Here is a 144179-nt window from a genome sequence, read left to right on the forward strand (position 1 = left end):
CTCACTGAACTCAAGAGAAGACTCTTGTTTCAGCAGGGTTGGGATCTGGCTGTTCGAGAAGCTGCATGAGCAGGACCACATCAGCAGCTTGAGGTGGTCTGTTACATTACCGGTGGTGTCACATCAGAGAGAAAAAAAATCTGGATTCATAAGGCACTGGGTAAGATTAATGTCCACTTGAAGCAGCTATTATGAGTTCAAAACCCAAGATAAAGAAGCCTTCTTATAAACCGAAGGAAATAGTAATCCCAAAAACTGAGATGCTTTGTCAGAAACACGCTTGACAACTCTGTTTTAAAAAGGAAGGATCTTTATCAAGGGGTGACATGGTGAGACCCTGTAAGTAGCTGCTTTTTAAGCACAAAGTATGGGACCGCTCTGAGATGACATACGGACTTTCAAGGAGATACTGGAAAAGCCATAAAACCAGCAAGAACAACAAATTGGACGTGGGCTCCGTGGAGTTGGTCAGGGCTGCAGTCTGTAGAGGGGTCTGCACTTCACCTCTCCCACGTCCATGCCTACAATCAACGGGGCACCAGGGAATGGGCAGAGGAGCTACAGAAAATGCTATTTTCTTAAGAAATAAAGAGAGAAGTTAATTTGTGGCAGATGCCCACAGAATTGCCAAATGGAAGCCCTCCCTCTCCCTGAATAATTCATTGAGGGTTTCAAAACCACAAGAGATTGCTTCTGGGACATCTCTGTGTTTGCAGGGGACTCATTGACTTTTCACTCTTGAAGGGAAAGGATTGGCCAAGGTCTGCTAGTCAAGAGCTGCTACAACCGCAGCTGGGCAGACAGAGCATTTTTGGGGGAAAAGGTTGATGCTGGAATTTGCTTTCTAATGGGAGCAGAGAGCACCAACCTCAAGGGCAATCTGATAGCCAGGCTTTTCTCTCCATGGATTAGAACTTCTCCTCTAATTCCTTGGAAGTGGAGACCATATCAACACGCTGTGAGCTGGGCATGCAGTTTGAAGTGCTTCTGCAACAGCATGCAGAGAAGAAACACAAAACATTGTGACATCTATAGCAAAGCGTAGTTCAAACGAGCCTCAGGGGAAACCCAAAGGGCAAGGAACCAGTCTTGGGAGAGGCCAGCCCAGATCCACTGCCTGTTAACACGCCAGAATTCACTGACGATGACAGAAAATGCTTTGTCAGTCCCAGAGCTACGCTGACTGATGGCAGTGACCAGAGAAGACACAAATGCAGCAAGAGAGAACATGCAAACCCATCCTGAAAGCTAAACACATCCAGCTGGGCTCCGCTGATGCCGAGATGTCAGGAGAAGTCTCGGTGATCACGACAGCAATACGTGCTTCTTGGGTTTCCAGTGGGTTTCAAAGTTTCAGTTTAAGTCTTGAGGATGCACAGGCCATGCTCAAACAAGCACGGAGCAAGCTTCAGTTCCAGCAGTGAGAAATGAAAGCAGAAATGAAAACTGAACGCTTCAGAAAAGGGTTGAGTGCAATGGGTAAGAGACAAGCTGTACTAAAAACACCTGTGGAAAAAAAAGAGAAAGTTTGATTTTGTGGAAAATGATTTATTAAATGCAGATCAACATGGAATGCAAGAAAAATGTCAGGCTGAAGTCCATCCAATAAATCAGAAAATGAGATTGTCACAGGGGTGACATTTAAAAAAAAACCCAACAATTTTAAAGCTTCTTGGGAGATCAGCAAAGACAATGGGCACAGACTCCGGGGAAGCAATGAAAAGTGGTCGCTACAATTCCAGATGGAGAGCAACCAGTTAGGTAACGCTTGGAAACTGGAAATAACTCAGTACACGTGGCAGTCTGTTACTGGGTCTCGGTGTGTAAAAGCTTACCGAACCCCTGACGGTCACTGAGGATGCACGGCAGAGACGGGGCAGACGACCCCGTAAAACACCATGGATCAATCACCTGCGGTCTGAATTCAGTAGAAATATGAGGAGGCAGAAGATTAATCTCCAAGCTAATAACGGAAAAATGGGCAACAACGAATTCCAGATAAACTTGCCGGGCAGAGGGCACACAAATACACATTAACTATCTAACTGCAAACAGTTGACACAGTGATTGATGAACTCAACTTGAAAATAATCAATCCCCACCGATTCAGCCACTGGCAGAGTCAGCTCGACCGACAAGCGGCATGGGAAACACGCACCAGGACGAGAGAAAACCACAAAGGAGGAAAAGGTGGCAACCAGGCGTAATATATCTAAGAGAATGTGAAGCATGTTTCAGTTCAACCTAATAACGCTAATTAGGAAAGGAGATAAAATAAGTGAGGCTGGCCACGGTAACATAAAGCAAAGGGCCAGAAACACGGGCAGTAAAAATAGAGAGAGAATATACAAGGGGAAGGGAGGTTGTAGTAAAACCACGACAGAATAACTAGGAGCAAAGGAGTGAAACTCGGTTAAAAAAAAAAAAAATTAAAGCTGATTATCTGCAAAAATGACCTTGTAGCAAAGAAAACTGTAAGCGTCAAATTTGGTCAAAGCACTCAAGGACGAGTTTCGGAAAACAGCTCAGTATCAGTCAGAAGACTGACAGCAGCGCAGTACGTTTCCTTATCTTGGTTTCTCAAGAAAAACCACCAGTCAACACAGCTTGTAAAGCTAAACATCGTTCTTGCAGAAGAAAACAAGTCAGTAACTGGAAGCCAGGACATTCCAGCTCTGTATTATGCCACGGACCATCTGACCAGAAAGTTTCAAGCATGAAATTTAGACTCCAGCATGCAGAGACATGACCCCACTTCAACCTATGTTACACCGCAGCACAGAAACAGGGCAATCCTTTTCAAAATGGAATTTTCTAACAGTATTTCATCTTTGCGTGACGATACGAGATCTTTTCTGAGGATTAAAAAGATGAAAGCCTGCCCACAGCATGCTTAACATCCTTGCGTAGACTTTAGAATAAACCTCCATTTATTCTTTTGAGGTATGTTTTACATTTGTAATCAAGCTTGGTGATTAGCAGATGCTCCATGAAGTCACAAATTAGAGCAGAACCATAAATACACACATCCGTTAAGTCAGGAAAAATGCAAAATGATGAACAGGTACCGGTCCTTATTATCCCTTCCCCAGCAGCGATACGATTTACTTCTCCGCTCGATCTTCGCCCCGATTTACCAAGGGGCACTACATAAAAGTAGGATCTCACCCCTTATATGGAGAGCAGTCAGCAAGTCCCAGCACGTTCCGACGCGAGGGGAAGAGCTATTCCATAAATCTGAAACACGTTCTGGACAACGGCGGAGTTTACACAGACCACAGGAATTACAGGAATGAACTCCCTTCTGTTTACGGAGTTTAAAAAGAGATCTAGTGTGGATCCAGTAGTGCGAGGGGATAACGCAGCAGGGACGCGATCCAACTCAACGGACCGAAACACAAACCACGCGCATTTGGAAATGCTTTACACTTTCTAAATAGAAAAGGAGATTCTCCTTTTATGTTTAAGTTCTCCTAATTAAGAAGAGCTGATTAAACAAGTTATCTGGAAAGCCAGCAATGTAAACAAAAGCCTGTTTTCTGGAGCAGGGGGGGTCAAGCTTCCTCGTCTTCGAGGGTTGATTTTAATTGTTTATGATTGTTCGTCAACCAAGGTAAACATGTCAGGCAGGAGAGTTACAATTCACCAAGGCTGGACTTTTCCCAAGCTCCCAACTCCTTTCCCCATCGCACCAGGGGGGAAACAAGCAACAGCCCCCGTAATATTATTTTTTGGAGAATAATATTCTCTCTCCCCAGAATTTTAGAAAGGGACATCTGGGTGGTTTCCACGTCTCGGAGCCGCTGGCTGAGGCTGGCTGCTGGTGTGGGCTGACGTTGCCACATCTGTTTACAGTGAGAATACCGCTGTTCACCAACATCACAGCCTGATTTTTTTTTTAAACAAAAATTTAGATTCTGCAGCTTCTACATACGCCATACACATCATAAATACCTCAGCCAGAGGCAGCGCAGAGGCCATGTATCTGACACTTCTACTGCAGAGCTTTAAAACCTCAGCAATGACCTTTCAGTGTTTCATTTGGAGAATAATTCCTTTCATCACAACACTTCTCTCTTGACTTCTCCTGAATTAGCTTCAGATACAAATCTAATCTAAGCTCTGGCATTCTCAGGCCTCACTGAGTTTATTTTATGCTGCTCTCTTTCCTCTTGATAGGTTCCTTGTGCATAAATATACATATATTTTCATACAAACGTACACACAAATATATATATTTCACGATGGTAAGCAAAAGCCAGCTGGATCCTCTGCAAACCAAGTCTAATATGAGCTCAGAATCTTCCTGTGCCCAAGAACCACTTGAGGCCTAAAAAGCAAAGGCAGTTACTTACCTTTGAGAAGAATGTGACTGATGTCATTTGTGTGAAACCACAAATATTTATTTTTAATGAAAAAATACTTAAAGTGTGCCACAGTGTCCATATATTCATCTGAATAGTAGTACAAAGATATGTATTTCTGAGAAAAAGTCTTAACACTGTAGAAAATAAATGTGGTTCTTAAATTATGTCAAAAGAAACCAGTAAAAAAGTAATGTTTTATACACTGGAATAAAATGAAACAATTAGAGAGAATAATAAATTATAATTACAGTATTTCAAATATTTGCTTCATGCTTTTCTCAGCATTAGTTTTTTAAATGCGTCACGTACGATACGCCCTCAGAAGCCAGCAGTCAGAATGGTCTTTCGATGGCAGAGTGGATAACAGGATGTGGAGCTGAATAAAGTCCTAGAAAAATGACACCACCGTTTGTTATTGACCGATACATAAAACATCAGAACATGGCAGTTTGAGGTTTGGATCTAACATATATTTTGGTTAACGGAAATTAATTTTTTTTTTTTTAAATCAACTAATCTTTTATACTTGAATGAACTGAACAGCAATTATGGTGATTAACAAGTATGTCACCCAAGCACACCGCACGACCGTGCTTATGGGATGCTACACGTTGTGTTGGCTTTTTATACAGTCAGAGTTAACAGGAATTTGGAATCATTTCAGGTCTAATTAAGCACTGCAAAATGTTGAAAACTATAAAGTGCTTTTAAATACAAATCATTTTTGCTCTTTAGAAATAGGAAAAAATCCAAACATGCACTTAAACCTGAAACCTCCATGCCATATATCCTGCAGTTCAACAGTAAAACATCAGCTTTGTGCCATTTGTTTTAAAATTTCCTTTCCCATCCCGCCCCATCCCCAGTCAAAAATTCAAATCGCCTCTAAATTGGATTTGTCGGTGTCTTCTTGGTCGTGTTTGTACATGAAGGTTAGAAGGAAAAGAGCAATATCCAGAGATGACCAATAGGCAGTGTGCGACGTGACCGCGGACCAGTATCTGCTCTCCACGAGACCTTCCCTGAGCTCGAAATCAATCCGGTGCTCCAGTTCCACTAGAAAGTGAACAGGGAACAAAACCAGGGTTAGAATTGTATGTCAGCAGAAGAAAAACATCAGCATCTTTTTCCACCAGCTTTGGGTTCTGATTCTACTTGCCGTATAGAAAATGCATTTAACAGTACACTTACCTAAGTCAACGGTGATTTTTAAGAGTACGCACATACATTTTTATGCATTCAGCACAAACCTGACCTAAGTGGTGCTTAGTTCATGGGAAAAGAAAAAAAGAAACTAAACCTAAAGCTTGGAAAAAGCTAGCATTTTTTAAGCAGTTGTTTTTCGTATGGTAACTAAATAAATAAATTTATTTCTGCTCCTTCTGATATCCACACAGAAGCATCCAGCAAGTGTCGAGGAAACATTGATTTTCAGAAGGTGGATGCTCAGAACTTTCTGAAATAAACGGACTTCTCGCATCTTTAGTCGCATACAAGGAGACCACACCCAATTTTATAAGCCCTTTCTGTCTCTACACAGCGCTAGCCCCTTTCATTTCCAGATTATTCCAAATGTATTTCAGCAATCATCCTTTTCTTTCAATGGCTGCTTTGATTAATACCACATCCAAAGCAATTTTCACTGCGTGTTTAACTGGGCCAACAGCTAACCTATTGTTCAGGCACTTCAGCGGTTCGAAAAATCTCTACAAGGAGCAACAGAATAAAAAGGACAAAACTAAAAGCCTGCTTAGCTACAAAACCCAAAACCCCATATTGAGTAATAAACGCAGCCATTTATCAAAGCCCGTTGCAAGGCATTTTAATTCTTGGCTCAAAGAGCATCGCACAAGCGCTGCCTCGGCCGGCACGGCACGGCAGCACTCGGGGAATGACGGGCCTTCCTCGTGTCTTCACAGGAGCGTTGCAGCGAGGAGAGGGAGTCAGAGCCGTCGAATACCAGGAGACAACCACAGTTGTTTCCACTGAGATTCATATATTCAAGAAAACCAGCCGCTGTGCAGGAAGGACGCCCCGAACGACTCCGTCTCCCTCCGAGGAGAGGCCGTTACAGGAGCTTGGGAGGCAGCCAAACCCCACCACAAGCCGTGCGGCCGCCCTCTCAGAAGCAAATACTTTGGCCGTGGATTGCATCATTCAGCTCGCGGCCTCGCTGGCCTCCGCTCCATGTTCTCCTTCTATGGAGCAGGGACGGGTTTTCGGCACAGAGGGATGCGGGAACCGTGCAGAAGGCCCCTGACGTGCCAAACCCGCCCTGAAAGGACCTCATCGGCAGCTCCGCAAGATTCGCTGTTGTGCCACTCTGTTTTCCTCAAGTTTAAAATGAAGTTTCTGTCCTCAAATTCTGACTCAGGCAGGTTATCTGTTGAAATTAGCAGTGGTGAACGGACAGCAATATATCATGTGAACGCTATCACAAGATACAGCGTACTTGTGACTCTTTAGATGGCAAAAAACCCCATCTCTGCCAACGAGAAGTTTAGAAATAAAATCAAGTATGAATTTCTGTAAAGGAAGTATCTACACTTTTCGAAAAAAAACCCAGCTGTTAAAATTGTACTTTCTGTTCTGGGCAGTTCAGATCAGGACAAGGGCAGTTTCTGTTTCCAGTCATACGTGCCTTCAAATCCAGATTGCTTCAGAACTGCAGATGTATGGGGAAATTTAAATAAATCCATTCGATGATAAATGGTGAGTGGGATTCTCTGCAGGAATTCTATTGCTTTTCCTAGTGGGAGTCTAGGAGCTACTGATATGTAGATGTCATTAGCCAAAACTCATACATGCATGTGTATGTGTAAGTGGTGTACACGTATGTACAAATACAGATAAAACTCATTTAAAAGAATAAAGAATAAAATAGAGAACAAAGAGTCAGTCTTAAGGGATTCCAAAAGCAGGAATGGATTAAATATTTACCACTTTAGAGTAAATCAACAAAATCAGATAGTGGCATATGTTTCAAGATAGAGGGAGGTAGATTTAGATTAGATATTAGGAAAAGATTTTTTACACTGAGGGCTGTAGAAAACCCTGGCCCAGGTTGCCCAGAGAGGTGGTGGATGCCCCCCCCCGCCCCCGAAACATTCCAGGCTCTGAGCAACCTGATCTGGTTGGAGATGTCCCTGCTCCTTGCAGAGGGGTTGGACTGGATGGGCTTTGAAGGTCCCTTCTAACCCAAACCGTTCCATGATTCTATGATATGTTGTTGTTATGTTATTTCAGGCCTCCCACAACGTACAGATGCAGCCCGCTAAGGTTTTGTAAGGTGGACTCATCCCTAACCTGCGGGTTCGAGAAAGCCCGAGCTGCTGTGTGGGAAAGGGGGCGTCCCAACGGTCGTGGCCTTCTTCTCCTCGCTCTCGGCTCCATCTTTTCCCGTCTCGAGTGTTTGGGAGGTGGTTGTACTGGATCGACCAAATCTTGAAAAAAGCATCCCGCCGAGGCCCTTCCCAATACTCGCAGCTCCTGCATTCAGCACAGAGGGGAGGAAAAAAAAAAAAAAAAAAGCACAAGGGAGCTAAATGAAACTGCAAATTAAAGTCACTGTGGCACCCATCAATTAGAGCTGAGTGACAGACAAAGGGAAACGCTATTCATGCTTTTCTAGGGTGGGAACAGATTATCTGACTTAAGCGTACACTGTTTATCCTGAGACTAATCTAGCGTATGAGCAAAGGCTACAATTTGGAAATTGTAGTTAAGGGAACAAAAATACATGAGAACAATTCCACGGCAAGAAATCTGGTACTTTTACAGATATGTTGTAATTCCTCTTTCACAAAACGTCTAAGACCAAGACAAAAATGCTTTTAGTACCTGCTGCACACCAGGATCCCATCAAGACATCAAAGACACTCCTCCCATTAAGGGTCCTTATGTTGGCATAACCCTTACAGAGGTGTAGAAATGCTAGATCATCCTTTAAAAGGATATTTTGGTTGCTCAGGAAAAGTTAAGAACAGATCTGGGATGTTTTCTCCCGACTTTGCTGCCACCTTATGGACAGGACTTTAAAGTTACTCCAGCAGCACAGCAAAAAAGAAACCCTGCTTGGATATTCTGCATATTTCTACTTAAGGACAAAACTGCTTTTATATACTTTACTTATTTGATTGGGAAGATTCCTGGCACTAGGTCACATTAGCCTTCTTCCAAATCCCACATGGAGAGCTAAATAAAAGCCTTGAGTCAACAAAAACTGCAAGTGCATGCTCAAATGTAAGCTCCAGTGAGAGTAAATTTAAGCTCCCTTAAACCAGGGCTTATTTTGAATCAGAAAGCCAGAAGGGGACAGAATTCATATTAAACCAGCCTGAATTTCCTATCATAAAACCATAAGTTAAATGGAACTGTAACAGCTTACATCGACTGATTTTTCTTCTACTTTCCAATACTAGAAAATGTAGTCATAAAACAAGCTTTACATTTTTTTTTTCCATGAAGTGCAGTGGAAACTATTAAATCACCAGGATGTTACTTCAATAAAGCAGACAACAATAGGCAGCAATAGCCTAATCTCCCTGACCCACATCCTCTCCCCGCAAGCCACGACTGCAGTGTACGTAAACTGTCTTTTCTTCAAAGTAAATGTCAGTTGGGATTAAAACAAGCCATACACCTATACAGAACAAACAGAAACAGCCAGGAATGGCTTACTTAGGGTTGCACCTCAAACAGCAAAGCTCTACAAGAAGGTCCTATATAAAAAAAAAAATAACAAAGGACATAAAGAACAATTACCTAATATACTCGCTTTGCCTATGTTTGTTATAGACTCCCCGTAGTGGCGTCGAACCATGACCGGTGAAGTAGTGGGGCTTGGGACAGCTGAAGCACTTTCGCTGTCAGTAACTGAGGTAGGTTCTTTTGTTGGGTTGAGAAAACTTGGCTTCATGTGCTCGTAAGGTAGAGGGTTTGCAGTGTTGTACCAGTGGATCTGCACAGGTGAGATGTTGCTGTAGTGTTTCAGAATTAAAGGTTCTAATCTATAGGCCTGCAAGAGTAATTCAGAACAGAAAATCCTGACTGTCAAGATTGAAAAATCACATTCCCTTCGCAGAGAGTCCTCTCCAACCTCCAATCCAAAATATCTGTACGAGTGAAGCCTAGAAAGTGTCAGAATGGTGGCATTGTGTCCTGGTTCACTTTTATTCTCACAACCCAAAAATAAGCTGCCCAGTTGCTTGTGCGCCGGCATTTGGACATTTCTCTGCCACACTTCTACTCAACGTTGTTACAAACACAGAGGTTACTTAACAGATGTTGGTTGTTGCAGGACCACAGACTGCAGCCTGACCAATCGTCCCAGATGCCCCAGGAAAATTCTGGTTTTGGAGTAGCTGGAGCTGAACAACATCTTGAGATACCCCCAAATTACTCTTCTACAATAAGCACGAAATCCCAAATCAAGCTTGCACCAAAGAGATTGCCAAGGTGATACAGATCAAAGTTCCTCTGATAACAGGGAACACTGGCTGCCTACGGAGGATTATAAAAATAAGGACAGGGCAAAGCGATACCAGGACTGCCCTCCCACGTACTATCCCAGTCTCTAACAATCTGTGACTCTGGATCCCCTGGGGAAAAAGAAAAAATAGTCTTTGTTTTTCTCCAGTATCTTGCAAACTGCTTGTGAAGCCTTTTTTAACAGCGGGAGTATCGTTGGACAGATGATGTTTAACCAAAGTCAGCAAGTTAAACACAAGTTGGAACTTGACTGAAAAGGATTATTTCTTACGTCTCTGCCAAAAAAAAAAAAAAAAAAAAAAATCCCCAAAACAGAGTAATCTCGAATCTTATGCTTATTAATATGAAAAGAGAAGCAAAGTATATGGTATTTAAGGCAATTACTTGTAGAAATTGTTATTCTACAGTTCAAAACCCAAGACATTGTACAACAATCATCAACAAACAGTCCTGTGCTGGAACATACTCGCATTGATTCACACGCTTTGGAGATCACACATTATCACACAGCTGATGCTTAAAAACCGGCAAGGTAAAAGCTTGCAACTGCAATTAAAACTCACCACTGGATCTGTTGGATGAAAAATATTTAGTAAGCGGTTACAAATTGTTCTGGGCAGAATATGATCTTGACTACCGCTGTTTCCTGGACGGATGCCACGCAATGCCAAAAACACTGCTAATGGAGATCCCATACAGAAGAAATTCTCAACCTAAGGAGAGATTTCATCCGCGTTAATAAGGATGGAAATAACACTTTCTAACATGGCTGGATTTGACTTCTCCCTTTCAACTGATTTCTCAGTTTCAACTGAGGAACTCATATAGTATTAGTAAGTCACGACAGGGACTGCTCTAAAAGTATTGTCTCTGACACTGAGAGGCAACTGAGTAAACCGGGACTACAACCGCTAACCCAGATGACAAAGGTCACTGAACGTGGATCTGTGGTAACGACTTTTGGTAGCTACCAACCTGGGGCCGGGATTCAACAGTGACCTAGAGGCGAATGGCTTTGTATCCCCCTACCAATCCTCAGACACCATCTCCTAGAAACACCAAATGTAAAACTCTGTGGTCAAAAATATTTTCGTAAGTCAAAATTGATTTTTAACCTAGAGAGTATTTTCTTAGACGAACAATGAATTTTGCCATTAGCAGACCTTCACGGCAACTTTCCCAACAGCAGTGCCCAGTTTGCAGGTCACCACCACTGAGCAACTCCCACTGTGCTGCTACTTAACCAGCAAGAGCAATTGCTGCATTCTTGCTGAGTGCATGTGGAGGATGCTTGGATTGCCACGTGCCTTCGCTACACGGCAGCGCAAGGAGCGAGGGTGTCGAAATAATGGTCCGTTTCAGCTACTACATTCCAGTACTGCTCAAAACATTCCTCCTCCTCTGACTTGGCGCCGGTACCCCACCCTCCTTCCTTCCAAAAGAACGCGCAAGTCCCAATTCAACATGAAAAAAAGAAAATCTAGGTTTTCAGTAAAGCTATTCAGTGTCATATGCTGCAAAGCTCTGCGCTGTCATCTGTACTGTCACTCCAGTGCAGTGCAAAGCTGCTCCCCTTTCTGATAACAAAGCTTTACAGAGACCCTTGCATTTTTGCAGGTAAACAGTTTCAGTGGTTACATGATACATGGCTTTTATTGCATTATTTCTATCTACGAACACAGGATTAACAGTGTCCACAGACAGATGCTTTCTTCTTGGAGGGCGCTGTTCTTCACTACGCGTTTTCTTACATCCACAAGCCTTTCAACGTGGTCTTCCAGCTCTGGAAACGCTTACAAAGACAAAGTACCAATGGGTGGTACCTTAACGGGTGGCACCAGACCAATATCAAAGCAGTGAACACTAAAAATCAAAAGCAAGTCTTCCAAAAACAAAGTCCTTTAAATTGCAGCCATTAGACTCAGCACTGGTGCAAAGTGGCTGAAGAGAAGGCTGCCATGGAATGAAACCTACTGGGATCAGAAGACTAAACATTTCTAGAAAACATGTATTAATTTTGGCGTTTCTCCTAGAAGCAGGAGTGAGGCACTTCACATACGCTCCTGTAAATGTTTAACAGAGAAGACATGTTTAAGAACACGTCCTTCCAGGATAGCACTTTTCTCCTGATTATGATTCACAAACAGAAGACTCAATGAATTTATTTGTATTTTAAGCAGAAGTTGAGCCAAATAGTCATCTATTCAACTTAAGACCGCAGTATTTTCAAAATTAAAAAAAAAAACAGATGAGGCTGCACTTCAGCATCCTATTAAGCTCTCATAATTCTTATACATGTAGTAAATCACTAATACCTTATAAATAATTTGTGATAGTTCTTATTGACATCACTATGAAATGATGCTACATAGAAACCACAAGGTCAAATACAAGCTGGAGCTCCTTCTGGGAAAGTTTCTGTAACCCTGAGTGAATGAGGAGTGCTAAGGAATTCTGAAGCACTTTGACAAGTCCAGATTTAAACAAATTTCCACTTCAGTCCTAGGGAGCAACTGCGGTACGTTCTGCCCTCCTCTTCCCCACTGTGATTGAAAACCATCCTACAATTATTTTCATGCATCAGAGTCATAAAGAGGTAGGTATCACACCATTCTCCGTGTTTTCACCTTCTTCAGCCCCTTTAGCCTTTAACTCTGATTCCTCTTACACAGCTGGTGGGGAGGAGGCTGCACTTCTAAACTTTACATTTACAGTGGGGGGTTGGCTTTGCTTTGAACCCACGCAGCTCCTATTGATTTAGCAGTTTATTCAGTTATGCCATCTGAGGAGAAGTAGAAGAAGAGAGACAAAGATACCTCACCCTCAAGTTCCCATTCTGGTGGTTTGTCCAATACATTCTTGTTAGAGTACAAGACACCCTATATCTTCATGTTTGGGTTTTCTTTTCCTCCCAAAAGGGTCAGTCAATCGCACAAATCATTTCCTCTAACATTAAATACCAGCCAAGTTAGCTGCTGTATTTACTCTTGCACTTGTCTCCTCAAAAGCTGCCTCTGTGCTTGCTCAGCCTCAAGCAAGCTTAACTCTGTTTAATGTAGGACTAGTAACTCTGTCTCATCTTGGGAAGCTTCATTTGTTTCTGTCCATAAAAGAGGCCACACATGGACAGTAGCTAGCCCTGTACGTGCCCATTCCGTCGTGTAATACAGTTCAAGGGGACCAGTGACCAAAGACTCCAGTGTTCTGCCATCGCACAGACCAAAGTAATTAGTGGATGAAGCATCTGAAGTGAAGAGCAACTCACCATCAAAGCAGAGCTCTGGTCTGCCATGAAGAGCCAAGGTGCAGGCAGTCGGTACCTACAAAGCAGTTTCTTTTTCAAGCTAGTCGCCCTCACTAAGCGGGACTGGCTTGCTCATGCGCAATCGTTTTTCAGTGACATCCTGCTGAAATCCTCCCTTGGCACAAGCACTCTGCCATCACTTTCTGCAGCTCTGTCTCAGGCACAGTACTCAAGCAATGGGAGTCACCAGCGTCAAGCTTCACAGAAGCAAAACCGTCTTCCCTTCAGTATGGGTAAGAAAAAGGATGTACTGCAATGCAAAATTACCTAGCAGTAATCTGGATTGATACAGTCCTCTTTTCTTTTCCTCTCCTTTCCCACTCCCTCTAAAAGCATCTGTTCAAAAAAATCTTCAGCTTAAACACAACTGAGCGAGGAAAAATCTTTCACAGAGCTGGAGGAGTATCAGCCTGACTCCAGCTTGCTTGATGGTAGAGATAATAGCACGATACATGCTTTTGAGCAGTGATGAAAAGGAGAAGGCTATGACAAATTGAATTGTGGTTAGTTTCCTCTTCTTTTATGGTTCAAGATTGACCTTGACCTCTAGGAATCCTTCTGAACTCAGAAGGAAAGAAAATGGCAAGTTAAGAAACAATAATTATTTTCTGAATAATCTATCATGTCACATTTTTACGGTTTAATATTTCAGGACATAGCGAAGCAACTAAAAAGTGTTGCACATCCCACCAAGAAGTTAGAAAATGCCTTTTCCCAATGATATGAAAGCGGAGCAATTTATACAGCTGATTAGCAAGCCATCTATTTCGTGAGACTAACAGTAACTTGTGCTAACTGTCAAACCAGTGTGATTTGGAAAGGGAATCCACTGCTGGAGGAAATTCAATCAGATTTGCTCAGAGATGTGACATGTTAGAAGCAGCCCCAAGGAAAATCGATTAGTCAACAAAGACTTTGTTTAAGATACACGATTAATGTGATTTGCCACACGCCTTTTACCTTCCCACACAGTCGTACATGTGTGTGTAATATATTAACAATCTATATATAGGCGTATATATTTACAGATAAACATATATATCTGTAATAAATACTAATATATGAATACAGTAACATGTTTGCACACACTACAACCAATATAGTAACATTATTCTACCAACATCATATCTAGGGACATGGGAAAAAAAAAGTAAGTACAATAACTCATACTGCAGGTGTATTTTTACAGCAAGCAGAATGTTCAGTAAAAATCTCTTGAACATACATACCTTAAATTTTAAGACAGGTGGTTTTGATATAGTGGATGCCTTTAACCCATGTAACCTCTCTTCTATCTCTCTCAACCTAGAAAACAGAGATCTTTCTGAGATCCAATAAAACACGTAGCCTTAACCTCTCTGATCCAAACAGGCATTCCTGTGGGGTCCAACAGTTTTGCCTGCTGGGAAAAGAGTGATGGCGTCAGTATTTCTTGGAGGCAGTTCAATTGATTAAGAATCAATGTCTGTGAAATCCTCTTTCTCTGACCACAGAAGGAATCAATTAAGACATGACAGTTTCCTTGTTCACCACCCCAGGCATCTGCTCACCCTCCTTCCTTAGGAGTAGGTGACTCACCTCCTGTTTCCGTGGTGTTTTAGCAACCAAATCACCTGGTTTGTTTTTTTTTTAAATCCAAACAACAAAGCCACAGGAGACTCCATGGCCCAAGCATTAAGGAGTTCTGTACTGTGGTGCAATATCTGGAAGACAGTGTCCCACCCCTTCAACTATCATTAAAAAAGGTTGTTTGCCTGTTCTTCTAAGTTAGTCTCAATTTAAAAAGCAGCCACAATATAAAGCACCTCATAGGGACCAGTAAAACTGGTCAGCCCCAGCATTAGAGTATGATGCCCTCTTCAGAGAAGGAAAGCACCATCTCCTCAAGTTCCGTCGTTTCAGACTGAATGGCACTAACGTGGCTCACGAAAGAGAGAGCCACTGTCGCTGTACAGAAGTGCCAGTGTCAAACGATATCTGGATTTCTGGGGACGCAACCTGAAGCATTTCAGAGGGATGCCTAAGGAGCTGGAGTGTGAGGTGAAAATGGTAATTTTTCCCTGCTTAGTGATATGCCTGAAAGGTCATCTTACCATTGGGACAACTTCATTGGGTTTCTTACTTCCCTTCTCTCAGAAAGACTGCAATTTATCCAGTCTTGCAGTTGATAGGGGTGTCCTGTACCAACCTCTAACTACACACAGAGTGATTTCAAGCACTGCAGGAGATCTGATGCTATACGAATGCTTCCGAAGTACCATCAGTACTAAGACAGGTTTCAAGGAGGAACCAAAAAGAACTCCGATCACGGTTCACCTCCCGCTGTAAAGACTGAAGCTCAAGCTACTATCATTATTATATTATTATTATCTCTATCCACGGGTGTCTCATAGCACCTCAATATCCAGGTTAGGAAAGAGAAGTCACCCTGACACTGTGGAGACATCACAATGATCTGCAAGGTCTCCTGATACTGAGAATCCCTACTAAAACTTGCAAGGCGCTGAAACCGAGATCCTGTTTGTCACAGTGGGTAGTGCTGCTTCACACTCCCAACAGCATGAACATTTTTAGATGGCAGCAGGAAGAAGCTGGTGAAGGATCCACAGAAGAGTAGTAACCCTGTAAACCCAATCCCAGCAATTACAACATCCATATCCAGCTGGTGGAGCTCAATTTCCAAACTGAGCCTAGGGAAAACTTCTCATTTTCCTCTAGAAACTTAGGAATTTCACTGCTCAGGTTCTGCTCAGTCTTACAGCTCACTGCCCACCTGCAAGCTACTCTGTTGTGTCTCTCCTCAAGCATCCGGATGGCTAATGGCCTGACCTTCTCCCTTCCTCCTGGCTACGATCTGCTCCCAGTGCATCTGGTCAGTGAGCAGCAGCTAGTTGCTTGGTTCTGGTGCAGGCTGTAGGATGTGGATTCAGAGCTCCTATTAGCAGTGCCTGCTCAGTCCTGTGTTTAGCATTTACCACTGCCATTCAGCACCAGACAGAAGAACATCAGCCACAAAAGACAAGAGCCACAGTGGGTTCTGGAAACACTCATGAGGGCATCATCTAGGGATGTGGTTTTCTCCTTTAATAATCAGAAGCGGATGCATTACCGTTGTTTAGTTATATAAAGTTCTTCAAGTAAATGTTGCTCCTCATAGCTCATCCAACGGTCTTCGAGCTCCTCCTCCTCCTTCTGCAGCAACTGTTCGTAAAGCCTGACCGGGTTCCAGCCAGTCATGATGTCGTAGGTGATGACGCAGCCCAGCGAGTGGGACACGATCGAGACTTTCCCTCCTTTCTCCTCAAACTCTGGATTCCGGGAGCAGAAGAGTGTGTATAGCCGGTTCAGCTCCTGCTGCAGCCCTTTCACCAGCTGTTTCAAGAGGGTAAGGGAAGAAAAGTTTAACATCAACATCTTATGACTCCTGTTCACGTTCACGTACTACACTGACCAGCTTCTCAAGCACGCATCTAGGATGAGCACGACAGTCTGTTCACTTAGCTGGGAAGATGAGCAAAATCTTATGGTCAGCAGCAACAGTTTGGTTGACTGTCACTGACTCCAGTAGTTCATCTCTCCCCCTCAAGACCCAGCAGCAACCACCACAGAGGACATGTGCTGACCCCAGAACTGCTAAACCATGCAGCCCAAGGCATTAAATTGAAATAAACCCTGAAACAAATGATAGCTGTGCTTAAAGTACTCAACAGCATCCTCTGAGGTGAGCGATACTGCTTGGTTTTCACCAGCAGTCCATTAGCACAACAGCGACTATTGACACCGCTGGGTTTCCCTTATTGCATGTTTCTCTACCTTTTCACAGCGCTGAATGTTTCTCCTGTGTCAGAGGTTCAGCTCCTGTCTTAACCTAAGGAGGCTGGAAGGAGCCTGAGCCACACGTGATCTCGAATCAAACTCACATCTCTGCCACAAGCTTGGCACACAGCCCTGGACAAATCATATTCTCTCTTCTCCATTTATCAAAGGGAGGCAGCAGCATTCCTATCTCATTGCAGGGGGCTGGGAAGAAAAAAAATTCACTAAAATGGATATGCTCAGATATCACAGTGACAGCCTAAATGGGTTCTGGGAAAACATCCTCAAATTGCTTTTGGATCTCTGTAAAGCACACTCGAACTCATCAAGTCTTTCATTATTCTGCCTGCTGCCTGGCTACAAGGAGATGCAGCTTTCTGTCCTACTTCCCCTCCTACCACCCCACACCTTTTCCCAAAGAAATCAGAATGAAATGATGCCACTAAAGAATAAAAAGCCTCATCTCAGGCAAAAGGAAGATACAAGAGGAGAAAAAGCACAAACGAGACAGAGCCTGAATTTGAACATTTGATACAAGTGATGCTAAGAAAAGCAGTTTTATGGGTTTCTAGGAGGTTTTTTGGGGGAAAACCAGGAATGCAACACAGTTCTCAGACATCAGAGGCTAATCCCATAGAACTACTGCAATAAATATATATTGGTCCTATGTCAATTGAATCTCCGAGAGGCTTATCTGCTTCAGACCCTACAGCGGGGTACATACGCATAAAAATGTTAAGATTCACAGAAAGTATTTTTTAGAGCAAAAACGTTGAAAGCCACAAAATTTAGGAACTAGACAATACAAAAAGAAGGCAGCTTTGCCTGTGAAACTCAAAATGGTAATGGAGCAATGCTTCCAGGCTATGGCATAGAGGAGGACAAACAAAAACTGCAAATCCTTCCCTTGTCAGCAACAGGAAATTAAGGCTACACAACACGCAATTTGAACATGATTTTTCAAGAGCCTGAATCATTACTGAATATAAATATGAATGGCACTAGGATTGTCAGTGCTTGATACACATTTTACGAGAGAGGATCCACACAACAAACCCTGCGCCTAAAGCGTTGCGAAATGATCAACAAAGCCTTGCAAGAGCTCGCAGAAACAAGTATCATCGGTCCCACTTTTGAGTCTTTTTGACTGTGACGCTGCCTATTCTTGCGTTTGGCTCTACACAGGCTTTGGGCACTACTTTCACACACGAACAAACGGGCAGAGGTTTTAGCAGGAGCTGGAGCTGAAAATAGAAATCAGGACTAGCTTTGGCTGGCTGGCGTTTTCTCCATTTAAAAAGGTTTTGATTAAAAACCAGAACGAAATAGCAGTGATCTGTTGAAATCAAAGCGTCTTGGGATTCCTGCCAGCAGCTCAGTGAAATGAGGGAAGGCTGATATCCAGCATTTTTTGCGTGACTGACTGCTGTTGTACCTGCCAAGGGAGCCAACATACATCATCCTGCCAGCCGGGACTTCAGCCGGGAGCCCGGGACGCCCAGCCACGCAGCGGATGGAGCGCTGGCTTCAGCTTTCAGAGCTGGCAGTGTAAAAAATGCCAATCAGGCTAGTGCTGGACTCATCACAGCTTCCCATGTCTCTGTCAGTACAGCAGGGAGATAAGTAATGCCATCTCATTTTAAAAAACCCTAAACAAGCTGTATTAATATATCTCCGTGTTCTCAATTTTTTTTCTCTGGTGGGAGAAGTGAGATGCACAACAACTCAGCTACATCCCTTGGTTTCTTATTGCATAAAAGCCATCACTCCCAATGTCCTGCCCAGCTTGCTCAACAGCCCTGTACCCTACTCTCCTACATCCTATTCCTGCACAGCCTATTTCCCTGGAAAAGCAGATATCTTCTGGGAAGAATGATACTACGTCCGTTTTCCCCACGTCCCATAGACACAGAACAAGTAAGTAATCTTCTGGCATCACGGCATTTCAGTACAAAGCTCTTGCTCTCTTGCAATCTGGGGGGATAAGACAGAATCCTTGTCGAAAGTCCTGGTTGGACACTGAGTCCAACCCTGTTTTTCAGTGTCCTGCTCCTTATAATCATGCTGTTACTGAGAAGTTAGGCAACAACACGGACAGCAACTAAGAAACCGTGCATGGATTTCCAAATAGCTGCATATTTGGAAGCTTGCAGACCAGAGCCCAAGCATTTAATTCAACTAGATCATCTGATGGAGATTGCTCCTAAACTCAAAATCACTGGTCACCTAACTTAATTGTAGAGTAGAAGATCTGCTGTAGTAAAAGCTCCAGATTCTCAGGCACTGTGAGCGGTCTGGTTTGCCGCTGTGACAAAACCAGAAGCCCGGCACCCGATCACTTGTCGATGTTTGCATCTTGCCAGAAGTTCTGTATCAGCACTCAGATTAGAAACTGAACCTTCTGGTATATAGTTAGAAAAAAAAAAGAAAGGAAAAGAAAAAGCAGCTTGATTTTAAGTTCCAGATAAAAAATTATTTGGTTAAGCAGTATATGAAGTTAAGATAGTACTTAATCCTGATTGGCTTTCTTGGTCTTAAAATGCACATAATATTCTAAGCTGTAGAAGAAAAGTTTGGTTTGAAAAGGGCTTTAGTCCAGCAAGTGTCACAGTAAGTGTTTCCAAATGTCTTCTGTAGTTACAGCCTGATATTTGTCCTCACACTCCATAGAAAAATACCTTCCATAAACACCCATTGTCTTTATAGCTGTTAAAATCAGTGACATTTTCATTGGAATTAAACACGAAAAACATAACTCCTTATCAAACTTGCTCTCCTAAACAGCATCACTGTAATTAAAATAAACTTTTTAAGAGCTGATTTTTTTTTTTTTTTATCCACACTTTGTCTTTTTGCTCACCCAGAGCTTGCTGACAGCTTTTCCTGCTCTCACTGCACCTACATCCAATGACTTCCCAGTTAAATAAGCCCTCTCCCCACTGGTTTCCCCGGTGCTTCTGCAAACTCCAAGCCTCATTGCTTGCCGGTCAACTGCTCTTTCTGCCTGAAAACAATAAAGCAGGAATCATCCAGAAAAAAAAAAAAAGTGGAATAGTGGAATGCAACATGACCAGACCTCTCTCTCTTTCCATCTCCCCTCTTGCCTCCTCCCCACCAGTTCCCACCTTATTTTGGGGACCGGTGGGACTGAAAATTCACTAAGAGCCGTCTCCCCAGCCCTTAGAATCACAGGATGGTTTGGGTTGGAAGGGACCATCAAAGCCCATCCAGTCCAACCCCCCTGCCAGGAGCAGGGACATCTCCAACCAGATCAGGTTGCTCAGAGCCCCGTCCAACCTGGCCTGGAATGTTTCCAGGGATGGGGCATCCGCCGCCTCTCTGGGTAACCTGGGCTAGGGTTCCACCACCCTCAGTGTAAAAAATTTCTTCCTTATATCTAAACCAAATAAATAAATAAAATAAAACCAAATAAATAAATAAATCCAAATAAATAAATAAAAATCTAAATAAATAAATAAAATACATCTAAATAAATAAGTAAAAATCCTTCTAGCACTGTTTTTCTTTGTCAGCCCCCCGAGCAGGGCCTTCCCCACAAAAAGGTTAGACTTTCCTTGAGCCGCTGCCCAACCCCTATTACCGTCTCCTAAGGCTTCTCCCACAGACTAAAGCAGCTTAAGTATCTCACAAAAGAACAAATGTGGCAACAGTTGACTGAGGAATTTTTTATTTTTCCTGTGCAGCTGCTCCCACAAACCCCGCTTGCTGCTCTGACTGCTAATCTGCCGGCGGCTCCGCTCTGCTCCGTTACCCTCAGCTCTTCCAGGAGGACCAGCAAAACACAGCGTGCTTATGTGCCTGTCACTGAGCAGATCAAACCACCGTAACAAAGGGAACACTTTCTATTTCTTCAAAAAATAGCCATATCAAAACCCTTCCTCCCTGCTGACCTCTCCACCGCAGCGTTAGCTTAGCATCAGCCTGGGGACACTGCAATATTGGCAGTGAAATATTTGCAGAAAGGTACAGAAAATCCTCCAGTGTTCCTATTTTCTTCCTCAGAAAAGCCCTTTCTCCCTATTCTGATTTTTAGGGAAAAACCTCCTAAGCACCTTTTGCAGACCAGTTGTTCCAGTGCAAAAGTTTAGCACAGGATTAAAATGCTACAAGCCTTGTAGATGGCTGCAAATACTCAGAGACACCCAGAGAAAATGAAATACAAATAAAGCACGACTTAGCAATGCCCGAGCCTTTAATGCAATCAAATTTCCAAGCCTGATTTTATGGCAAGTCACAATCAGGCACATGAAGCACCCCAAAATTCTCAGGCTGGGGACAGAGCCCCTACGTACTATTAAATGTTACTTATACACTATTAAATTTTCAGACCTGCTCAACACCAGCAGAAGCACGCTCGAGACTTTGATACAGTTTGATAGAGCGGCATCCAAGAAATGGCTGCGTTTCCTACACGTTCTCGTCTGGTCCCAAAGGGCGAGGGAGAGCCTTGATTTCCAGCAGTGAAAGATCTCAGCAAAATGGGGTGAACGGAGAAAAAAAGCCACTGGACAACCGAGCAGATGCGATACAGTGCTGTTCCCCTGTGAAGCTCTTCTGGGAACGTGTTTCATTTTTGCTATACGAAAAGGAGATTGATTACTGCTTGCCCGGAGCTCTCCTTATCAGCTGAAGTTTTGCCGATAAATCGTCCATGCAGGAAATCCAAGGCCGCGGGACCAAGTTGCTCAGAAGTCATCCGTTTACATTCTGACAAACCGAGGTTAAACGCTCTACCCCCTTCACAAACCAAATCAAAGGCAGAGGAAGGAATGGTCTTTCTGCACATTCACGGAGAGCCAGCGTGACAGTCATGGAATTCAAGGGGAAGCCCAAAACCAGAATGCTGACCGAGGAATAGGCTGCTGGGCCCAATCAGGCCAAAAATCCTCTCTGCTTTCCAGTTATAGAATCATGGAATCATAGAATGGTTTGGGTTGGGAGGGACCTTCAAAGGCCACCCAGTCCAACCCCCCTGCAAGGAGCAGGGACATCTCCAACCAGATCAGGTTGCTCAGAGCCCCGGCCAACCTGGCCTGGAATGTTTCCAGGGATGGGGCATCCACCACCTCTCTGGGCAACCTGGGCCAGCGTTCCAACACCCTCATTGTAAAAAATTGCTTCCTAATATCCAATCTAAATCTACCTCCCTCTATTTTGAGACCATTACCCCTTGTCCTGCCACACCAGGCCCTGCTGAAGAGTCTCTCCCCATCTTTCCTGTAGCCCCACCATGAGGTACTAGAAGACCGTTATAAGGTCTCGCTGCTTGGCACATGACTTCCAAGAAGTCAAGAAATACCAGCCCATTCCACCCATTCAGGAATTCTGGTGCCAAGGGCATATCTTTTATAAAGACAAGATGGGAGTCTGAGTCAGATGGGACATGCCACTATCATCTCAGGCAGAAGGAGCTGTGGCACGGCTGGTAATAAGAGCAGAAGGATCCTGTCTCTAATAACCTCTTGGGTGTTGGGTAAGCCTGAACGGCTGGATCATGAGAAGCAAGCAGCATCCAGAGCTGCTGTCTCAGCTGAAGTCCATTTTACCAGTGTAAATAAGCATGCCTGTTTCTTACAAAGCAGAAGGAAGTCTCGGTGTGTATGGTGGACAAACACCTCCTGGTCCCACACCAAGGAGATCCAAGCAGGAAGAAGAACTTCATCCCCTGCCCGTTCTAGTGGGCAGATCGCTGAGGTCAAAAGGGCTTTTCAGTGCACATCAAAAGTACCATGGTAGAAAATGACATTTTCCCCTCAATATCCAAGAAATGAGTTTTTTTTTTTCCGAAAACAAGGAGCACAAAACCCGTGGGCTGGCACCCTGAGCATAGAAGGAACGCAAAGCTTGCACTGCTCCTGCTCAAATCCTCGATGACCTGCTTGCTGCTGAAATTTGGATACAGCACTCCAGTCCCAACCTCTCTGATCTTGCTCTCCTCTTTGGGCTATGTTGATTGTCCTCTCCTAAGACTGCTCTCAGCTCTGACCGTCCCTTTGCTGTAACTTTCAGAGGGCTTTTCTCTCTCGGTCTCCATAGGACCCTCACCCACTGGACAATCTTTTCACATAAACAGCTTGAAGGCCAAGAGGAAAAAAAAAAACGGTAGGAGTGCAGGAAATCTGACCTCTGCACCCTCTCCAGCTTGAATAGCGTGACTGTTTTTGTAGGCTTCGTGGGAAAGGAATTTTAAGGAGATCTAAGGAACAGCGAGTTTTGCAAGCAGCTCCCTCCAAATGCCAAGAGGACTTCAGGAGAAAGTGCAAACTCGTTTGAAATTCAACAAGCAGGCAATAAGAAGGTGTGTGAGCCAACCGGAGGTAGAAGGAGGTCCTTAAAAGCCAATGAAAGATCTGCAGCTCAAGGATGGATTGTGAAGGACCACAAAAGCAAAGACAAGGAGTGTTTGCTTCATGTGAACCAGGAGAAGGTGCCAGCACACAACGCTGAGATGGTGAGACTGCCGACCCTCCAGAACACAACAGTTGTCACGCTGCCTGACGGCATCGCTGATGGATGCCAGGAGAGTGTCACAACAACAGACGAGAGGCCAGAACGAGTCTTAGCTGTGTGAAGAGACTAGAACGCTGTGTGTCTTAGAGACGTTACAGAATAAGGATCTGTGGATCTGCCCAGACCTGAGTCTCCCTCTCAATACCTCTCTTTCTGTTGAAAAGCTGAGTCTAATTCATTTCTAATCTAGTCACTGTGTTTAAGACTAAGTTTGGGTTCAGGTAGATTCAATAACTTATCACTTTATGAAGCTGAAAATACATTAAAGGACAATCAAATGAATTAAGCCAAGCAGGTCCTTGACTATTAGGTTCAACAGAATAAGCAAAACCAGTGTTGAGACAGTCTCAGTTAAAAATTCCCTGCTTCACATCCCTCACGTTTTCAAACACACATAAAAGCACGTGCCTTTTATTGCTGAAAGGAGTGCATAAGAGAAGGACATTTCCATTGCAAACCCTCTTATCAAAGAGGGATGAAAGCTCCAGTAAAAGTTAATACTCATCCTGAATTTTAAGAGTATAGTCATCAATCCCCCTTTTTAATACACATACAACAGCAAACCTTCACGCCGTTTCAAGGAGAAGGCGCAGCCCGCCCATGGTGGCAATGCCAGGCTGGCTGCATTACACCGAATTCCTCCTAAAGCCTTCAGTGCACCTCCAACACCAAGCTCACAGCCACCGCGTCACGGACCCCGGCTTCTCTGTTTCCTCTCCTCAGCTAGTGAGAAACGTTTAATTCCCACCGCATTTCCTTGCTCTTCAGCTGTGGCGAAAGTAATCCATAAACATCTCCTACTAATCTTCTGAGGCTGCTGCAATATTTGCGCCAAATCTTTAGAGATCTTGGGATGACAGATGTAAATAATATTCATCCTGTACTAAAGGCATTTTCTGCCAAGACATGTATCAGTAATTTACAGAATTACAATTAGCCTGCAAGTAAGTACAGGCAAGATCAGTCAAATAAGCACTTAACAATACAATGAGACCACACTAAATTTACTATGTACCAACTAGTCTTTTTAATCTCTGTTACAGCCATTTATTATTAAAGAAACATGAAGCTACAGTGACACAGATGTGAAACGAAGTCACCCACTGAAGACACTAAAGCCCAAGATTACGTTACCACAGGTGGCACTAGCAAGGTCAGCACTAAAATGTGAAATGATTGTTCATTTAGAGATAGGCATGTGTGCACCAAAATATCAGTTTATTGCTTTTCCTTATTATCTGTGTGATGTTTAAAGAGGGATTCTGTTTTACTCATCGTGGACCACTGTATGGATGAGGACAATTCTCTTGCAGCCACACACAAACCCCACAGCTGAATCTGTTGGCTTGCAGACATCCTCCACACTGAACTCAGAGACCAGACCGAGATGTTCATAGGGCCGTACTGAATTATTAATACCTGTCTGGTATCACAATACACGTCAGAAGTCAGAGGCACCTTTTGGGTATTCTTCTACCACGTTGCAGAAGAAACAATACTTGAAATCAGAGAGGGGGTTATCCACCACGCTCCCGTAATGCTTAGCAGAGCAATCCAGCTGCATCTGAAACACCTCTCTGCTATCTCATGTGAAAGCTGATATGACAAAGCTTCTTCTCCCTGAAAGAAGACAGCAGCTACCCACTCGCAAACACCTTAACGAGTTGTTTAAAGAGTGGCCAAAAGCTTTAAAGGAGCAGTCATGTTACTTCTGGATGTGGGGAAGATCCTCGGAAGTAGAAAGAAAATTCCTATCAAAGTATCGTTGAGTGATGTCAGGTAAAGAGTGGGTTTACTCTTCTCTAGGCTGAACTCACTGCATTGCTCCATTTATTTCACAGGGGCACAGCAAAGTTAATTAGCTCCTTTTGAGATACTTTCAGAATTTCTGGATGGAAAGCATTAGGAGCATCCACAGTATACAAAGAATTGTGTTGGCGTGATGAAATGGCGAGCAGGAATATTAATTCTGAGCAACGTGTGACCATGTGAACACTTGAAGACAAGGCTCATTTCTGAGCTGGAACGAGCACTCAGAGCAAAGTGCCACAAAAAGGCTCCACAGTGAACATGGGAAAAATCCCAACTGTTTTCCAGAAGAGTCCTCAACTCAGTACTGCTGTGTTTAAACTCTGCAGATAGGTCACAGAAAATAAAACGGGGTAAGAAATGGTAACAAAAAAACCACAACCCACTAAATCAAGTCTCCTTTCAGTAGGTAAAGGCAAAATAAAAGGTGAAAAAAATATACAAAAATCATTTAATGACTATAAGCTTAACACAACTCCTAACCAAATGAGGAGGATCAGATAAGAAGTCACAGCCCTGACAGCTCACTGGCAGAACACAAACTCTGTAGCTGAATGAACAACAAGAAAACCTTCACCCCAAACATTTCGACTGCAACACCGAAAATGCATTTCAGAAACCGGTTCTTCAAGGTTTTAACATTTCATTTGTAACAGCACTTTCTTTTTTGGACAAATACTTGTAATTCAAATTGTACAACTTTGCTTTGAGAAAGTTAAAAAATTTACCGATGCAGTCTGAACATGGTAAGGTACAATCAACTTGTCTGTACTGTTGCAAACATTTCAAGAAAATTCACTTGATTCAGTGAAAAAAACAACTTATTAATTTGTAATCAGATCTAAGCATAGCTACAGAATGCTCATTTGTCAATTCTCATACCTGAGAGATGCTGATACACCTGCAAAACTACAGATCTACTGAGCCATGAATTAAATTTTTCATGCATTGTTGGCCAGCATACCTGAACTTCGCTTGCTAATCCATTTCCCACAAGATGCCCACAGACACGCCAATCCTCTAATGCAGTTTAAAAATCTATTTTAGAGCTGCCAGAGAAGTTTTCATCACTTGCCCCAAAAGTTCATGCTGGCCTCAGTTCCACAACAGAGAGAGAAACTCGATACACAGCAGAGAACCCAGGAGCTCTGAACAATGAACCCTGCATCGCTGAGCAACAAGAGAGGAACAGCTTTCGGCACACCTGTTGCTGGTGTTGGAAGTTAAAAGGCTCACAGTGATCTCACTACGATTGCTGCCATCAGGAAAAGAACTATTATTAGGTAGTTTAGGTTTTAAAATTATACTGTTAGTCTAAGTCTAAAGGACCTATACCTATCTCATTTTAATGAAAGGTAGCATCAAATCCCCAGGTAAGCTTTTAAAGCCCCAGCTGAACTATGCACAGAACACCAAGGCTGCAAAAAGACTACTATTAGTCCACACATAATGCAGTCAATACTGAAAAAACCTGTAATTCGTAAAGAAACTAATCCTGAAACATCCCCACGGGGGTTTTCCAGTAAGAGTGACACAGAAAGCGTGCTATTGGGGTGATGTACGTGTTTTACAGGCTACTTCATCACTTCTTCAAGGCTTTTCCCCTCTGATTAAGCCACTTCTTGTTCTCAATAAATTACACTGATAGTACTTTTTGCTGTTTTTCTACTCCTCTCGCTCTTAAAACCCTGTACTTTGATTACTATGGATATACATTACATACTTGCAAAGTTTTAGTGTTCTTTATGCTGAGTGTCTCAGAAGGAAACTCTGCTTACATTCCTAAATCCAGTTTGTTTCATAAAAGCACACTTACTTCATCTCTATAAAGAGGACTTGTGTAATACATGATATCCATCGCACTGCTGTTCAGCATATCCCTTAAACCTCGTACTTTATCTGGAGTAATGGAGTCCACAGTGTCTGAAAATCAAAAAAAAAAAAAAGAGACTTGAGTTACATGCAGGAGAACGATAAAATCCAAACAAGGCATCTGCAGAGATCACGTTAAACTTCTGGGGACAATTTTGCAGACTGCAGCTACTGGAACAGCAAAAGAACCAGTAAGCAAGCAACATACCTCCATCGAGGGTAAGTTTTGATCTCCATTCAACTGGGAGAAATTCAACATGCGTTGCAAGATTGGAAAAATACTTTTCTTCTATTTTTCTTGCAGTATCTCGCATCCTATGAAAAAGAAAAAAGAACGTTACTGTAAAGACTACTGTTAGTGCTCTTATCAAATAAAGCCAGTGCATATCAAATTGGAAGGCTTGAGAGATCTCAGAGTGAGAAATAAGACTGTTTATTAGCATTTCAACTTGCAGTAGCAGATGCTGTCCTTTTAAAAGACTTTTAATTTTTAAAGCATATCTGAACATCAACATTGAAGCACCTCTCTCAATGGATGCGAGAAACCTAAAATACCTAAAACCCAAATATATCTGACCTCTCTGTTGTTGGGGGAAAAGGGGAATAATGGTGTGTTATATTCTTCTAAAAATGCTATTTTACTTCTGTTGTGTGAAAGACCCAACAGTAAAAAATGAAAACAGCATGAAGATAGTAAAAGATCCATGGATTCCATCAAAACCATTCAGCAACCAAACTGATAAAGTGTTGTATTTCCCTTTCTTTCCTTTTCAGGAATCTTGCCTCCCAACAGTATTAGGATCTTTGAAGATGATCATGACAAACTAAATCCGACCAAGTGGCAGCAGTGCTAGGTTTCCAGCAGCTGCTTCCCAGCTCCAAGAATCAGAAGGTTTTTAATTTCTGAGGCAAAGCCCAGAGTTTCAACATGGTGTTCTTTTTTTTTTCCTATTTTCAAAGCAATGCCCTTTCAGTGATTGCTACAATCACAGACATGACGACACTAATCTCCCATCTGTACTTCTACCAGTCCAAACGCGGTTTATTAAGTACCCCCTAGCTGAGACACTTTCCCTGAATTTATTATGCTCCTCTGTTCTCCAACAGAAATGAAACAGTTCAGCCTCAATCACTACCAACACCTGAGACAGTAATCGCTTGAGCTGCTCCATTTGATGAGCAAAACACGGTCAGATAAAAAGGAAAAAGTATCAACAAATTTTTTTTTTCTTAATCTCCCAGGGTAGCTGTCATGCCATCAGGACGCAGCGGGATTTATGCTGAAGGCAGATGCGTCCGGTGGAACAAACACAGAGGTGATGGTTTCAAAATATAGATTATATATTAGGAAAATTTTTTACACTGAGGGTGGTGGAACCCTGGCCCAGGTTGCCCAGAGAGGTGGCGGATGCCCCATCCCTGGAAACATTCCAGGCCAGGTTGGCCGGGGCTCTGAGCAACCTGATCTGGTTGGAGATGTCCCTGCTCCTGGCTGGGGGGTTGGACTGGGTGGGCTTTGGAGGTCCCTTCCAACCCAAACTATTCTATGATTCTATGAATTTCAGCCATCACCTTCAGCTCCTGAGGGCTGCAGAGAGATGTCATGCTGGCTTTGGGCAAAATGCCTTCTACGTTTTTACTTCAGCCTTACCAGCTGCACAGAGAGAGAGCAACACTCTTCTTCATCGTGTTTTTTCCAGGAGAAGGAAAAGCCCATTATACTACTAAAAAGGCAGATCGGTGATGTACCAAATTTTTTTAAGCAGGCACTCAATACATTTTTCTATAACTGACACCTACTTTCTGAGGAAGGAAAGTAAGAAAGGGGAGCAGCCTTCACACCCTTTCTTCCCAAGCAGTTACTGACGGCCTGACCAAACAGCCAAGAAATGCAACTAATGAGTGTCTCTATTTTTAAAGCCTGGCTTGCTTGTACTCCTCACCTCCAGTCCAATGAGATGGCAAATGTTCCCATGATGAAAAAAAAAAAAATCAGCAAGAGGATTTGCTTAAATCAGGTTAGTTAGGCCTAACTAACCCACCCCACACAAAGTGCCTCTAAGGACACTTATTTGAGAGCCCAACTTTAGCCACACAGAATTTCTAGATTATCAAGAAGACAAAAATTTAGTAAATACATTAACATTCCTGGAGTCCCTGAGTAACCAAAACAAAAAAGAAATGCACCTGTTTGTACAAAATCAGACAATTACAGGCAGAAGGAAATGTAGGGGCCTAAAATCTAAATGAATATTCTTCGGAAATGCTAACAATTCTTCGGTTTTGCCAAGTCAGCTTAACTTTCTCTGCACGAAGGAGAAGGCCAGCTTGGATGAATTCAGAAACAGTAAGTTTAGCAGGAAACCAGCCAAGCAGCAATCTAAAGCTGCTAGGCATAAAAGCAGTAAAAACATAGAAACGTATGAATAAAGCAGAGAATTCTACACAGCTACTTTAAGTGAAGGAACTAGTAAACAACCTGGTCCTAACAGTGCAGGAAAAAACATCCAAACTTTTAAAATATCAGTAACAGTTGTGTTCAGTATGAAAAAATAACTACTGGGGCCATTGACATCCCCATCTCCAAACACAACAGCTACAGGGTTTCTTCCTGTTCAAAAGGGTCCAGGTCTTACTAAAGAAAAACTGACACAGAAGATTTTTTTAACAAAAAGTCTCTTTCCTAAAGCTAGACAGATGAGTTGGGAGAGAACAGTGCAGCCTAGCAATTCTGCCAAAGCTTTTGGGAAAAGCTTCAAGTCCCCCCTCCTAAAAACGGTGCCAGCTTTGTGTCCTTAACTGAAATTTTGTGAAACGTAAAATGTAATTTGACTCGGATTTGGAGGGCTCCCCTCACGTCAGATGAGGTTGTCCAGACACGATCCCACTACGATACACAGCATTGCACGCTAACCTTACAAAGCTGGTTAATAACACAAACTTCTGACTGCAGTTTTGCAGATTAGAAACTCCGTAGTTACGAGAACATTTAAATTTTTCTTGCCTTCCACTAAACTTTCTGAGGCAATGCAGTTCAGTGTTCCTAAACAAACACCGTCAGAGGTGCAATTATTCTCTTTTTCATTATTTTACAGCAGCAGTGTCACGCTGATCCCCTGATCACCAGAATCATGGAGGCATTAAAGCACATCAGCAGAGCAATTCCCACTGCAACTCATTTCATTCTCCGCAAATTGCACCATACAACATCTCCCATCGATTTTAATCAAATTTGATATTATAAATCCTAAAGAAAACTGTGGTGTAATTGCCAAGCGATGTGGCTATGCTCGCATATAAAACCCCAGCACATATACCTGCTATACATGTGCTTATCTGTTCTGCTATAAAGTATTTTTTTTCTTCTTCTGACTTTTTAAAAATAACTATTTTGATCTATTTTATTAGATGGCAAGTCCCTCCACTCACTTGCTAAATTAACACCAACTGCAGTAATAAATTCTCATCTAAACAGGCAGAGAATTCTTCTCCCTTCCAATACAAATGAATGCTGAAATATTGACCCCCAGAGCAACAATTACTTAAATCTACACACTGAAACAGATGGTAACAACTAAAATTTATGATTTTCCTAAGAAAAAAAATCACTCAGGTGCAGATGCAACACATAGCTTAGAAAGCGTTCTGACATATTGCTATTTTCCATGCTAGAAGTAATGGCTTGAAAATAGATACTTTGAGAGTCATCATAAATAAAATGTGCTTGGCTGCCTTTCTCTGATTAAAATAATAAATAATAAACTTGTATTTCCACATACACATTCTTGCTTAAGCTAGTATATTCCAGAGATATATTAACATATTTATGATCACTGCTGTGTTTTGCTACTAATTTCACTCTTGTGCAGCAAAATAAATACTACATTAAAAACCAGAGAGCTACAAGCAAGTTCGCTTCAGCTAGTTCACCAATTTTATTAAACGACCTTGAGAGCTGCTAACAGAGCAAAATGCCTGAAGGCTTGAAGATGTTACTCATTTTATTCCCAAGACATCTTTGCAGACTCTCTTCAGTCAGATGATCCATAGCCAAGAAAAAAGGAATGGTTTTTAATTTAAAAAACATTACACAGACAACTTCTTACTCTGAACTCTTGATTTCAGAGATAGGGCAATGGGTTGTCCACGCAAAAAAAAAAAAAAATCAAAACTCTCGCTACTTCCTGCAAAACTGTGCGACTCCATCCCCGGATTTCGGTCACACAACCGATAAATTATGCTCTAAAGCACTCCCCAACCGCTTTCACCACTCTGGAGTTCCCTCAAATGGAGGGCAGCGCTCACTGCCTCTTTGAGGAAATAATACCATGAGTTATTGAGGAAACCCAGGGCTGGCTTGAGCTAAATTGGGTAAGTTGAAGTGAGAGTAGTGGGCATGAGTAATAAAAGCTGAGATCTGCTTAAGCCAGAGGAAATGAAAAGGATGGTGTTTTCAAAAGTGTAGCTGCATCGCAGAAAGGCAAACTGAAGTCTCACTCAAGGCAGATTTCAAAGAGCAACGGCAAGGCACGAGTCATCTTCTGCCCCTGTTCTTCAGGGATTCAGCTGCTCTCAGACCAGACACGTTAAGATCACTGCTCTGGGGCACGTGCAGACTCATTTTACTTTGTAAGAAAGATGGAAATTCTAGGATGCAACCAAAGTAAGCACGATTGTGATTCACAGTTCATCCTTTTCAAGAATAACGGGACTCCGCATGATCAAGGGAACTCAAGCTGCTCGGTTAGTTGATCACAGGATCCCTGAGACAAGCCTGCGGAGATCCAGGTCCTCCAAGCGTGAGTGCCTCCTTCCCCAGCACTGCTTGTCAAACGGCAGCAAGGTTGCCCCTTAGCGAGGCGCTGGCTTTGGCATAAAGCAGACTAGGCATTCCTTGTCCCCGCTGTCATCCCCTGCCTCCTCGCCACTTACTCCCATCTTCCAGACGAGGTTCCAGTTTTTAGGACCAACGGCAACTGATGCAGTTGACAACAGGACCGTGCAGGCAGTCGCGCTGGTGTGGGCAGGGAAGACGGGAACGAGGACAGATCTAGAGATACATCAAAGTCCTAAACAGGCTGTCATAGCTTCCGTCCAATATGCAATCATGTGTTAGATAATTAATAAACATACAAAAAACAAGCTGTTATGAAAGTATTTAATGCCCTAACTATCACCTTTTACCTTTTGGACTGAACTTCTCATTTAGCTTGCAAGACAAGCTCAAGTCGAAACCTGTAAGACAATTTTTACCATTTGGATACTTAATTTCAGAAGAACATGCAATTATTACCAGCACTGAAGAATGGAAAACAAGCATGTAATATGTATTTAATGCAATATAAGCATTTAAATGGAAAATCAGCAAAAATACCAAGTATCTGAAAAGCTAAAAACTATAGGAAAAATTTTATAGGAAATCTTGATTTAAGATTCCATATTTAATGCACTGAAAGGCCTCTGAGCATCTCTGCACTCTGTAAGGGCTTGCAAACCACTGGAAATTTACCAAAATAGCTATTCTGAGGTAATTATTATAATGATAATCCACAATTAAATTGCTTTCTAATGGGACTTGCCATAAAAATGTAATTGGTGATTATGGAACGCCAAGATGATGCTGCTTGTGCAGACAGCAATTTTTGTGCTACGAGCAGCAACACAGGCAATTATAATCTTTGCATCAAAACAGGAGATTCAGAGACAGACAGATACCAGCTTGAGGGTAGGAGTAGCCGAGAAATGTCACAACATTGCAGCTATTATGGAAATACACAGAGCAGTTACTTCATTCGATTTGCAAGCACAGGAGCTGATGTAATTTAGAGGGTGAGCCCAAGGTCTGACCTTTAACTAAGTCAGGGGAAACAAAAGGATTTTGGTAAGGGAGGTTGGAAATGTGTATAGTAAGATTCCTAAATTCTATTTAATACGTGGAAGGACACCCCTCTCCCCTCAGTGCAACAAAATCAGAGATTAGGCTTCAGTGAAAAAATCTTCCAAGTACAATATACAAGTGTTTACAGTAAAATCAAAGGATATCCCTACATGATTTTTTAAAAGTTAACACTGTACCTTATCAGAAACCTAGTAATGCCAGAATACTGCACCTGATGGCCTCTAAGACCCCTCTAAGTATGTACATTATGCCATAATATCTTACTTTGTATTACACAGGAATACAGAACAGAATATATTCTTCCTTAAACAATCATCCCTATGCTACGGAAGCGGCTCACAGCACGTTATTCCGCTCACGTTAGGCCAGCTGAATCACTGCTCCAGCCTGGAGGAGGTACTGCCTCCTTCCAGACGAGCTCTGCAGTTAATATCAGCACTGACAGGAGCAGCTTGTTGTACCAGCTGCCGTGCCACATTTAGATAATAAATGTGTTTAACTACACCGTGAAGAAACAAAATGATGTCACATCTACCGACAACCCGTTCGTTGGAGCATCGATAAAACCCATCTTTTCCATTTACCTACTTACAGGACACCTTGCGACCACAGCGTCTAACCACATTAATGATTTGATTGAACTCCACTCCTTAATGAAATTAGCAGATATTACCCTGGAAGCAGAGTTCTGTTTTCACCTCTGTAAATAACAGTATCTGCCTAATGACGCGGATGTATCACGAGATGCACCAATTTCTTCTCAAGGTGGTAAGCTGAGGACAGGGCGTATCAAATGAGCTCTGGTAGAGTCTCTCACTGGCCTGGGTTAAGACAGAGTAATCAATTTCTGGGTTATAAACAGTATTTTTGCACTTTGTTTTTATTTCTTTTAGGACCATTTGTTCAAGTGAGGCTTTGGTTTTGTGCTATGAAGAACTGAAGTGTCGCTCTCACACAGGTTGAAACAAATAAAAAAGTTTTATCCCAGGGTAGAACGAACACAAAAAGAAGCAACAATAAATGTACGTGGCAAAGAAAAAATGCACAAAATATTTTTTTGTGGACGGTAGAAAGGGAAGGCACCTGAAGAAGTATTCCCTTCTGCAGATCTCAGAGTCCCTCCAAGCCCCATACCAAAAAAATGCAAGGTGTCACAGAGACTGCCTCGCCCAGCCTGCCTCGTCTCTGTTTTCTCCCCATCTGTGTCCCAGAGTCCACAGAGAGGACTGGTGACACCCTGCAGAGGAACGGGTCCTGCAAGACGTCCTAGGGCCTAAAGGAAAAGCAGCTTTCTACTTCTAAGGGACACACCACCAAAAACAAGGTTCCCACACCAGCATATACAGATCACAAGTGACATCCAAGTCCTTCAAAGCTGCACGCAGCCCAAGACAACGATGAGCTCTGTGGGCTGACGGTGCCTTCGACATCTGCTGGTGATACCCAGATATGGACGAGGGAAGAAGGGAAGAGCGGTGACACTGACGGGCAGACCTATGGCTTAAATTACAGAGTTAGCATGGCTCCAAATACAGGTTTCCTACTAAAGAATGTAGATTTAAAAGCAAAAACATCACTGAGTTCTTGTCCCCTTAGCTTCTCTTTTAAAGTGTGAACGTCCAAAAAATATTTCTCCTTATCCATCTTATCATTTCCCAAAAGACAACATTTGACTTCCTGTGACCCTAATGCAAAAGAACGTAAAATAAACCCCAAAACACACCCACCCACCATGGATGAAAGTGCTAACAGAAAGTGCTAGTATGGCTTGTGAGAGCTGCCATCATGCTGGCCTGTCAGGCATTTATTCTAAAATCTCTTCCTAGAACATATGGGATCTTCCTCACTGGTAAATTTTAAGCTATTAAAAAAAAATCAATCGAAAATGATGCTTTCATTTCCCAGTTTTGTACAGAATACACAATTTATGCCAATAATTAGCATTTTAAAAGGCTATGTAATACTGTCTGATATTTATTGAGGATATGAGCAAGATGTAGTGAAACACAAAAAGTCTGTTTCCCTTTTAGAGAAAAGATTTCACATAAGGGGCTGCCAGTTAAAGCAGGACTTCTTACGGAACGAACACCTACGCACTGTGTCCTGAGCTGAAGTTAATCCACCCATATAACCCCTGTACGTATGTTCAACGCAAAACAGGGTAGGGGAAGGAAAACGCAGAAAACCTCAATTTCCAGGTGGAAGTTTTATTTCTCGTCACTATTAAAACAGCAACTTATATTTAGGAGTAATTACATCCTACAAAAATTTAAGTTTTTACATTTATTTTGGTGACTAATTTCAGCCCTTTATCAAGGGCTGTGGATTCTTTTCTCTTTGGTTTTGATTGCTTGCTCTTAAACGACACGGATAAAAGAGCAGCGAAGTGCCAGGACAAGGGGAGCAGGCAGTAGCAGATTGTTGCTTTGAGATGACAAATGACACAGCAGTGAAATCAAGAGGTCTGCTCTACCACACCAGAGGACACTCGAGTGGAACAACGAGCTGAACGAACACGAGAGCCTGCTGACATGATGGTACACACGGCACATAAGCACTGACCTACATGGCCATTCTGGATTTAAAGGGAGGTTCCCAAAGCTCTCACCATGAAATCAGCAATCCCAGCTCTACACCCACTTTCACAGGAGTCCCTGGGTACGTCGCTGTTTCTCTCAACTTTATGGAACTATTTGGGACGCACATACTAAATCATCTGCCCAACACAGACCTGCAATTAGCACTTTTCTAGCCTCTTTTTCAGCTAATGAAGCATTCCTCAACACCACCTTGTCCCTCAAAATGCTGTCATCACGACTTTATAATTTCTTCTAATATTCAAAAATCTTTTTCAGGTACAGCGTTCTCAATAGCTCAGGAGTTTGTCTTCCCATTCACCAGCACCCTAAGTAGCTCTTTGAGTTAGCTTAGATGTCAAATCAAAAGCCATTTGCAAACCAGTCTTCAGAAAAGACATTCAATGAAAACATCTGGTGAGCTTTCAGTCACGTTTTACTTTTTATCTGGCATCTGTGCACAGAGTTTGATGAGCAGACGCTCAGCAACACCTACCAACTGCATGAAGTAATTCTGTCCTGCAGGGAATGCCAACATCCCCACTACCTCCCCAATTCCCCTCTCTTACCAGTATGCACTTCACTCGTCCACTATCCTGAAAACCAGGAGGAAGAACAGAGATTCCCCTTGATTTTGACCAAATGAAAAATCTCTCCTCGCTCAGAGAAGTCACGGACCAGAGCTGTTAGAAATTCATGGGTCAGTCCCCTAAAATTGGCAAGTATTGGTCATGAAAAAGAATGTACCTTTGCCCTTCTTGCTCTCATGGCCCGTAGCTGCTCTCACTAAGTCCACACACCCAAATTAACAGAGAAAATAGTGTACACAGAATATAAAGTCTAATGACTCGGTCGAAGAGGAGGAGAAGGAAAGAGGAAGAGACACAGCGTAAACCAAAGGGTCTGGTGTAATTTATAACGTCAGCCTCACATTTAGGCTAGAGATGATACTGCAAATATGACGAAGCACTCACATAGCTGTATTTTTGATGATCCTTCCTTGGTCCATTTTCTGCCCAATACCATGCACAACAAACACAATGTGACTAGTTTGTGGTGGCTTGTCTTCTAACGTAGCTTCTTCTACATAGCCTCTATGTAGCCTTGTCCCACTACTTGAAGCTGTAGAGAAAACATCATCCTAGATCAGTTACATTCGGTGAAGCGCAATGGTCTTACATGTTGACAGAAGCTTGATTTGTCTCAGACCAATACATATTTTGAAAATAATACTATATATAAAGGAACAGCATGTACTTTTACATAACTGCAGTTTTAAACTCCTGAAAGATTTAAGCAACTAGGTGATATTAATTTTATCAGTCAATGTATTAAAAGGCCATTTCCACTCTAAAGACAACTAATTTCAGAGATGTTATGAAAAACAACTTCTTAGAAAACGGTTGTGTAATTGTCCATCCACTTTTACAACACAATACCCTTCTTTATGTCTCAATCACTGAACTTCCTTAAATCTCCACCTTACTTCCACAGCATGGAAGCATCATGGAGAACGCTCTGGGGAGACCTTAGAGCTGCCTTCCAGTATCTAAAGGGGGCTGGATAGGAAAGATGAGGAGAAACTCTTCAGCAGGGCCTGGTGTGGTAAGACAAGCACTAATGGGTTTAAACTGGAAGGAGGTAGATTCAGACTGGATATAAGGAAGAAATTTTTTACGCTGAGGGTGGTGGAACACTGGCCCAGGGTGCCCAGAGAGGTGGTGGATGCCCCATCCCTGGAAACATTCCAGGCCGGGTTGGCCGGGGCTCTGAGCAACCTGATCTGGTTGGAGATGTCCCTGCTCCTTGCAGGGGGGTTGGACTGGATGGCCTTGAAAGGTCCCTTCCAACCCAAACCAGTCTGTGATTCTATGATTCTAAATGATCTGGCCACCAAATTGGTAAGTGTTGTCATTCTCTCGAGAAGCTTTACAATTTTTCATTTTCATCAGGAAAACCTAGGTTTTATTTCAAGCTGATCCAACCTCAAATTTCCCCACCCGTTCTCCAGTTCAGTGGCCAAACCAAAAATCAATTACCCAGGGCAAATCTGGGCATTCTCTCAGTGTCCCAGCGATGGCTTCAGAAACCCACTGGCACAGCGTGTCTCCACCCCCCTCTAGTGACAGAGCCACGCAGAGGACCCACAGCCCTGCACCAGGGCTACCTGTGCAGGAATCCAGCAACCCCTTCAGATGGCCATGCAGAGGAAGACAGCATCATTCCCCACCACAAAAAATCTGAAACAAACAACTCGGTTTGTTTTTAAGGAGGAGGAAAACACTACAGAAACGCTAAGGGCAGTTTTTAAACAGGACAGGTTCTGTTTTCCAAGTCAGCTTCTATTTGGTATTTTCCCCTCCCAAATTGTTTTGGACAGATCTTACTTGTTATTTATTACACAAAATCCAAATTATGTCCTGGATACAGAACACTTCATTTCTTCTGGAACCGAAGCATCAAATTAAATTAATTCTTAGCAAACATTAATTAAGTATTGACCCAAGAGCCCTGTGGGGTAAGAGGGCATTAATTACAGAACAGAGGCACGGAGATTAAAGCCAAACCTATTACCTGATCTTGTCTTTTCAGAGACCAAGGAACAAAACAGATGTGTGTGTTCTTGTTTTTGTAGTTGTCCAGCAGTGCATAGAAGCACCACAACAGAGAGGATGGCAATAATCTGACATCTGCTTGAGAGAGACCACCCTCTCTTCCAACCACCTCATCCTTGCTGGCTTCGTAACTGGTAGTTTTGAGCTTAAAGGAGCCTGGATCCCTACTGGAAACAATCTGTCTAAATGCTTCACCCCTCCTCTCAGTTCATACGTCTGTTTAATGAACTGGGAAAAAGCAAGAGCTGGCAGGAGGGGAAGGTATGGTCACGTATTTAAGCAACAAATCACAGTATATAAGTACACAGCGGTGAAGTTAAGGTTGCAAAGGGAACTGTAATTCCTATGCTGAAAATATTACAGTGGCTAGACTCTGCCACTGTAATAGTTTCTTATACTTACTACGTAATGCTAACTGCGGCATCCAAAAGAATAATAAAACATGTATGAAGAGTCATAGCCTGCTCACATCTAGTTACAATTACTTACAACAACCTAAGGGCCCTCATACAGTCTTCTCTAAAAACTGCAATGGCCAAAATGAGCTAGTCACATCTCGAAACTTCAAACTTGAAATCTCCCTCTAGTGTTAAAGCTACAAACATAAAATACCGGCATTTACAATATTCTTTACAAACTCTGAGAAATATTACCTTTGGAAAACCCCAACTTTTGTGTAACAGTTCTTGCAATTTTGGATGTTGTTGCATCACTGTAAAGATACACTTCATCCACACTGTGCCAGTCCACATGGTTGCGACTCAACTTTAGACTATGAATAGCTGCAGCAAAAAGGAACAACATTTAATTGAGATGGGTGAGAGGAAAAAAAAAAAAGCCTCTTCAAACACAGAAAGAGAAGAGTAATTTATACATAGGTTAAAAACTAAAGCGTCGTTATACCTAAATCCTTATTACTTCTTACCTTGAAAAGTTTTTTTTTTACATTTAGGATTAAACTGACCAGGATAAGCAGCAGTTTGGAGACCACCTATGAGAACATTTCATGTCGTTCTCCTCCCACCCTCATTTTAGGTTGGTTTCCAAAAAATTCCCTTAGCTGAAAACCAAAATCAGAGAGAGGCAGGGCAATGCATCCTGAAATACTGGAGGCTGGTATGATGACCAGGTGGCTACCTCACGTGCTCTCATCACCAGAAAAAGAGCGATTTCAGTCCCATCTTTTCTCTCCTGTGTCTGCACAGCGAGATCCCTGGGTTTGACGGAGGCTACAGTGCGCTCCAGCAACACAGAGGCTTTCAAGGCTCCATTACTAGAAGGCTCCTTTGCATTTCTATCCTTTCAGCAATATCTAGGAGCCGGAGACGCAGAGTTCAATGAGAAAGCCTCTGAATGAATAATTTCTGGCACAGAGAAGAATCTAGCTCTTTCAAAAGCCACTAAGAGCTCCAGTGTTTTTTTGTGCAGTTGTGTTTTCCAGATTTGGAACTGATTGAGCTCTGGGACCAACCTCATGACACAGTGCCTGGTTGGCAGGATTAAACACAGCAGGCGTGTTAGAATGCAAGTCAGAAGCTCTCATCTCAGGCTTAGAGCTGGCTTGAGCAGAGCAGTACCACAGCTGTATTACCAGTAATTCAGATTTCACCTACGTTTAGAAATCTGCTGCTCGGGTCTCATCTAACCTGGAATACACAACATTTGGAGAGCTAACAACAGCAATAGCTCTGTGACAAAAAAAAAAACAAACCCAGTGTTATTTAACTGTCATTGGTCCTGCTAAAAAGTTCAAAGTCATGGAAAACACCCAGAGGGGCTGTTTTGGGTTTGTATTTTTTCCTATAACAAGTGGAGCCCTAATCTGTCCCCTACTTGAAGTCCCTCAGTTGAATTTTTTTGTACTCTTCTAAAAACATTCTGAGAAAGCCTGAGCCATCACAGTTTCATATTTTAATTCTGCTACAGCACAAACCAGCCATGTTAAGCTAGATGTTGTGACCTTTCTCCTGTAGTATTTCTTGTTTCTTTGCCAAGGCAGATAGACCTGGCAGAGTCTCATGAAAAACTAAGTGAAGTCTGTACAAAACGAGTGGATTAGAAAAGGATTACCCCTTCAATAGAAACAATTGATTCAGAAAAAATAACTAGAACTAGATTGCTGGTTTGCACTGACAGAGCAAGAACAGGAAAGGACATAAGCCTGACTTTGAAGAGCAAACAGGTCAGCTTAGTGTAACAAGTGGCCAGAGCAAGAAGCAATCTAGTGAGAACTCAACGAACATGCAAACTGATTTTTCATAAACATCCCTGCAAGCACACAGATGAATCCATGTCCAGAAATCTCAATTTAGAACTGGAACAGGAAAGGAAATTTCCAGCAAAACTTCCTCCTTCAGACTTGGAGACAACGCAACACAGACTGTGATGTCCAGAGACAGGCACGTAGTCTCGTAGCAAAGGCAAGGGATCTCCTTGCAGATGTCTCTGCAATCTCCTCCATCCTCAATTCCATGACCAATGTAGACTTTTTATGCATTGTCTGGCAGGTCTTTAAGAGCTGTTCCATCCGCCTTCTGTAAAATCCCTCTCAGAGTATGTTCCTAGGGAAGCTGACAGAGGAAGGCTGGAAGCTTGATGCCTTTGGAGAGCGTTGTACTCAAGGTCCAAAGCACGCAGAGGAAGAGACGGAGAGGTCTGTGGCCGAGTCATGTATTACTACTGGAAGAACAGCAGTTTGGGGAGAAGTAATCTTCAAACTATTTTTGGACTCAAGTCTAGCCTCTCTATTGCAAAGAATATACAGAAAGAAGTAGGTTTTCCTTACCCTGCATGAATTATTCGCACTTGGGAAGAACAAATTCCTAACTTTAACTCTTATGGTGTTCTTCAAAAACACGTATGTTGAAGGACACATCAAAATCAACTACAAGACAAGCAAGCACTGAGGAACCGCAAATGAAATATCCGATACTATTTCTCTGCATATTTAGTAATGCCTTCAAAAGGGAGCCTGAAAATTTTGATCTACTGTTAACACAAGCCCCACATGAAACCACATGAAACCTTCAGTAGGACCACACCTCCTTGTCTCTTGACAACAGCGTAACTTACCTCTCTGAGATGTGTTGTTAACACACCCACTGCATTCAAGTTCAGATTTATTTTTTACAGCACTTGGACTGTGCGCCCTTAAATTCTACCCAGCACTGGGAATAAAAGCAAACAAAAAAAGTGTTTCTTTGTTCTTGCGTCTCAATTTTTCTTCAGCCACAAAATATCAGGAGCTTTCAGGAAAGTGGCAGGATCCAGAACATGCATACGGACAAAGCTTTTCAGAGAATCTACCAATTTGCCAGGAAGATGATAAATTTCGCAGTTTTAATTGACATATTTATATTGTATTTTGCGTCTCTTAGTAAATTTTGCTCACCAACACATTCACTGCTTTTGAGCGCCTGTCCATGTGCACACTCCAGAGCAAAGCCCACACCAGCAGCAGGCAGACTCAATCACTGCAAAAAGCGGCTGCCGGACATTTCAGAGGCACCATGCACTCCAGCGCACTCTGCTTAACACTTCCAGGGTGTCTATCTCACCAAGCAGGAGTAGACACATTCCTTTAAAAGTTAGCAAGAGTCACTTGGGTCAAAACAAACCAAGCTGGGTGCTCTACCTTGGCACTCGTTTTGAAATCCCACGGGATGCACTGTTTAAAAAGTCTGCCTGAGCATCAATGCACCCATTCCATCGACCAGCTCACCCTCTTACTGACGTGGGGTGAGATTTCATCTCCCCTTTTAAAATTTATATAAACGTTGAGATGTCTGCTCATCCTCAGGCCCTGGATGTGATGTCCACCAGTGGAACAGAAATCCCCTAGTAAGGGTAAAATCTATCATTTTGAGCTCCAAGCCCTCCTGGTGTGCAAGGTTATCCCCTCAAAAGAGAAGTGACAGTCCTCTTGATGACTATGGTTGTGCCCTCTCTATCCTTACAGAAGCATCTGTCCCAGTGACGACGATGTCTGGGGAGAGAAAAACGGTACACCCTTGCAGACATGCACGGCAGAAACCCAACTGAGAGAAGAGTTGCCCAGCTGAGATCAGTCACAGCGATAAACGACCAACAAGCCACGTGTGCACGCACAGCAAGGCAGAGACAGTAGCTTTTCTGTCCCTACTCACAGGAGATACTCTTTAGGTAAGAAAAAAAGCAACCTGCAATAAGGTAGCTCCTAATGAGGGCCAACACTGCACCAAGGACTGTGAAAAGATTCTCAAGAGCCCAACCAAAAGGAGCTTCTGCTGCTGACAAAACCATGGTGTGTTAATAGCGAGGCAGGGAACAAATAAAGCATTTGGATTTTATAGCAGTCTGAAAAGAAGCACCCTAAAAAAATAATCTGAATATGCAAACTGTCCTTTCCAGGTATGGGAAAACAAGGGCTGCCATCGCTGTTTTGAAACTGAACATGAGGAAGAGAAAGTTATGTTTTCTGGAAGATGATGAGATAACATGATTTACATTCTCTTTTCAGAACAACCTCTTGTCCTATAAACCTCTCGCATGCTGCAGAGGTGGTCAAATTGACAACTCAGGGGCTTTTCATATCGAGAGATGTCAGAGTGTCAGGAAGGCACCAAGGCACGTCATAGCGTGGCTGAGGAAGCCAAGTCGCAGAATTCAGATTAGGCAGTGGGTACAGCACAGGGGAATCCTCTTCATGTTCATTCCTCTGCCTTCTGGGTCCTTCAGGAGCGCGATTTCTATGTTTGCAGATTCTCTCCAGAGCACCAGGCTAGGATATTGCTGAGCTTCACTGAGATCCGACTGTGCCTATGGCATCTCTGAATGTCAGGTGCAGAAGATGAAGAGTCTTCCGTAAAACCACGGGACAGGAATTTCCCTCTGGACCAGACCTCTTGCAGCTTTATTTTCACATGAACTACTTCTCTGAAAACAGGCACTGCTTGCTTAGTAGGCGTCTCTGTAGATGCATCTTCCCCAGCTGCAGAAAACCCTGGCTATTCTGCACACTGCTTAGTTTTCTAGTTTAGCCTTGAAGGCCAAGCCCATGGAAATGAGACCAAATTTTAGTTTCCTTTGGAGCCAGAAACTAGAAATGAAACATTTTTCAGGAATACCAACCAAGACAGACACCTAGAGTATGAGTACGTGGAAGGCACAACCCCACCGTAGATGGAAGACAGCCTGACGCTAGACAGGAGCGAGCCATGCAAAGACAAGGAGAGAAACACAGGGGAAGGCATCAAGAAAGGACTTCCTTCAGCTGAAAAAAATCAAAGGTTACTATCATACAAACTTCCAGTTTCACCAAGATAGATGAACACAGAGGAAAAAAATCCCTCTAAAATGTCTAAATATGAAAAATGAAGAGGTAAACACAAAATCTAGACTACATATTCCTAAAGCCTTGAAGAACCCGATCTCAGTTAGACTGCGGAAACCTGCCGAGCCAAAATAACTGGAGAATAACTGAAGAGCAGGAAGTCTGCACTATTTTGTGTACTTACAGCACAAAACCCATGGAGAAGCTGGCGATGTGCACACGGCATGAGCATTGCTAGCACAAACATCCTCCCGGCTCAAGTGCTTGAGGAGCTGAACACCTCCAGCATCAAGTGCAGACAGACAGGCACTTGAATGTGGCATTTCACGGGGCCAAAAGTTTAAAATTAAATACTTAATAAGATAAGCACCTGTTTTTTTCACTTGATACCAAAGCATGGGGTGATTCTCTTCTAGCAGAGTTTGACTATGCTCAAGTGAAAATCAATCTAGACAAAAGCATCTTTGAAGTGCTAAGAGCTGATACTACTTCCATCTCCTCCACAAAAACCCTGTCATTTCAGTCACAGCTAAAGACCAGAAGAGGGACAGATACTGCCTGGAAAATCTTTTCTGCCTTCTTTTTTTCAGGGATTTTAGAACAAATCAGTAAGAATTAATTTCTACACAGAACCCTGCCACATCATACATACAGCTGAGAGCATAATTTGGCTGCTATTCTTCTTGCTTAAATAACTCTGTAGTTTTGGTATGTAAACCTGAAGTACAGCTACAGATTTTAAAACCTTTTTAAAATTTATTTTAAAAACGTATGCAAAACCATTAGAAAGGCTATTGCTCTTAACTGGGCTGTTTCACATTGCTGTCATTTTTACATTGCACTTCACCACCCCTCAATTCATCAGTGTCACTATTTGCTATACAAGCACCTGCGTTTAATTTTTTAATTCAAGCACATTCATTACCACAATTGAAGATGATTTGGAGAAAAAAAAAGATACCAAATAATTTCAAAATTACAAACACAAAATAAAAGGCAGAAGTCCTTTCTTAGTGCTCAAGACAGTTGTTAGACTTATTCACCTTCACAAGAGAGATCCCGGGAACTAAAGGAATATATGGTCTGACAAGAATAACTCTAAACCTACCACGTGCATTCACATTTTTAATCGAGGGTGCAGTTTTCAGAAGTCTAGTTCCATGGTCACTGAAGCCAGTAAAAGTTTAATCACTACTGGCTTTAATGATGGCAGAGAAAGGCCAGTGAGAAGTACTTCCGAGCCTTCTGCAATCATTAATGGCTCCTGTAAGATCTGCTCCCACTTTCTGAAACAAATTTGCACAACATCAGCTGCTGCAAAGTTCAAAGGTGTTTCTGCAACACAGCAGCCTTTATCATTTATCCTATACAGCTTCCCCTTCCTATATTGTATGTCCAAAGTCTCGTTTCATTCCAGTACTTACACAAAAGCTGCAGTAAAAATAATATAGAACATAAAATTAAAGATGTATGCATTATCCAAAAAAGTGGCAAAGAAAACACTATCGAGTATAAATCCTTCATTTCTTCTCTGACATAATTTATCTTCTACTAGGCCTTCTGTGATTTTAAAAGAGTTGCTTTTAGTTTATTGACAAAGTCAAACCACACATAAAGAGCATAAGAAACAAGCATTTTATGGTTTTCATCACAGTCACAAACAATTATAATAAGGATTACTGCATGATACTGTTAGCATCTACTTTTCTCTAAGATTCACAACACTTCTACTTTTCTTCTAGAATCTACGATACTTTTTCCTTGGCATGAATACAGCTCAAGAAATCGCAGCACACGTAAATCTAACGCATTTAACGGATATAAGCAAACTAGAATTTAAAGCTTCCTAAGCCAGGAGTACTACAAAAAAAGAAATCTACAATTACTGTACCTTGGGAACGCTTTCGCTTAAGACATGCAGCATCTGAATTCTCCTTATATCCTCTCCATTTGAACAAAGAAGGGAGGGAGAAGGGAGGGAGGTAGTAGAGAACTAAAAGTAAAAACACTGAGCTTCAAAGTAAAATTTTTAAAAAGGGTGTCATTTTTTTCATTAGTATTATCATTTTTAGAAAAAAAAAATGTTGGCACATTTTCTGAAAAAGTACATACACTTAAAAAATTGGTTTTGTAGCAAAAGTGTAAGGTCACATTAGCCAAATTCAATTTTTCCACTCTTCATAAACAGCTATGACATCACAAAAAAGCTAAAGGCGTTAGTAAAAGACAGTTGGGACACAACGTAATCAGACTCACTGAGTGGCTTTGCATTTACACATACAAAATCATTATCACTCTACTTGGTACAGGGTAGAACACAGGAGCCCTTCTGAAGTATACACTAAATACTTTAAAAAAAAACCTCATCTCAATTAAGCACAGCATTCACTGTTAGCTCAGTTGTGATGGATACCCGTTGTGCTTCCTCAGGGGGTTCCTGAGCAAGGCTGAAAGTGAAGTCCTGTAAATCTACGTCTTCCGTGTTACCGCTCTGTGGGCCCTCACTCACACAAAGAGTCTTAATTTCAAAATGTTTTAGCCTCCAAAACCTGATATAGTGAAGAGAATGTGTCTAAATCCAATGAGAAATCAAGAGGCTCCAGTTCAGTTGTGATCACCTGAAATCAATTTGCCTGCTAGAGAGTGAGGAGAAATGCAACTGAATGACATCTTCCCTTACAAAAACCAGGAGCAGTTAATACTCCACGAACCAGTAACTTACGCCAGTACAAGAGAGTGATATTCCATGTTGTGTCAAGGGCTTTGACTGCCACGGTTACGCTGGTCTAGAATCACACCTCTTCCCACCCTCAGCTAACAGCTCTGTCAGAAGACGCCTTAATAGAGATGCTGGTGAAGTACATTACTGTTGCACATCAGTTTTCTAGGGGAGAGGAAAATCAGGCACTTGGAACTCGATGGAATAATTTAGTCTGCAGAACAGTCTACTCGCTACGGCAAAATGATAAGAAAAAAAAAGTATTTTCTATGGTGAAAGGGATAAAACACTGCTATGGATTGCCCAGAGAGGTTGTGACGTCTCCATTGTTGGAGATATTCAAAACCCCACTGGAAACATCCTGACCAACCTGCTCTCGTTGACTCCGCAGCTTTGAGCGGGGAGGTTGGACTACATCATCTGCAGGGATCCCTTCTGATCTACACGACTCGCTGATTCTAGGAATGTGACTTTCCCATCTAAAGGTTAACTTAGCCATCTGTGACAAAAATTCATCGTTAATACAAATATTTACGAATAGAGAAAATTTTATTTGAAATCTAAGGCAAAAGAAGCAAACTATTCCAAATGCAACTTTTACAGTTTTGTGGCATCTAACCACATGCTGAAAATCCATAAGAAAAACCAATAAACTTACGCAGTTTCAAAACCAATGCATTAAGAAAAATGCATTCTGATTCTGACTCACAGGATTTTTTTTCTACATTTCTTAGAATCTATAACAGACTTGATCACAGAATAATTTCTGTCAAAGGGAGTGCTGGGGCACGTCTGCTTCAATTCTCTACACAGAGCAGGATCAACTTTTAAGTTGGATCCAATTTCAGGTTTGAATCAGGTTGCTCAGGTGATTCCCAGCTGAATTTTGAGCATCTCGATGGATTGCTATTCTACAATCTCTCTATGCAAATACAATGAACTATGTCTATTCCTACCTTACTAACATATATATTAAGCTTTCAGTTTCACTTCATCCTTAAATGAATATATCTGAAAAAGGTGATGAAGCAACAAATGATAGGTACTCAACTACATTTATGATACTAACATCTAACCAAGTATTCTTAAAGCAGAGGTAGCAAACCTTAAGGCTGCTGGAGGATATTATTTACACTGGGGACCAGTTTATGATGTAGCCATGGAATGGAAGAATCAGAACTAGTCCTTGTGCTGACCTAGAGCACTGGGCAGTATCACCCACCGCTGCAGCCCCAGGAGGATGCTCAGCACTTCTGTTCCTGCTCTGCTGTTTGGCACCATCGTCACTAAACAGAAGGCAAGAGATGGCAGTCTTACAGGCAGCTGTGGGTCCCACAGACTGAACCTTGTTCTGGTTTTATTTAGTGAGGGGGGTGAAAAAAAACAAGCACTGGACAAACGAGTTGGAGGGCTCCCAGAAACCCCAACATTGTCTACCTATCAACAGACAGGTAGCAGAACAACAAATCAGTCCTGGAAGCCCACATCTACTGTTACAGCAGTGCAGCATCTCATTTAGGAGTTTAAGGTGTCATCGGACTCTTCTTTTTAGCAAAGACCTGAGTGGCAGATGTCAATCTCCCCTCCTCAATACAACTATAAAATGACAATGTTACGACTCTCATTTTGCTCCGAAAAATTATGTAAAGCTACTTTACGTAATGAACCTGTTGATATGCAGATTTGGATTTGTGCAAATTTATGATTTGCATTAACTCAAATCCATGCTGCAGACATTCAGTTTCAAAACAAAGAAGTAAAAATGCAGCCAGACCTCTAATTCCTCATCCTAAGTGTGGTTTCCTCCTGTAGCCATACCGATTACTCTGTCTGAAAAAACAGAAGAGCAATGTCCTTTCCTGTAACTATTAACAATAAAATGAACTATTTAAACTGAAAAAAATTATGTGGAATTTGGCCAGGATCAAAGCAGACTCTGGGGTGATGAGATGTGAAGAAGAGTGCAGTCAAGCTATGGAGAAGATAAGTGATGCCCTTGCAGCACTTGCTCGCACCAGGACTCCAGCAGCGTTCCTCTGGCCTGGTTTTGGGCACCTCGGGCGGCAGAGCTCCCTACAGTCGTCAGAGAGAGAGGCTCATGCCCATAGCACCCTCCCCAATACACACACGTTCTGCCTGGTCTGGGGGGTTGGCTGTTACATGCCAAGACCTCCTGTGGAACTTCAGAGATTGATGGTCAGGGTAGCTGGCCTTTGACACGTGTTACAGACACCAATACACTCAGAACCAAACATCCCTCCAGAAATCTCAGAAATGTGACTAATTTCTACAAGCAGCAGACAGAGCTCTGGTGCCCGGGAACCACGTCTGTGAACTCCTACAGGACACAACCTTCTTGGAGACAAAAGCAGGTCAATGGATATGGCAAATCTAAAGGTCCCATAAACCTGCTTGGACAGTCCTAAGAAATAAAGCACCCCATTTCTGCATTCTGCTATGCCAAGTAATTCACCTGAGGAAGTCACGCCACTGCTGAGCCCAACAGCTCAGCATCCCACGGAAGAGGAGCAGACACCAGGAGGAGTCAACGACATCAGGCAGCATAAACGCAGCTCATTTTGCAAGGCATGACATTAAATACTTTGAAGGGTGAAAATCAAAATGCTGCTAACAGGCAGTTTGCTCAAGAGGGGTCTCCCACAGAAGAAGCGGTCTCAAGGGTGCCCAAGGGAAAACAGAACTTGAGAAATCGTTCACCTAAACACCATCATATGCTGTTCTGTTACCTTCAGCATTTACAGCTTCCTGCGGTCGCAAACAACTCTGCAAGGTAGCATCGGCGTTATGTTACTTACAGGCCACAGGCTGGAGATCCCTATTCTGAAACATTTTGCACTTTTGGATGAAGGTTTGCTTGGATTAACATTTTAATAACGGGGCATGTGTTCATTCAACTCTCATCGAATTAGAGGAGACTGCTAGTTTTCATCACTTACGGCGCTTTATCACAGCATTGCGAACAGTCACTTCGACTCTCAAAGATATTTTCTAACTTTCACTAGTCTTAAATAACAGCTACCTGTAAATCTTGATGGGACCAAAATATGTTTCATACAGGATGAAATTACAACAAACTGTAGCAACAAACTGTAGCATTTAAGAAATTTATAAGCGGAATTCAGTCCTCCTCCTAACTAATTATGTTTACTTCACCAGCGATAATGCAAGTTGTAAAGCTTCTCTCAATGCCACGTGCAGATGGCAATCATGGATGCCAGCTGATTAGAGACATCGAGAGGCATATTATAACAACAAAACCACTTTTCACACTTACTGTTAGCTGTAATTTTCCTGCAACTCTCTAATTACTTAAAGAAAGAAATCTACTGAAAGTTATTGGTGACTTGACATGTATTTCATTTTGAAGTGACTGCATACATAGCTGTTTTTTTTTTAACTTTAGCTTTAGAAAAGGCACTGGTATCTGAATTTGGATTTTATTTTTTTGATCTTTTATGTTTTCATAACTATCAGGCATTGCATCTTTCTCACCACTCTCCCCAATCTCTCCTACTGAAAATTTTTGCTCCACAGACCAGAATTTTTCTGAAAAAAAAAAAACAACCTCCCCTCCTTACTTGATAAGGAGAATCCAAGTACAACTGAAGCCATCCTTCCTTCCTTCTGTCAGAAGTTAAGCTACCGAAGGCTGGAAGCACTCAGCAGCCATGAAGATGTGCTTTCCAAGTAAAAATCATACTACGTACCACAAACAGCACTGTGCTCTCCGTGGGGGTGCAGCTGTACTAACAAAGCTCAGCTTTGTGCCCGTACACTGGCACAATAAATCAGTGCAGGCACACAGAAATACAGGTAAAAGTCCATTTCAAAGGGGGGCTGTACTGGCACAGAGCTGTGGTTCGGGGGTCACACAATTTTATGCACCTACCTGACAGAGCTGTTAAAGCAGAAGACTGGACTGCAGGCTTGGCCAGAGGAAAAGATCTTTTAAATAAATAATAAATAAATAGAAAATAAAAGGATCCAGAGTCCTCGCTAGCCTTGAGGGGAGTTAAAAACTTAACTACTCCCTGTACTGTTGAAAAATCTCCTTACATCAAGAAATGATACTCTGGTTTTCCTTCCAGTAATTGCGGAGGTTCCCCGAATGCTGCCGTGCTTCCAGTTTGTTACCAAGCTTTTACTTGTGTGGTCACGTGGTTCACACGTAAGAACTCCTCCACGCTCATGGCCAAAACACCGCCGCTCCTACATTCTGTAAGTGTTTTGTACAAAGTTGTAGTTTAAAGAGTTTAAAAATACAGCTGCATTGTAAAGAATAACACAACCAAGACCCTGCTAGGAGACATTGTGAGGCCTTGGGACTTGCAGCTCTTGGTTTGTAGAATGTGCATCAAGTGACGACCAACAAACAAAAGTGAAGTGTGAAAGTCAAAACTGAACGTTCACTGTGCTATATTTACACTGAACAACCAATTCAATGGCATACATTAAATTAATTTCAGAAAGCTGTTCTTAAAAAACGTTAAATGTATTTGTCTGAGAGTCTCAAAAACACTGAACGTCCTCAGCTTGGTTATTAAAATATAACGGCTTCCATAACAGAATGAATTGACTCAAGATTTACTATAGCTGAAAACTACTCTAATAAAGTCACAGGCTGAACTAGAACAGAAAATGAAATGTGGCCTGTAAAACTCACACTCCCTTTAGGGCAGAATTAGGAATGCTGGTCAGAGAGCTAATAGCCACTTTGCATTTGGACACTCACTCTTCTTGTCCCATCAAGACATTTCAGTTTGAAATGAGATTTCAAACACAATCAAAAAATATTAAATACAAAGCAAAATGGGAATGAGAATATCCCTGAATATTATTTTTACAGTTTTCAGCAAATGCGCTGCAGCAGGAAATCCTACAAAAAAAAATGGGAGAGCAGACTAACGCCTACAACAATGTTCCCCACTAAGCAGGATGGCAAACCATCACAGATCATATTCTTAAACTTCAGAAAAACACACCCCAACTGTGAAGAGAACATACTACAAAAATAGTGATCTAAGTGGTCTTACCCTCCTTCCCGTCAACAGGTTTGGATACTTCCATATCAAAGCTCTCTTGCAGTTGCTGGCCTTTGAAGCGGTTGAGGTGCTCCTGTTCTATGAGGTTACTTTCCTCCTCTTCCAGAGGTTGCCACGTTCCATCAATAAACCACTGTCCACGCATTACAGGAATCTTTTCTGTTTCTGAAAATCAAACAAGTGGGGTGGGTTTTATGCAACAAATCGCAAACTGACAGCAGGTAAGAGGGAAAGGGAATTCCCTTAGGTGTTTGGATGAAAAAGTTATGCTCCTGCTGCTGGGACCCCTGAGAAGGTGACCACAAACGCCTCCAGAAAGATCACCACCTTCTCCCATGGGGCTGAAACAAGTAGTGAAAGCAGTGTTAACCTGCAAACAGCTGAACTAACGAGGCCAAGTTCTCAGAGTGTGTGTGTGAGGATGTGAGAGATGGACAGAAAGATGCAGATTCTGTAAAATTTATTAAGGGCTAAGTTCAAACAGCAGTCCAGTTTTAATGGGATATATACTCCTCTCTACCCAGCTGCCGTAAATTAAAAAAAAAAAAAAGGAACTTTGTAAGACTCATGCTCCTACATAAAAATTGACTGATAACAACAGTTGGTTTCAAAGTTAACAAGAGGATGCAGAATGAGGAGGAGATACAAAACCTCTCATGCTTACCCTGACTGCAGAGCCTTTTTTGCTTTGGGAACTGCACTTCCAATAACCCAAATTACACATCAATTAGCATAAAGGGTGATTTCAAAGATGAAAGGGTTTTTTTTAATTAAAATCAGTCTTTCACCGAGGGCTGTTTTCAGTCACTGTCATTCTAGTTTCAGCTTCGGCACTCCAAGTGAGGAGGAAGCTGGGTGCCCAGCGTTTGCTGTCCATGTGACAGAAGAGAAATCTTTAAAAAAGAAATGTATCCCGGCTCTTATTCTTCATCAAACAGTGCTGGATGCCCACACTAGCTACTGGGGCTGTAGGGAGCAAGAATTCTTCTCTTATACCCATCCCCGCAAGCAAGCTGAGACAATAATGTCCATTGTAGCTTGGAATTTCTCCTCCTTCACCTGGGAAATCAAGAAGGATAAATACTGTGTGTGCCTGCGCTCCACAAGCCTGTAAGACCTGCAGCATCACGGGACCAGCACGGACACGGGTTTGCTGAGACCCCAGAGCATGTGGACCACTGACCTCCAGCACACGCTAATGTGTGCTACATACGTAGAGAGAGACTCTGCCAAATGCAAACATCTCGTGTGTGCGCACACAAGTTTAGCTCTCCAAAGCAGGTAAGAACTCAACCACAGAAGAGGTGGCTCAAAAAAAAGGAGATGGGAAAAAAAAATAGGCTTTGCTACTCAAAGATCGGTTCCTACCTGGAAGGTGGGAAAAAAGCCGGTAAGGACAACTTGGAAAAGAAACAACAGATGCAAAGAAACAGAAACGGAAAATTAGGTACAAAACAAACAAGAAACAATAGAGAGATTTCAGAGTTACCGAGCAAAGGAAGGGCTCTCTGTGATCCATCACCAGATCAGTACAAACGCGGCTGGGCGAGGTGACCCGGCCAAGGGCAGTGGGTTTCAGCCCGGTCACACTGCTCTGTTAGCAAAGCCACTGGCTCCACGCCAGGACTGGGCACATCCCACTACGCTGGCTTGCGGTTCAGATGGGGGTTAGCAGAGCCTCTTGTGACAGGATGAGGGGTAATGGTTTTAAAACAGAAGGAGGTAGATTTAGACTGGATGTAAGGAAGAGATTTTTTACACGGAGGGTGGTGGAGCACTGGCCCAGGTTGCCCAGAGAGGTGGTGGATGCCCCATCCCTGGAAACATTCCAGGCCAGGTTGGATGGGGCTCTGAGCAACCTGATCTGGTTGGAGATGTCCCTGCTCCTTGCAGGGGGGTTGGACTGGGTGGGCTTTGAAGGTCCCTTCCCACCCAAACCATTTTGTGATTCTATAAGTCTCTGCATTGCCCTCCGTTACAGAAACACTGCTAGTGCTCAATGTACCTGTGGACACCAGTATATACCAGAAGTATTTTCCATATTAACTGCTTGTAGTTAGTATGGAAATGCAAGAAATAGCAGAGAATTGCTGTTCACTTGGAACCTCAGAACTGTTCTGAATGCTTCATTCCTCAGACCTCTGTACCTAAAAGCTCTGAAAATAAAAGGAAAATCTCCTTACAATAATCTCCCATCAGGGCAAGTAACACTCAGAATGTTCCAAAGCCAATTTTGAAATCTTTCCCATAACAGATTTACAGAAAAACACTGTTTCTACAGTACTAGAAATGATGATAAACTCTTCACACCCCACCTTCGCAATGGAAGGAGGGCACATTGGCACATGATAGCATCCCTAAGTTGGTCCTGCAGCAGTCAGCAAGGAAAGGCTGGGAGGGAAACGGACGCTGGAGGCAGACGACGTGGAGAAAAAGGCCCATTTTACCACTGAACTTCCCTCACTTGGTGCTGGCACACATGTTCTCCCAGTTACCCAAGCGTTCTCATGACTGGGAATCCTGCAGGCAACCCTACAAAACAGCCCCTCCACGCACACACGGCACAACGCAGAGAGCGCGTTTCCCAGAACAAAGGCTGGCAGTGCTCGGAGCTGTTCTCATCCCACCTTCTCATAGATCCCAGTTTTCTCTGGCAGGCACTGGGCGTGCTGGTTCACCCCTCCCCAGTCCCCCAAAGCCTCATTCAAACTCTTTGATCCTCCTGCTCTGCCTATATATAACACAGATGACTCAGGGCTTGTTGGCCTGACCAGAACGCAGACAGAAGCAGTGCAAGACCCAGTTCTGCCATTCAACGTCTGTTTGCTCTGCTAAAATAGCTTTTCCAGACAGGAGCCAATTGGTATGCGCTGAACTCCCAGTGTTTTGGTTGTTGATGATTCATCAGATGAATTAAGACGTTGAGGTGTTCAAAGGGCAGGGTTATTTAATGAAAATTAATCCAAACATATCAGGAGAACAAAAGGTCTGAGTGGCTTTAAACTTCAGAAGTTAAGAGTCACTAGAAATGACATAGAAAATTCATCTATGAAAATTTAAACTAACTTTAGAGTATACATCCCATCAACGAAACACTTCTCTTAACCTTTGCTGCGTTCCCCTCCATTTCACCTGTCAGATACCGGCATTTTTCAGCGGAGCCGATACCCGCAGACCCAGTTAGGCTGTCCGTGCAAACAAAGCACCGTCTGTAAGAAGAAACGAAACGCACAGAATACGTGAGCGCCGATAAAAGATCCCATTGTTGCCGGAGCAATGACACGACGACGTCAGATGTTAATCCTTCCTGAGAAAATCTGTAAGCCATTCCTTAATTCTTGACCAAGCAATCTGACGAGGCTCCATTCATTGAATTAATAAAAAGATTGTTTGAAAAAAAAAATAATAATCATGTGAATACTATTTTGTACTCCAAACCAAATTAATACAAAACACCTCTTTTTCAGTTTTGAATGGGTTTAAGTTTTTCACATGGGAATTTCCACCTACAGATTGCTAAAATTCTAAACATAAAGCATTAAAATAAACATTTTGAGGCTCGTTTTGCCCGACAAGCTTTCCCATAGTAGCTCTTTACAAGAGTAAACTGTGGCACTCAACAGCAGCTCTCACACATCGGATGGGCAGTGCCTTTTCCAGAAAGGCTCAGCCAGGAAAAACTGGCTTGTTGGAAATAAAAAAATCTACTGTAAGATCTTTACAGGAGAGTTCAGTTTGGGAACAACGTAATAAATGTAGCTCTGGAAAGGGCATTTATATGGAAATATAACCCACTTGCAGATCCAGAGACAGATTATCATGGAGCTTTATTTTCAGACCAGAGATTTAAAACCTGCACGAGGGAATTCTGTTTTCCAAAGTTCAGTGGGGTTTCAGGGAGACCCCTTTTTTGTTTTTCCTCCCCTCCTTTAAACCATTGCACACCACACGTGCACCCCCAGCACCCCGAACCACCAGCTCATCTGATTTCCCATCGCCGGCTGGATGGAACCACCACGCTACTGGGAAACCTCAAGAGAAAAACCGCCCGGCAGAGGAAGCGAGTAACTGACATTTCCTTCCATTGGAGGCACAGCTTGGTTTTAAGAAAACTGAACACTATCTTTCAGAAATTAAATTCATGATCACAGTCGACACTTGGTAAAGTGGGAAAAAAAAAAGAAGTCGATGCAAGCTATTACACTAATCGTTAAAAAGTGAAGAATCGGAATTGCAACTTTAGCTCCCGGTTCCACTCGTGCCTATCCACCTTCAATAACTTCATTCACATCTTGGATATTCTGCTGAATTTAGGAAGCTTAAACTACACTCTTTCAGTTATTTTTGTTTCATGAGAGAATTAACTATACGGATACTTACATCATGTTTTAATGTAACCTTTTTTTTTTTTTTTTTTTTTTTGCCAAGACAGAACTCCAAATCTGTAAAACGAAGTGTTATTTATCTTTGTCCCTACAATCTTGATTTCCAGGAAAGGATGTGCCTTGATTTCTTCACCACTTTAAGTCTGATGCCATATAACCTGCAGTTGGCAGCGCTTCGTACTTAAAGATACCAATAGATTTGGCCGGTTACACACTTGCACGGTTTATTTATACAAGAATTTCAAAATAAATTTGAACAGCAGGGATTATGAGCTGATGAAAGGGACTTTATTTTAATTAGTCATACATATTTTACCACTTTCAGAGGAAAATAGCTTAAGAGATCTAGACTGCAACAAAGGATTTATTTATTATTACACAAAAAGGTCTTTTTTTTCCTGAAAATCCACAGAATAAAAGAATACAAGTGCTGTAATTAATGTGATGGGACAAGAACATGAGCAATTTGTGTTATGACTATCACCTAAATCCTCTGAATAACAAAAGTTACAGTTAAAATAAGAACTGTATGCAAATATAGCATACAGCAGTAAGTTATATATCCATATATATATATATAGCTATTCCTTTTTTGTGAAGATCTTTAAACTGTGTCATCGCATCTAACACAAACTGCGTGAAAAAGCTAACTAATCCATCAGAACACGGTATGAAGTGTAATAACTGAGCAGAGTTTGCCTCCATTTTTCTTCTTGTACTACTACACAAACACTTTAATTTATTTCCTGCCATCACATAGGCTGAAACGGTGTGTGTATCTAAATTTAAAGTATTGCACAGCTCAGATGTGGCTCACACAAGCCTCTTTCACCTTACTTGGTTCAAAACCAGGGAACGGTTGCAAAACCAAGATGATACAGAAATGATAACTACAGGTTAACGAACAGAGCTTAAAGAAAAAGCCCAAAGGAGGTCTGCTTCACCTAGCTAGCACGCAAGCTGGAAGATAAACAAAAAAAAAAAAAAAAAAATCAAATGATGAAAGTAAGATTCAGTAAACTCCAGTTTCATTGCTCCAAAGCTGAGGTCCTGCTCAGACGGCTTGACGGCAAAGTGAAGGCACTTTGGCACTATTCACTCATCAGTCTCAAGGCAGCCGTAACAATTTACCCACAAATGAGATCTAAAAGGTTAATAGAATATTCAAAGGCTCAGAAATTTAAATTAAAGCTGGTGTTTTGCTGAACTGACAATCCAAATTTCCCAGCTCTCCAAGCCCAAAGCTAAGAGGTTGGACAAGAAAATAAAATGCCGTCAGCTCGAGATGATTTTCAGTACAGTAATTTCAGATTCCTGCTTTTCAACCTAGTGACTTCTGTTCCTTAAATTTGGCTTCCTTATTATTACAGTTGCAAACAATGTGCAGTGTGTGAGGACAACTTCTGCACATGCTGAAGGTAACTATGAGGCTACCGTATAGGACATCTTGAGCTCAAAGCTATTTAAACAACGAAGAGAAGTGCCCAAACAATTACCAAAAAAACAAATGGGCAAAATTGGTCCTTTTTTTTTCTTTTTACACCCCAAAGGCCTGCTAAAAGTGCTGAATGCCATGTCTTGGAGCACAGCACTCCTATAAATTGTAATACATGCAAGAATCTGAATGTTGACATGAGTCACTGAAATAAATGTATTCCAGAATAACATCAAGCGTAGTGTTGGAGACTTCTAAAAATTTGCTATCCACTCCTATTATACCAGACCAAAAATTATACTTCAGGTACATTAACTACTGCACAGACCATAATATTTTTTTGCAGTTATAAGTGTAAGGACGGGTATCGCTCGAGCTCTGCATCACCCGTGCCTCTTGCTCACCCAGCAATAACGATTTGCAGATTCTATTTTTGCCAATGCAAATGCAGAGAGCAGTTTGCAGGACAAGATCCCTCCCTCGTACTCCGTTCCCTCATGTGAAGGAAAAAAAAAAAATAAAAAAAAAAAAAAGAGAAACACTCATGAGGACAGGAAGCTTTATTAGGAGAATAGCTGGTCACAGAAAGTCATTGTAAGACTGAAGATTCCCACGTTTTACTGTCAGGGACATGATTGTGCATGCCACATGAACAAACTGATGTTACGATAAACGACATTTTAGTTTTGAGCTATTTATTTCATGTTTGCCAGGTAACATAACAGACTTCTTGATTTTTTTTAATAGCTTAATGTTCTCTCTTGCTATTCCCTCACGTGTTATTCCAGAATAGAGCAGGTTACTGAAATTTAACTAAACAAAGCCACTCACTTAATCTCAGCCCAGGTGACCTGCCTTTGTTTAACCGCACACACACACAATCTGCTCTGCTCTTTCAAGAGGAACAATGTAACCTGAAGAGGAGTTCAAGGGTGAAATCCTGGCCTCGGAAAACTTAACAGAGCTACATGAATTTACAGAGCCAGGCTTATTTTTTATTCCACGTCTGAGATGAAAAGAGATTTCATTCACTGAGTAGTCAAGGATATTCTTTTGCTGCTCCACCAAGTAATTCTAAATTGCTTTACTGAAGCAAGCTCAAAATTACAGGTGGAAGTTACTTTTGAGTTTCCCAGAGACTGAGCACATGAAGAGGAACGTGGTTGGCACGGACGGGGTTTTCCTTCCAGACTCTGATCTACAGAGCAGCCTCCGCGCTTGCCTTGGTGTTAGATGCAGCAAGGGAGGAGCATCCACTTTGCTCCTCTGTGAAGGTGAAATCACCTCTTGTTTTACCACTACCCCATGAGGCATTCAAGCAACAGCTTCTAACTGTTTTTCCCTGAACCATTTCTAACTGGTTTACAAAGCAATCCAAAACAGTAATGAAAGGCTGACCTTTGGGGCTGGTTCTAATGTCAAACACAGATGGAACCCCTCAAAAAGAGATGAACTCCCTCAAAGTCATCAATTTTGCTATATATCACCCCAAAATATAATGGAAGGATTCCTTCTGGTTTAAATTAGTAGTTTAATGAACACCTCTGCGATTCTCTTTACACAGAGCCAAACGCAATGGTCCAAGTCAAAATCCGAAAGCTCACCTTACAGTGATGAGCAGGAAAAGCTCAAAGAGCGCTGGATGCTGAAACATGAAACAGGGCTGTAGTTTTAAATTTAGAGCTTTATTTTTTATTGAATTCTTATCAATTAAAACAGCTTACCAAATCTCAATACTAGTAATCTGAAGGGAAGCTCTTCCACCACCACCATTTGCTGCTGCAGTGGGTAAGCTGCAGAGCCGTTCCCTTATCGGCTCTTTTCTCACCCAGAGAAGCTTGCGTTTTTTTGAAACGGCATCAGGTGCGAGCTAAATCACAAAAGAATGACGGTGCCACATGACAAACACGTGAGTACCACCTAAAACGTAAGCGTGTGCTCAGATCCCACGGAAAGCCACGGGACTTTTGCACAATCGCACCCTCAGCTCCAAGCGTGTGTGCTCTCCCGGCAGGCGCTCCTCAATCGGGCTTTTGTTAGCGAGCTCTCGCCAGCGCCAAGCAGCAACGATCGTTTATGCGCAGTTTGAGCAAGCAGGTTCCCAGGCAGGAATATGTTTTACAAAAAGAAGAGCAAGATTTTTCTTGTGCATACCTCGGACCTAGCACTAATGAACAGGATGAAGATATCTAAGGTACCTTTGCTCTCAACTTCTCCTCTGCTGGGATTTTTTTTCTGCCTTCTTCTCCCAATCTCAATTCTTTTTTCTGTCTACTCCACACCCTCTTCAGATTCCCCTACACTTTCATCACCAGACTTCATTTTTTCATTTTTTTTTTTTACCCTATAGGGTTCTTCTGCCCCCAGAAAACAACAGATTTTAGCCTCTTTCACCTTAAATACCACTGCCTGTGACCCCACTTGCACCTCACACTTTCTTCATCCCAGCACTCACTAACCATGCTATGTACAACACTCACAATCTCTCTGGAGCTTCTGCTCTCCAGCTCCACACCAGGCATGCTCTAGTGTGGGTCAGCTACTCACAGCCCACTCAGATCATACCACACTAGTGACCTTTTCTCTGGCCAACACTCAAAAACACTACTTCAACTTCACTTTTTTCAATGTTACAGATACCACTGTCAGAATTACTTTAATTTCTTGCTCTTTTGCAAGTTTTTCTTCCACCTAGTCCTTCTACTTACTAACTTACAGTGTCAGCTCTTCCAGATCCTTGTCGCGCTCCTCTCAGAGCAAAAAAGCTCTGCCCAAGGTCTCTCTTTGCCTTCAGTATTTTTTCCCTAGACAGCATCTCCCCTCACACACATATATGCAGAAGTCCACCTGTAACCTATCTTTAATCTAGCCCCGTCACCTCCAAATCAAATCCCATCATATTTCCTTGATATTGCCACAGTCAAATCCATATTCAAGCCTGAATTAAGTCAGAACAGAACTCTTGATCCTTCTCATCCCACATTTTCTGCTTTCTCAGCTACAGTAGATAATACCTTGTCACCCATAACTTGTAGAATCATAGAATCACAGAAGGGTTTGGGTTGGAAGGGACCTCCAAAGCCCACCCAGTCCAACCCCCCTGCAAGGAGCAGGGACATCTCCAACCAGATCATGTTGCTCAGACCCTCATCCAACCCGGCCCTGAGCATTTCCAGGGATGGGAAACCAAGTATTCCCTGCATCTCTACCTTCTTCCTTGTTGACCACACCCGGCAGAAAAAGCGCTGGACCACACTGAAGGGCTAGCACGGCTCTCTAAGCCGAGTCCATCCTTGGCTTCTCTGCTGTAGCTGACACCAGCCGTTGGACAGCAACTCTGATTCTGGTGTCATTTATAGGAGTAAGACAACAGATTCATTTGCTTGTAAATCAAACATAGAAGCTGAGGACATGGAAGAAACTTGCCCTCAAAGGCACATCCAAAGTGCTGACATCTCCTACCTGTTCTAGTAAAAGCATCCTAAAGGTCACAAGTTCTCTCTATTGAAAGAGGGAAAGGTACCAGAGACCATAAACAACCAGAACATATAAATCACAAATTGCATTTGTTTATATCATACACAGAGCACTACAAACCTAAAAATTGCTCATCTGTGTGTGCTAGGCCTTCTGCTCAGGAAGGAGCTGGCCAAACTAAGCTACAAGACACTTTTGGAAGCACAGTATGGTCAGAACACAAGGAAAAAAGTAAAACCCAGGAAAGACTTTGAGCAGCAGAAGTAACGCTTTACCTTGCCATGTAAACTACCAGTGTTTTATTTGCAAAGAATAATATACCTGGAGAGAAAAGCAAGAAAATAGTGTTCAGGAATTCCGCCTTTGATCAAAAGGTCCTTTACATAAAGGAAATTGTATCAGCCACGTCCCAAGACTGTCCAACACACCAAAAGCAATGTTCCAAGCGTGGTGTAAAGCAACTGAAACCGTGTTCTGCTGCCAAGAACAGCCTAAAACAAATGCAGGCCGCAAAAATATTGCTAAACTCCCGATTCCAAACCCTTAATGTTCATCTCACCTCATTCATCTCTTTTAATACCATTTCTGTTTCAGAATACAAAACAAAACCCATAAACTAAACACGCAGCCTCAGAAGAAACACTCAGACGCTGATTAAGGCAGGAGGTCTGGGGAAGGCACAAGCACCCAAGGCTCTTGCACAAAGCAGACAGCAGAGAAGCACCTTACAGCTCCGAAATGTTGATTTTTAGTCTTGTCAGTGCAGCCCAAGATTTTTTCAGTAATCCTGACCGAAGGGCTGATAACCCTGCCCTGGCATTCACCTCTCATTCTGCAAAAGCTCAGCCTGCAGAGGCTTTTCACAAGACTGCCTCCTCTTACAGTTTACAAAGCAGCTCACAGAGAGCTTACAGAAGAAAATATAAAGTCTTGGATCTTTCTTTCAGTCCAAGCTTAAAGGCAGCTGAATTATTTTTTTATAGTTGTCCAATTCCAGCCTGAGCATACATATTTTAAAATTAAGAGCCAATGGCCCACGCTGTATTCACAGGTATTTCCAGGCTAAGGTCAACAAAATATCTGCTGTATCTGTACAGCAGATCTTATGTTTTCACTCAGGGATGGTTCTAGTGAAAGATTTATTTTTTTTTTTTAATACAAGAGGTATTTTACTTAATAAACTTCTGCAACTGTGTCTGGGATCTGGGAGTATTCTTTCTTCCCTAGAAAACAATGCTCCACAGACTCCCCAAATGGCTGTAGAAACACACATTTCTGTTATTGCTTCTCTCCACATACCACTAGATTTTACAAAAGTTCTACTCCACTCTAAAAAAAAAACCTACCGTTGCAAGACAGACGTCATACAAGGTGATGAGTGTCCCCAATACACAGAGTTCGGACTGGAGAACATGCTGGGATGAAGACCACTACCTGGTGAGTGCAAGTGGACTGATTTACAAGAAAACACTGCAAGAACTAAATACAGGCAACTTGACAATGTAACCATCAAAAAGCAAGGGAAAAGCAAATACCAGACAAGGGGAATAGTTGCATGGGACAAACTCACAAATCAGAGAATAGAAGAGAGTCACCCAGAAGTCCACAGGCTGTGGATTTAAGAGACTCATTCAGGACTCTGAAAACTAGACTGAGTAACTCTAGAGAAAAATGGTCATAAAGCAGTCCTCTTCAACTGGGAGGGCAGAAAAGGGCTGGATGATTTAAAAAGATTCAGACAGAAGACCTCTGGATAAAATATCACTCGTTGCTATGTCCACAGAAGACAAGCAGGAATCCAATTCCAAGTTACCCACTTATCTGGAAACCTCCACTAATAATTTGAGTCCTCTTGCGCCGTCTTTGCTAGTTCTGCAATCCTAATTAAATAAATCCCAGAGGTCACAAGGTAAGGATAAAATTCTCAGTAATTAATCTGCTCAAATTGTAACTCAGTCTGATATTGCTGATGTTACAAACGAATCCCGTGATGAGCTTAAGATGTGGAGTGAGAAAGTATTTCAGCACACGCCAAGTTATAATCAACGTTTCCCTGTCATGAAGATGCCACAATAGCTGAGGAACTGTCAGCGCGTTCAGTATTGTAGCTGTGAGATAGCAGCCTTCCCCGAAGTACGGCTCATACGTGAAACAGAACAACAAAACGGGTAAGAACAACAAAGATAAAAGCTTTTGACCTTTGCTCTGAACTGAAAACGTGAATCAGCAAAACCAGAGAGCAGCTTCTGTACTCTTTAACGTGCACCTCAGCATATGTTCAGTCACGTTGTCCTCATTACGCTTCATGCTTCTGCGACCAGAGAGGGAGATTCTGCTCCCTTACTCAGGGGTTTCGCCAGCATGAGAGACGGTTTGCCACCAGCAGCTCCCTGCCACACTACTGCAAACCGACGTAGCAGCTATGCTTTGCATTCAAAATTACATGCACGCTATCAAACGGGAATAATTTGGGAATAACGACTACACCAAGGCTTTCAAAAGCACAGATGAGACCGAATCCTTGGGATCTGACCCTGCTGTTTTCTCAGGTCTGGTTGCAGGAGACAGAAAGACTGGGAGAAAGGGAAGAGTGCTCACGTACACAGGGAACAGAGGCAAGGAAAAGTGCAAGTGAAGGAGTTAGATCAGAAGACACTGACAGGCCCTTGAAACATCAAAAGTTTATCTTAGTCTTGTGAAGGAGTGGACTTGCTAATAAGAAAAGACTTAAGCACTCTCCTTAATCAGCTTTCTGAGGACTAGAAAACATCCCCGTCGTTAGTCTTCTCAGGACCGTGAGTTTATTTCTCCCCTGCCTAGCACCGCTTCTGGTGCTAACCTCTGGGAATCTCTCCTTTCAAGCATCAGAAATTGCCTCTGCACAGCACACGTTGTCATAGGAAACATCTGCTCCTCAGGCTTAATGAGACTGATTCAGCTTCCAAAATGGACAAGGCACAGGGTCAAGAAATTAAACCTTTAAGCTGCTGCTGAGTACAGCCTCATGCTCCCATCACCGGGAGCAATCCTGCCTCACCTGACAGCTCCGCTCACTCGCTCTCCTCTCTCCCTACGGCACGGTTACAAAAGGGACAGCAGCAGTTTCCTCATCCCTTGGACAACCTCCAAGTAACTATGTGGCAGAGGCATTCAGTACCAAAAGCAGGGGCTTTGGGGTGGTGACAGGGAGAACCACCTCCACTTTCTGCTCAAGGAGCTGTGCTCAGGCTCCTCTACCTCAAAACACGTGTGGGCTGAGACCTCTGCTCACTCCTCGAGCTCAGTGTCTGTCTGCTGGGGCAATAATTTGAAAGAAAAATTGCCACACCACGCGTGACTTGTACCACCTGGTATTGTCATATATAGATCTTCCTCCTGTAAAGATGTTGGTGAAGAAGAGGGGAAACAACCACAAGAAATCGAGTTGTCTCAGCTGAAAGAGTTCTGCTGTTCCTCCGTGACTCCCACCTGAGTCTCAAAAACACGCAGAGATGAGAGAAACCTGCCTGCCCTTCTCCCAAATCCATGCCAAGACAGTGTCGACCGCCCAGCTACTCTGCGCCTCTCACTCTACTCCGTAACATTTTCCTTGCACAACTGAATGCAAAGGGAAGGGTGGGAGAGGGTGTGCAGCACCACCTCTTTTTGAAGTTGAGGGAGTGAAGCAAATACCTCTCTTTTGGAAGGGTAAGAAGTAAGGACGGCGTGTGTATCTGAGATGCCTGTTGCATCCCAACAGGAGCGAGAAGACCCATTTCATGCCCCCTCCCCGTGGACAGGTGATGGAGAAGGGAAGACGAAGCACAATGTCATTGTTTTCCTAGGGGAAAGGACACGGCCAGCAGAGGGGAAGCCAGGTAGCAGCCCTCTCCTCCATCGTTCCTCGCCAAATAAGAGGGATCAGAACTGTGCATGCGGTGGGGAGGCAGCGGGCAAACAATTGCTGTTTCTACTCTGCTTCTTTTGAAGGAAGGGCACGTGTGTTGAGGGAAGGGGGAGTGCTGAAGGCAATCCCCCACCTTCACTCACCCTTTGTTTAGGAAGAGGGAAACATAAGCAAGAACAGTCTCAGTCACCTTCCCTCCCACTTTCTTCTGCATGCGGCAAGAAACGAGGCGATGCCCAGACCTCCCTTTCCCATGTCTCTGTACGCCCCGGTGCGAATGCCCAGATTCCCCCTTTCCTCCAGGGCATGTGCACAGAGGGATGAGAGGAAAAGATATCCAGTTGCCTTTGCAGCTGGAAGTGGGTGAAGAGGTGCCCAGCACACCCTTCCCCCATGACCCCACATGGGAGGCAAGCGTTACCCAGCGCCTCTCATCCTCCAGACGTGTTGTGGGGTCCAGTGTCGCCTCTCTCGAGGGCATGCTGAGGGATGCCCACCCCGCTTCCCTTATGGTTGCACCTGGGAGGGTGGGATTCCCAGTGCCACTCCTTCCCCCCATGTCTGAGACTTGGAGAGGGAATTCCCAGTCCCTCCTCGCTCAGGTGTGTGAGAGGTGGGCACCCAGGGTCCCCTCTCCCTGGAGAGCGTTTCGTCCTGTATCCTTCATCCCCAAGTGCATGTGGGTAGCAAGTGATGTCCATTCCCCTGGATGCCCAAATCTCTACCCGGGTTGGTGCGATGGGGAGTGCCCAGACCCCCATTTACCTACGGGGGCGAGCTGGAGGGGCAACAAGATCCACCTGGTGTCCCAACGATGGGGGAAACCAGGGTCCCAGGGGATGCCCAGCCCTTGCTGGGTGCCCCCCCGGTGCCCCTCCACGGTCTCGGTGCCAGGATACCGGAATCCCTGGTCCCCGGGGGAGGGGATGGGGGGGGTCCTCGGGGGGACACGGCTCACTCACGGTTCCAGTAGACGGGGTAGCTCTCAGCGCTGGCCACGTCCACCTCGTAGAGCCCGCTCCGCACGCACACCGGCTCCACCGCCGCCGCCGCCTCGCCCTCCCGCGGGCCGCCGGCTGCCAGGGCTCGGTACGCCAGCTCGATCCGTAGAGAGTCGTAACCGATGAAAGGTTTCCAGGTTTTGCGGTCTTCCCGGTAGAACCAGCGCACCTCCTCGGCGCCCAGCTCCCGCACCACCTCATAGCGGGGCCGGCCGCCGCCCGGCCGCCTCCTCTCGGGCAGCGCGGCCGCCGCCAGGGAGAAGCCGCTGCCGCCGCTCTCGCTACCGGCCAGCCCCGCTCCCTCGCCCTCGCTGCCCTCGCCGCCCGTCCCCGTGGAGTAGCGCAGCGAGGCACCGGATTCGGCCGAGTCGAAATCGCCGCCGCCGGCCTCGTCGCTCAGGCTGAGCTCCCGCGGCAGGGCGGCCGCCGCCGCCTCCGGTTCCCCCTCGGAGGAGGAGGTGGAAAGCGCGGTGCGGAGCAGGGGCGCGGAGCGCTGCTGGGGGCGGCGGGACGGGCGGGCGAGGGGATGCTGCACGCCGCGGCTCGCCGTCTCCTCCTCCTCCTCCTCCGCTTCCTCCTCGCCGCGGGCCGGCCGCTCGTAGCAGCCGCCGGCTTCCCCCGGGAGGTCCCAGGCGCCCGGCGACGAGCCGGGCTCAGGGTAATCCATGCCGCAGCGCGCCCGGCCCGCCGGTGCCGCCTCACCTCGCCCGCCCCCGCACCGCCGCCGCCGCCCCCCGCCCCCTCACGCCCGGCCCGCGGCTGCCGCTGCCGCAGCCGCCGCCGCCGCCGCCGGCTCCGTCCGGGCGGGGGCGGTGCCGGTGCCGCCTCGTCACGCGCGCCGCGACGCGGCCGGGGGGCGGGGCGGCGGCACGCGGCCTGCGGGCGCGTGGGGAGGGGGCGTTGGGGGCCTCGTGAGACACCGGCGGCGGGACCGGGACCGGGGGCGGGTGCGTGAGGGGCCGTCAGACGCAGCCTGCAGCCCTGTCTTGTGTGAGACACCGTCAAATACAGCCTGCAGCCCCGTGTGTGCATGTGAGACACCCTCAAACACAGCCTGCAGCCCCAGCTCTGCTTTTGGGGCACCCTCAAACACAACCTGTGGCCCCCATCTTGTGTGAGACACCCTCAAACACAGCCTGCAGCCCCAGCTCTGCTTTTGGGGCACCCTCAAACACAACCTGTGGCCCCCATCTTGTGTGAGACACCCTCAAACACAGCCTGCAGCCCTGTCTGCCTGTGTGAGTGGCCCTCAGAGACACCCCGTAGCCCCGTGTGTGTGTGTGTGACACCCTGACACACAGCCTACAGGCCCGTGTTTGAGTGTGAGACACCCTCAGACACAGCTGACAGGCCCATATTTTTGTGTGAGACACCCTTAGACACAGCCTGTAGCCCCACTTTGAGTGAGGCACCCTCAAACATGGCCTACAGCCCCAGCTCTGCTTTTGAGGCACCCTCAAACACAACCTGTGGCCCCATCTTGTGTGAGGTGCCCTCAAACAGCCTGCAGCCCTGTGTGTGCATGTGTGACACCCTGACACACAGCCTACAGGCCCGTGTTTGTGTGTGAGACACCCTTAGACACAGCCCTGGCTCCGTGTGTGACAGGCACTGTGTGCGGGAGACCCCCAAAACACAAAACCCCTGCCTGCTGCCTCCCAGACACGAGTGACACCCACCGACGCGGCCTGTGACCCTTGGCGTGTGTGAGGCACCCTGACAGGCAGACAGGCACGCTACAGTGCAACCTGAGGCCTAGCCTGTGCGACACACCTAAAGTGAATGATGGGCACCCTCAAAACACAAACTATGGCTTGGTGTTTTTAGGGCAGGGGCTCCTAAAACAACCTTCTGTGAGTGTGGCCGACACCCCCAGCACACAAACTGCGGCCCCATGTGGGTAACAGAGGCCATTAAAGCACATTTTTCACCCTGTGTGTGAGAAAACACATGTCCTGCAGCCCAACGGGGGATTGGGGTCTGTGTGTGTGAGACCCCAGCACTTGTCCTGCTGCGTTGGGGGGGGGGGGGTACCTGACACCCCAACACTCATCCTGCTGCCTGATGGCTGTTGGTCTTGGTCTGTGCGTGCGCGTGTGCTGCTCCCTACAGCCTGTCTGGCGGGGTAACTGGGGTTTGGCCTGTAAGTGTGGGTGTCACGCCCAACACACAGCTGGTCATTTAAGAGAGTAAGGAGGGGTGTACACATATGCAAGAGAGTCAACCCCAACCAACACCCTGCCATGTCCCAGGAAGTACTGGGGTTTGTATGTGGGGAGAAATTGGACCCCTTACACCCCTCAAGGCCTAACTGGGGGGTAACCTGTTCATCTCCAGGGGTGCAACAGGGATCCCTCCTGTGTGCGTGCAACCCTATGCCCTCACGCTAAGGAGACCCTACAGGCTAATGGTTGACAATCACGCACAGGGTGACAGTGTGCATGAGATGTCCTCCCCCAGCTAAATACCCCAACAGCCTGGCAGGGAGAGGCGGTCAGGTTTGACCTCTCCTTGTTCATGTGACACCCCTTCTCCCTTCAGCTGGGTTGTGTACGAGTGTGTGTGAGACAGGCATACCCCAAACACACCCGCTGCAGACTAACAGGGGGGCGACAACCTGAAGCCACCCTTGTGCAAGAGAGGCCCTATTCCTCTAAATACTAGCCGTGCCTCACAAAATTGGAGAGGCTGGGATTCACCTGTGCTTGTTTGTGTGTGTGAGTGAGAAACAGCTGCCTCCATGCCCAGTACACACCTGGTAATCAACAGGAGGGGGTGTTGAGATGCGTATCTGTGTGGTAAAACACCTGGCAGCCCCTAGCAGGAAAAAGGATGAGGGAGGGTGCCCAGGTTTTGCAGCTCCCCATCCCAACACACGCCCTACAGCCGAGTGCAGGGCAGTGATGGATCACCTCTGTGGTGACAGTTCCCCCCTCCATCCTTTCTCATGGGTTGAGGGGTTGTTGTGTGTGTGGGAAAGAGAGAGACTCCCAGAAACACACCCTGGCTTACTGGGGTGGAGTCCCCTGTTTATGAGACACCCCCCCCTTTTTGCAACATGCCCGGGAGGAAGGAGGTGGTGAGAGGGTGTGTGAGTGATAATCCTATCTCACCTACACCTCGAAGGGCGAGGGAGCCGATACCTCCGCATTTGTCACATCTGTCCCTCCTGTACACACCGCAGCTGGCAGATCGGGGTGCTGGTCTGCAGCCTCTGGCCAGATGCACCCTGCAGCCTGACGGGGGGATGTGGCTGTGTGCAGGTTGTACCCCCAACCCAACCTTCATTCGTGCGCACAAACACACACTCGCGTAGTTTTTTCGTAAGGTAAGAGCAGGGAAAATGAGGACGACTGGATGTCACCTCTGCACGCGAATTACCCAAAACACCCGACTGCCTGTGCTGGCCTGCAGTGGATGGCTGGGTGCTGAACTACAACAGCCATTCTCTGTGGTTTCCAGCAAAACCCCTCTCACAGCCCTCTACATCAGTTGTGGGAAAAAAAAAAACAAACCCAATGCATGTGTTCCCTGATTCCTCCGTCTCCTACCAATTCTGCTTGTCTCCATCCAACAGCCTCCTGCAACAAGGGAACTTCTGTGTATTGCATGGCATGCTATGTCCAAAAATATGTTTGTGCTCTACCTCCTACGTCCGCTTTCAGCTGGGGAATCCCGTTAATGGAGTGTGTTAAAACACAGAGAGAGAGAGCAGATGAAGTTCAGGCTGGAGGCTTTTAAAAATGTTCACTGCCGGCGCATTGTTTCCCCAAGTCATTAAAATCATGCCGAAAGACTACGCGTGGGTCCTTGGATGCATCAGCAACACTTTTCAATCCTAAAAGCTCCAAGAACACTGTTAGCATTCACAAGCCCCCACGGCAGGAGCTTTGTGGATGCTTGTTCTACCTTTTCGAATGGAGAAAGAGAGGAAAAAGAGAGGAGAAAACCACGGGGCAAGCACAAAGTCAGGGGAGGAGGCTGCGCTAGAGCGTTTGACCACATTGCTCTAGCAACTGGGACATTACCTCTTCGTTTAACTTATCTTTTGCATTTCTAATAAGCTCCTCAAAGTAATCTCTCTGTGAAGCCTGTCCCAGATTTTTCTCCACAGTGGGGAAGAAAAAGTGAATCATACTTACCTTATAGATTGCTTTGAAGATACAGATTGTAGGATTCTCATTTTTTATCCTCATTTCCGTCAAAGCCAGAGGGATTTCACCATCTTTTCTCATTCAACAAGTGCTTCACCCTTCTTCATGTCATTCTACTCAAGTTCTTCCTCCTTTTGTTCTTTGTCTGAGATCAAGGAAAGACTGTCCAAATGGACAAGGGGCACTTTAAATGTTCTTTACTTTTCTTATATATTCTTTTGGATGATTTGATTTATTTCTTGATGTGCGTTTCTGGGGGTATATGTCTTCTCTCCATATGCAGATGCTACGTTCTTGTGCACATGTAGACAATAGGCAGAAGGACTGAGCACTAGTGGTCCATCATCATCAAGATGAACCATGGCACAGAGAGTTGCAATATGATTTCTTCATTACAGCCATCCTGGAGACCTATGGAGACGCATGGCCTGAAAATTGATTTATTAAAGGCAAAGTGAAGGGAACTCCAGAGCCTGGACCCCTCCTGAAAGAGTCCCAATGGCTTTCACTCGGATTTTGTGAGGAAGGTCTTTGCTGCTGATATGAATGAAGTTGAGAACCCAGACTTCTCTCGTTTGAGCTCAAAAAAGGAGCATTTTCCCCTTTTTACTGTTAGCAGCTCTGAGCTCAGAACTGTGGAGTAGCTTGAAAGTTTCTATCATGACACAGGAGTCAAGTTCCATCACTGTAGAGTTACATGAAATAAAAAATAAGACCAAATGTATAAATTTAATTTACCGTCAGAGGAGGAAAGTTTCCTTACGGTGGAATAAATGTGGAAGAATGTATAAGTGTCTATATGGAAGTTTTAAGCAAAGTTACGTTTGTTTGGAAATACCATTTATATAGCACTGAGAGCTTCCATGCAGACCAAGAGCAGTGAATGCTGTTGTCCTTGTATCGTGAGACCTTCGCAGAAGGTTCCACAGCTGTGTATGTATATATGTTTCCTTTCTGCAGAGTTAATACAGTTGGGAATTTCCTGGAAAAGAGGTAGAGGGCTACCATGAGGACCTCCCAAGGTCCTCCCTTTATCCAAGAGAGAAAGAGGCACCATGAAGGTAGGGAGTACGTGTGTCATTGAGAGTATAATGCACCGCAAAACATCTCTGAATATCCTCACTTTTTAAATATAGCTTTGGAAAACCGGGCACACTAGAACTGGACTCTGAATTTCTGCAGCAACTTCACCAAAACTGAAACCAGCAATGCCTCCTTTTCATCCTGCTCTTTTGCCCAGGGTTGCTGTTAGCTCCAGCAGCCCCAGCACCGCGCTGGAGTTAGCTCGCTATAAATGTCCCCGAAGTACAGTTTTCTACAGTGCACTCTGCTCCTTTCCAGGGTACAGACTAACCAAGAGGAATTTCTGCACTTAGAGATCGTGTCTGTATGACCCTGCGCTGTGCTGGATATTTCTTCCTAGGATTTTGCACTTGCCTGTCCTAAGGTTTCCTTTAACCAAGCTCATTTTACCAAGTTCTCCCAATTATCCTCATCCCAGCAGTCTGTGTTTGCCAGGAAGCTACCCCCATTAGTGCAGTTTTAAATTGTGCAGTCAGTTTTGAAACTCTCTCTCACAGTTCACAAATGGTGCAATCATCTTGTCTTTTCTTGCGGATCCCGAATGAAATACAATGAATAGCACAAGTGCAAGTGCTTGCAAGAGGCCATTAGCAACAGTCTTTATTCATTGATGAATCCTTTATAACAAAGCCATTTAAGATATTTCCATTAGCTATTTTTAATCCATTTATTATGTACTCATTGATTTATTTTTCTTTCTCAAGTCTGGATACTGTGCAGCACTGAGTCAACACAGTTATTGCTATCAACTGTACCCATGATTTTATTAAAGAACAAGACAAAATTTATTCTTTGGCAGGAACCATTTCCCATGAAAACTGCTGATGTTTTTTTTTTCATTACAGCCCCACTCTCCATCTCCTTATTAACTGGTACAAACCACTTCATTATACCTAGGTCAGGAGCGATGCTGGACTAGCCGGCCTGAAATTACGTGGGCTTACCTCAGTCACACTTTTCAAATATTGACCCAACACTGTTTTTCTTCTTAGAAATGGTCTCCTGGATCGTTTCTAAGCTCTCACATCTCCACCTTACGTGAGAACAGTCATCTGAAGAACTAGCTCTTAAAATGCCAACACACAAGTCCTCTAGACCCGCTGCTTTTAAAATGTTCGTCGTGCTGTTTGATGTTCTTTTTTAAGTTGCTTGAAAAGGAAGCTTTTCATCATCATTATATAATGTGGAAACGGCACTCAACTTTGTCCCAAATACAGGCAGGAAATATTTATCAAACACTTCTGCTTTTTCAGTTTCACAGCTATCCAAATATATTTGGACACACTGAGTGTATTTGTAATTGGACTCCACTAAAATATTGTTCATCTAATTAAGCAGGGTTCCAAAAAATATTTCCTTACAAAATGAGATTTTCTGCACAGGGAACATTAACTCTCTGGCTCTTTTAGAAGGGCCGTTGGTCGGATGGGTTAAAAATCCCCCATGCGAGTGTTTTACGCGACCGTCAGACGCGGGAGGCTTGTCTGTTTGTTTATGTATTTCTTCTCTTTGAACACCAGCAATTTTGGGACAGCTCTTATGCCAAGGTCAAAAGTGCCTTTCACGAGATCCGAAATGTTCTTCCAAAGCCACAGCTCCGCGTTCCTTTATCCCTGCAGCACGCGGCAGAACCGTATCCCTGCAGCTCTAAAAGACAAGGATTAGGGGGCAAGGAGAGGGTCATTTCTGTGATATCAGATACTGTCTCTCTCAATGCAGCATTGTTAAATTGTACAGGCTTTTTTTTTTTTTTTCTTTTCTTTTTTTTTTCCCTCTTTTTCCTTTGTTCTGGGGCAAACAAAGGAAGGAAGCAAAGTAGTGAACCCTGGCAGAGATATTTACCCTTTCAGACTTTGGTTTGGCTGTGCTGCTGCTGTGGGCTCAGCCACCACATCTCCTCCTGACTCCTCTTTATCTCTTTCTGGATCTCCAGAGGTATGGATTTTGCCCTTCTTGAAGGAGTGAATGAGAATGGGGTAACTTGTTCAACAAGACCAAGTGAGATTTCTGATGGTGAACAAAGAGTTTCCGATAGTGAGTCCATCTTCACGCAAATATTGTCATAGAGATGTTGGACATGAATTATTGCTCACTCTTTCTCTAAAAAAAATCCTAGCCCTGCACTTGTCCCCCACGTAAAGAAGGGAGCAAAATGTGAAAGATGTAAAAGCATCAAATGGAGGGGCCACACTCAGTCTTCTAGCCAAGACCCCTTCAGCCTTCTTCAGAGGAGTGTTAGAAAAAAGTTAGTCACAAGGTAGGCTTACTTGCTAAAATAATGCTCTGTGTGTGCGCGCGCGCTCGTAGGGATGAATAAAAGACCTCTCCCATAAATGTGATTGCAGTCCAGATGCAAGTCCTGCACCAGAGATTCAAGTCCAAATACTTCTCCTCACAGAGCATTGGCGTAGCCCATCCCCAAGGATGCCAACAGCTGCTCTGTGTACCCACTGTCCTGTAAATGATGCCATCTCATTTCTAGGATATTTCCCTTCCTTCCAGAATATTCTTCCAGGAGGGTTTTGTTACATAGAATCACAGAATCTTAAAGTTGGAAGAGCCCTCCAAGATCACCAAGTCCAACCATCAACCAAACACCACCATGCCTGCTAAACCATGTCCTGAAGAATGACATATCTCTTCGCTCTGGGATTGGGGCAGCTCCTGGTATTAGAGGGGCTGCTATCATTGATTTTTTTCTTCCTTGCTAGAGATGGTGAGCACATGGATGAAAATAGTGTAGAAAGTGCCTGAAGTTCCACTTTCTCTAGGTCTTTCATTTAGCCAAAGCCATTAAAATATAATCTGAGAGTAAACCTATTTCTTCCCATGTTTTTTTTTTCTTTTTTTTTTCTTCCTGATGAGATACTATAAGCGTGGGCACATGGGAGGCAAGTGAGTTTTGTAGGTCCAAGAACAATAAAGTTGACATAGATAAATTTTTTTGGGGGGAGGGAGAGGGGCAAGGAGAGGGGTGTTGTGTAACATTCTCTAAGTGTTGACTGTGGACTTGACCGGATCAAGGTTGAAAACAAGGGCTCTGTATCCATACTGTGCCAACCGCTAAGCCGAGAAGAAGCACAAGGACCTTCCAGAGGAAACCATCACGGACCTCTGGGAAAGTGGAAACCTGTTTCCTTTCTGTGGATGCTGAAATAAAGAGTAGGAGGCCACTGTCTCTCCACACACCTTGTGGCTGGCTGTCTGAAAGGATACGATACACAAAGCACAAGCTGGAAATGTCACGAGAAAAAGAAAATACTCCTTTATTCTGCACGAAAAACTCTCTCTGGTGAGTGGCTGAAAAGCAAAGAAAAAGATGTGGTTACAAGTTGTCAAAAACTCCTGCACATAGGGAATATAAGGGAAGAAACCAAAAATACTCCCTCATTCATTTGGGAGAGGGTTCGTGTACACAGGGCCGGGGTAAGGAGGTTTTTGTAGGGGTGTGGGGCTGTGCTAGAGTTCACAGCTAAAGATCTTGGGAGCAGGGTCAGATGGGGAGTGAGGAAATCTGAAAGCCCTCTGTACCAGAGTCACAAGGCCCGGAGGGCCACACAGAAATGTTTGGTCTCATAATAACACCCAAAAGCATTGCCGGAGTTACGGGACCTTGGGAACACTTGGCACTAAAAGTGACTTTGAGGTCACTGTTGGTGTGATTGTGTGTTAAATCCCAGCTTTACTGAGACCAATGTGAGCATTGCCATTGATTTCAGCAGGGTTAAAAATTCACCCACTCTCTGTGGTTCCTCCTTTCCCTTCCCAAATGTTTATTATTGCCAATTGATCACAATCCACTGGATGTATTTCTGGCTCAAACTGGAGATAACTGTTACGCATGATGAATCATACGGGATACAAAATATATTACTTAGTCTTTGCAGTACATAATGTTCTGGGAAAGCATAGTAGCAACGCTCGTGGTTGCATCCTTAATGGAAGTGCTGAGGGACATACTTAACTTCAGGCATGAGAGGAGCAATGGAAATAGTCATTTACTGTCTTAAATATCTTACTGAAACAGGGTTGGACTGAGAAGACCTTTAAGCCTGCACAGATCTGCAGAGATGCAAACGTTACCTCTTGGTAAGAGGTCACCTGATATAAGTGAGTGACCTTGGATCACCTGACGCCGTCATATTGCCCCAAGGGCATGTCCTTATGACTCGTGTTTTAGTAGGTAAAATGAGATCTTTGCTGGCAGTGGCTGTGCAATGTGTGAAAAGGTGCAGGAAGGTTGTGGAAAGCTGCTATGGTAGCGTGCACTCAAAGACACTACCGTGTCATCTGGCTGGAGCTGTTGGTCAGGTGGCAGCTAGGACCAGATTCCAGCTATAAATACACCGCATTTTATTCATGACGTGGAAATGCTTTCATCAAACGCCTCCAAGTCCTACGGGCCTCGGAACACTTCGGATTTGCTCTTTGCTGGATATCCCAGCTACTTTGTTCTACCTCCATTGCCAGATTTACTCACTTCTCCTCTGATGTACCATTAAAAGGTCTTCTCTTTTATGTCAGGTCTGATAGATGGATTGAACCGTAGTTTTGCAAGCCTGAGAGAGACTGAAGGCCAACTCTTGCTGCAGCCTGGGCCAGTGGTGCAGACAGGAGATCTCCTTTCTATTTATGGTGGAAGTACTGTAATAGCAAGTGGTAAAGGGCCTGGCAAGGAAAGTCAGGAGTGGGGCCTCTGAGAGTGAGATCTTTCCAGTTAAAGTTATTTAGCCTTCACGTTATCTAAAGCCGTTGCTGTCTTAGGGGCTGAAACGAGGCACTCCGTACTCGTATGGCACAGGAGGATCAAAAAAAAGAAAAAAAAAAATAACAAGCATCTAATGTGGATTCTTCCTGTGGTAGAAAATCTGACTGTGGTGGAAATCTTCCAAAGACTCAGATTATTTAAAAGGCCTCATGAAGAAATTTCTTCCCCATTTCTTTGCAGAGGTAGACAACCATCTAACTGTGAAATACACCTTTTCCTTCCCAACGATTTATGTTCTTTTACATCAACCCACTGTCCTAAAATTTCCCATTTATATAACGCAGAGTGACATATAAGAGCATTTCCTGGACCGCCGGCCTGGGCGGCGTGGATGGGAACACTGCATGGCTGCTTGGAGGACTGGATTCCTCCCGCTACTGCCCTGTGGATCTGTCCCAGGGATGGCATAAATGTAGCATTTGAAACCTTTCAGAATATTTTCCCTTCTTCAATAGTTGGAATCACAGCCCTTTGCAGAGTATTCTGGCTTTCCAAAGCCTTCCTAGGAAAGGGCTTATTGGCTATTTAAGTCCCAGGTCGCTATCGCCCTCTCACCCCAGGTGAACCATGTGAGTTAGAAGCTTACAGTCATGCACACCGTGTTTGTAAAGCAAGCTGTGATGGGTGGATCTGCAAAACAGCGGTGTCTTTAATCATCCTCGCCGTGATCCCCAAACAGGTACTTGCACTGGAAAACAGATGCCTGCCCTCGCCAATCAGCTTATGGCGTTTTAGGTGGGTGAGGGATAAGCAAATGGTTTTTTTTGTGTCACTCTTACTCCATCTGATTTCACGCCCTAATCTGAGTGTTTGTTTTTCCTACGGGACTTTATCACTTGGATGTGACACAGGATTTGTACTTTGTAAGGGAGAATCTGGTAACAGAGTCACATACCCAGAGCTGGCATCAGCACCGCAATTAGCTTGCGGAGCAGCTCGAGTAACGACATGCTTAATGACATGAACATCCGTATGCCTGTTGTGTCCTGGCCCTCCTTCTCTTCTTACAGTGATTTTAGGTCAACAGTTCCTGATGGGAAGGAGTAACACCAGAACCAGGTTCCGTATTCTCGCCCCTCACCCCGAGCGGGCGGCCAGCGTTGCAGATCACGACTTGGCAAGGTAAAGCACAATCAGGCAAAGTGGATATGTTGCGATTAGGTGGATAAACCTCTGAGCAGAGGGTCCATTTGTCCATCACCTTCTGTCCAGATCCTTAAGAAAATGGAGAGAAGAACATTTCTCGGGGGAGGTATCCGGACGGCAGTGAGGAGGCTTTATCACCATGGCTTCCACATCCACAACGTCTCGGCACCCTAGCAAGTAGTGAGGTGCCAGTTCTGGGCCGTTCATTGCCTTGTGTCTGAGACAGACCCCAGTGAGAGTAGCCCAGCAAAAGTGACTGTCCCTTCTGCTGCCTTTCCTATGCCCTAAACGTTGCTCAAAATGAGAGGCCCAACTTCCACTCCTGCTACTCCTCTTGTGAGTTTTTTTCCCTCTCCATCAGCTGCGTCTGCTTTCCTTCTTTCCTTTCCTAAGGCCTAGCAGAGCCAGCCAAAAACACACATTTTGCAACTGTTCTGAGTGTTTCTGATGCTGGAAAAGAAATACCCAAGGAAAGAGGCCAAAGCTAGCAAAAATGTGTCAGGTTTCAGGGCTGCTGCTAAGATGGGGAAAGTGTCTGTTTCCCCAGCAGCTAAATCATAAATGACAGTTGAAATCAAGCAGTGATTTCTATTTTTATTAGTCTTTTTTTTTCTCTACTTTGCCCTGCATTCATCATATCTTTTTGTAAAAAAGAAAGCAAGAGCCTATTGCTTGTACTGCCTGGGGAAAGTCAGGGATTTTGGCTTTTTTTTTTGTGAAGCGTCTGTCCTTTTGGGGGACCAAGGACAGAAGCAAGGACATCAGCTTCCCCTTTTCCACATGGCAGACTAGATGCCTACAACACGAGCTATCCTTGACAGTCAGATTTCTGTAGGATTTGGTTCAGTGCCACACGATCACTTCATCGAAATATTAGGTCACTTTTTTTCCCTCGTGGCTCTGATCGTTAAGCATCCATGCTTTGATAAGACTCCTTTCCCATGTGCTTTTAGGCCAAGGATTGCCAAAACCTCTGAGCCGCGTTGTCCCAGCAGTAGGCTCACGGCCACGGTTTTGGGAACAGCTATACAAGCAAATACAGGGACTGCAAACTGTGCTGTCCCTCCTCCTTTATCGGTCACTTCATGGCAATCATTGGTGCAAAAAGCCTTCGCCAGGTAGTTTTTCCTCATTTTTGTGGTCTGATCAAGCTCATTTATTCCATCTAAATTAACAGCAACGCTATGCTTAGAAAAAACAACCCCCTGCCTGTGACTTTCTCTTAGGGCCGTGCTGTCTCCTGTTCTTTCGCATCCAGCTTTTTCTCTTTATCTGGCTTGTGGATGCTTCGGGTCACGGACGTGCCGGTGAACAATACCCATCTGTGTGTCTGTGCTCAGCATGGAAAAAACACCCTCCCCGCACAGCTCAGCTCCCACCGGCGTAGGCTGCTGCTCGCGTTTTGGGTGGTGCCCTCTTCCTCTGGCAAGAAGCTCATCCCCTTCGTGGGTTCACTGTCTGGTCGGCTTGAAAACGCTTTGCTCAGAGCAGCCAGGAGAAGCTCCTTGTTTTCACCACTGGATACTGGTGCCTGTTATAAATCAGTGGTCGAGTGGAAGGACTCTTTGACTTGATGTGAATTTATTAATGAGCTTCTCTAAGAGTTTGATTCAGTCGAGGCAGCAGGAGCCTTCCCAGGATCTTCCATGTGCTTCAGGACCAGCACCTCTTGGTTTATTTATTTTACTCAAATGTTGGTACAGGAGGCACCTCTAGCAGGTGCCCTCTCCACCCTGAGGATGGCATGGGGTCTTTTCTGGTTTTTCCCCAGCAAAAGTCACAGCAGGCTCTTTCCAGCTGTCCCCCATCCAGTGCCCCGGAGGCACGAAACTGGTGGAGGAAGGGTTGCCCCACATTGAGCACCCAGCCCTCTCACCGCCTCCGCTCCTGCAAGATGAGACGAGTGAGCATGGGAGGAGGGAGGGCTCCCCTGGGAGCCAGCGGGCACCAAGCTGGTCCTCACTGCGGGATGAGACAATGCAAAGACCAAACACGGCCACCATGAAAACAAACCTCTTTATGCCACAAACCACCATGAATCATGAAAAGCGTCTCCATACAACCTGCTCCTTCCTTGACCCCCAGCAGCCCATCACAGACTACCTTAGTGTAGGTAGAAAGATGACTGTAGGCAGCAAATTTTGGAAATTCAAGCTTCCTCTTGGGTTGATTTCAGCCTAGCAGGTGAAGTGTTGCTTGACTAATTGTTCTTTAAGATCTGAAATGGTTTTGGTGTCACAATTTTCCTCCTTTTTAGCAATGGCACAGCTGGAAATCTGGAAATGTTTGGTCAAGTTGGAAGATCTCTAGCTTGACCAGGAGGCTTTCATAGTTCTTAATAAATATGATTATGAATGATTTAAAGGCTTTAACCAAAACATGACCACTGTGCTGGGTGCCAAACCATGTTTGCCCCCAAAACGTGCAAGTTCTAAGGAGAAACTGAAAAATCAAGAAAAAGAAAGTGTTTTAATGTGTTGGCAGAGAGTAAAGTGCCATGATAATTGGCGTTGGTGTTGAATAATTGAACGGTTTGTGGGAGGGCACATGGGGCTCTTGCAGAGTCTGGATGTGAATCCAGATCAGAAGGTATCTAGCTGCTCTGCAGGCCTTCTGGCAGTGTGAACCTTGGAAAAAAAAAATAACAGCTGTTCCCTCTCTCACATCTATCTTTAGGGCCTCTCTTAAAGAAGGAGTGGGGAAAAAGTCTCCAGGATGAAAACAGCACCACAAGAAAGGGCTGAGGGAAAGGGCTCGTGCCTCCTGCAGCCACACTTCTGGCCCATCCTTGTCCTCTCGTGGCTGGAGGAGAACCTTAATGCCGGGGAGAGAGGGAATTATAGTGCACAGACCTTTCCCCCAGCTCAGGGAAGGCACAACCGTGCCCGTGCTCCGCAAAAGGCGAGTTCAGACATGTGTAAGTACAGCTAAGCTGCGTTTCTGTGTTAGATAAATACTGATTGATAGGAAGCTGCCAAGTGTTTAAATAACTGGCTTAGGAGGCTTTTTTTTTTTTTTTTCCTGGAATTTTGCTAGTTCTGCAGCAAGAGCAACCCAAGCATTTGGAACCCATCTGCAGTGACCGCTCATCCAACATTGTCTAAAAGGATGTGATGGAGAGATCAGAGATGTGGCTCCTTACAAGCGTCATTAAAAGCAGTCTTTTCAAACCTACTCTGCGATGGTGAGACACTGCTTTTTTTCCCATCCCATCTCCACATTTTCCTTTCCAGATTTGCCCACCGATGGAGCGAACAACTCATGGAAAGACAGTCCTTCGTCCCTGTTGGTAAATGCTGATTTTTTTCATGTTATGTAGCTTCTGTGATACACCACCAGAAAATGATACAGTGAGTGACTTTAGAAATCCATACAGAAATTTTAGTAATAGATCCAATTACAAAAAATCAGTATTTCTCTGAGTCTCACACAGAAAATCTGTGCTTTTCAGATGTACCTTTGGCATCTGCAGGAACCTGACTGTTCAAATGAAAGAAAATAAATATGTAAGCAATTAGATTCCTTTTTTTTGTGAGATGCTTTCCTCCTAAAAATAATTGATGTCCTAAAAATATCCATGGCAGTGTGTAATAATGAGGAATACATAGTAGTCCTGAGGAATTGGAAGCACACCTGAATCCTTGCTCTACACGCAGCACTTTCAGTGCAAGAAGAATATCACATGCAATTTTTTGAAGGTCAATGACCGTAGAATTGAAATTTTCTTATTAGGCAATGTTAATCGGATTGAGGCTGATCTAATCAAAGATGTGAGGAGTCGGCTTCGGCTCTGCTTGGCAGCGCGAAGCCTGCTAATCCAAGTGCCACAGATGCCGAGACATTCCTTCGCATGGTATGAGCCAAGTCCTGCCAAGAGCTTGCTCTGAAATTCATGGGAACCGGGAGCGTGTGGCACCTGGCAAGACCCAGCTTGCTGCAAAAACCCCTTGGAAAGGACAGGGTTTGCATACCAGAACCTGGTGTAGTAAACCGCCTGTGGCCCCAGCCTTGCCGTTTGCCAGCACGAGCCGACATGGGGATCGTGGTGTAGGAAAGCTTGTAAACCAGGCTGGGGGGTCTGCAGCCTGAGCGCTTGGAGACTGGAATTTCATTCATACAGCCCTGATCACATGGCTCGTTCTTCCACGGTTTTACAATAAAATCTTGGCTAATGTGTTAGTAAAGCCTATTTTGCCTGGAGAAAGGAAAAGGTTCCCCATCATTGTTGCTGAAAAACATCAGATCCATTGCCTAGACTTGGCGTTGACTTTGTAAGCACCACAAGGGGCCTGAACTTGATTAAACCTTCACACCAGACAGAAAATTGGCACCTGCGAGTGCCAATTTTTTAAGCTCCGCAGTCCAGGTGCACAAAGCCAAACATTCTGATGAGATATGCACCCACCTCTTCAGAGAAGGTCCGCACAGCTTGCCAGTGCCTCAGCTCTGCAGAAGGGTAGCTCAGATATTGCTGGAGTTGTGGTAGTGGCTAGGAAGCACCAGGAGAGGATGAGATCTTACGGCCCAGAACAAAAGAACCAAAGGGCAGAACTGCCCTGCCAAACCTTTCTGTTGATATTTTGTGGTTTGGACCTCATCCCTTTAGGTATTGTCCTGAAGCCAAGTTCATTGGTGTTGTCATGAGGGGTTTTTTGAATCATTCCTGCAGCACAGTGCTACTAAAACCTAGCTTACCTGGCAGCTGACATCGTTTCTTACTGGTGATTCTTATCTCCGAGTTGAGCAAAGTACGTGAAATATGCTTATATCTGATCTGGAAGCAAGTTGATCTTAGACAGAACTGGTTGGCCGGTGTGAGACACAAAGGAGCTTACAGGAACCTTGCATCAGCCCTGCGTGGACAGCGAGCTGGCTGATTGAGCCTGTGAGAAGCGATTATCAGGGCTCGCCCCAAAATGTTGGGTGCACCTGGTTTGCTGGGAATGTGACTAAATCTCTGGCATGTGAGCTTTGGTAGGGATCCCTGGCTATTCTTTTTCCAGCGCCCACCCGGGTCCTGGCGCGTGCAGCTGTACGGGATTGTCTGCTCTGGGCATTTGGCTGGGGGGACCCTACTTCTGCAGCAGAACGCAGGTATTTTGAGGTGGTTCCTCATGGAGTCAGTGTGGATTCACACAGTGGGCCCTACGTTACTTGAATTTTTCCGTTATCTCACCTACTCCACCCCCCATGAGCTGGGCAATGAAATTTGACCTAATGCTGAAGACATGTAACACAGTCTACCTCTCTGGGACGTCAGAAGTCAGTTTAGATGATCGCTTCTCTCCTTACACATTTACTGCCCTGTTTCAGCCTGTAGGTGCCATTAATTTTGCTCTTTGCAGTTCCCAGTTTTTCAGGGGAAAACTTTTGGATTTTCTTGTTATCATATGATGTGAAGGTTTGGTCTAAAATCTACTCCAAATAAAAAAAGTATGTAAAAGGAAAGTGGCCTCTTCTGATATGAGGACCTTGCACTACACAACCATAAACATTTTGTGGTAACAGCTGGTCCAAGGGTCCTGGGACGTGATCTTTACTTTGCTATTGAGACACTCGAAATACACGTGCTCTTTTGGGGATTTTCTGTAGGCATGGATTGAATGCCAGGGAATGCAGGTCTAGAGCTTAAATTTGATGGCAGCCAACCCTTGACATTAGAGATCAGTCTTATCCCAAGAATTAAGTGGCATTTGGGCAGGAGTTACATTACTGGCCATACACCACCGTTTAGTTGCATGCAATGAAGAACTGGTTGAAATGGCAAATTCTTGCCGGACGTTGCGTGATAGCTAGAGATGGGGTGAGCCAAATCAAGTATAGAGTATCCCAGTGGGCAAGCTCTTCCTTGTTTGCCTTACCTTTCTAAGATGAGACACGAATACCCATCTTGGCTTATTTCTTAAGTTACTGGTGTGCCACATTTACACCAGTATAGTCATCTAAGGCAAACCCTTCTCTAGACATCCATAAATTAATACTGCAAGCAGGCTTCCTTTCCTCTGCACCGAAGAAAATTAATAGAGCTAATGTGTAGATTTTAAGTTAAAAAGCAAATATTTAGACAGTTTAATCTGATGACATCCAAGCTTCTTGCTGGACTTCAGATTTTGTTAGTGCTAGGGAAGGACCTACTGCTCAAGTTCAATTTCTCTGTAGAAAACCCAGCATGTCTGGTAACTCTGGATCAACTTGGCATGTTCTGTACTACACAATGCTGCCCCAGAGAAGACATGATTTAGAGCAATCTGCTGCATCTAGGACTACTCAGGTACCTGGCATTGGACACTGGCTTTGCCGCCGGGCTGGTACAGGTCTATAGCTGACAGACCACTGGTAGCCAAGAGATGATGGTGGGAAGCAGGATACGTGAACTGTTGTAGGAGTGATGGACCACGCACAGAACTCGTGTCCCCTTTGCAGGTTCCTCCAGAAAGTGTCAGCTGAAGGAAGTGTCTTGGTGGGCCATCAGCTGTTTTTGAGATTGAAGATTTCTGTTTGCCTAATGTCTTGCAAAACAGAGGCAGAAAAATCTCATTCTGGAGCTAACACAGCTCATAACGTGTGGTGCAGTGCAAGTGTCTCTTAAAAAGCACTGCCCAGGCTTGGCCTAAAGCCTTCAGCAGCAGAGAAGTCAGCTTTGAAGCCTGCAACATTTTTTTCTTAGCTCATGTTAACCATGATGCTATTGATGGCTCTGTCTCAGGTGGTACTGACCACATCTCATGTCAACGCACAGGTACCATGTGTTATTCAGTGTACGTGTATCAGTGCACAGTGAACTCAGGGCTTTATGGTGGTGACCACACAGGTGTCATTAAGTATGAAGAGACTGAATTGAACAAGCCTTTTAGTCAGGTGGTTGCTGGCCATGATGCCGTGCAGCAGGACAAGGCAGCAGGCTAAGATGTGGTGATCAGCTAATAGCTAGACCAGAGCAGCTTCGGGAATGCGTCTCACTTTGTGCACGGGGTAACCTCATGAACATCTGTCAGTCCCACTGACATGCTGAATGAGTCTGGAAAACAGAACAGGGACAAAAGCTTAGTCCTGCTGAAAAAAACAGCCAGACTCCCACCAGAGCCAGGACGTTACCCTGGGACTCTCCATACCGCAAGTTGTTCTGTGCAGATGGACCTCTGATTTCATTCAAAGCTTCGCTGGTTTTCCTAGGGCTGCAGATGGCTCCAGGATCTGGTGCACCAAGTGGGGCTAGAGCAAGTCCTCAGAGGGAGGAGCCAACAAACAGTGTCTCCAAGTTGGAGGGGCTACGATGTGCTGTAGCTTGGCCTGCTGACTTTGGAGACCCTATGGCCTTCTGAAACCACCCCACCTGGGCGTGGTAGGCCAGAGAATTTTGACCAGGAGTCAGGGGAAGACAGAAGCAAAACTCAAGCCTGAGTGTATTGCTGAACACTGCTTGAAATTCCTGGGGATTTCAATGGTGACAGGCAATGTTAAATACACCCCCTCCCTTTGAGTCCACCTTTTTCAAATGTCGCTTGGTGGAATATAAGGTATCCTCTCTAATACATGGTGAAAAGGTCAAAACCACTGCAATTTGGGAATATGATGCTTCCAACCGGGGCTTTCCTGGGGAAAACATTTCCCAGAAATTTTTGACGTTACCAATCCTGGAAAAGTACCGTTTGAGCCATGAGTGGTGGCAGATGAGAAGGAAAAACACGGGGAGATACCTCATACCACCACGAGATGGCAGCTGGAGTCTGGGAAGTTTTTTTGCAGCCGCAGTAGCTCCCGTGGAAAACTGGGTCGTTCGCCAAGGCAGTTCTAAATGGCACAAGACAAGAGTCTGCGTTTGGGAATATGCACCTGCCCCGCTTCGGCTTTGAATGTCTCACGCGCGCGCGCTCGAAGCAGGCGAGCGCCGGAATATCTGATTACCCCTGTCGTTTCCCGACTCCTCCGAGCCTTCCTCCATTAGTCAGTATCAAATAAATGGTTTAACCGATGTAATCCCCGTTGACAGGGAAACAGCAGCGCCTCTGGTTTAACACCGCTGTTATGATCCAGTCTGCTCCCACACCTAACTCAACAGAGATCTGTAGCCAGATGCTCTGCCCGTCTCGTGCCATGGCCACTTCTGCCTGCAGTTCCTCCTGGAGCTGTACTCCTTCACTCGCCGCTTTAAATGGCCGGTTGTGTGTGGTGTTAATCAGCGGTTGTGTTTCGTTCCAGAGAAGACCACATTTCAGCAGCAGTTTAAGCCAGCCCTAGGATGCCCTTCATCTCTGCCATGCAATTCAGTTGGGCTTGGGCTCTGCAAAGGTCTGCCCCCGCTGGTGCTGCCCTTGCCGAGGGTTGGAAGATGATCCGCATGTGAAGTTAACCACCCCTCGATGCAGACAGCGTGAGCCCCGAGACTTCTCCACCTTCTTGAGATCCTCACGGAGACTGGAGAAATGTGACCCGGAAAGTGGAGTTTTAGGGCAGAAATTAATTATCCTGGCAGAAGAAAGGAATGAACATTTACACAGATGGATTTTAAGACCATAGAAGAAGCACATGCGGTGGTCAAGGTAGTAATTTGCAAGCCCTGCTATAAAGCCATTTGGTCTAGAGCCAGCCTACGTGAAAAGTGCCCATGCATTTGGCTGCTTTCCCCAGAAGTGACAGCATGGTACGCTCGGTCCCCGCCTTGAGCAGCTGCTCCGCATATGCCAATGCCACCTGGGAATCCTGTCCTTTGCATAATGGAAAATATGCTAATATTTCCATATTTTTGCCTGTGGGAGGTCTTCACATGATGGGCAGCCATCACTGCCCATCTTAAGTCTGTTCCAGCTCTGTATTTCCCAGTCGAGCCATTGTTTTCCCAGTTGGGGCGGTGATAATCGTGCTGCAGACCTGCTGCGCTGCTGAAGAATTTCTCAGCTAAGCCAGGTAACAGCACCTGCAACTTCAGAACCACCTTCAAAAAAAAAAAACAAACAAAGAAAAAGGTTATTTGGTTTATGATTTGTGTTATTGTAGTGTTATGAGATGCTGGTTCCCCACATCCCGGGGTAGGACAGAAGCGCACCCCTAAAGCCTGGTACACCCCAAGCCATCCACGTTGCCCATGATATCTCCTGCCAGAAGAAAAACGTACCTGCTCCTCCTCGCCATACCATCTTGCTTTTACGTGCCATGGGCAGATAGTTCCTAGGAGCTGTCACGCTTCTTGCAGCAGCGGGAGGGATTTCTTGTCAATCGGGAGACAGTGGGAACACCCAACAGAAAAAGGAGGAAAATGTTCTCGGCCATGGAAAAAGGTGAAGAATCAGCGCAGCGATTTCTGCGCTTCTTGGATGGTTTGGTTTGTGGCGTGAAAACTACCATCGCCCTGGGTGAATTTGTTTAGCGAGCTTTCCTCTTTCTTAAGAGCGTGAGCTTATTTTATAGGACAGGGGAGCACAGCCAGATATGAGCTGTTATCTTCTTTTTTTTCCCCTGACCTATTGTGAGTTATTTACCAAGGTTTAGACCGAGTTAAAGTGAAGATGGATTTCTGAGTCTGCTGGTTAATATCTTGCAGCTGCTCTTCTGAGGCCCCATCCCAAGACCAGTAACATTGCCAGGCACCTTCCCTCTGACATCGGGGGGGGGGCATTAGGATGGGATTTATGCATTCGGCAGAGGTTTTCTAATAATTCATTTAAACACTAGAGAGGGCAACAGTGATTCAAGTCAGGTTGAGGGTTCAAGATCAGAGCTCTCTTGAGTGCCAAGTCTTGTGGGTTTGCAAGTTGTTTTTAAGTGGGGCACTAACCTTGTGAATATCGTCCTCGTGAGGAAGGGACAATTCCTGCCCCACAGTCCCCTCTGTTGTATCCTGATGACATCCCCTTGCTGTCCCTGGGGCTCTGTTGGCTCTCAGAAGCTGGCTAGTAGAGCTCATGTGCTGATGGATTCACTCTGGTCCTGTCCCACTGCTTTCTCAACATTACCTACAACCAGCAAGTTAACTGTCCACGGATGTGGGTGGACATCAGCTTCTTGAGATGATTGACCCGTGCAATCTGATGCTTTGGGTCTGTGTGTCTCAGTATGAAACGGACTCTGCAACCAGGAGCTGGGATACCAATTGGTGTACTGTGCAGAAGAAAGAGGGAATTAAGAGAACGGAAAACAATCTTGTAGATTGCATTAGGGATAGTGAACCACAAAGCTTGAACACTGGAAACACTGGCACATGTTTCCTGGAGAGGTAGTGGATGCCCCATCCCTGGAAACATTCCAGGCCAGGTTGGCCGGGGCTCTGAGCAACCTGATCTGGTTGGAGATGTCCCTGCTCCTTGCAGGGGGGTTGGACTGGATGGGCTTTGAAGGTCCCTTCCCACCCAAACCATCCTGTGATTCTATGAAAGCCAGGAGGTGGTTAGGGATGACGCAAAAGCAAAGGATTCAATGGAGGGGAGATAACGGAGGTTTGAGTTACATGAAGATTAAAGGAGACATTGCGAAAAGTCAACCAACACCATGTCTTGGTCATTGTAAAGGGCAGTATCTCCCTGCAGTACAGTTGTTTGTAGGCTGCAGCGTTGTCCCTGGGAATGCAGCTCTGCTGCTTGCTGGGCAGTGCCTGCTGTGCGATGGGACACTGGAGAAGGAGCTAAAACATACACATCTTCTGAGGCTTTTGGGTCCCCCGCAGTGTCCCCGAAGCCCCCATCCCATGCGGCTCAGTGCAAGGCAGACATGCACGGTGAATCCTGCACATACTCGATCACGGCGGTGCACGTCGGTGTGAGCTCGCAGACGCAGAGGGAGCTCTGAACACAGCAAAACTGGCCCAGCTCTGCTCCCACCATGCAGATGCAGTGAGTAGATCCGTGGGAAGAGGCATTGGCTCTAACGTTCCAATTATACCTGCTGCTGCAGAGGGCCCAGCATGAGGCTGCTGGGGTTCTTTTTGCCTTCCTGTCCTGGTAGGACCTGAGCTGAAGGTCCCTGAGCGAGCATGAACCTGGTGCAGAACTTGTTATCCTTCACAAAGACAGTGTATGCACGTGAATCCTTCCCCCCCCCCCCATGCAAAACTGCAACAACTGTGTGTGACTTCATGAGTTGAGCACGGATTTGTCAAACCAGTAGGCGAAAGACTTGGAGCACCTCCTGGTTTTAAGACCCTTGAGTGCGCAAAGAGCAGCTCCTTCATGCAACGTGCTCTCTTGAAGTTGTTGTAGCAGCTGGGTGCTTTTCAGCCGCTGTCAGTGGTCTTTTTTGTTAGGATGTCACTTCTGCAGCCTGGCACACAGAAGCTGGGCTCTTATGGGTCCTACCTAACCAGAGGTGGGCTTGCAGCTGTACCCCAGTTGTGTAGAGGCATTGGGATCATAAACAGAGCTGAAAATTGGGACATCCCTGAGGGTTTGTTTCCACAGTCATCCCCAGTCACAAGTGCTGGGGCTATGATTTCTAAATCACAGCCTCCAGATTTCTTCCTGGCGGATGTCAGGGTCCTTTTCTCATTGCACTCTTTCAGTTTCTCAGCGCACGTTCACAAATTCCTGCGCACAACACGGGATAAGTGTGTAGACCCAGGATCTGCAATGAGCAGGGTTGTGTCACTCAAAGCAGTTTAGAGGGGCTGAAAGCAAGAGGAGCAAATGGACCCATTCCCAGCATCTCTGGGAAACTGGTATCAGCGTCCCTGCCCAGGGCAGGGGGCTTGGAACTGGGTGATCTTTAAGGTCCCTTCCAGCCCAAACCATTCTATGATTCTATGATTTCTTCTCTGAAGATGTGCCTTTTGGTGCCGCTCTCTCGTCTCTTTCCGGCAGCACTAAAAAGAAGGATAAACCAGTGTTTTCTCAGCAGCGCCCATAGCCGAGCGAGGTTCCTGGTGTGAAGTGGTACCCGTGTCGTGATCCCTTTGGCCATTGGAGGAGAGTGCACTCCTGCCATCTCATGGACATCTCGAGAATAAGGAGGAATTTCTCAACAGGAAGAGGGGATTATGATGAATTTTTCTTCAAATCTAGTTCAACAGTTGAGAATTTAGCTAAGTATTAAATAGATTAATTTTTTTTTTTGCCTTTATGCAGGCTTTTGATTATGCAGTTGTCGTAATGAACTCAATGTGGTTGTTTCCGATTTGGCCCTGTAGCATCTGGCAGGGAGCCTCCGTCTGAATGCGAGTCTTGCTGCATCCAGATTTGATTCCTTTTCCTTGGCACGGCTTTCCCTCCTGCTGATGGAAGCTTTAAAGAAAAAAAAAATACCATGACATCTGAAACGCTGCCAAAAAACATCAACATGCTTTCTGGCTGCCATCTATTGTGCAACGCAAACCTCTTAAGATTTAATATTTCTAAAACTGCGGTGCACCTGCTTGCAAGAAAAACTACCTTGTCACATAATGACATGTTTTGTTAAATCACTTCTTTATTTATAGCTTCAGAATGTGGGTTTCTTCCCCTTGTCCCCCTTTTTTTTCCTCCTCTATCCCAAGATTTCTCCGTGAAATAATGCTTCCTCCTGGAAGTAATGCCTCCTATTGTAATCTGTAATTCTATGATGCATTTCCCACCCTCTGGTTTGACAAGTCCTTGTCTTCTATCTGTGGTGAGAGCTTCAACAACTGAGTGCGTTCGGTTGTGTCCCAAAGGCACTGCTGCCCGCTATACCCAAGCACCAGCTAAACCCCAGTTTGGCCCAACTGGGAGATTGCCACTGTCTGGAAGGTTGCATTGGTTCAACCATGGCTTCACTACCCGCCGCTGGACTGAAGAGGGCTCTGCTGTCTGGCCAAAGCAAGCTCTCCTGGCTGCCACAAAAGAAAGTTTCTTCTCCTGTTTGTTTTTTTTTTCTCCCTGGTTGTTTTTCAAGGAAGGTTTCAGCTCCGCAGGTGCTTTGCTGAGGTGGGAATCTGAGACGGAGCTGGATGTCGCAGAGGGGCTCCGGGAGAGCTCGGCGTGTGGAGAAGTCTCCTGAGAAACATGTGGGCTCCCTTCGTTTTGCTCCCACCTGCTAGATCAAAGTATTGCTCAGCGATAACGTCTCGCAAGTCGCCTTCCAGGTGTCGCAGAGATAAGGCGCTTTGCTCAGGTTACGCTTGCCTGTTGCTAGCGCTTGCTGTCACTTAGAGCAAGCACAAACAACGTGTGCTCGCTTCGGGGATCGTTCTTGAAAGACCTTCTCGTAGTTTACAGAGGGGTGGCAGCATGGTCTCACCTCCATCTTCCTTTGCCCAATCGCTTTTCAAGGCCCTTCATGCTTCTTGTGTCCTTAAAAGGTGACACAGAGGGAGGAATTCTCCATAAATAACCAAAAAGCCATGCTGCTTTGCTTCACCCAGTATCTGCCAATTTGGCCCATGAGAGAGTTGGGATTGTGGAGTCTGTTGAGGGATGCCCATCGCCTTTATGGCCACTGTTTTCTTCATTGCACAACAGCAATGAGCAGAGATTCCCTAGGACACGAACACAGCCTCCTTTCTTGCACGCTTGGGCCCTTTCTGGAGTGTTTAAACAGTTCAGACCAAGGTGGGAGGCTCTGAGGGGAGCGTAGGAGCTCTGGGCATCTGGCCCGTCGCCACTGAGCTCCTGGCTCACTCTGGTCTGTCAACTCCTTCCTCCCACAACCCACAAACTGCTTGTGATTCTCCACAACTAGAAAGGCAAAAGTGCTTGTTCAGGTTTCTTCCCCTCTCTGGCTCCCTGGCTTTTGGGAGAAGGATTGTGGGGAGATCTTGTGTTGGATGCCTGTAGATGCTCCAGCTGAAGAAAAAAACCCAAGGTTTCCCATTGCCCTGAGGTGCTCCAGAGAGAGGATCTCAGCAGTGAAATGTGACTGTGGATTCATTTGGATGGGTCAGAAATAACAGTCTTTCCTCCACCCGTGTTACACGTGAGGAGCTGAGACACGGAAGGCCAAGGACCTGTGAGAACCCAGCAGCAAAATTCAGTGGCCCAATCCCTTCTGTGTAGATGTCAGCAGCCTCCAGTGTTCAATCTCTAGCAGCAAACTGAGGGAAGGAGGAGTTCACAGTGCTGCTCTGAGCCTTGCGTCTGTGCTACCGGCCCCTCTGATATTTAATTGGAAGAGGAGGACGTGGGCAACCTCTTCTTTGCTCTTGCCTGTGAGCTGTCACAGGGGTGGGTGGCAGCTTGCGGTGACAGACAGACGCACCAGGCTACCGAACCACCCGGCGCTTTCAGCAGCTGCCGAATAAATGGAGAGCCTTGCACAGTTTGTCAATATTTATCCTTTCTGCGTCGAGCAGATGAGCGGTAGCTAATTACAGGCTGTACCACCACAGACAGGCAGGCTCTGGTTGCGTGGAGCTGGGCCTGCCGAGCGTCCTTGTTGATGTCGCCTTCATCAGCTGGGCTTGCTGGTGAATCAGCCGCTTCAGCTCGCTGTTTGCTTCTGTGGAGGGGCTGGGAGTGATCTCAAATCACTGCAGATGTTCCCGTGCCATCCAGAATGGCGTGGCGAGACAGAGGTTACTGTAGGAGGATGTAACTTACTCTGCAGTGGTCTGAAAAACACACTGGAGCGCCGGGGAAAGGCAGCCTATCCTCGTTCATGAGGCCATTTCCTTCAGTTGGCCAAATTCTCTTCCACGGGCTAAAGCTGACCATTTTAGCAACCTGATCTAGTTGAAGATATCCCTGCTCCTTGCAGGATGACCTTTGAAGGTCCCTTCCAGCCCAAATCATTCTATGATTCTATGATTTTTGCCCCAAGCCAGCCCTTCCCATTCTCTCCCCCATAAAAGTGGAAAGGCTCTGCCCAGGTCCGTGCTCAAGGCATGGCTGTTTGGTGTATTTGAGGAGCCTGGAGATAACGTATCCCCAGACATGACTAAAGTACCTGCTTTCCCCATGACCAGCTTTGGTCCCCCCCAAAAGACCTCCCAGCTTCTCCCTTCCTTGTGGAAAGCGTGTCCTGCCGCTGCTGGTGGTGTTGGGACAGGTTGGTGGATGCTTTCCCTTCCCATCCCATGGGCGTAAGCTCTTGTCTCTCAACCCATGCCTTCAAAGGACAGCGAGCCAAAGGGAAGATCTCCCCTCCTGCCTTTTCCATCCCGCGCTCGAGCAGACACAACATTTCTCTTCATTTGCCGCAGAGCAGCGCAGGTCTCAGTTCCCATATTGTGAAGCCCTCTGCCATAAATCAGGCTGATAGGTTTATTCTCTACGTAATGGGAAATTATGACAAATGCAGCTGTATAATCTAGTTAGTAACTCACCATAATGACTGCTTCTGGGGTGATTTATGGGTTTTGTCATATGTGAGCTTTCAGAACATTAGAGATTACATTTTTCACACTTTTTTTTTTTGTTGGAATCTCGGTTTATTAGACTTTACTGCGGCATTAATCACTTGCAGTACAACCCCGGACTTCACGAACGTATCAGATCAGCATGAAAAAGGCAGAGAAAACAAGAACTGTTGTGAATTAATGAGCCGGCTAACACATGTCTCACAACCAGTGATGAAACAACCTGTGTTCTTCTTCAAGCCGCAACAGAAAGCCCTGAAGTCTGGGATTTTTTTTTTCCTCACGTAACGCGAGGAGCGGCGGAGAACCGAAGCACCACGGCCTGGCTTGAAACCTGAAAGATCTGTGAGGCTGAGTCTTTTCTAATTAACGGTAAAATGATGTGTGAATCTGTCCTAAACGTTCAAATAAAGAAGATGGATTCCCAGTTATAATACGGCTTAGAAGCAAAACACTGGGATTATGTAGGAGAAATGCGTGCTTTGTGAAACAACAATCAGAGACAGTTCCAAGGTCTACTGTGAAGGTCTGAGAAACTTTCTGAGTTGCCATCTATGGAGTTTGGTGCAGGATAAACCAGACCAAAAGGCCATCATTACCCAACTGGCTTTGCTTTGTGCTGTTTTTCTGCAAGAGGCCCGTTCAGATAACGCTTTATAACACTCCAGGAATTATGTTGGAAAGGTCGCCGCGATCCTTCAGAAACAAGCAGAGAGGATGGCTGGGGGTGATGCAACGTGCTCCCCGCACTGCGAGAGTGGATGGAGGGCAGACCTGTTTTGGGGTAAATCAGCACGGTTCAGGCTTGAACCCCAGCTCAAACCCTGGCTGGCAAATGCCTTGGCGTGTACTGATGGGCAGCGGCACCCAGCTGACTCTGGTTTTCGGTGGGTAAGAAGATCCGCAGGTGGTGAGGAGTATCTCCATTCCCTGAGCACCTGGAGAGCTGCAGACACGGATAACTGATAACGGCACGGCCCAGGGAGGTGACCTGGGGCTGGTGACCTAGTCCTGGTGTCTCCTTTCTGCTAAAGAGCCTGTCACCAAGCTCTTCTTGCTGAGGCCACAGATAACTGGTGAGATTTGGTGCTGCGTGTCCCTGTTTCCATCTGTGCTTCTTTTCTGCTCAGCGCCAGGCAGGATTGGGCCAGAGTGGAGGGATTTGGGGTCTCAGAGATGGAGGTGAGGTGAAGAGCCAGGCAGAGCAGCTGGAGGTGTCACAAACCCTCTGCCAAAATACAGCCCCACTCCGTTAATACAGCTGCACCATGAATGTACAGATACCAAGGGGATGCCACAGTGCTCGGGGCATCTTCAGAGGGGAGGTCCTGCCCTGAGCTGAGCTTCTTTGGATACTCAGGGAGCAGCTCAGGTACAAAATTTTGTATCTTCTGGGAGCCAGGGCTGCCTTCTTAGTTCCTTTTCCCTTTACTACAGGAGTACCAGAGACACAGGGCTAAACAGTCCTTCATCCCTCCGTAAGACTGGTAGTCCCATCGTAGGTCACCCTCCATGGCTGCTGACTCTGCAGATGTTGTGGTGTTGGGTCTTTGCTGTGAGAAGAGAAGGTGTAAAAAGAAGCTCCTGAGGCTGGTAGATGTTCTGGAAGCTGGTCAGGCCCCACCTAACTGTGAGGTGCTTGTCTGGCCAGCTGAGCTCTTCAGTACTTATTGGGCTGTGCATGGGCAGCTGTCTGTGAAAATGCGGACGCGTGATCAACCATTAAAAGGGAGGAAATGCAGCCTTGTACTGGCAACAGCTGGCCTGAGCCTTCTTTAAAACAAGCCTCAGGTACGAGTCTTTGCTGTCACGAGCAACAAACTCCATCCTTCATTAAACCAGAGTCCTTTTTTTTCTTGTTGTCTTTTGAGGACCATTCTTGTTTATTTTATTAGCATTTTTAATTTGGCTTGTTTGGTTAGTACACACCACCGGTTGCGTGAGAAGCATGAAGCATTAGATATTGCCAGAGTGTGGCATCTGCTGTTAGATGTAAACATTGTTGAATCTCCTTTTGGCGATTTGGAGATGGGGGAGTCAGAGGCTCAGGTCCTCCGGTGACCGGGAGCAGATGGGACATCGGCACCACGCAGCCACAGAAGGTGACGTGTACCACAGCCAAGTCTTCCCTGGCAGGTAAAAGCAACTTTGCTTCTGCATGTCATTTTGATTTTAAAATCCACAAAAGGAAACAAAAATGTGCTCTTGTGTTTCCATCTTCAGCTTGATGCAGGCTGGGAAAGATTTTTTTTCTGTGAGTTTGAAGATCCTGTTCCAGGCTTCAGGCACGGATGCTGGTCCTGAGCAGATAAAGCTCTGCCTCGCAGGAGGCCTCGCCGTCCCGGCTGCAGTTCGGTGCTGCCTATGCAGAGGTGTATGGTTTTGGGGTGCCTGCAGAGGGGCTGGGCAGGGGCAGCCAAGGGCATGTGGGTAGGGCTGGGAGCATTGCTCGTGTCCTGCTAGGAAAATGTGGGGGTGAGAGGGTGAAGGCAAGTAAGGGAGCCAATCCAGTTTTTGGCGGCTCTTCAGCCATCCAGATTGAAGTGGTCAATATAGCAAGTGTGAAAAAGTGGAGCCTTCACTGGATAAAACCCAGCAAGTACAATTTCTGCGGGTCTAGGGTGATGTCAGCAGTGTCTCCGTGGGAACCCAGGGACGAGGCAAGCAAGAAGAGCATCCCAGTGACTACAAAGTTGCTGGTGCTCACTTCAGTATCGCCTTGACCAGACTGCCTCACCGAAGCCTGCCCATCACTGGTGCCTGCCCCTCTGGGCAGTACTCATCACAGCCAGAGGCAGGGGCTGGACAAAGTTCTGCACCAGCTCAGCCCTCCTCTGTCTGTGCCAGGCCAAAAATGTGGTCAAATCCAAGGCTCAACCTACATGATGTGGGAGAGATTTTAGCCTTGACCATCACAAGCAAACAGTGGCCTGTCCTCAGAGAGGCTTTGGATCCAGCAGTGACCCATGGATGGAGGATGCGGGACGTGGGCATAGGAGAAAACCCCCAAAAAATCACTTTGCCATGTAAGATCTTTAGGTCTAAGCAGTATGGCGAGGGATAAATCCAGCTCAGATTCTCAACCTGTGCCCACTGGTACAGAGGAGAAGAGCCAGGGCAAGGATGAGGAGTGGGAGAGGATTTCAGTGTGCTGCTCTAGTTGCTGCTGGTGCAGGCGGCTGTACCTGCACCTCCTCAGCTCTCTTTTGGTGGCAGGAGCCCACCGATCTTGTGGTACTTTGGCACAGGCAGGGAGGCCCGGGCTGCTTTGGGCAGCTGCCTGGTTTGCCTGTGCCTCAAGCCATCCTGGCTGGATGCTCTCAGCTCCGACGTGGTCCAGAGGAGATAAAACAAGAGGAATTCCTGCCGTGTGAACGGGAGCGCAGGGAGCAGAGCTGTCGCACAGCGCCGTACGTCATGTCCTGCTGGCAGATACTGGCTGCAGCAAAGAGGCTGTAAACCAAAAATAGCCCCTTCCCGCACACATGAAATAAATAGATGGGAGGGCATACGTGCACCCGAATCTCCACGTCCTGTGCTGGGCTCTGCCCTGGCAAAGAAGCTCAGCGTTGGGAAGGCGGTGCACCCGCCTGACCCTGGGAGCGGGGTAGATGTGGCATGGCTGGTGTAAAGGTGCCAGCCTGGCCTGTTCCTACCTCTCCATACCATGTGTCCCAGCTTGATGTAGGCCAGCTCTTGATCTGCAGCACCAATCTTCCACCACCTCTGGGCCTTGTCCCCATCATCTCAGACAGCTTCTTCTCCTGGGAGGTGTTGCCAAGAAGTCCTATGCAATGTTTTCCCTCTATTTTCTACGCAGCGCAGAGCAAAATGTCCCCATTAGGCTTGGTGGCATCTTGTTGTTGCTCTACTAAAAGCCCATTTCTCCCCTGCTTCTTCCCCTCATCTTTCTTGTGGGGAAACTGTCTTTTATTTCCAGCCGGGGAAAATGGAGACCACTCCTCATCCCCAGCCCTGAACACTGGGGAGTACAACATAGGTGGCGGCCTGGTGCCTGGAGTACTGCGTCCAGTTCTGGAGCCCCCAACATCAGAAGGACGTGGAGCTGTTGGAGAGGGTCCAGAGGAGGCCACAAAGATGATGGGAGGGCTGGAGCAGCTCTGCTGTGAGGCCAGGCTGAGAGAGCTGGGGCTGTTCAGCCTGGAGAAGAGGAGGCTCCGGGGAGACCTGAGAGCGGCCTTCCAGTACCTAAAGGGAGCCTACAGGAAAAATGGGAAGAAACTCTTCAGTAGGGCCTGTTGTGATAGGACGAGGGGTAATGGTTTCAAAATAGAGGGAGGCAGATTCAGATTAGATATTAGGAAAAAACTTTTTACACTGAGGGTGGTGGAGCACTGGCCCAGGTTGCCCAGAGAGGCGGTGGATGCCCCATCCCTGAAACCATCCAAGGCCAGGCTGGATGAGGCTCTGAGCAACCTGATCTGGTTGGAGATGTCCCTGCTCCTTGCAGGGGGGTTGGACTGGATGGCCTTGAAAGGTCCCTTCCAACCCAAACCATTCTATGATTCTGTGATTCTGTGATTAAAATTGCTTTCTCCCCACGCCCATGGCTCCATGTCTCCATCCACTCCCAGCCCAGGGGTGCTGGGTTGCCTCCTGGGAAGCAATAAACAGAGAGTGGACAATGAGGGGTGAACTGGTGAAAAAGGCTGCGTTGGAGCTCGAGTCGAGGGATCTGCTCTGAAATCAAGAAACAGCCACTTTGGCTGGCCAAGAGAGCCCAGATGTTTTCCAGTTTACACAGGCAAGCTGGCCGAACACAGGTTAGCACTATCAAACCGCGCGTCCGCAGTGGTGAGGACCCCCCCTCCTCGCAAAGTCCCCAGCATAAAATACACGCCGTGAAAGGGGAGGTCGGAGCGCTGAAGTGATTTAAGAGCCTTCGCTCTGGCTCAAGGATTTCGAAGGGGTCTTCGTGTTTGTTGTGTTTCTGGGTTCTAATATCAATGAGAGAATTAAATCATTATATTAAAACATCAAAACACTAATGCTTTGTTTTCGTTGGCATGAACCAAAATGATCTAACTCAAAAGCCATGAAATATCAGCCTATTTTTTTTCTTCTTTTTTTTTTGCCGATGAATAATAAGATCTCCGGCTGCTTGTGATAGTAAATTTAATAATGTCAGTGATTCGAAAGGTTTGAGTCCTAAACGTGAAGAAATGTGTTTTACCCCCTCCACCCTCTGCCTTTTTCTCCCACTCTTCTTCTACTACTGTCAGGAAGTTTTGTGGTAAATAAACCAAAATGCATAGATTAGAGCCCGTCGGTCTCGTATACCAGGTGAGTGCCAAGCTCTCCATCCCCGGTGCAACCCTCCGTCTCCCAGGTGGTCTGAATTTGCTTATAGCTGGGTCCCGTAAGCAGATTTAATATTTCATAAGCGCTGCTCCATCTCATGCCTGTATTATTGACACCACATGGAAGTCAGGAAATTGGTTCTTTCTGGGAACAGTTTGCAGAAATATGCAGCCTGTCAGCTCCTTTCTCATGGGGTGCATTAACAGAGGGGCTCGCAATTACAAGTAATGAACCTTCTCCAGATGTCTGCAGTGACTCAGCTCCAGCTTTATCTTCGACGTACGAGGTGGACTTGACAAGATGGATTATTTGTGGATATAATACCATAACTTTGCGAAACGTGGAATTCCCAATTATTGCAAGGCGGGGGAAGTATTCGGTAGGAGAGGGAACGCCAAGGTTTATCTGCTGGATAAACAACAACAACCAAAAAGGAAATACGCGGTGCCATTTCCCTCTCTTGAAACTCCAAATGTTCCCATGCTGTTTTAATTCTTCCTCTTTACGATGCTGTTTATGTTACACACATTAAAGTTAAGTCATGTCTTTAATAAGATGGAAACTGGAAGTGAGATGTTGAAGGAGAAGGAGCTTGGCGTCCTAAATTTACTGTGCGCTTGGAAAGCGGAGAAAAACAACAGAAAGAATGGGATATACCAAAGAAAGCAATTTTAAATTGTCATCTTCCATGGAAAATTGAATCCAGTCATTCCCCACTGCTGCGAGTGCCAATGCACTGCGCTATATATGGCTGGGTGCTTATTTTAGCAATTCAGCTGGACAGAAAAAGTGTAACCCAAGTGAAATTTCTTGGGTAAAGTTCTGGCTGCAAATGATGCGTAGGGTTTCTGGGGTTATAAATTTTAAATTGCGTTTTTCAAGGCCTGCCTCAAGTGATTGGGACAAATCCGTTTCACTTTGGGTTTGATGAAGAGCGATAATTTCACGCTAATGCCCTCCGAAGGCATACTTGTCAGGCGTGGATAAAGAGATGCTGAATTATCTTTCTTTTAAATCGCAAGTCTCCTGGTACCCACGTTGTAAGACTGGGGTCTCCTTGGGGAAGTATTTGTATATCTTCTTGAGCTGAGCTGCAGGTTTGTTTGATGTGGATCTTCCAGATAAAATTACCGCGCTCCAGATGTTACAGTTTAAATGTTTGTACATAGGGATTTCCTTGGTTGTTGGAGAGAGGAGACTCAAAACAGACTCGAGCATTCATGCATCTATTTCTAGCACATGCTTTGCTATGTTTGAGGAGGCGAATGTCAGAGGAGCTTTTATAAACAGGCCTTTCTTCCTCAGAGTTTGTTTACTGGGTAACGTGCAGAGCGGGCTTCTTCAGTGCTAACAGCAAACTGTTGATTTAAGCTATCACGCCTCTCCCACCGGCTCCAAAAATCTTCCTTTCTGCTCAGGATGAGAAAATAAAGGGGGAAGCTCCGCTTCCTACCTGTTGCCTGGCAAGGGTGGGATGTGCTCTGCCTGCATCCCTGCTGGCTGCCGTTGTGCCTTCCGCGGTGGCTTTTTCCGGGTGTGGGAAAAGGCTGAGCTCTGGGGATGCTCCACCGTCACCACGCCATCAGCAAGCTGATAGGAGGGAGAGAGAGGTTAAGAGTTTCTTGACAAGAAGCTCTCGCTCAGCATCATACCTGCAGGAAAGAAGCACTGTTGGCACTTGTTGGGACACCGGTACCTATTTGGGAAGGAGCAGAGACCTTCCCCACGTCGTTTTGTGCCTGGGAGGAGGCAGCGGGGCTGCTTTGCTACGGTGACTCTTCATGGGTGTCCTCAGCAATTTGGGATGAAAACATGTCTCAAAGCAGCAGCAAGCATCTGTGGAGACAGAAATCACTTCAAAGGCAACAAAAGCACGTCAGTGTGGTTGATAATTATCAAAAGGAAAAGCCAACCCTTTGTAAAGAAGAAAAAAATAAAGCCCGCTGCAGGATGGGGTCTGTCCTGACGCCGGTTTTGGTGGCACTGGGGGAGCAGGGCTGGGTCCTCTCTCTCAGATGTCTGTGGAAGTCAACGGAAGGAGTTGTGCTGCTTACGCGGGGACTGAGGGAGCTGAGGGCCAGCTCAGCTGTCGTTATTCTAATCTGGTCATTTGGGGTGGCACTTGATGTCCCAAGTGATGGCTTTGTCAGCATGGAAATGCAGAGGAGGGGTTTAAATTTGCACTTCCAGGTATCTACAAACCCTGGTTTTGACAATAATTCAGAAATCTGAGGAATAGACTACTCTGTTAAACAGTGGGGCAGAGAAGAGGCAGGGGCAGGGGGATAAGGAAGAAGATGGTGGAGAGGAGACCTGCCCTGAAGTTGTCCTCTGTGCCCTACAGCAAGGTGGGGAAGGGTCTGTAAAGCCCTGTTTGAGGGGGCTTTGAGAGCACAAAGCAACTGCACTTCTCTCCATCTTCCCAGGAAAGAGGGAAGGAAGGCGTCCGGCTGTGAGCACCACATGGAGCTGCAGAACACATCCCTGCAGCGACACGCTCCCCCGTCCCTCCTTTTCCATGCACGCAGCCGAGAAGCTCCGGCACCAGCACTGGCGGCCATGGACGAGGTGAAACCGCTGTGTGCAACCACCTGCACCCAACGCAGGGGCGATTTCCAGACAGAGCATCTGGGGCTCAGCCTGCCTCTTTCCGGGCACCTCATCCCTCTCCGTCTCTGGTGGTGGTCTCGGATGAGGCCGCAGCTCCGCCGCGAAGCATCTGCCGGCGAGCAGGGCCGGCGCGGCCAGCCCCAGGGTGCGAGCCGGCGGCCTTGTCGGATGTTCCCCAAACGGTTCAAGGCGTTTGTAGTGAGAAAGGAATGTTCTTCCTGTCCCGCCCCATCCCCTTTCAAAGCATTTCCCAGCCAGCCATATGACTCCCTTCCCAATGTATTCTTCCCTTCCGCTGTATTTTACTTTTTTAGGGTGTTCCAGTGGACGGGACAGGACAGAGGGCAAGGAGAGCAGCTGCGTGCTGGTGGTTGTCCTCTGCAAGGTGACCTGGTGTGCATTGTGACGACCATGCTCCAGTCCGGTGCCTGGAGAGCTGGTCTGGCCATTGGTTTGTTGTAGTGCTATGGACGTCATGTCCTGGCTGGCCAGAGGATGTGAAAAAACTGAAGGCCTGAGGAAAGTAAAGGGCCAACAAAGAAGAAATAAGAAGCATGAGGAGGGCCGGAGTCCAGGGCCGTGAGCTTTCCAAAGCTGGTCAAGGAGAGCCCATTGATGCTGCAGGATCTTAAACTTACCTGCGGATCACAAGAGGCAAGGCAACAAGAGATGACAAACAATTTTTGCTTGGTCTAGTTCTGCCTCATGCTTTCACCTTGTGATGCTTTTTAAAGCAAAAATATGCGGGAAATTGAGCTGCACTTTTGCTGTTCTGCACAACCTCCCCCCAAAATCCTCTGTACATAACCACCCTGCAGTTCTCAGTAGTGTGCTTTTGAGAGCTGAAATGTTTGGTGCATGCAGGTGCTGACAAAACCAGTGGGAAAGTCACAGCCTGCACTCCAAAAACTGGAAAGCTCTGTTTTATGGTGGCTAAAGCGACCTTACATGTGTCAGAGAGAGGAGGTTTGAACCCCTCCACAATATCCGCTCTAATGTGACTACGGTTCCGTAAAGAGCAAGATCTGGGTCTGGAGAACAAATCTGGTGAGAAGCAACTGAGGGAACTGGGGTTGTTTAGTCTGAAGAAGAGGAGGCTGAGGGGAGACCTCATTGCTCTCTACAACTGCCTGAAAGGAGGGTGTAGGGAGGCGGGTGTTGGTCCCTTCTCCCAAGTAACTAACGATAGGACGAGAGGAAAGGGCCTCAAGTTGTGGCAGGGGAGGTTTAGGTTGGACGTTAAGAAACACTTCTTTACTGGAAGAGTGGTCAGGCACTGGAACAGGCTGCCCAGGGAAGTGGTGGAGTCACCATCCCTGGAGGTGTTCAAAGAATGTGTAGATGTGGCACTCCAGGATGTGGTTTAGTGGACATGGTGGTGTTGGGTTGATGATTGGACTTGATAATCTTGGAAGTCTCTTCTAACCTTAAAGATTCTATGATCTTCCCTGAGAGCTCCCACAGGATGAAATATTTCCAGACTGCAGCCAAGGGCAGGGGTTGTATTTAAGCAGGAGGGTAAGAAGATCCACTCAGCCTTCCCTGGTGCATGAAAAGCATTTTTGCTGCAGTTTGCACATGGGCTGCGAGCTCTTTGCTCACTGGCAGGAAGACTGAGTGCCTCCTGCACGTACACAAAATTAGTGCCTGCCAGCAAAAACCTTGGGATTTTTTTTGGGTGAGAAGATGTATCTCAGAAATGCCTCATTCCCACAACCTGGGCGCTGCACCTACGTCAGACCCAGCACTGGCGCAACACAGGTGGGTTCTTTGAAGAGAATGGATTTTGCAGCATTTTTTTGTACCTCCTAAAGTACAGATAGAGATCTGGCTGGGGTATATACCCCTCCTGGCTCCATCCATCGGCGGCTCAGTCACACCAGGCATTGCCACATCTTACCTTGGCCAAGAACGGCTGTCTGCAGCTCCTCGGTCCCAAAGAGGATAGCCCTCAACTCCATAGCTGGGATTTCCCTGCTGAGTGGATTATTTGGATCAATCCTGAGGTGAAAACTGGCATATATGCAAAATGGGCACCAAGGAGGCAAAATTCTTTTGGGGCAAAATCAACCAGGGAATGATGGGGTGGAAAAATAGGAAAAATAGGGAGAAAAGCAGCCTGGTGGTATAAATGTAGTTCTTAGGGCTAAGAACCAGCATGGGGCAAACAGGTGGAATTTTTCAGGGAGAAAAGGAGCTGTGCCACTTCAAATAAGGTAAAAAAATAGCCCGTGGTTGTGCAACGCAGCACTGTGCAGCTCTCCCTTTAAGCCATCGGTGTGGGAGACCAACGGCAGCAGCGCGAAGGGTGGTCCCAGGTGGCCGTGTGGCTTGTGTCGCTGTCCTTGGCCGGCCGGCGGTCCCCTTTGTTCCCCGGTGCATGGCACCGGAGGAGCAGACCTCGGCACGGCCGCACAGCCGGAGCAGCAGGACTCCCACCGTCCCATCCCAGAACACTTTGTCCTTGGATGCTGCTCGCAGTGCGGCTGCGAGGACAAAGACCTACGAGCCAACATAAATCATCGTTTGAAGTCTGCAATGACAACATGGAGAAACATTAATGGGATCGTTTAATAAAATCCACATTGTTTCCATTGGGAAGCTGTATAAACAGCGCTATCAGGGGCGGCCTACGCCAGCCCTTGAAGGCCGTGAGTGCGTGCTCTTCGGCTCATGCTCGTTGCACGCGGAGGGAGGCAGGGAGCTGGATCGAACGATTGATTAATCAAACGGTAGTTTGGGCTCTGGCGAGGCTCACGTGGGGACTGGGATGCTGCACTAACACACCCTTCCCTTCAGCGGCAAGCTGGCCTCCGCCTCCTCAAGCCCAGCTGTAGGTGAGGGATGCACAGAAGAATGCGTGACGCCTCTTGCTTGCGTTTACTGTCTCATCCAGCCAGCACCCGTGGGTCACTCCTGCCACTGGTCCTGGCTAAGAGATCCCCCTCGCCGCTCTTTCTGGGAAAATGAGCTCAGTTAATCAACGCCAGCTTCATCTCCTCCTGCTCACTGTCGTTTAGGAACTATGACCCTCCTGTCCCCACATGCCATGCTTGGAGGAAGGCTCAGTGTCTATACGCTCATGTTATTTTGGCCTCAAGCTGGTACCTGAAGTCACTGGAGCTTAATTAATGTGACCATGAGATGTATAGTGATCCAGGGGGATCAAGGAGGTCTCAAAGCCTACCCATGTCAGACATCACCCAGGACAATGGACTCACCTCTCTGCCAAAATTCCCCTCGGGACTATTTTCTCAACTCGAGATGGCACAAGGTTCTTGCTGGAGGTTTTGCTGATGGTGATGTGCTGACTGCTGCCTTGGCAGAGAGAGTTTTCCTGCAGAGGAGCATGGGCTGAAGGAGGCATGGGCTGTCTTGTCCATACTTTGCAGAGGGATGAAGCATTTTCCTGCATCAGCTCAGGGCACTTGAGGAGTGCTTTGATGGCTGCATCCTTTCAGCCCTTCTCCTACCTCTGGAGGTCTTGGTGGACTCTCCAAAACCTCAACTGGCCTCTCAGCAAATCTAGTGTTTCTTCCTGTCAGTCCTCAGGTGAAATTTTGCGGCCATTGCGCCTTTCAGTGAGACAAAAAAGCTTGATTTATGTAGTTTCAACTTGTTCCTGCCTCCCGTAATTAGCTTATCTTAGGTTGATGACCTCCATCTGTGCTGAATTACGGATCTAGCATGGATAACTATAGCTATGGCATTCAGCATACAAAGCAACCCACCAGTTCCCGTGAGGCCTCTTGACTTTTGTTAGCGTTTGGCTTCGAGTGCTGTGCTGGTGCAGTTTGCGATCAGATTCATGGCTTTGTTGGAGGTGATCATGGGTATGGACATGATCCGCGTGTTGGATCCCTTCTTGGCTCTCCGGTTTTTTGTAGGTTCTGGCCATCTCCAAGCCCAAGAAAATTGCTCTGCCTTTGTCTTCTTTTTGTCTGTCGTTTTTTATTTGTGTGGCAGCTTGCTGGGTTTTCTTCTGAAGCTGTGCATTGCACTTCCCAATGTATTTGATCATCCAAGGCAAAACACTTAGGTGTTTTTATTTTCTTTTGAGGGTTTCTCCTGGATACAAGTGCAGCCATGCTTGCTTAAGAGGCTTTCTTGAGACAGTACCACTTTCCTTCCTCTCTTAAGGACAACGTTTTGGCTGTTAATTTCCACTGGGGTGAAACCTTGGTCTGGCAGAGCCGAGTGATTTCTGCATTTGGATCCCACAGGAATGGGATTTCCAACTCCATGCTTCTTGGACTCCAGCACAAAAAATGGATCACAAAGTAAGATAGAACTGAAAAAAACTGCAAACCTCAAGCCATTCACCAGCTCTCCTGCACTGTCCCTGCTACACCTCCCTGGACCCCTGGGAACAACACGTGGCAGAATAAGATGATCTTCCAGAGACCTTGCTGGCTAGTTTGTTAACCATTTGGCAGCCTTCACCCACCCAAAATGACACCGTAACTTTAAAGAGCATAAAGGAAAACAGAAGAGAGAAAGAAAAAATCTTCGCTGAATCTAATTAGTTGAATCTAATCAAGGGCTGCAAACATAACCATGCTTGAATTATAACTGCGTCATTATTTCTTGACTGTAGGGCAGAGTTAAAGAAAGAATATCCTGAATGAACACACCCTGGGCTGGTTTCGATTTCTTTCCCATTTCAATTTAATTCTGATTTTTCTGACCTTAGCTCCTGGGGCTTGGGATGAGTCCAACATCTCTGTAATGGTGTTGCTCCACCTGCAGCCTCTACTTCAGCCTGAACGTCTGTTCGAGACTGTGTATTTTTTGAAATTGCAGCAAAATCTGAAGACTCCCTCCAGAACCAGACCCCACTGTGCAAGAACCTGCACCAACACCTACCAACGAGGTGACCTCAGCTCAAACGGGCGTGCGGCTGCGTTTGGGGGGACAGTCCCGTGCTCTATCTGAGATTCACCTGCTGCCTTCAGTGCTCTCTCTTTGCTTCGTCCTCTGGCTAACACAGTGACTTGGACACTGCCACACCATTTCCTTTCCAATTTGTCACTAAATCCCACTTTGTGACTATGCTCTGGGCAAAAGGAACAGCAGAAGGGTCAGTAAAGCTGTAACTAAGATCTTAGCATTGGTTTAGGCCTGTGTCTAGGTCTTAGGATTGGAACAAATGCACAGACAGAAAATACCGAGAGTGATCCATGAGTATAATTTCTGGATAGAAAGAAAAAGATTTTTATGATGGGGACAGACAACCATTGTAACAGGTCACCCAAAGAGGCTGTGCAGTCTCCGTCCTTGGAGGTTTTTGAATTCGATAAAGCTCTGAGCAACCTAAGCTGAGCTCAAAGGCTGGATTAGGGACCTCCTAATGCTCCTTCCAGCCTGAGTTACCCTGTGATCCTACAACATATGTTTTTACCAGAAAATTTTCTAGACCCTGCGGTCACCTACAGCTGATGCCCCCTGTCACACCTTCAGCTCGGTGCCTAGATGGGATGCAGTCTGGCACGGGGAGTGCATGAACCTCATCGTGTCTCCTCGTCCCAGTTCAGCCATGTGCTGGGAACTTGCATGGTATCCGGGCCTGGAGATCAGGGTGCCCACCCACTGGTGGCCATTCCATCATTTCTTCTTTCTCCATTCTTCTCCTACCCTTCACTGCTGTCTGAGGCAAGGAAGGACGAGGCAGGGTCTAAGGACTCTTCACATCCCAGGGCAGAAGGAAGCTCTTAAGATGTGTTGGTGTGGTATGGAAACCTTGGGCTGGATGAGCACGACCTCAAAAAGCAAGTCAGCGTAGCATCCATAGCATCTCTCTGGGATGAGGGTTCAGCAGCGCCAGGGAAGGAAAATAGTCCTGGGAGGCATCCTACCTTCTTGGGATAAGACCTTGCAGGTTCTGTAGCAAAATGAGGGTTGGAATGTGAATTCGTGACAATATCTTTAAAGAGTTGTAGGCTGTCTTCCTTCCCTCGGCTGGAACATTGCCCTAGGGCACTCGAACCCCAAGAGATTGCTTCTACATTGCTAAAATTGCCAAAGCTCAGCACGAGCAGCAAAAAGAGTTGTAAAGCAAAGCCAAAAAACCTTCAATCAGAGAGGACTCTGCTGATAAGGAGAGACCTTGTCTGGGGCTCTGGTGTGTTTGGGGAGGGCATAGGGTATCACAGGCTGAAGAGAAGTCAGCACCGCTCTGCCTTCTGCGAACAAAACAGACATCTAACTTGCAGCGCACGCTGAAGACATGCAGATTTATCCATCTGCTCCGCACAGCCCCAGGAAGACCTCAGCTGGATATTGAATCCAGCTTTTGGCACTACACTTGAGAAAAGATGCGGACTCCTTGGAGAGGGTCCAGAGGAGAAGAACAAAGAAGAACAGAGCTCTAGAAAACATGACCTGCAAGGAGACACCGAAAAAATCGGGGTTGTTTAGTCTAGAGAGGAGAAAACTGAGGGAAAACATGATAACAGCCTTCAAGTATTTTGAATTTCCCCACTGGATAGGAGGTAGGATGCAGTCCTATGTGTCTGCTGGGGCTAGCATATAAAGTGATTAGGCTAAGGGCAAGGGTGGCTGAGGTCAGACTTTAGGAAACATTTTCCAAGGGCAAGAACCAGGATTCCTTTTGTGGGAGGCAGTGGAAACTCCATCACCGGAGGCTTTCAAGAACAAATTGTTTAGCTGTATGTCAGAACAGACTAGGTGGATAGGAAGACCTGCAGGGATTAGAAGACTTCTTGACGTCTTTCTGGCCAACCCTGTCCTGTGTGAATTCACAAGCTGAACTACTCTAACTTTGTCCATGTGGACAGATCATCTTGTCTTCTGGAAATCACACCCACTGCTTCTTCCGCTTCTCACGCAAGTGCTACCCATAGCTCTGAAGAAGGAGTGAGGACAGGGCTTCCCAAAGCCCCCATCCTTGGGCTCTCTGCAGTCTATGCATCCACGCGGGAACGCAGAGGCGTGCGGAGAAGGTGGACATTGCTGCTGCGGAGCCGGGTTTTGGAGGAAAACAGTCGTGTCGGGGGCGGGAGGTACTGTGGGTGGCTTCATTGTAGTTGTTTTTGTAATTTATGGCTGGTGAGCCTGGAGTCTGGGAGGAGTGTTCCTTTTTATGCTCTTTTGTATAAATCCAAGTAAATAAATTCAGGGAGAATCTCTTAGGCAACCAGGGCCCGGCCAGCATATAGCTGTTAAGATTAATATCTGCCTCTTGAACTGCGCCAGAAGACCAGAGAGGAAGCTGGCAGGGATCTCAAAGCACTTTGTAGGTTCTGAATGTGTTGGAAAGTCTGGTGAATTATATGATGCTCTGATGGGAACTGAGTTGTTGGGCAAAAACAATGCCAGTGGAGGGTGAAATACAGGATGGGCCAGCCCAAAGTGTTTACCTTGAGCAAAAGCTATGGGTGTTTCTAGAAGGAAGGGACGTCCCAGCTCTGGAAACCATGCTGCTTTGCTCAGCCCTGAAAGTGCTGCTGGTACATGGGATGGGGGGCCATCACCCTTCTCTGTCCCCTTGGATGACAAGCCAGGCAGCCCCAGGATCACTACATCCTCACCATGGTTTTAGCAGACAGAGGAGGACAGCAAGAGAGCAGTGCGTTGGTTTATTAGCAGAACAGCCAGAAGGCCAACTTCTTTTGGAGCGGAACAGGGTGCCGCCAGTAAAATGTCACCGCCCAGTTGAAGCAGCGACGGAATAATGGATAGGGGTGAGCCCCGAGGAAATTTTGGATCCTGAACGCTCTCAGACGCCGCGCTCAATAATTTTATGACACGGGTGTTCAGGGGAGTTTCTCCCGGAAACATTTATTTTATAAATGGCTCATTTTCTAATTACATTCTGCAGGGCTGAGCAGCAATGAGAAAAGGGAAGGGAAAAAAAAAGGGAAAAAAAAAAAAAAAAAAGGGAGGACCACAAGACTTGCCAAAGCTGACTTGATGCACACTTGCTGCGGCTTCCACTTTGATGTGAATCAGAAATATCCGCCGAACGCAAGCAATAGCCCTCACAGGAGATCTCCCACGCGGGGAACCCTGCACCTGTGGGACCAGGAGCGGTGGGGTGGCCAAGATGACTTTAGCAGGGAGCGCCCAGGGTAGGGGGTCCTCAGCTGCGGGCGGTCGTGGCCGTTCTCTGCAGGCTTCCCACAGAGCCCCCGTTTCCCTCCCACACAAGCCAGATCTGCAGTCTCGCTTGCTCTTGATTGAAGAGCGTGTTTGCAAAACGAATCCCGTCGTGGGGCGGTGAAGGAAGAGTTAACCACTTCCTTCCAAAAAAACACAGAAAAAGGCCACCGTTTCCTGACACTGGGCAAGATGAGCCGAGCAGTGGGGGCTAGCGGGGTGACCCTCGCCCGTCCCGTTCAAAGAGGGGCAGGGAGAGGTTAGAGCATTGCTGGCTGGAGCGCAGGCCCCAACCGCCTCCTTTCGGCATCTGCCCTTATTTTCAGGACTTTTTTGGCTTGGCGCTGCGAGGCCACGTATCCCACGAAGCTGGGCAGGAGAGACTTTAAAGCATCGCCCGTAACAGAGGAAAGAGAGGAGTTAAAGGATGCGGACCGTCTTCACGCTGGAAGGGAATCTGGTGGCCACATGTATCCACGTCCTCCGACTTGATGATGATGATGAAAGATGTCATGCTAGGAAACTCTGGAGATCAGAGACACGCGGACCACATACCGGCATTTCAACACGAGAACACAGCTTCCAGCGTCTGCCGAACCTCGGAATTTGCACCTTGTAACACTAGAAACGGACATCTGTAGACGAAAGAAAAACCCTTGTGTACACACGGATTTTATGAAGCGAGGAGGGGGGCTCTTTCGTTCCTCCCAACGCTGCGAGGGCAGCCTCACTGCCAACTCTTCCCTTTTGGACGTGAGACGCAAGCTTAGCAGCGCTCGTGGGTGCGCGCGCGTGCCTACGTGCATGGGCGCACGCGTGTGTTATTCTGGGATTTGAAATCTTTTCCAAGCTCAACAACAAAGGGTGGCACATGGCAGCTATTGTCCTCGCTCAGCCAGGGTGAATTCAGGGGAGGTCACAGATGTCCTGACCATATTTAGCTCTCAGAACAGGATTAATTTAGTTTAGCGGGGTTTTTTTCTTTTTTTTTCCTTTTTTTTTTTTTTTTTTTTTTGTCTCTTTAAGGAAGAAATTGCAGGCTGGCTGGCAAGAATGCAAGTCACAAGTTTCAGGACCAGTAGAGTTGGTGCTCATCCTGGAGAAAGTCTCAGAAAAAGGCCATTTTTCAGGGGAAGGCAAGATCCCGGTGCCCTCCGGAGCCAGAATCCTGGCAGTCCAGCTCACCAGTCACCTTTGATAATCAGGGAGCTGTTCCATACAAAATTGGGAATTTTGGCTGGACCCTTTCTGAGGAGGCATGACTATCTTCTCCTGACCCCCTCCCCGTCATTAATGTGGGGGGAAAACGTTCCCCCAAGGAATTCCTTCTACCAGCTGTTCGCAAGTCTGCCCCCTTAAGGAAAATAAGAAGGAGGAAAAAAAAAAGCCCCAACCCAGTGACCCTCCTTCCTCTTGCCAGATGAGCTGTTCCTCAGAAACACCTGTCTGGTAAATTAGAGTGGGAATTGTAAACGCCGAGCACAGCATATTTTCCTTCGCCACTAATATGTCGAAGTTGCATATGGCGCCCTAGGGGAAAGGCGATTGTTTCAAGTCAGATTTTCAAGTCGTGAGCAAATCCTAGGGAGAGAGATTCGCCGATTTACAGCGGCTCTTGAGAAGGTGTCACCATCCCGTGCCTCCGGTAAGGAAAACACAGAGCAGGAGCCGGGGGTATCAACCAGGACCAGGACCACCTTTCTTTTTTGGGGGATGGTATCACACACACGGAGGCTGGAAGCAGAACCCGAGTGATTTCCAACTGAAACACATCCCCTTTTTCATGTCCCCATAAGCAACGAGTCTGATTGACCCCAGAGACGGGAATTCCCACGCAGGAGCTGTGCACGGACCCTTACCGTACACACGCGTAAAGGCGAAGTGACTGAGGCTTTCAGATCATTTCTGAATAAATGTTCATGCAAATAAAAAGCCTTTAGGTAAGTGTTTTGTCGTTTGGTCCCTTCCTAGCTGGAATAAGTGATTGTTTCAGATTTATGCGCTATGTGTTGTTTTTCTTGGCAGTTTGTGGAGTGCCGTGGTCTCCAAAGGCTTGCAATTTTAGGGATACTTTCTGATATTTAAAGAGAGCGTTTTGGCTGAATTCCACAAACTGCCTATAGTCACAGATACTAAAACTTCTTTCCAGTGACTGCCACTAATCACACAACACTTTTGTGCTTAACATCTTGCCCTCGAGTTGACCCAGGGACTAACGGAGCCCCATTCCTGCATGCTGAGGTTGCGGCTTCCCCCAAAAAATGGTGTGTGGATAACACCAGCAAGGCTGGAGCAGCCCGGAGAGCTGCTCTAACAAGTACTGGCTGCAGGAGTTCAATGAAAAAAAATAAAAAAAAAATATAGAAATGGGTGGTTTGGTGAAAAAAAAAAGAGAAAAAAAAATTATATATATACTGATTGCTCCTGGCACTATGTAAATGTTGACACACAGCAAAGGCACAAGCTAGTAGAGAGCTGGTGATGAGAAAATTAGTTTTTTTTTTTTTTCTGAGGATGGAACATCAGTGGGATTCAGCTAGTAGTGGAAGGGAATAAATGAAAGGCAACATGGAAGTAATAATAATAATAAACTAAAGGTAGAGAGAAATAGGAAGGACAGGTGTTTTTCAATGTTATTACCAAAAATGGTCCAACAGATTATTTTAAAAATTGTATTTAATTACAAAAAAGAACTTACACTTTGTATGTCAAGTTCAGACATTTATGTCCCTGCCAAAGAGGAGGAGGAAGCGCGGATGCTGCTCCCACCTGTCCCTGCCCTGGGGAAGTGGGGCCACGTCACGCTGCTTCATATGCTCATTACCCATCCTGCTAATTTTATTTCTGATTATTTATGTTTTTTCATGAGCGGCCATTAAATGTTCATTTGTTAAAGGCTTAACACATTCCATTACACCACAAAATTTATATTTGTAACAAAACGATGTCTCAGAGTGATTCAGAATTAAATTAATGTGACACGGACTATTTATCAATATGGCAGCTTGGCTGCTCAGGAACAAGGGATGATTTAGTGGCGTGTATGTGTGCAAACCTATGGGCTCTGCCCTGGTATTTCTCTCGTACTGCAAAGGAACTGATAAAATAATCCTCCAAAGTACCTCAACATATGGTTTAGATCATCAAAGAGAAAAATACTTGTAAAAGCACAAAGAAGGAAACCAATAAACATGTACATCTTACCAGTTAACTCCCTTTGTAGGAAATGTAAACCATGAAGGATGGTGGGTTTTGAGTCAAATTCTGTCATTTGTGTATTTTTTTAATTACAGCAGCATGCTGGCTTAAATTACAGCGTGTCCATTCAAACAATGGCAGGGCAGGACGGAGGCAGAAGCCGGTGGAGATCAGCAGCGTTGCACGGATTTACACCGGCGAAAGATTGAGCCCATTTCAGTTGCTGCCCCTGTGCCACTGTTCCAGGTCTTGATGGGTTGTTTTTACTAAAACAATAAATTTATGATACAGTGTGAAGTATTTCACCCCATTTCTTTCAATAAGTATGGTTTCCTTCTACATAAAATTTAACATTGCTTTTTAGAAAGGAGCAAGGCTAAATTCAACAGATGTTTTGGCAGATTCACATCAACCCTTATCACAAATTTTATCAATTTCATGTTTTTTAAGGACTTCTCCATTGCAAATATTAATACATTTGGGATTTGCTCTACCATATACCAGAGTTTATGCAGTGGTACGGTACCCGGAGTAAGCATATTGAGATTATTTTTTAAAAATACATACAGTTTTGCAACATGGCATTTAGAGGGCAACCTATTTTCAAGCATGCAATTAAGTAAAAAATAAAACTCTCCTTGCATTTGCTTGCAGATACCAGCATTAAAATAGTCAGTGTCTGAAAGGAAGCACATCCAGCCTTCTGAGGCACTACTGTTAGAGCACCTGATTTATTAATTTGCTGATTTTTCCAAAATAAATTGGATTATTGTTGAACACTAACCAAATTTTAAGTGCTCACAATAGCAGACAAGTTCAGGAAAGGATGAATCTTCCTTTGGTGGAAGGAGTGCTCTTTATTTTCCCATATCTTTTTAGCCATGTGGAAATTAATCTCACTTTTTGGATTTCCAGTAATGCACTGGAAGATCTACTCTGACATTATATCTCGAATACTTTCAAGATCTACTCTTTTGAAAGGGTAAATGGGTAAATCAGCCATTTCTCAAAAAAAAATTATCTGGATTCTTTTGTATTTTGATGTGTCAAACTTTGTGGTTATAGCAGTGCAGGAGTTATTTATCGCTTCCTTGAACGCCCTCCATTTCCTAGAAGCCATTGTCTGTCACCTGCAGTAACTTCAGGGAAATTTATGAAGCGCATCGATACCTCCATTTGTGATGATGTCACTCTCTTTAAAGGGAATGACTCCTCCACTTATTGCCAATATTTCAAATTGAAAGTACCAAACTTAACCTTAAATGGCTACCACTTGGTTTTCTTTCTCATTGATCACAGAGATAAGCTCCATTATTTTGTTATCCCATGGTCTCAGCCTTCTGAAATAATGGAATCGGCTTTCCTCCGGGTCCTTTTTGCACAGCTCACCCCAAGCTCAGCCAACAAACCCCTCCTGAGTAACCCCTCTATTCCACCCCTAAGCCCAATACGGGATCCAGGACCTGAGCCCAGTCCTTGCACGGAACCCGCAACGTTTTGCGACAGATTTCATTGCATCTGGTAGCTAAACACACTGTTTTCAGATCATCCTTGTCTTCGGTCTTCAATGTCAAACCTGCTGGTCTCTGAAGGAGGTGGGAAATCCTTGGGCAATGGAAGAAAATATAGCTGAAAAATATTTTTAGCAGGGATTTACCTATTTACCATCAAATCTACTGAAAAACACACAGCTGTCCTAGGGCAGCTTTTATTTACCCAGAATAAGATTTACCAAAAGACCCCAGATTGAGGCACATAAATGTCTTAGAGTTTAGAAGCACAGTTTCTATGTTTACTGATTTCACACCAAAATGAGGAAAATACATTAGCAGCTGGAAATCCTGACCCGGGGAGTTTCACCTACAATTAGAGAAACCCGACAACTGTGTTAACCATCTGCTATTTCTTTTCCGAAGACGATCAAACACTTGAGGAAAAATGCTCCTTTGTGAAGTGTTGTCGGGGGAACAAGTGCATGACGTGGGTCCGTGTTTATCTAGGAAAGCAAATAAACCACTCGTCTTGCAAAGGGAATTAAATGGAAACTCCCGAGGACACAGATCATGTGTGAAGTCAGCCGCAAGACCTGTTTCGGGATATTCATGGTCTCAGCGTGTTTCTGTTGTGTTTTTCTTCACCGCACACCTGATGCGACTAACGTGCTTCCAATGCTCTGCAGCTGCTTGCTCTCCAGCCAGGCCACCACGTCAATATGTGCACCTTGAAGTCTTTAAATCCTCCGTCCCATTTTACGTTTTAACTTTTGCTTTGTGCAACAACAATAAGAGAACTTATTTTTGTAGCCTGTCTTTCTGAACCAAATTCACGCTCTCCGTCACCATTCCGTGACTGCCAAAACTTAACACATGTCCGATCAGATAAAGACCATGGTGCCGTATGAAAACTGATGAATGCTTGCTGGAAGAAAAGAGGTGGCACACATTTTTGCAACCAAGCACTAGTTTTTTAAAAAATTCTTTCTTTTTTTTTTTTTTTAATTTAATATTTTTTTTTGTTCTTTGGGGGCTGTCTCTTCTTCCCCCCAGGACCATGCCTGGTGCTCCTCCCAGCTGCCCTCACCTGCCTGATGCTCCAGACAGCCCCAGCTCCAAACGACACAGTTCTGCAGCCTTCACATTTTCAATCTGCTGTGGAGGAAGCCCATGTGATGGCGTCTGAGGTCATTCTGGCTCATACTTTCCATGAGATGAGGGCTTTGGGCTGGGGTTTCTATCATTTCAGCTCCTTCCTTCTGCCAAGGAGCTGAGCACCTTCCCTGGGGTGAAGGATGGAAAGAGGTTGCTCTGCCCTCAGGTTTGGAAAGGGGCTGGTTGCCTGCAAACATGAGCTTTTAATGATTTGCCTGCAAACCTTACAGGCATCACATACTTGCATACCAGGCCACAAGCCTGGAGGTCTTGCCATGCTGGCTGGTGGCTTGCATCTACGCTGTAAGTAGCAACGGCAAGGGATCATCTCTGAAAACACTTGGGCAGTGGGTATCTGTTGGTCTACCAGCTCCTCAAACTCAGACTGCCATTGTGGGACATCACGTCTCCTCAGAGAAGGACCCTACAGCCCAGGCGTGTCCCACCTTGGCTGTGTGGGCAAACACGAGAACAGTAGGGTGCAGGAGGGGTGCTGGCCTGGGGGATGCCATGGGTGTGTGGCCAAGGGGCACCCCATGGCACCCCAGCTGCACCCGCCCCACGCGGAGGTGAGTCTGGGCGTGTGTCTGGCTAAGCCGGAGGAGCGCAGTTGAAACCTCTTTCCAATACATAATAAAAGGAGAGGGAAGCCAGCTGGAATATCCTGTACATTAAGTGTGATGACTAACTATAGCAGATGTTGGTGCATTTGTTAAAGTTTCCACCAGAGAATGAGGGACTGGAATATGAGCACTTGAAAATCAAAGGTAGCCCATGAGTTAGGGAGGAGAAACGGGAGATGAAAGGGAACGATGCTGTAGGAAGGGAAGGCGGTTGGTGAGAAGATGATGGGGGAAATTGTGGTCTGGGGTAAGGGGCTGGGGGAAATTTGCAAGGTCTGGGTAGGGGGTGTGTGTAGGGCTCCTTCGTCGGGACGGAAGGGCTGTGGAACCTTCTGCAGCGAAAGATTGAATGGCTCTGTTCCCAAGGGTGGAAGAGATGGAAAATCACACGCACGGCTTTGGGCAGAGATGGAAACCAGCGCTCGGGAGCCGTGCACGCATCTCCCACCCTGAGCCACCACCAGAAGAAATTCTGAGGTCCCTTATCACAGCTCGACCCCAGCTGTGCACTAGAAACCAAGAACCTCTGTGCCAAGGCACCTCCTTTGCCTGCTGTGGAAATACTAGGTCCTCCTCCTTCACAGGTATATTCATCTTGGTGGGCTTACGCCACGCCCAGGTATGAGCCCAGAGAGGAGAGAGGGTAAAACCGTTTAATTAACATCATCAATATGTAAAGCCAGATGATGTTCTTTCTCGTCAGTACTGTTTTCTGAGGGGTGTCTACCCAGTAAGCTCAGCCAATTTCTCAAAGCTTTCCTGACTGATCTTTCTAACAAAAAGAAAAGAAGAGGTGGATAGTAGAGTTGCTCAAAAAAAGTATAATATATATTAAAAAAGGGTTAGAAAACATTTTTTTTTTTGTGGCTTAAGAGACCTATATTACACTGGTATATCTGTTTTGTTTTTTCCTCAACACTGTCAAGATGAGGTTGGAATATTTTGTTGACAGAAAAAAAAACAACTATTATTAAGGAAAATACAGCTTCCAGTGAGCAAAATTAGCCATACAAAGAAAATTACAATTTTACAGAGAGTTTAGCAAACTCTTTGTTTCTTCAAATTCTGCCAATAACTTGGTGCATTTTTAAAAATGCAAATTAAAGAGCACAGCCATCATTTGACTTTTACCTTCTCTTTCACCAGTCAAATGTTTTGCAAGCATAGGTCTGCTGGCCAATGTTTCAGCAAAAAATTTCAAAAAGAAATCTTATCACCCGACAAAAGGCTGATGCAATATGGAGTAGGATGCACCCCAAAGTAATTTATTAATATGATTGCACACCTATCTGAACTGATTTTTCTCCCTTTAATGTTATAACGTGATGTATCAGCTGATGTATGAAGAAATTTCCCTCAGTATTTAGTAATTACCTGCTGCAGTTTCTCAGATTTTTTCGGCCAAGTGTTCCTGTCTGCACAGGGCAGTGCAACTCAAAGTTTAAACTTCTTAGACACAAAATTATAAATGGAACGACTAGAGAATACACATAACTGATCTAAGCGCTCCTGAAAAAATACCTTCTAGTTATTTCACACAAAATAGTAATTTGTCTGTGTTATATGGCACTGCTGGTGTTAATATATGAGTAGTTTCAGCAATACAAAAAAACCCAAAAGTTTTAATTTAATTCTTTTTTGTCTTTTTCTTTTTTTTTCCCCCAGAAATTAGGTGCTGCCAGCAGTTTAAGTTAGCGACCTAAGTTTCTTTCACTGTTAGTGTTATTGAAGTTAAAAGGCAAAGCAGATGATCAACTCTGGTTGAGACAAGTTCTTCCTTTATCCCAGCTGACTACTCTAATAAAATAATTTTCAGTTTGGATATAATGCAATATTGCCTTAGCCTTTCCTTGGCAAATGAGATGAACATAAGGGGAAAAAAAAGAAAAAAAAAGGCACCAAGATTCAGCTTGGAAAAATGGAAGTTCTGGAAGAAAGATTAAAATAAATGAAATATCACTGGCTTGGCTAGCAGCAACTGGGGGAGCATGAAACAAATATTGGAATGACATAAATCCTGCGGAATTACAGAGTTATAAGGAAAGGCTGAAAGTGAAGAAGGTAAAATTTTGGCTGTCTAGCCGTGAAAGTTTCCTGGTGCAGATATCCATTAGTGAAGTTGTCTTATGAGGAAATGGTGAAGGATATATAATGTATGACATTTATGACTAGACTAAACAAAACCTACACAGTCCTTCCCTCATGGACAAGTGCCCCAAAAATCCACTCCTACATCCCATGCGATCCCATGGACTGCATGAGCAGACACGTCCCGCAGGAGGCACAACCTGTTGGAGCAGTGACTTTTTTCTTGAACCACAGCCCAACAAAACCTGGGCTTTGAATGATACTGAACTCCGACTGGAATGGCTTGAGCTAGAGCTTCAGTCACAACCAGTCCTGAACCAGAATATCCCCTGGATCAAGACCCTGATACCAGGCCAGGCTTTGGCAAGAGGTAAAAACCAACCAATAATGGAGCAAGGGTGATTCCACCTTCCTTGTCACTTCTGTGCCATAGGTCTTTGGTGATGTCTTGGGATGACCTTGGGTTTGGACCATGCTGGAAAACCCCGAAAGTCTTGGGATCTGCTAATAGGTTGGCCTTTCACAAGAGCAAACACTACTTCAATCTTGCCTTTACAACTCTGTTTTTAACCACCTGCTTCCTCTCTCTTGCTAAGATTTAGATTTGACGTGGTTTGGGTCTCATTACACCCCACCACTAGCAGACCTGAGCATGCTCACTGGTACCACATCTCTCTTGTGACCTTCCTTTCTCCACTTCCTAGTGGGGTGAGTAGGTGCATTCACTGCTGTGACACCATTTAAGGGTGAAGATGGGACCTTTCCCCTGCAGCAGAGGGTTACAAATTTCCTAACTCTGACATATCCTTGATTTTTCCACTGTTCAAGGCCTGGAGGAGGATTTATCCAAGGTCAAGGTGGCCAACAGAACTGTGATGTCCTGCTCACTGAACACTATAGGTAGTGTAACAATGAGATCAACTGGAAGAGGTTTCTGCAAAGATAAGCCCAACTCTCGGTCCTACACCTCTGGTGCTGGTGCTCTTCTTCCACAAAACTGCTCCGTGTTAAAGATACTGCAACAGCTTCTCTTGTACCTCAAGACCTACAGTTTCTTTTTGGCTAGGCTTTGGAAGTAACTCTCTCCTCATTCTATCCTGCTTCTTGGAGGTTTTTTTTTGACACTGGAAACTAGAGACAACACTTTCTGAGGAAGATCAGGCTCTTTGGAGCAATTTTTCTCTGCATTTTTTCTTGCCTACATTAAGAAAACTTGGCAAAATACTGAAGGGCAACATGCATGGTGTGGCCATTCAAGGTGTACACTTACACTGTGGGATGTGAGTGTGCCCCCAGCTGAAATGGCTCTTGGGAGACTGTATCTGAATGCCAGCACGGTTTCATCTTCCCAGTTGTGTGCACGGTCAATGACCAAGACTGAAACAGTGGGAAGCAGACACATGCAAAGCACTTCATTGGTCAACTGCAGCTTCATTCCCTTCCTACTTTGTCAATGAGTTTTCCATGACAGATAGAGAAACTATGTCACTCCGATAACCAAAACAGATAAGCACACATATCTCCATTAACCCAGCAGTACAGCCAGTTGGCCTTCAAGAATTGTTTTTGTTCATGGCTAAAGTGAGATTTCAGCTTCCAAAATCATCTTTGGACACAAAGCAGAGGAGAAATCAGCTCTCTGTGACATTGCCAGTTCAGTGCGCAGCAAGAAAAGCCTCACATATCTACCACACATGTCTCCTGAAAGCGAGGAGAGACGACGAGGCCCGTCTGTCTATTGTCTTGCAGTTGCTCAGGACTTTTTTTTCCAGCCAGAAAAGAATTGCGTTTAGTATGGTGACTCCTCTGTATCCCAAGGGGCAGCAGCGGGAGAAATGTTCTCATTCCTTGAATACTATTGTACTGAGGTTCCCTCTGTAGCATGTACTCATGAGCTGGTGGGACATCTCTCCATGATGCTGGCAATTACACCCCATTCAAGAATAGATGGGAAAAGATCTGTGCTACTCATCTCCATAGGAGTACTGTTAAATTAGGAGTTAAATACAGACCCAGGCTTACTGGCATCTGGAGGAAACTCTGATGGTAGCTTTCAGACATCAGATGTGTTTCACATTCTCTCTGTGTGATGAAGTCCTCAAAAAAGGTCTCTTAAAACTGATGGGGACAGCCAAGTGGTGCTATTTGGTTTAATCCCAGTTCCATGCTCCAGAAAGCTCCCCATGAACTGACTTACAAATCCAGTAAGCGTTCATGTAGAGAAGACATTTGTATTAAGGTAGGAGATGTCCCAAGTAAAATGCCAGTGGAAATTCTCCTGCTCTCCTTAGTCAGCCATGCAAGCTAGAACTCGTGTGTTTGTCTTGCCTCTTGTTCCTACTCCAAAATGTCCTTCTTTGGGATTTCTTGCCACCACTTCAGCAGTGGTCATCACTACTGGGGCTGAACGTAACCCCCCAGCTGGGCTGCTGGCCACCTCCCCCAAAAGCCAGTCTACTGGAGACCCTGGATGTGGACACTGAGTCCCAGTCCTTCCAAGACAGCGAGTCCTTGGAAGAAAACCATATGCCCCTGTGGACATTGCCCAAGAGAGATTTAATCTGGGACTGTGGTGTTCTCAGAAACAGGAAAACCAGATCATCCTAAAATTTATGGCTTTCTGACAATTTGTGTTGGCCTCTCTGAGCCGAGTGGCCACCAGCCTAAAGGTAAATATTGGGATAAGAGTTAATGCCTGTTCCAGGCAGAAGCCTCTGCTGTCAGGGTTGCCAGGTGATTTGTTTCACGGGCAACCATCTTGTTTCTTAAAGCGTTCCTTCAGTGCGGCAAGGAATTGCAAAGAACTAATGCCAGTGTTTGTCGTCGACGAGTCAAAGCCAACTGTTATCGTCCCCGTTACCACTATTGTTAGCGTTGGTATTATGGCACGATCCCAAAAGGCTGCTCTGCTTATCTGGGGAGACCAGGGGGGAATGAGTCCTACTGGTCAAATCCTCCAAAACCACCTTCTTCACATCAAGTCTTTTATCCATATCTGCAAATTAGCCTTGGCCATGTGGCTGGTGCCACTGTAGGGAGAGGGCAGCGTCCTGCGCGGTGGCATTGGCCGGGGTGCAGATGAACAGGGCATTTAGCTGTTAGCACGGTTAGAGTGACAAGCCCTTCCTTGGTTTCATTAAGCATCTGAATTGCTGACATTCCTGTCAAATGCTAAGTGGGGACCTTTTCAAGAGTGGCAGCTGGGTCAAGATGTGCAGGCTTAATGAGTTAATGCAATTTGGTCCTCAGCAAGGAAATTACTTTTCAGCAGGGAGGTCTCCAGTGTGAGGAATTCCTTGGGTTTTTCCTTCAGCAAGCAGGGGGACGGACCCTGTTGTGGGGGAGCTGAAATGCAATCTCCTATGGCCATGGTGTATCACCTTCCCAAAAGGAGACGGCTGGGCATGGGGGGAAAAAAACCCAGGGACCCTTTGATGGCAAACACCTGGGTCTACCTGGTCCTCATGCAGTGGATGGAGGAGTTTGGTGAAAGGATTAGAAACAGGTGGGGGAAGCAGTTCTCAGGTGGACTTTTGATTTTTCAGCTAAAAAGCAGAGTGGCGACTTGGCCCCCTGGGTGATGGTGGGGTGGCTCTGGGGCACGGTGATGCCACAGATGTCACACAGATGGCATGCAGGCCAGGTGAGAGCCCCCCAGTGATTCTCATCGCTGTTTCCACAGCTGGAACATTTGCTTTGGAGTTTTTGCTTTTTTTTTTCCTGGCTTAACAATATAAATACCCCCTAAAAGCAAAGCACTCCTTCCCTTCCTGCTTGCCTCTCTCTTCATAGGAATGGATTCTGGATATCTGAATAGCTGTAGCATGAATACAAAAGAAGGAATAACATACTGAATCCCTTCGTTATGGTTGCTTTCCTATGGGAAATACAGGAGAAAGGCTCCAAAGCCTCAGCCGTGTCAACTGAGAGGCTGGGTAAGGGTGATGGGGTTTGGGTTTTTCTTCCACCATCCTCTGGATTGGGCCATAGAAGGCTAGAGCTTAACAGGAGAGTTTTAAAAGGCTCTAAACCCCAGGATTTATGCTGCAATAGCAATAAAACCCACTGGGGTATACGTTATAGAAGCAGCTAATACCCACCTCGGGTGGTGAGATGCGTTAAGGCCATCGCTGTGCGGATTAATGTCCCCATAAAACACGTCCCGTTGTGTGATATTGTTGTGAGGAGAATGAAGCAATAACTCTGAGACACGCCGGGCGAGTGCCCGCCCCAGCTCCGTGCTTGCAGATGGATCCCCGGCCCGGGGCTAATACAAAACATTTGTTATAGAGCTGCCCCTCTCATCCCATCCAACGCCGAATGGCGCAGCCCAAGGCCCCATCCCTGCTGGCTGCTTCTCCTTCCATCGGCATCGCCGACCCCTTTGGTCCCCATCCGGGGCTGCGTGCATGGCCGGCTCCTTCAGCAACCCGGCACATCTCTGGGCGAGCCCAGGCGATGGCAAACAACAGGTTTGGCAGGGCTGAGGGTGTAAATAAAAGAGCCTGACTCAGCCTGAGCTGCTGAGTGGAGGCCACAGAGAGCCTTGAAAACTGGAAAGTATTATATCATTTATTAATAGGCATTTCTATTACACTCCCCACCAGAGTGTGCGTGTCCCTGATGACAGAAGTGCTTACGAGTGCTAATGAGGCAGAACGGAGAGGAAAAAATGGCCCTGTGGGTCGGGGACTGGCCGGGGAGCCGGGAGATGTGAGCTCAGCTCCTGGCTCCGCCGCCACCTCCGCCACCGATCTCCAACGGGCTATGGAGCCTCGGCCGGTGCCTCACGTTCCTGCCCGCCAGCTGGGGTGGATGGGGCTGCTCTGCCTTCACCCACAGGTTTCGGGCCGGTAACGACTCCATAATTAACGAGGGGGATGGCTCATGTACCCCAGGGGTTTGCTTTTGCCTTCTGGGTGTGGCTTGGCAGATAAGATGCCAAAATATCCCCCAGAAATAACCATCATCGCTCAGGGCTAGACCTCCACCGCACCTAGGATGCGTCTGAAGCACGCCAAGGAGCACCGACTCACGCACCCCGAGAGCCGGGCGGGAGTAATTGTTTTTCAGATGGGATCGCAGATGCTTACGGAGCATTCGTGGATGCTATTTTAAGGCCTAATCCCGAGGCAACTTTGGAGTCAACAGAGAGACCCTCTGTTGACTCGGGTGGCCATTAGCAGGCCGGGATGAGATACGGCGCGCTGTTTGGAAAAGCAGTGGGCTGGGCTGTGTTTATCTTATGACCGCTGCTTGAACAGGCTCCAGCAGCATGGGAATGCAGGCTGCCTCCGAGAGTGATGCTCCGGGTCACCCACTTCGGTCCTCCCCACTGCTCCAAAGGCTCCTGCCCCTCCACCCCTCCACACCGAATCTTCCTGGTGGTGGGTGCCAAGCATTTGGTGTTGGGACGGAGGACCTTATGCAAGGTGGTGCTTCCTCTCCACAGACAATAATTCATGCGCAATGCCCTGGGGAAGGTCGCAAATGATGGGTGAAGGCTCCTAAAGGACCACAACGCAGCTGCTCTGTGTTGACCCACCTTGGTCTGAGCACCAGAACCACACAACAAGGTGTGAAGGCTTATGCTGTGACCGCTGGAGATGTTCAGTAGCCAGTAGATACCCAGAAGCTGGCACAGGCCTGCACGAAACTCCTGTTTTACACGCTGGGAAAGTCAACTCATGAGCAGGCTGCAGTGAATTTCTACATCTTTCATTTTCTCCCCTTCCTCAGAGTGGCAATGTCTGCTCAGCACATCTTGTGAGCAAAGAGCAGCTGAAGCAGAGCAAAAATAAACTGGAGAGCTGAAACAGGAGAAGAGAGTACAGCTACAGCGCAGTTTTGTGTAAAACCTCATTCCTTGCTGGTAGTAAATAAAAATAGTTGGTTTTTTTTTTCCTCAGTGACTCATAGCACAGACATTGCATGGAAAGGGCACTAGAATCAACAGCCAGGGGAAAAAAAAATACAGAAATGGAAAAATGATCATCACAGTGCATTTTTCCCATTCCCCTTTCATCTCTTACACCTGTGTTTGACTTCAGCCAACCTTACATAAATCCTTTAAACATCTGTCTAAGTCACTTATGAAATAAGCTGACATGGTCTCAGCCAGGCTCACAGTTCATTCTGCTGGATATCTGGATGTTTAAACGCAAACAGGCTTGCGGAGTCTGCCAAGCCAGGCAGGCAGCAGGCTTCCCATCCAACCCCGCTCATTCAAAATGTTAAAAACCTGTTTGTGCCAGAACTTCTGCGGTGTCCACCTTATGAAAGACCCTATTTATAGCTGTGAACTTAGGAGAGAGGCAACGAAGGGCTGCTTCAGTGCAGTGCTGGCTTTTATAAAATCATGCTCTGCAGCCGATCATTTTGCAGTGGGAATGGACCTCGCAGGGAAGGAGAGCCATGGGGTGGGAAAACAGGTCTTTGGGATCATCTTGGAAAGATGCAATCCTGCCTATGAGGTAGAGTGTTGGTGCTGATGGTCACATCCTCCGAATGGCAGAGAGTGGGGTGGATGTGGCCCTTGCCTACATGAGGTCAGGGCACACGTCCATGACCGTGGTCATGACTGTGTGCTTAATTTAAGGCAGGGTTGTGCTGCTGCTCTTCCCCTTCAGCATTTCGTTGGTGATTATTTCAGGTGATTATAGCTGAAAACCTCTTTGCAGCCACCAGCTCTGCTGCCTGAGGAAATCCCTTACATCTGCAAAGATTATTCCCTTCCATTCCACCTCCCCTGCACTCCACGGAGTGAGTCTCAGAGGAAGACAAGAAGTAACAGGGTGGTTGGGTCTGGGTTTTGTGCCTTGACTGATCTTTTGGGTTCCTTGAACTGGGAGAACTCCTATTCTGGCATGGAGCTAGCACTGCAGAGGGGATGCATGCAGTGCCATGATGCGCGTGCATCCTGCACGGGGAGAGAGGCTCCTGTGCACACCACCCGCTCTGGGACCTCGATAAGAGCCAACCAACCTCCTCAAAGTGCCCTTGTGTAGTATGGCCCACGTTCAGCGCTGGGCTTGCTGCTTTGCATGAGCACAGGCCCCCACAAAGCTTAGACTTCCCTTCAGCTTAGCAAAGAGAATGAAGGTGGCCACCAGGCTGAGGTCTCTGGCTCTTCTTGATTTACTGGTGAGTTTAGAAGAAAATGTAAGATTTTTCTTTCAGGGGCAAAATATATTTTTCCCTTGACACAAGTCAGAAATAGCAAGCGGGATTTGTTTAAACACATCTGATAAAAGTCTTTGGGTTGTGATCAAAGCAGGTCAACTTCTGCACCGGGGTTTATCTCTGCTCGTGAATTTAGCCTGTCTGCTTGCCTATGAATTGGTTTCTGGTTTTCTGCAAAAGTACCTGCTATTCACCAGTATTTACTGGATGCTTGTCATGTGGGTTTTGTTGACCTCTTTGCTTTGTTGTGTGCATTCACAGTAATGATTCTTCAAAATCTAAGGATGTTTCTCTTCTGCTGAGTCAAGGGGCTTTGTTGACCCACAACCCTAACATCTGAGTTCCTCACACACGGGAATTATCTCACAGCAGCTCCACGAAATTTTAGGAGTCTTGTTCTAGAAATCAGAAGTTAGGAAGATTTCAAATCACTTGCTTGATGTCATGGAGGAAAAGCTGACAGCCAGCCACTGAAGGTCAATGTATTGCTATCCAAAAGACCTTCGCAAACAAGAAGAGTTGCAAGAAGAACTGCTGGTGGAAGAAGATACTTTTCAGTCCTGCTCTTGTTTCGGACTTTACAAGCCTTGGGCACACTCTCCAGTGATACGGCATCACCTCCTGAAGGTCTGAGTATTCTTACATGTCTTCTTCAGGACTAGGTTTTCCTAAGCATTGCATGTAGAATACCACAGCAGATATTCCTATACTCACTGCCACTGTTACCGTAAGTCTTACTGGGGTTCAAAGAAGGATCAAAAATATATCTAATGAAGTCAAACATCAGCTGATCCTACATACACAGATTAAAAGAAGGCAAGAAGCATCTGTGATATCATATTCAAGCACCTACCCAACACTAAATGGGAGTTGGAATGGCAAAAGTACCAGACAGACTAGTTATTCCTCAAAGGTTTTATCGTATTTCCCTTGGGAGCACTGTGATTAGAAGTCACTGCTAGAGATGCGACTGAAGGTGAAGGACCAGTGTGCAGTCCCGCCTGGCCGTTCCTGCAGGACTGTGTGGAGATGACGATGATCAGAAAGAGCACAGAGCTGAAAAATTGCAGTGTTGGGAAAGAAACTGCAGATCCAGGATTAAAAAATAGGCTTGGGTGGTTTTATTTTTAGAAATCAGTAAACAGACTAAAGGGGAGAATAACATCGCTGTGAAACACTGGCTGTTCCAGCTTTGCTGAAGACTCAGAGCTGAGTATTCCCTGGTCTTCTTACTCTCCCAAGCAGCTTGGTGGCTTATCCACATCGTGCTCCTAAGAAGGATCTTGCATTCCTGGGAGAGGAGATCTCTCCAGGAATGGGCCAAGGGAAAGGGCTTTGTAGGTGAAGGATGCAGAGGTTCAGAGATATTTTGCTCTCAAGCCTTCGAGCAACCCAAGGTGAGTCACCACATCCTTCTGGACCTTGCCTTTCCTTGCTAGAGCAGAGATAGCCTTTCTTTGGGCAGATGCCTTTGCCCCATGCGGTCAGCTGGGCCCCACACAAGACAGCCCTCTGGAAAAAACTCAGTGAACGAACATCCAATACCTTGGTTTAAAAATATGCTTCTCTTCTCACCCCATCTGTATCACAAAGTGATTTTTCAGCCCATCTGTTTAGTGATCAAGCGTTGCTGCTGATACGAGGGGCCCTGCCAAAAACACAAACCGAGTGCCACGGTGCGGACGGACCTTTTCTGTGTTCCACCCCAATTCCCTTCTGTCCTGACACTCTCTTGATTGAATATGGTTTCAGCCCTGCAGCTCGTGAAGGTGCAGCCTGTGTTGCACAAAGCACCAGGAGCAATCCTGGTCAGCATCCCCAGTTTGATATGAATCATGCTGAAGCTGTTGGGAGGATGGTCTCCCTTAGACATCAGCCAGGTACCAGGTTTCCTCCACTGTGTCCTGCTGCATGGGCGAATGGGCCGTACTGCTCTCGTCCTCAGCGTTGCGCTTTTTTTTTTCAGGGAGGAAAGGGAATGGAGCATCTCCTGAGGTAGGACCAGCAGGTCGCCCAGAAATGTTCCCTAAATGGGTTCACCTGACAATCAATACACTCTGCTCACCATGGCCTCTCCCCTTAGGAAACGTTTTTCCTCTGTTGTGAGGATACCTGTTTAGGTGCAAACAGTTAATAACAAAGTGCCAGTGGCTTACATCCACAGATCCTGGGTTTTGTAGCATGAAGAGCACTTCATTCCCTTCATGCTGATCTTTTCCATCTGCTCTTTACTGCCTGCAAGGTATTTCCATGTGAAAAGTAGCTCGAGCCTGCCGTTTCCAAGCCTCATCCAAAAATTATGTCAAGCACGGATATTTTATCATTAAGGGCACGAAATACTTCGCACATACACAAAATTTGTCTTCTGATTATCCCCAGCTTGTATTACAATGCATTTTGTAGGCACTTTGCCAAACGTTTTACCTTCAGTCAGATATATGACCTGCTGTTTTGGAGAGATTGGAGGCTGGTCCAAAGCCTATTAGATCAAGGGAAGCCTTTATGCTGGTTTAGCAGAATTTGGATCAGTCCCTGAAGGCATCACAGATGATCTGAATTACCAGAAGTGATCCTAGGCAGTTGCAAGTAGGTAGAGACCAGTTTGCAAACTGCCAAGGTGTCTGAAGAAGTTGGACCAGATTGTTTCAGATCATCTGATGAGAATTAGCTCAGCTTAATCAAAGCACAAGGCAGCTGGAAATTCAATCTAGATTAGACAGAATAGGCTTACAGGCTAGATGGAAAGCTAAATATACTAGAAGAAGAAAAAACAAGCAAACAAACAAAAAAAAGAAAGAAGTTCCATTAGCTGGAAAATGCAGCTAAACAAATTCTGACCAGAAACTAGATGTGCATTTTTTTTCTGTTTATCTAAAGGGAAATATTTTCAGCTATGCACAGTCTTCAAATGAAACAGAATGCCTTTCCAAGGGAGATGCTCTACACCTCTGGGATGACCTTACTGGCTTCACAAACTCTGCTTTGCAAAATGTTATTTAGTTGATCATAGTGATTCCTTCTTAGCCTAAGATGATGAACTTACAGAAGTCTGAAGACAGTGAGTCCAGTTTTAGAAATAGGCAAACCTCTTATTTCTGATAGACCAAAGTTTTTCCAGTAGTAACCAAGTGAATGCAGAAGACTCTAAATGTACCTTGACGCGGCACATGAGTTGAACCAGTGACTTTGCTAGGTGAATGCATTCATGAATATCCCTCCAGCTACAGCTCGTAAGAGCCCTCATCCAGTTAATATTTCTACTAGAAATTTAGTCCAGCTAAAACGCAGGTGATGGGCTACATGGCTTCATCATATCCAAATCATCCTAACTCATTACAGTTTTCTTTTCATCCAAAGAACTGGGATTACTCCCATGTCTTTCAATATGCAAGTCAATATGCATCCTGCCTGCTCCGAATTTGCTTTTTGTGTCACCAGACAGCTGGAAAAAAAGGTGACTTGCCATGTATTCCTGCCTTTTTTATATGGAATCTTGAAACCCAAGAAGCATTACAGCAAGGTCATCTCCACCCTGAAGCAATATTTTAATGGTATCAGGTTTTAATTCCTGCATCTTCCCGCCTTCCTCGACCCTGAAAGCTAGACCCAAATTTCCTGTGTAATTTGTGGCCCGTTGATTTATACTGCCCAACCGCATCTCTGCTATACCAGTTAAATCACCTCACCTCTTGCCAAGTTAAATACTATAGCTTTCCTATGTTTGGTGGTAAACTCCTGCAATTAGCGCAGAGACATGTGGCGTTTGACTGCTGGTAGACGCTTTGCTCGCTGTCCCACTCTGGTGAAACCCTACATCTACTTGGAGAGGTGCCTCTCGCTTGTTATTCTTTATTGTTCTGGCCACTGGAAATTCAATACTTTCCCACAAATCCTTCTCATCTACATCCTCCCAAACCTTAGAGCCACCTACAGTGTTTGTGGTCTGAAATAAATACTCAGAACTTTTCCCAGGCAAGCAGTGGTTTCTTCTCTTCACTTCAGTTACATTCCTTCAAAATGGAGGCTGAGATGACGAAGGCAGAGAAAATGACAGGGAGCAGGAGTGTAAGAGCAATCCGGTGGGTCAGACCATAGGTCTCACTGGTCCAATTTCCTGTCTTTGGAAGTGACCAAAACCTCAACAGGCCTGAGGAAGAGTAAAAGATTCATTCGACCTCCCCTAAGAACGTACTCAGCTCCCAAATATTTGCAGATCAGGGACCTTCTGAGCCAGACGTGACTACTTGTAGTTCCTCTTGGTGGATTTCTGCTCTATGGACATGTCCGTGTGATCCCCCAGTATCCCCTCTGCAGTCCACCCTCTGGTCTTGAGACACGAGTCCTACGCTCCATCTTGGTGATGGTGAAAGGAGAAGAAACTCTCTGCCATTGCACTTTTCATTTACAAATTGGCCAGAATTCATGCCCTCTCCATCAATTCTCCTTTCTACAACAAGTTCCTAAGTGTCTAATAAAATTAAATCACATCCATTCTTCACCAACAGGCATCGACACGAGTCAACACCCCTTCTGCATTTCAGAGGAAGCTGCCAGAAACAGACATCTTTCATTCTCCCCTCTCTTCCCATCACTTGTAATAATGAGCCCTACAGCCATCGCCACATCTTTGTCCCTCTCCTGTGGGCTGTTTGCAGAAAATCTGAGCGCTCCCTTTTTACGCAAGGGCTAAGGCACTTATCTCTCCTCTTGCCTTTTGACCATCTGTCTGCATCCAGCAGCAGAAGTGCCACGCACTCACTCGCTCTCCCACCAACTCAACCTAAGCCCCTACCATCTGGAGATGATCTGTTTGTCTATTTAGACTCCAAGCTCTCCAGGGCAGGAACTGTCTCTAATTGCGTGTTTGTACCATACCTACAGCTGTGTTGGACTGAATACACCCACTGTCATCTTCTCTTGGAAACTAAGTTCCTTCTGGGAGTGTCCAGCACTGAAAAGTAAGACCACTTGCAGATCCAAGTTGCTGGAGGCACATGCCGGAGCTCCTTGGTTGCGCTTATATTAGACCACAGAAAATTCTTCCAGTCACTGCAATAATCATCCAGCCCAATTTTTACTGCCGAACTGACAAGAGGGACTTAAAAGCAGTGAAACCATTGCCTAGCATGGTGGAGCTCACGTCTAGCTGAGGCTCCAGATAACTCTGCATCCCACTGGGAGAATGCCTGAGGACTCCAGATTTGCCCGTGCCTTGTTTGGTAACCTCCAGTCTTTTCATACAACACTGTGTTTATAACATATTTTTCAAGCTCTGTATTTTCAGTGGTGTGGGGCAGGTGATAGAAAATGGAGGTGTTATCACAAAAATAACTTTAAAGAAAAGAAACGAAAAAGGTTTAGTAAAGTTTCTAGTCTAATCCAAGATAGCGTGTATCTATTACCACAGAAAGTCTCCTACAGAAGGTTAAAAGTATCCCGATTCAATAATACAACAAAATAAAAAAGTGCATCTATATATTTTCCCATTTGGTTAACTCCGGAACACCATTTCTGCTTGTTTTGGCTGACTTTTATTCCTGCCTTTGAGTGTAAAGGAATGGTAAGGAAGTTTATGAATGAGGTCCCGCTCGCATTCCAGACTCAGCTATGTACGCGGGCTGCTTTCTGCCGAGATCCTGGGATGAGGTCATTTCAAAACCACCTAGTTTGCCCAGTGTGCTAACTCAAAAAAGATTAAAAGGGACAGATTTGCAGTTACTGCAATGCAAACACGTATACAGTAGTTTTCCCGCGTGCCAGCATCCGCCAAACTCCAGCCTAGAAAACGCATGGAAAGAAAGGAAAAAAAGAAAAACCAACCAACCCTTTTTCCACTATGAAAGGTTGTTTATAGAATCGGTTTGATCGGCTCGGGAATGAGCTGAGATAATGTTTACCCACACAAGCACAGAAGATCATGCAACTATCTTAACATGCCGAGCTAAGATAACTACTCAGCTGAAAAAAAAAAAAAAAAAAAGGTTAGAACAACAGGAAATGGCTCATTTACTACCAGTTGCTCAGGTATTTTAAAGAGCTTCCAGAACATTTGCTTTTGTGTATCTAAGAGAAAAAGGTCGCTGATGGCGGGGGAAGGCCTGATGGGTAACATAAAAGTGACTTTCCTCGCTGAAAGAGTAAAGGCAGAAGAAGAGTTTTGTGACAAGAGGATATAAAATACCCTGCAATTCGTCAGCAAGGACAATCAAACTCCACCGGCCCGATCGGCATTCCTGGGGATTACGAAAAGGATTACCGTGAGTTGTTAGCAGGGCGAGGGAGCCACTGAAAGATGGGCTTTCCTACTGCCTTGAAATAAATGGGACAATTAAGGCTTTGGGAAAGTTAATGAGGTTTTTTTTTTTTCTCTTGACTTTTCAAAGCAGCTGGCCAGCCTGTGTGTAGGAAAAGCCATTTATTAGAGGAGGAAAGAAAAATAGGTAGTGAAAATAAAAATGTTTGCATTCCCTAAAAATATACTTCAGGCCTTGTGAGGGGGAAATCAATTATCCACAAGGCCATCCCGCTGTCGGGTAGAAAAATTTAAGGCATTCCCTAGCTCGGGCTGCCCTCCGCTCCACGGCGGTTAGCTGATCTCTCTGTCAGATGGGTCTCATCACGGCAGCATTTGGTGCCTCCAAGTCTTTCATGTGTTTAATCTCACAACCCACCTGCGAGAGGAGGAATTACAGCGAGGGAACGGAGGAAAAGGGCCAGACTTTTAAAAGGGATTTAGCTGCCCAATTACCTGGCTCAGGGTTAGGCTGGAAATCCCCAGGAGAGAAGGGTGTTGCACCTGGGTCTGCAAAGCCCTGGGTTAGTCCATTTGGACCTCGGACAAGGAAGAGCTGAACGTACCCGTGAATAGGCCATTGTTTCTCCCTTGATTATTATTAAGAAATATTTGAACCTGAGGAAAAAAAAAAAAAAAATCAAAGTCTGAATTCAGAGCACGAAGACCAGGTTTTTTTTTCTCCAGAGGCTGAGCACGGTCTTGCAGTGTTGGTCCTTGTGTTTGTTCCCAGGGGAACAATTTACAAATAACCTCCAAGGGCCATGAAGAAGTTATTGCTCCTTTCTGAGTCACAGTTTTGCTGCCTCCCTGAGCACCAACACCCACTCACCCCAGACCTCTTGGGCATGCTCTGATCTTAGAATCATAGAATCTTTAAGGTTGGAAAAGACCTCCAAGATCATCAAGTCCAACCATCAACCCAACACCACCATGCCTACTAAACCATGTCCTGGTAGAATCCAGCTAAGAGCTGGACAGAGGATGTGCAGGAAAGAAAACAGCCTGTTTTCTTTCTAATTAACAGCAACGAGATGTTTTCCTCAGGTGAGGCTTCCTCTCTTATTCTTCCTTGCTTTTCCTCATGCCTCTCTTCCCATGGGCCCTCAGCTTAGGCTTAGCAGGTCGTGGTGCACCCCAGCGAGGACATGGCACCCTGGGCAACGGGCTGAGTTTGGGCACAGTCCCTGCCGTGCTCTGTGAAGACGTAGCTTAAGCTGGGCTGTGATTCTAACGTTGGAGGCTGTGAGTGCAACAGGCAATGCCTCACCACCCCAGCTCCCTGGTCCCACACACCATGTGCTGCTGGGATGGGTCAGGGACACGTAGAAGTCTGGCCAGGAAGACCAGAGCACTCATACGGCGATGTTTCCCGAGGGCATTTGTCCGTCCTCCATGGATGAATCTCTGTTTGGCATCAGCAAACAGCCACTGAGCTCTGGCTTCAGCGGGGGATTATCAGCTGTGTGAATGCCCAGGGTCGCACCATATCTCCCCAGGTCTCTGAACCCCTGGGATGAGGTGGGACACATAACAACATCTCCTGCAATCCCTTCTTCTGCAGGCTGATTGTGGTAAAAGACACAAACAGAAGAGGAGAAATGAGAAAGAGCTGTTGGTGTGGTATGTGTACCTGCTTGGGCGTGAAGACATATGTTTGTTTTTAATTGTTATAAGCTCTCATTCATTCATCCCAGAGTCTCTGTATAATTTTTTTTTTTTTTTGTGATGGATTGACCCAGGAAACACATTTCACTCTAAAGGAATTCCTAGGCAAAATCCCAAATTCCTCTAGATCCTAATTTATAAGGCAGTTTTGCCTGTGAAGGGCTGCCATGGGTGTTGCATTTTGATTTTTTGCCATGGCTTTGCTATCAGCTCCTGGTAAACCATAAACCACCCCCTCCACCCCAGTTCCCTCAATCTGCAAACCGGCACGACAAAGTGCAATTAGCGTCTTATAAATCCACGCTGTTATCGAGGCAGTTCCCTTCCCATGCACTGTTTCTTATTAAAGAGATATCTATCGGCCGGTCACACATACTGTGTTACATAGCTAGGTCTCCAGGCAACTTGTTCAAAACTTGCTGAAGTCAATGGAAAGAGTCTGCTGTCCCTACAACACCACTGACTTTAAAATGAGCTCGAGATCTTCATTAGGACCCAGCAGGCTTCTCCCTGGTATGTCAGCAGGTGGATGGAGAAGGGACTAAAGAGGAAAAACATCAAGGAAGGATAGGACAAGGGGTAATGGTTTTAAACTGAAAAAGGGTAGATTCAGACTAGGTGTAAGGAAGAAATTTTTCACAATGAGGGTGGTGGAACACTGGCCCATGTTGCCCAGAGAGGCGGTGGATGCCCCATCCCTGGAAACATTCCAGGCCAGGTTGGCCGGGGCGCTGAGCAACCTGATCTGGTTGGAGATGTCCCTGCTCCTTGCAGGGGGGTTGGGCTGGGTGGCCTTTGAAGGTCCCTTCCCGTCCAAACCATTCTATGATTTCATGATTCTAAAGTTGTACCAGGCCAGAGGAGTCAATACAACTGAATCCATGTGGTTGCTGTTGCCGGTTGGATGCGTCCCATTTTGTCGCATCATGAGCAGAACAGATCAGCAGCCCGGTCAGGCGCCCTGACGTGCGCAGCATCCATCAGCTCCCCGAGACAAGCTGCGCGGAGAGGTGGAGTTTTAGACAATCGGCACCCGCCTGCCAGCTGAAGTACAAAGCCTAATTGAAGAAAGCTGTTCTTTCATCCACACAAAGCATAAACAGCCAGTGTTATGGTGACAAACTTTCCAGCAGCTTTGTAGCTGCTACTCCAAGGGCTCACATACATCGATGCTGAAAGCAGAAAAAAAGAAGGCGATGTCCTTATTTCGCAAAACTTCTCCGACTGATTCCAGAATGGCTTTGGAGCTCACGCCCAAAATCTACACATCTGCAATGGTCCTGAATCATGTACCAGATAATTCTTGTTTGGGTCCAAACTGTGGAAAAATTACTCTTCATTTCAAGAGCTTTTATGTAAGCTCTTTATTTCCACATCTTATTAGATAAGGTGGGGTTTTTTTTTTTAAAAAAAAAAACTTCTGCTGTTTCCTTCTCTTTACTGATGGCTCCATCGAAATTGGCTGTACCTTGGCCAAAGCCATTCTCCCTCACAGACCATCCCCTCGGCAGGAGGAAGTTCCCCAAACACCACCCCCAGCTCTCACAAGGGGACGAGGGTACCATTTGCCCATTGAATGGGCCTGATCCTGCTAGGGTCTGTTATGATGCTGAGATGCAGGAACCACGTTGAAGGGCTTTGCGGGATGCGTGCTGATCTAAGACTCTATTTTTAATTTTGGTGAGTGCTGGGAGGAGCGGCAGAAGGTTAGCCTTTTCCCATCACCTTCCTGCCAGAGATACGCACGGCCCCGACACAGTACGCCGTTGGCTACTCATCACAAGGCCCCCTGTCAAAACCAGGATGGCTGATGAGCTACGAACAAGCTCACAGTTAGATAATAGATGAAAGAGCCTCAAGATAAATTAGGTGCCTCCAGAAAACCTGGCCAAATGTGTTTAAAACAGGAGATCCAACACCATTAATTCTCATCAAGCAGCTTTAAAAAAGGCAACCCGGCACTTGACTTATGCTTAGAAAACGTTATCTCTCCTTTTAACAGGGGTTTTATAGTGTATTTTGAGAAGATGACAAACAATAGGGTTATTTTGAAGTCATGCCAAGCGCTACATTCGCTGGAAGAGAAGAACAATGTTACCTCCTATCTGTCAACTGACCCTACAGCCATTAAGCCATTTCACCAACAAACAATATTAATAAGAAAAAGGGAAAGTGCCACTCTTAAGTTCCTTACAACCAAAGCTTGGGAAATGTCTCTGAATGAGATATTTGTCCCCACAGGAAAGATCACTTTGTCAAAAGTGAAACTTTCTGCAAGAAAGCATTTGTTTCATCGCTTCTCAGGTAAGAAACTAAATTAAAAAAGAAGCGTTCCAGTGATTCCCATGGTCTGTGCTGTGAAGTTGAAGGCTTCATTTGGTTTTTCTTCCCAGCAACTTTCAGTTTCAAACTATGCCATACAAAATTGAAACAAAATGGATGACCTCTGAGCCATCGTTCAGAGGATGGGGAGCAGTGGTAGTTTAAAGCTTCTGGAGTGGGAACCGTATTTTTTGCTTTGTGCCTGTTCAAAGCCTTTGATGGGCTACTGCCAGACACATAAGTTTACAGCAAATAATAAAACAACAAATACGTAACATCTTTTCACCAGTGGGAATCTTTCCAAAATTGTCCCCAGCCACAAATAGAGAGAAAGGTTTAAAGAGGACAGATGGGAACAGCTATTTTGTTTGAAGGGCTTTGTTGGCCGAAACGAGCACCTGCTCACAAAGCCTCCAGCCTCCAGGACAGCTAGGTGCGTTATGGCTAAAAATGCCATATTCAACAAATATCAACAAATTCATCTGGACATTTTCAAGGAGGAAATTCCTTGCTTTCTCTCGTAATTGGACTAAGCTTGTTCTCACACGATGCCTTGCCTCTGCGCGTGTTTGGGCTGCAGGCATCGACATGGCAAATAATATGGTCTTCAAACCAAAGGAGCTGTTTGCATAGGTAAAGCCAGAGGCATCTGCGCCAGCGGGTTTAGGAGCTAAGAATAGCCACCACTTACAAAAGCAGACCGAATGGCACTTTCAATGCAAATATGAGTAATAACGATGCTATTTTCAGCTTTATTGGCACATGTCACCCTGGCTGCTCAGATTGCACATCCAAACACATGGTGAACATGGGACAAAACCAGCTTCTTCTGGCCCCCGATCCGCCCAGCTGTCTTTGCTCCATGCCGAACCCTGTGAAATTCCTCACCGCGCTCCGGGCAGGTGCAGGGATCCGGCGGGGAGACCTCGGGTGCAAGTGCGGGGCCTTTGCAACCTGATACGCCGTGGGCAAGAGCTGCTTTCATGTCCTGCGTGTTTAGGCAAGTTTATATCTTGTGGCCAACACGAAAAAAATCCACCGTAAGAAAATAATTGGATGTTAATTTCCTCCAGCTTTCCCTTAATTAAGCACAATTCGAGAAAATAGTACCCTGACAAGGGACAACGGTCGTCTTTTAAAGTATGTTGCTTAGGTGCTTGCAGGGTTTGCTGTGCCGACAAAAGGTTCGGTCGGGCTGTATGTACGTATAATGCCTGCAGCACAGCCCTGAAAACAGAGAGCTTGTGGCAGCACTGGGACCGCGACACCTCATGGGTGCCTAAATCCCTTGGCTGACTGGAAAACCTGAGTGAGAGACATCACAGCCCTCCAGACCCCCAGGGAGATGCTTGCCAGGGGTCTGTCCTTGCTCCCACGGGTACCGTTCGAGCCGAAGTCACCCAGTCCCCACCCTCGCTCGGCACCCGGTGCCTCCTCTGCCTTGGGTGCCCCGGCTGGGAGAAACCCCCCTGACGGCAGCTCCTGTGCTGCTCCTGCCTGGGCTGAGAGCGGATTAATTAATTAACGATCTGGGAGTGCCAGGTGAAAGCCTATCTATCCAGAGTGAACGCGCCCCGGTTCCTAGGCGTGTACACATGTGGTATCATTTTTCCATTATTTGGAACATACAGAACTAAATTAATAACAGTTCCTACAAAGCCCTGGGGCTCTCCGTGGAAGAATTTTGATCTCCTTAGGAAAGGCTCACCATTTCTCATAGGAGAGATGCACTTGACTCCTGACCTCTTTTCAAAGGCACCTGTGTGAGCTTTTAAAATCCACTACCACCAATTATCCACTTTCAACCTGAAGTGTTTAAACCTCGGACCACATTAACCGGGCTTAGCACATAGCCATGTCATTGCAGACTTCCTGATGTGAGGAGATGCCCTGACACGGCTGAAAGAGAGTTTAGGGATGAGGCACGAGATTATCAGCTTCTCCTCCTGACAGCTTCAAACAAAGGAGCCTTTTAGCCACCTGGTTTGTGTCTCCCACACCTGCATTAAGATTGGGAGACAAACCTTTGTACTGCTGCCTTGATCCTATTATTTGCATGTACCTGTCCACAGTCACCCTGCATCACTTAATAGCCTTCAGAGAGACCAAAGGGAGGAAGATGCACATCTACTATTTCTCTTTCAGGTTTAATACCTTTTCTTTCTTCTTTTTTTTTTTTTTTTTTTTTTTTCCCTCCAAGGCTGCAAGACTTTCAGGACACTACAGCATTTATTTAAACTCTGAGGAGATTTATTTGGCATGAGGGATGGAGGAGGGGAGGCTGCGAGAAGGCTGAAGATGTGGGTGAGGGATGAAAAGGGAGTGGAGGCCATTTCAAGGGTTTCTGGCCGGGTTGCAGAGAGCAAAGCGTAGCGCCCGCTCCCAGAACCAGGCAGATGTTTGGCTGTGGGACTCCTCTGCTCCCTGCTTTGGTCTGACCCTGAGATCTTGCCCATCCCCCAGTCCCTGTGAAGAAACAACAGCAGCTCTCCCCACCATTGCCTCCAAGTGTAGACAGCGAGGGATGCCTGTGCTCAGGATGCTTGACATGCACCCCAGACACCTGCTCCCCTTCTCAGCCCCTGTGCTGGGGTGCAAGCTCGTTCCTGCCCAAGAAACGGCCCTGTTGTCTTACACCCATGGGCTCGACTGCCCCAAGAAGTCATCTCCAAGGCAGATTCAGCCTGCATGCAGAGTTCAGGATGTGCCCCCCTTCCATCTCCCTCCGCCCATGGTGAAATTAGCTTTGTCTCCTCTGTCCCAGAGCTAAAGGAATGTCTCGTTTTTAAATTAAATTCATATTCTCTTGTCCATGCTGGCAGAATTAGCCAAAAGGACAGAACATTATTAACGTTCCGGATCCAGCCCTAGCTGACAAGGTGTCTACACGAGGGGAGATTTCAGCTGTGGCCTGTGTCTATACGTTGCTGCGTTTCAGCCTCAGCCAGCTCCTTGGCTCATCAATGTGACCGAGTAAGGTAGAAATATTAGAGCTGCGTTCATATTCCAGGCCTGGTTTAAATCACTAGCATTGTGGAAAGCTCTGGATAGGTCCAAAGAAAGGAGGGAAGAAAAGAGTTTTCTGGTTCTAGTTTTTCACATTTTCTTTTCCCCTCTGAAAAGTGAAACCCTCCAGCTGCCCGGCGTTGCACAATGGCCCAAATGCTGCAAGTTCCAGCCCTAATCCCAGCCCGCTCCGCACGCCAGCCCCAGCAGAGCTCGGCAACGTGCCCTGTCGCCGCTGCGCTCCCCCAAGCCCTTTCCCTTCCCAAAGCATCCACTGCTCCTGGGGGTCAGCAGCAAGTGGCTTGTCCCTATCACCGGACCACGTATTTGGCCTGTGAAAGTTGTCCATCAGCTGCAAGAAACAAGAGGAGGACAAAGAATGGGGTCAGCTCCCTTGGCCATCCCATGATTTGTGCTGCTGCAGGAAGCAAATTGTGTGTAAATCTCCAGATCTCGGTCATGTGTTGTACATGCTTTCCATTATGGTCAAAGGAGTGCTGCCAGGGATCCACCAGCATGCCAGGTGGGATGAAACCAAGCCCTAAGCATCTTCCCTGGTTTCCAGATGGATAAACCCCTTGCTCTCCTGCTGTTCCCCTTAGAGGGGACACTGCCGTGGGTGCTCTGCTCACCTTGCAGGATCCCTTCAATCATGGCTCCAGGTGCCAGGTGGCCAGGGAAAGCCACTGAGCTCCAGATCTGGTTTCGTTGTTGTTGCTATTATTATTGGCAAAGAAGTGGCAAAGCCTGGGATCTCCAACCTCAGCATTGCCCACACCCAATTCCATAGAGCAAAGCTTCACTGGGGCTCTTCGGAAAGGACCAATGGGAGCAAGCAGACATCATGTATTATTCCCACGTGCCAGGTAGTGAACTTGAATTGGCCAAGAAACGCCCCGATAAGGGGGCTGATCCTCAGCAAATAGTGCTGCACCGAGTGCCATGCCCTAGTGAAGAGCAAAGGCTCAACCAAAAATCAACAGCATCAGAGGGAAAGGATGGGCTGTGGTTGAAGATATGCGCTGAGCCTTCCAAGAGGATGGATTTAGTTCTTCTTTTTGGCTTAGCTTTCCTATGATCATGACGTCAAACAAATAATTTAATCTTCTGCCACCTCAGTGCTCCATCTGTTAAAGCATATTTATAGCTTTTTTTTTTCTCTTTTCTCTCACCCTTTTGTCTTTTCTATTCTGATTATGAAGTCCTCAGAGCAAGGTTGTCTCTTACTGCACAAAGTCCATCAGAAGAGGGCTCTGCCCTGAGTTCCTGCTGCTGGAATACAAATATATCTAGATGGGAATGCAGTGCCTACCATGTTTATGACACTGGTTGAGAAATACGCATTACTATCTGTGGAAAAATTTTATTTGAATGAAAATGTTGAGTGGTTTGTTTGGAAAAGGAGAACCCCAAGCATGGTTTCCATTTTTCCCAGAAAAATCTCTGAAGGAAGTTTACAAAACCCAGAAATTCTTGTGAAATCAAAAAGCATTCAACAACCAGTGCTACAAAGTAAAACAAAAGACAATATCGTCTGTCCCATGGGCGGATTTCCTTCCTCCCCGCAATTCGCTGGAAACCCTTTTCTGTTGCCCAGCCTTGGTCAGGGCTGTTATTCCAGAGGAATCGCTTCTGCACTTGTGTGTCAAGAAAAAAATCTGTTTCCAATAGGCTGCAAAAGGTCTGCTCATCATACTCCTGTTTCGCAAAAAGCACTCCTGGCTCCTCACGGCGGCACGCTGGCAGCATCTCGCAGGGCGTTTCGCGTTTGTCCGACCATCTGTGGAGATGTGCCGGGGTTCTGGAAGGCTCAGAGTTGGCCCAAAGCTTGGCTTGTGGAAAGGGTCCGTGCTTCAACGCGATGCTCTTACCCTCTCAACCCAGCCAGCCATGGCTCTATCCGCAACTTCCCTTCTCCTGCTGCTGCAGGGATCTGCTGGGAGAGAAGATGGACAAATCAAGTTGTTTCACCTTGCTTTGCATTAGCTCAGCTCATTTGAGGAATTTCCCACCAGAGCAGCCAGCAGCTCCTCAGGAAGGGCTAAAGCCGCCCATGTACAATTTTTTCTTCCTGCAATTTAAAACTGAAATTCAAAATAAGACTGCAGAGTGCAAATTAAGAACATGGTACCTGTAGGTGGCAAAATAGTTTAGAGAGCATCAGCCAATCTGTCTCAAATTTAGCTGCATTACAGGTTTCCACCTTTCTCCAAGCAGAGAGAGGTGGTTTTGTGCAGAAAATAACATGTCCATAGAACTTTCCCCATCACAGCCAAGGCTGTGGTCTTACCTGCAAACCACGTTGCTCCTGAGTCAAAGAGCACACCAAGGACTTGTGCTGGAGATGGTGTCCCGCTGTCATCAAGAAATAGCCCTTTAGGAGTGATGGGGAAGATCCAGAGTGCTCTCTCCTCCTACTTCCTGCCTCATTGCCCCCAGGGTTTGCTGCCCACACCATCACCTTGTCCTAACCATACCTCCAGGAGGTCTGTCCACCAGGCAAGGCCCTGTTTGCAAGTATTTGGCAGCTTCTTAATCACCTGGAGTCGTAAAGTTCCTCAAGTGGAACTGAAGGCTGGGCAAGAAGCATCTATTTGTTCCATCTCTCTGTCCTCAGGAAGCCAGAGCATCACCAGAGGAGGTCAGGGCGGATTCCCAGAAATGTGACCCATCCTCTCAGCAATGTGAGTATAATTCAGAGCGTGCCGCGGGCTTGCCGGCACCTCTGGAGTTTGCTGTCATGACTTCACGGAGTGCTGCACTCCCCCAGGAAGAGAAATCCAAAGAGGAGGAGCCCGGTGGTGCCTCCACTGCCCTCAGACAGCGGGGGCTCGTGATTGTGTAATGTTTACATGACCACAGAGCTCACCATGGCTACATAGACCTCGGGAACAGCAGCTCCAGCCCATGTGCTTGGAGGAGAGCAGCCCTCTTCCCCTTGAGCCAGAGGAGCCTGTGCTTGCTTGGGCAAGAAGCTGAGTGCTGCTTGTGTCGCAATGAGAGCCAGCAAGGTCCCTCACACGCTTGTGTTGGTGTTCTCCATCTCAGAGCCACAATATGCTTCCAAAGAGGTTGTTTGCACAACAGCAGATTTCTGTGATGCCCTCGTCCTTCCTGCAGTGCACGCCCTGTAGCTCCCAGATCCCTCGCTCACACCTCAGATGTGTTTCGGAAAGGTGCTGGGGTGTGCACATTCTTTTTTCCGTTTTTTTTTTTTCACAGCACCAATAGAGGAGGAAGAAAGGGACCTGCCCATCTACTCCACCTGCAAATGGAAGGTGCAAAAAGTGCAAATACACTGCACAGCGTTGCAAAGAGGCAGTGGAAACCCACAGTGTCAGAGTGGGTTCTGTTTAAGGGACCACCATATGGGGTCCTTGCTCAGCTCCAGAGTCCATCCTGATCTTGGCACAGTCATGTCACTCCTCTGTATGGCAGCAGAGCACAGATCCATTAATGGTCTTCCCCCATCTACTTATTGAGCTTCCTCTGCTCCCTCCTCATCCTCTGAGTTCATCTCTTTGCAGTCAGCCTTGTCCGGTTTCTCTCCCAAGGTAGCACAATTGTGATCCAGGAAAGCTCCAGGATGCATCCTACCATCCTGTCTACAGTCCGCAGTGGACAATCTTTGAGACAAGTCAGATGAATTCCCAGCTCAGGGTTTGAATGGAGGAGGATAGATAGAGGCTTTGCAAAGGAGGAACGGGTGCTGAAGCTTTTGTGGAGTAGAGGACTGGAGTAAGGCTGAGCGGACTTGGTCCCTTGCAGGATGGAGACATAAACAGCAACTTCTTGGCCTCTTCTGGAATTTTTCATGCATTTCTTGGTCACATCCTCATAGCCTGCCATCATATTCCCAATATTGCAATATATTATTCCCATTGGAAATGTGGAAATATGGCTGTGTATGAATATGATGGCATGAAGAAATAGCTAGCAGAAGGTATTGAACTTGCCCACTAAGTGGCGAGGGCAGATTTCCTGATTGCCCAAGCAGACCAGGCTCTACATCCCACTGTGTTTGGGCAGCTGCTGGGCTGGCAGCCTGCTCTGGTGCCCAGCAACCTCGGGATCTCCAGCTGAGAGGAGAGGGCAGTGCTCTATCCACACTCCCCAGCCAGAGCATCACTGGCATTCGTGCAGACAAACACCTGACTGATTTTGTACCAGTGGAGATTATGGGCTTGACTTGAAGCAGAAGAACTTCTGATGGCAAACATGGTGGGTGGGATGTCTGGGTCAATTGGAGGTTGTTTTCTTTGGCTGGTTTGTTGTTGTTGTTTCATGAAGATTTTTCCCAAAATATTTCTTGCTGGTGCCTTTTTGAGCTCCAAATTTGGATCAATAAATGTCCTGGTGAACAAAACTAAAATCTTTCCCAAACCACATCTTCCAGGAAAGAAAAGAATTGGTACCTGAGACCATCCCTGGGGACCCTTACGAGGACAAGTCATTCTGCCATTCAGAGACCTTTTTTTCTAATTTCCCTGAACTCAGAAACTCACAGAACCTTCCTCTGTGTTCACGAGGCTTCTTTTTTATCATGATGGGTGAGGATTTTTCATCTAAAGGCTGTTTGGCCTTTTGAGGCTCTCCCAGTCCCTCAGACCTGAAGGCCCAGTAGTCTTCCTGATGGACCATGCTACAGGCATTCTTGACAACCTTCCCCTTCAGTCCCATGGTGGCTCTTTCTGTGCCTCCTCTCAGATGACTCTCTAGCAGCAGGCATTCATCTATGGCCATTCAACATGGTCAGTCTTCTGTGGATCCTTGTAGCAGAGGTGCAATACACTGGTACAGCTGGTTTTCACAAAGCTCTGCCGGACCTGGAGGGCTCTTTGAGCTTTTGTCAGCTGCAGGCCACCAAAGGTGGTATTTAACTCTGGTGCCTGAGCCCGCCCAGGCTCGTGGTGGTGATGGAGATGTGTGGCCATTACCCCTCTTCCAGGTAAACCCATGGCATGGTTTGGAGAGATAAGAAGCAGTGCAAAAGATTTGGAAGTGTTTTCAATGACTGAAGACCATACAGGTGAAGCCCTCCTGAGGGTAAGGGCCAGAAGTGGAATTCGGAGAAAATAAAGGCTTGTCTACATGGCTTTACCATGAGGCTGGAGATCATCCAGAACAGCTGTTTCTGCAACAGGGCTGAGAAGCTTGCTAGTTGAGACAGGTTAAATCAGTGCCTCCAGTGAAATAGGCTCTCCCTAGAAGAGGACTCCTTGGGATGACTGTTGAAAGGCTGTGGGTTTTTGCACACTTTAAAAGCCCAAACTGGGTTCATAAAAGACACCAGGAGTGACAGTCATGGAGATCCCTGAGTACATGATGGCCCTTCAGGTTGGACTCTTTGCCTGGCGTTTAGGGCAGGAAAACAAGGAGGGAAAACACACAAGAAAGAAAAAAAAAAAGCCATGGGAGTAATGCACCACCCACGTGGAGAGCTCCAGATGTTCCCATCACCAGCCCAGCAGCCACCAGTCTGTTAGACACTCATTAGCAAGTGTAGACACTGGCAGCAGCAAATCTGGTGGCCTACAGTCTGCAGAACTGCCCCTCTTTTCCCTCCCCAGCCCTTGCTTTGAAGATCCCCCACCGCTGCCGACATACATCTTGTGGAGATGCCTCTAGTGAGAAGTTCCTCAGCACCACCGGGCGTGGTGAGGGTATAGCCTCTGAGGATGGATGGTATCCAAATGTTTGGCAGAAATTCCAACTTTCCTTACTTTTAGGCGTATCTGTGGCTTTCCAATACTGTAAACAACTGACATAGGCATGGAAGAATAGTGTATCTGAAACAGTTTATACAAAAGAATTCCATCTGTCAGTCTGTTTACAGTTCACATGCGAAAATGCAAAAATCTTTAAAAGGAAAATCCCAGGGGAAAAAACTTTTTTTTTATATATATATACAGACACACACATCTATATACCCCATATATATATGGGATATGCTACAAATAATTGTTGAAGTGGAGCAGTATCAGTGTAGACTTTTTTTTTCTCTTAAATAGTAGTACTCTTTTTTTTTTTTTTTCCCTTAGTGTAAATTAAATTTCCCAGTTTGTTTTCTAACTTATTCAAAACAGCACAAAGAAAGCAGACTGGAATTAACTGGGTGGTTTGGTTCTTTTTTTTTTTTTTTTTTTTTTTTTGCCAAACACTTTCCAGTTTTAAAGTTGTCCTAAAGCTTCTTGAAACTGTGCATTAGATCATGGTATTGCAGTGAAGAAGAAATACCGCTATGACACCCTTGAGAATAACCTTGAAACCCAGCCGCTGTGTTATCTAGAAGGGGATTTCAGAAATTGCCGTGAGAGCTTTAACTTCTGCTTGGACAGTCACCAAGGAAAGCCAGAAATGATCCAGGTTTCATGTCTTTTCCCGGGGGAAGAAAAAAATCCTGTGTAATTATCCACCTCACTCCTTAACGCCAAAGGGCAGAACCCTGGAGACGCGCGCGGTAAAGACCTGATTTTGTAATGTTTGTGCTGAGCTGAAGCAAACCCAGATAATATACAAGCTCATACGTAGATGTCATATAGGTTAGAGGTGCAAGCAGCCAGGGACGTTTTTAGCCCTGCTGTTCCTCTCTGTAGACTCAATCCTATGGGCGCAAGCTGCGTGGATGAACATTAAAACTTTGGTGCTCAGCAGGGGTGAGGGATTTGTCCTCAGCTGAGAAGACCCCTGTGCTGTTAGTGGTAGACATGTGTTGAGGACCAGGGCTCTGGATACATCGCTGAGGAGGGTGATTCAGATGTGGTCCAGAGATCAGACAGGAGTTTTCCACCTCTGGACCAAGAGTTTTCACACGGACCTGTGTGACGGTTCCCCCGACCGCACACTCAATGGGAGCCCAAGCAAGCTGGGGAGACTGTGAGAAGAGTCTTCTCACAGAGACACCACCGAGGGCAAATGGGATCAGCACCACTCCACCAGCATTGTGCTGATCCAACAACTAGTAAGTGTCCTATCTCAGACTCCCCTTGTCCTCCTGGCCCTGCTAGTTTGGCTGCTGCGGAAGGCACCGAGGAAGCTCAGAAACTGCAGCTCATCTCAGGTCCTACTCTAACGGCCAGGGTTGCATTTTGATGTTCGTTTTTAGGAGTACCAGGGATGAAGCAAGATGGCTAACAACACAAATATTTATGTGTGGCAAC

General features: G+C 45.7%; 1 protein-coding gene across 3 annotated transcripts; it reads right to left on the bottom strand.

Annotated features, from left to right (window-relative positions):
• Window positions 1-4429: 4429 nt before the first annotated feature.
• DDHD1 (DDHD domain containing 1) lies at window positions 4430-66223 on the bottom strand. 3 transcript variants are annotated; one of them, XM_086748549.1, is made up of 13 exons: window positions 65518-66223; window positions 51364-51537; window positions 45482-45583; window positions 38933-39061; window positions 36639-36786; window positions 27398-27504; window positions 27134-27240; window positions 16271-16533; window positions 14391-14466; window positions 10421-10570; window positions 9132-9327; window positions 7674-7856; window positions 4430-5423 (listed from the first exon to the last, which is right to left on the bottom strand). In XM_086748549.1, exons 1-13 carry the CDS (start codon window positions 66221-66223, stop codon window positions 5242-5244), a joined length of 2523 nt encoding a protein of 840 aa, XP_086604675.1. In that variant the 3' UTR covers window positions 4430-5241. The 3 variants fall into 3 exon arrangements, with proteins under 3 accessions (XP_086604675.1, XP_086604673.1, XP_086604676.1); XM_086748547.1 differs by having other exon boundaries at window positions 9132-9384; XM_086748550.1 differs by lacking the exon at window positions 45482-45583 and having other exon boundaries at window positions 9132-9384.
• Between the last annotated feature and the right edge of the window lie 77956 nt (window positions 66224-144179).

This window comes from Chlamydotis macqueenii, chromosome 5 (genome assembly GCF_036417535.1).
Source record: "Chlamydotis macqueenii isolate bChlMac1 chromosome 5, bChlMac1.mat, whole genome shotgun sequence".
NCBI classification, from domain to species: domain Eukaryota; kingdom Metazoa; phylum Chordata; class Aves; order Otidiformes; family Otididae; genus Chlamydotis; species Chlamydotis macqueenii.

What these genes read in the sequence shown, in the direction of transcription:
- DDHD1 (XM_086748547.1), bottom strand. Translation starts at nt 66,223, where the DNA reads ATGGATTACCCTGAGCCCGGCTCGTCGCCGGGCGCCTGGGACCTCCCG. An exon ending in CTTTATATAACTAAACAACG is followed by an intron (nt 14,467 to 16,270) that starts GTAATGCATCCG and finishes TCTGTTTTCTAG; the next exon opens with GTTGAGAGAGATAGAAGAGA. An exon ending in TTCATCCAACAGATCCAGTG is followed by an intron (nt 9,385 to 10,420) that starts GTGAGTTTTAAT and finishes TTACTCTTGCAG; the next exon opens with GCCTATAGATTAGAACCTTT.